At 34.5% G+C, this 144179-nt stretch overlaps 1 protein-coding gene and 1 pseudogene across 2 annotated transcripts; both read left to right on the top strand.

Annotated features, from left to right (window-relative positions):
• Window positions 1-18267: 18267 nt before the first annotated feature.
• LOC149559640 (disease resistance protein RPV1-like) lies at window positions 18268-21868 on the top strand. Of its 2 annotated transcripts, none has more exons than XM_089824221.1 (7): window positions 18268-18628; window positions 18744-18880; window positions 19061-19374; window positions 19697-19857; window positions 19957-20930; window positions 21025-21306; window positions 21403-21868. In XM_089824221.1, the coding sequence occupies exons 3-7, from the start codon at window positions 19070-19072 to the stop codon at window positions 21808-21810; spliced, it is 2130 nt and encodes a 709-aa protein (XP_089680347.1). In that variant the 5' UTR covers window positions 18268-18628; window positions 18744-18880; window positions 19061-19069; the 3' UTR covers window positions 21811-21868. The 2 variants fall into 2 exon arrangements, with proteins under 2 accessions (XP_089680347.1, XP_089680346.1); XM_089824220.1 differs by having other exon boundaries at window positions 18770-18880.
• Window positions 21869-42833: 20965 nt separating this feature from the next.
• Window positions 42834-100447, top strand: LOC149559641 (plastidial pyruvate kinase 2-like; annotated as a pseudogene).
• Window positions 100448-144179: the final 43732 nt, after the last annotated feature.

A 144179-nucleotide genomic window follows, 5' to 3' on the forward strand; every position in this document is an offset into this window, starting at 1 on the left:
AGGTAGCATCCTCTGGTTGCATGCCATGCCACTGAATCAAGACCTCAGAGATGGAGCGAGAGCGAAGCTGGCGAGTGCGCTGGTCAATGATTGCCACCGGCTCCAGGATAATGGATCCTTCCGTATCCATTTCAGGGAGAGTAGTTTGTGCTCTGACAGTGGTACCCAGAACTTTCTTTAGACAAGAAACATGAAAGACTGGATGAATGCGGGAAGAAGGAGGAAGTTCCAGTTTATAAGCAACTGAACCAATCTTCTGCAGAACCTTATAAGGCCTATAAAATTTTGGGGCCAGCTTATGACGCCCTTTCAGCTTTAGGGAGGATTGTTTGTATGGCTGTAGACGAAGAAAAACCATATCCCCAACTTGAAATGAGCGCTCAGAACGGTGTTGATCTGCTTGCTGTTTCATCTGATTATGGGCCATGTGAAGATTATCCTATAAGGTACGAAGAATCTGATCCCTACTGCGGAGAACTATGTCAACTGCCTGGACTGGTGAGCTGTTGGGAGTGTAGGGAAGGAGCACTGGAGGTGCCTGACCATAGACTGCTTCATATGGAGTCATTTTAGAGGCAGTGTGGTAAGAGGTATTGTACCACCATTCAGCTAAAGGGAGCCACTTGGCCCACTGATGTTGCTGTTCGGAAGTGAAGCAACGAAGATAAGTTTCCAAGCATTTATTGACAATTTCAGTTTGACCATCAGTTTGTGGGTGATAGCCCGAACTCATCTTCAGTTTGGTGCCAGTTTTCTGAAACAGTTCAGTCCAAAAATGACTGGTAAAAGTTGCATCATGATCAGAGACAATGGAAGAAGGGAGTCCATGAAGATGAAATATCTGGTCCATGAAGATTTGTGCAACAGAGGAGGCAGTATAGGGGTGGCTGAGGGCACAAAAATGACTATATTTCGAGAGACGATCAACCACAACCAAGATCACTGTCTTGCCACCGGATTTAGGAAGCCCTTCAATGAAATCCATAGAAATATCAGTCCAAATCCGTGTAGGGATGGGCAATGGTTCGAGCAAGCCAGGAAGGAGGGTCGTTTCACCCTTGTGGCGTTGGCAAGTATCACATTCAGCCACCATCTGTTGAATCGTCTGTTTCATCCCTTTCCAAAAGAAGTTTCTCCTTGCTCGCTCATAAGTTTTGAGGAAGCCTGAGTGCCCTGCTGAAGGAGAAGCATGGAGTTCATAAAAAATAGCCTGATGTAGAGCTGGGTTCTGAGGAAGCACTAGCCGACCCTTGTATCGAAGAGAAGCACCATCCCAAGAGTAATGTGGTATAGCAGAAGGATTATTGGCTAGCTGGTGAATGATTTGAGATAAAGAAGAGTCACTGTCATAGCCCTGCTGAACAGACGCTAACCAATTGGGAATGGGCATAGAAATAGCGGAAAGGGAAGCTTGATTATCAAATGTGCGAGAAAGAGCATCTGCCACAATATTCTCCTTACCCTTCTTGTAGGTGATCTCATAATCATACCCCATGAGTTTGCTGACCCATTTCTATTGTGTAGGAGAGGAGACCCGTTGTTCCAGGAAGTATTTCAGACTTTGGTGATCGGTTCTGATGCAAAAATGACTCCCTAAGAGGTATGGCCGCTACTTCTGTACAGCATGCAAAATAGCCATCATTTCTTTTTCATAAGTAGAGAGGGCTAGATTCTTACCAGAGAGGGCTTTGCTAGTGAACGCAATAGGATGGTCATCTTGCAGGAGAACAGCACCCAATCCATTGCCGCAAGCATCACTCTCAATAGTGAAGGGTTTGGAAAAATCTGGCATTGCGAGAACAAGTGTACTGCACATAGCCTGTTTCAGTTGTTCAAATGCAGTCTCAGCAACCGGGGTCCAGGAGAAGGCATCCTTTTTTAACAGAGCTGTCAATGGTGCTGCAATTTTCCCGTAATCTTTGACAAACTTGCGGTAGTAGCCAGTCAACCCCAAAAAACCCTGAAGGCTCTTGAGAGTTTTAGGATGCGGCCAAGTTTTCATGGCATCTATTTTTGTAGGATCCACCCGCACTCCATGGTGTGCAACAATATGCCCAAGATACTCCACTTCCTCCTGGCCAAACACACATTTAGATAGTTTTGCACAGAGTTGATGATCAGAGAGAAGTTGCAAGACAAGCTCCAGATGATGGAGATGCTCAGCCCAAGTTTTGCTATATATGAGGATATCATCAAAGAAGACCAGAATGAATTTCCGGAGGTATGGTCGAAATATGTTATTCATCACTACCTGAAATGTTGAAGGAGCATTCGTGAGGCCAAAGGGCATGACTAAAAATTCATAGTGACCATCATGTGTGCGGAAGGCAATTTTAGGTATATCCTCCTCATTAACCCGAATTTGATGATACCCAGAACGAAGATCTAACTTGGAGAAAAAATGAGCCCCATGAAGTTCATCAAGAAGTTCATCAACAACTAGAATGGGAAACTTGTCCTTTATAGTGAGATGATTAAGTGCTCGGAAATCAATGCAGAGTCGCCATGACCCATCTTTTTTGCGAACAAGCAGAACTGGAGAAGAAAAGGAACTGGTACTAGGGCGAATAATACCTTGCTTCAGTAAGTCACGGACAAGTATCTCAATTTCGGTCTTCTGATGATATGGGTAGCGGTAGGGCCTGATGTTGGGCGGAACACTGCCAGGAAGGAGCTAAATACGGTGGTCCTCTGGACGAGAAGGAGGCAATCCCACAGGTTCAGCAAATACACCAGAATACTTGTCCAAAATGTGTTGGAGATCGGCAGGAGTGCTAGAGACTGCTGATGGCTGCATCTGAATGGAATGGAGCTGAGCGATGACACCATGTGAATTCTTCTTAAGAAGTTTTTCCATACGGTGTGAACTGATGATGCTGAGAGACCCTGGTTGTAAGCCTTTCAAAGTGTGTTGGTGCCCCTCGGCTGAAAACTGCATCCAAAGTTCAGCAAAATCCCAGAGAATGGGGCCAAGAGTGCGTAACCATTGGGCACCCAAAACCACATCACAGCCACCTAAGGGTAAGGCAAACATGTCAGAGCGCATGTTATAATCGCCAATAGAGAGACGCACATTGTGAAATTTCCCTTTACAAGGTAAAGTGCCCCCATTGGCAATCATGACTTCAAAGCTAGAGCAGGGATGGATAAAGCAATCAGCCTGTTTGGCTATTCGTGGATCAATGAAGTTATGAGTGCTACCAGAATCAATGAGTATAGTAAGAGGGATCTTCTTGAAGAAACCCTGGACCCGCATGGTTTGTGGAGTAGTGACTCCTGCCAAAGCATGGACAGATATCTCTGGTGGAGCTTCTGGTGAAGGAGGTTCAGGCTGGTGAGGCTCAACCTCATCATCCACTGTGTCCTGAGCATCTACATATTCTTCCAGTTCCGGTGGAGAATCCACATCCAAGAGATAGAGCTTTTGCTGAACACATCTATGGCCCCGAGAACATTTCTCATCACAATTATAAAAAAGCCCTTTGTCTCGCCTGACTCACATCTCTGTTTCAGACAAGTGCTTGATCGGAGTAGTTCTGGGAGCTGGTATGACTGGAGGGTTGTGAGAACCTGTATTTCTGAATGGAACAAAATTAGATCTGGAGCGTTGTAGAGCACTAATCTTGTCTTTCGCTAACTTAGCCAACCCAAGGGCTTCCATCATTGTAGTAGGTCGAAACATTTTGACTTCTGAGCGAAGTGCATCCTTCAGACCACTGACAAAACAACTACGGAAGAATTCATCAGACAAGCCCTCTGTGTGATTAGCTAATTTTTCAAACTCTGTCTGGTATTCTCTTACAGTGCCTGTTTGACGCAGTTTAGTGAGTGCTCCTGTGAAATCATCAAATGAACTAGGGCCAAAGCGCTCCAAAATGAGGGTGCACAAGTCTCTCCATGTTGGGCCTACATTAGCCTTGATGTACCAACGGAACCATTGAAGAGCTTCATGTTCCAAATGAAAAGATGCAAGGGGGACTTTGTGGTTATCCAAAGTATTATGCAAGTTGAAATACTGCTCTGCCCTATAGATCCATCCAGTCGGATCAGAACCATCGAAGCGGGGAAAATCAAGCTTTGGTCCACGGAAATTGCCAGAAGAGGACCCAGTATCTCCTGAATGGTTTCGGCTCATGGCTGACTGCTGAAAGTTAAGACCCAGAATTTTGTCATCCAGATCTTGAAGTTTGGTTTTGAGGGATGCCATTTCTTCTTCCATGATTTTTGCTCCTGTACGCGTAACAACCATAAAGCAAGGTTTTTTTTTTTTTTTTTTGGAATGGGTAGAAGATGAGAAACAAAAACTTTTTTAGTTACGGCAAACTTGGATTTGGGTAAAACTCAGATAGGAAATGGGTGTTCGACGGGTGGTGGGAGACTATCTGGGGACAAGGGAAACAGAAAAATGAGGGTTTCAAGGGTAGGGAGGCGAAATGAGGCGAACAGTCCAAGAGGGATAAGGGAGAAAAATGAGGAATTGAATCTTGTGGCTCAGTTTGGTGGCGATTGGATGAGAGGTGAAAAAGATAGGGCAAACCCTAAAATTAGATAAATGAGGAATTTAGGGCTTTGATATGTAAAATTTGGGGTTGGGTCGCCAAGGAAGGAAGTATGCGAAATGATATTGCAGACGTTCTGCGGAAGTATGAGCAGAAACATAACAACTGAAAAGAGTTATTGCAATAACAAGAGATATTAGAAGTGAGGAACCTGAAGGCCACGACAGAAAAAAAAAATTTGATGTAATTTCCACCCAGCGAGCCCAAGAGAGTGCTCTGATACCAGATGTGATGAACCTCCTTATAGCAATATCGTGAGAATGCTCAAAATAACAGAATACAAAGTGATAGCAGAACTTAGAATGAATCTACTGATCGCAGGCCACTTCGAGGGGGTAACCTCCTTTGAGCAAGCTCAATACAATAAATTCGTCCGTGCCCATCAAGGGCCTCAACCTATTCTTATATATTGAGTACGATCTAGAAAAGTAATACTACCTATGCATGTGGGATAATAAAATATACTCACGGGACGACTTACAAAGCATATGCCTCCAACAACACTACTCTAACAAAATAAACAGAAGGAACACACAGGTTCCTAACAAAATCCTTTCACAAGGTGGACCTAGCATTCCTTATTGCTCCTAATAGGGTACATCATTAGAAGTGATCAATGTAAGCCTTAATAGGCCAACTTTATACTGCAATACCAAAGTTTGTGGCTATCATTCTCACCCCAATTTTGCTTTCTATTTGGAAAGTTTCTGGGTCAGCAAATCTTGTGTCAAAGTGTTGTGAATGCTTTCATGTTTTTAGTTTCTTATGCATGCAATTAGATTAGATTATGATGAATTAAATGCTAATTGGATTGTTGGATTAAGAACTAAAATTGTTGAAGTTTTAGAAGTTACCAATTCACCCCTCCCTTCTTAGTAACTTAGCATAGTCTTGAATATTTCCAACAACTGGTATGAGACCTTTGTGGTTCTTAGGAGAATGTTTAATAGCTTGAGAAAATATTGAGGCCATGGAGATATTCAGACTTGACAAAGCTATTGACAATGGAAAGTTGGGTTTGGAAATTGCCATTACCCAACTCAAGAAAGCAAAGGAGCAACTCTCCCAATCCTTGAAAAGAAGAAAAGAACTTGCAATTCAAATGAATGATCATCTTTATATTGAAGAAAGAGTTGAAGACTTTCATCCTTCAAGAAACTCAAATGAAGCAAATGATGCAATCAAAGAACTCTTGGAAAAGAATGGATCACTACAAGAAGAAGTGAGAAAACTAAGACAAGAAGAAGAAATCCAATCAGTAAGGCTATGTGAAACCATGGAAGAGAAAAACAAAATGAAAGTAGAAATGGAAGGAAAAGATAATGAGATTCAACAACTATCCCTCTAGCAGATTGATTTCATCAATCAACTCACCAATGGAAATGAAGAAATCATGAACCCAAGATCTAAGAATGAAGGATTCTAGAATGATCTAAACTCTGAAAAGAAAATCAATGAAAGAATGATGAAAACCCAAGCTGATATGAATCAATTGAATGAGAAAAATCTCTATAGACAAAAGGGAAAAGTAGGAATTATATACAAGGAAGAAGAAGAATCTTCCAAATAAGGTGTTCCAAAGAATCAAAGACCTACTTGCAATCACTATGGTAAGTTAGGTCATACATCAAACATATGTTGGAGCAATAGGAAAGCAAAATTCAATAGAAAGTACTACAATTGCAATCAGCATGGCCATAGGGCTAATTAATACAAAGAGAAACCAATATTTGAAGGCAAATGTCACAAATATAAGAAACATTGACATAAGGCATTAGAATGCAAAACCAAGATATTGAATCTAGCAGAACAAATTGTGAAAGCAATCTTTGGTTTGGACTACAACACCTAGTGTAGTATCATTACTGTGGAGAATTTGGACACATCGGTATGAATTGTGTTAAAAATCATATGAGGAAAAGAGATACCGACAAAAGATGTTCCATTTGTACTGAACATGGTCATCTTGCCAAGAACTATATGAAAACTGGTAGAATTGAAGATGAAAAGAAGGCAAAGGTTGATAACATTCAAAAGCAGATGAGACAACAATGGATTCTTAAGTCTATTGAGGATACCAATTCAAGAAATGATGGTCAAGTCACTCAAGAATTGGGTGACTCTACCATTTCTAATTAAGTTCTCAAGGGAGAATTGGAACTAGGCTATCAAAGAAGACATCCAAATCTATTCCAATTAAAAGGACACAAAGATCTACATCCATATTCAAGATACAAAGGGATCACTGAGTAAGAATGATATCAGTTAATACCAAGTTACTTTCCTTGTCGAGTGAGGTCAAGTCATAGACTCTACTAAGTGATGTTGGGAATAATGAAGATACATATGGTTACTGAGTTGTGAAGACTTTGTCGACTGATCAATGCAAAGTAGTGGATGATAGTCTGTCAACATGATTACATTCAATCTACTTTCGTACTAAGAATTTATGAAAACATTTTGACAAAAAACATGGAATCAAAGTCATTTCTTACCATGAAAATTTCAAGTGCTATTGCAAAGTATGATATTCAATGCAAACAAAGCAATTTGAACAAATTTCTAGTGAAAGTTTTTGAATTCTCTCAATCTACTTAGTGAAGATGGCATCCAATAGCAACAAGGTTAAGCAAGGATCTAACATCTTGGTTCATGGAGTGGAATGGAAGGCACTAGATTTCAAGCTCAGTCTTCCAATTGCCGAAACCCTAGATCCAAGTGGAGTGCAATCTCAAATTCCTCCAAAGATACTTTTGATCAATGACATCTATACTCATTTCAAATGTGTTATTCAAGAGATTGGTACATTGGATATTGAGGATGCCCTAGGTCACCTCTATGTGAATGGAGTTTTGAAACACAAACACCAACATCTAAAAACCAAAGGGTTGACACACATCCCTTACATGCACCATGAATTTCAAGTTAAATGGATTAGGTTTATCCTCAGTAGGGTGCATAATGGACATTTGCGGTTGGAGAAACCAATTTTAATAACTAAGAAGATGATTCATCACATCACTGGTCTCCCAATGCTAGCCAAAGCCAAAATGACAAAAACACTAGGTCGGGCAGAACTAGAAAAGAAAACCCTAGTAAAATGGGAGGATAGAGGAATGAAAATTAATAGTGTTTCTAATGTAGAATTGAAGTTTGGAATTCACATCATTGTGCACACAATATACATCTCTAGCAGGTTGAACAATGTATCATGCGAAGCTATGGACTTGGCATACAACATGGTAAAGAACAATGTATCTTTTCACCTTGCTGAGTTATTCTTGAAGCAACTCAACAAGAATATGGAAAGCATAAGGACATCAAATAATAACCCATGTTAGTTTGGTTCTTTGTTAACTTGTCTATTCTTTTATATTCAAAAATTCTTCCCTTCTAAAGGAACTGTAGTTTGGAGAAAAGATGTGCTTGTGCTATATCAAATCAATGACTATAATGTTGAGATGGGTGAGAATTATAATAGTATAATGGACAACTACTTCAATGCATTTAAAAAGAAAATGAACAATAGGTTCAATATTTCTAAAAAGTTAGTTGAAGACTATAACAATGATGTATGCTTCATGTTGGACAATGACAAGGTGTACATTTAGGTAGTTACACCTAGAATTGCATGGGTAAAACCTCTTGATTATGAGGTTAATATTGATGAAACAAAGGATATAATTGAAGCTCTTGTCAATGAACTAGTTGATCTTAAGGGTGCATACTTTGGAATGTATGATGAAGCAAAAGCCAAGATTGAACTTGAAATAAAGCTCCCTCAGGTATTCAACAAAGGAAAGAAAAGGATTGCAAAACTGAAATCAAGCTCAACCCTCTTTTTGACCAAGGGAAAAGGCAAGGATGAGGAGGAAGTAGAAGATGAAGAAGAATCTGAGAAAGAATAAACATTGAAGAAGAAGGGCAAGGTTATCATCACTAAGCTAGCCAAGCCATCCAGTGCAGTATTCACCAGGAGGTCGAGAAAGAAGGATGATAAAGAAGGTGGAGAGATTATATTCAATAGAAATCTACCCACCTTCCTGGACAAATTAAAGGAATTGGAAGCTGGAGCAGGCATTACAAACTTCAAAGCATTAAAGTATGAAACTAGGACTAAGGCTGAGTAGAAGAAAATAGAAGATTTGGTCATGGATAAAATGGGTAAGTGGAAGTACTAACTTGACCAACTTATATCTTAGATTCCTAATGCTTTAATGGAGAAAATAAAGCCAAGATGGGAGTTTTCCATGCAAACTATCAAGGACATATATGGGAAAACCTTGAGGTAGCTATTACCAAGCATATTAGATGCAAAGGTAAAAGAGTCACTAAAGAAAAATGAAGATAAGATCTCTTAAGTTTAATACTTGCCTGATTTTGATGAAGGATATTGAGCATATTGTGAAGAATGTCATAAACACTTGGAAGAATGTTTACCATCTTCACAAACCAAGTTATTTTCCCATAGATGTAAAGGATGATGAAGATGAAGAAGACAAGGATGAAGAGGATGATGAATGATCAACTCATTTTTTTATAGTTGATTATCAAGAGTACAACGAGGAAGAGGCTATTGAGGAAGAAAAGTAAGATGATGAGGAGATTGACCTAGTCAAGATAGCTGCTACAATCATTGCCTCATTTCCTCACTACCCAAGCAAACTAGTGACTACATCAAGCATTGAGATAGCTTTAGCAAGTTTGATTGTGACCACCAGTGACAACTCAAATGTCCAATCAGTCTTTTCCCATACTCAACTCAACGCATCAATGGTAGAAGTAACCTCCACTTCATCTACTGAACTGTAGACTCCTTCTTCATCAACCAAATTGGCTTTATCTACTAAGTTGGCATCATCAACTATTGATACACTAGTTTTAAGTACTTTAGTTTTGAGCACTACAATTTTGAGTACATCAAATTTGAGTTCTTCAACTATTTCTGTTAGTATTCCTTCAATCAATAAAGTATGAGTTTTCACAACAAGTCCTAGCATATCTACTATTGTTTCTATTATGGATACAAAGGCAATAAGTGTAATGATAGTTGAGACCAAGCCTCAACCGAGCACAAAATTTTTGGGAAAAAGAAAGGAGATAGAGGAAGACATTGACTTAGATGAGGAAATGGTAATCCCAAATTGGGATAGTTATAACCTCACTCTATAGACCAAATCCAAACATTTGGAAAACTCCTCTAGAAGAATGAAAAACAACAAAGACTAGGAGAGGAGAGAGATAAGGAATTCAAGATAATTGAAGAAGCAAAGAACATTTTGCCAGAGGCCATAGGTATTGAGGTTGATTCTTCTCAACCAATTTTGTATCAGCTAGTAGAGGTAGTCTAGAAATTTAATGAAGATACTAATGGACAAGATAAGCTAGTGTAGAAGGCTGAAAATAAGTTTGATAATAAAGTATTGGAGCAAATTTCTCAATAGATAGCTATACATCAAGTAGAACTTTCTATAATTTTGGGCAATATAGAAGCATCTTGTTCAAATGTGTCATCACTTCTTGGAAAGTTGTGTGATGTTTTTGAGTTTACTAAGGAAATAAAGGACAAATTGTCCAAAATAGATGAAGATTTGAAGGCTAGTGCTCAGTAGCTGCAACTTGACCCTAATTCAAGCTCTGAACATTTCAAGAAAATAAGATTTTTTTCAGATATGTAAGCTAAATTTCTTAGAGAAGAAGTAAGGATTAGATCCATATTGATAAATATACAACATATGATTCTTGCCAACATGGATGCACTGTAGAAACATATTGCACATTCAAAAATTCTCATCCATGACAATAACTTCTCCTTTGCAGACCATATGATAGAATTGCCAGCAAAAGTCCAAGTTGTACTTCACACATGTAAGGTCTTGCAAGATAATTGGGATAAAGCCTTGGCAATCATTCTCAAGGTACACTCAAAATTCTTATCTCATTTTGGTGTTTCTATGTAATAAATAAAGTAAATCTTTGGCATTACTATCAAAAAGGGGGAGAAAGATGTATGGTATGGGGGAGAACATGCAATGGGAATAAGATATGTTGTATATAGCAAGAAGATGTATAGTATACTTACAAAATCAATTTTGAAAAATTTCAAAAATAGTATACTCTACCGGGCCACTATCACAAGGTGGTGGATAAAAGGTACTCATCAAACCTTTTAAATTTAGCTTTGGTTGACAAGTGTTTTTGTCACTAATGCCAAAGGGGGAGATTGCTAACATATCAATCAAGTTTTTTATCAGTGACACACACTTATTCAAATTGTATATAGCTACTGAGCTCATTATACAACTATCAGTGTTTGCCAAGCATTTCAGTTGCTATCAAGTTCTACAATTGCTACCAAGTCCCTTGGAAAAATTCTAGTGGTTATTAAGCAAACTCAATTACTGTGAAGATCAATAGACTAAGCCAAGTTGTGTAGTGTTCATCGAGTTCGCAATGTATATGATGTGAATCCAGTGTTAATTGAGCTACTCTATGTTAACCAAATGGTTCAATTTATACTGAGCTCAAGGTGATAGTATTTATCAAGTTTTTTCATGGTAAACAAATGATTCAATTCATGTCGAGTTGCATAATATCTACCAAGTCACCAATGCAGACCGAGTTCAAGACTACTTGGAAGTGATCAGTATGGACCGAGCTTCTACATCTACTAAGTACATGACGATGTCAAGCATTGATAGTGGATGCCAAGTATTAGAACCTCACTGAGTCAATCTTCAGAACCTGACTATCTTCATGTAGGCCAACCTTATAATATTTGTGTTAACTTGTATTATGGCCAACTTTTTAAGTATGTAAATTGGATTGGTATATATATATATATATATATATATATATATATATATATATATATATAATGTATTGTATCATATCCAAGTGTGTATGTAAGAAGTGCAATGTAATCGAATGTAGGCAGAGAAGAGTAGTAAAGAGAAAATTAAAAAGGCCATAACATTATAAGGAAATATAGAGACATATCTATCATAGAAAGGTGATCAATAGACAAAGGAATCTCATTTAGTAAACCAAGTTGTAGATGAGAGATCAATTACTACTTCATTCTAATAGGTGGATCAGTCAAATCCTTTAATAAGGTAGACCTAACAGTCTCTTATAAATCTATTTACCGAGTGCATACTTCATTATATGTTGGAAATCCTTTCACAAGGTGGACCTAGCATTTCTTATTGCTCTTAATAGGGTAGATCGTCAAAAGTGATCAATGTTAGCCTTAACAGACCAACTTTATACTATGGTACTAAATTTTGTGGGTATCATCCCCACCCTAGTATTACTTTCTCTTTGGAAGGTTTTTGGGTCACCAAATCTTATGTCAAAGTGTTATGCATGCTTTCATGTTTTCAGTTTCTTATGCATGTAATTAGATCATATTATGATGAATTAAATGCTAATTGGATTGTTGGATTAAGAACCAAAATTGTTGAAGTTTTAGAACTTACTGATTCACCCCTCTTCTCTCAGTAACTTAGCATAGTCTTGAATATTTCCAACATGCTTTATGCAATTGAAATATCTTTATTGGATTCACTTGCTTTATCTTTTTAAATTAATTTATTATATTTAGATTCTTATGCATACTTTATGCAATTAAAAATAATTTTAATAAATTAATACCTTTTCCATTCTTTAATTTTTTTTTGAAGCATTTAATTGATAAAATGTTTATCAACTCAATTAATAATAATATTTAGCACTTATTTTTAAAATCATCTCCTAAATATATTATTATTAAATTAAATAAATATTATTATGCTCAAAAATTAAACTTATAATTTTATCTTTAAATTTAACTCTTTTATTTAATTAATTTCCCAATCAATTAAATATAATTAAATATTTAAAATCTCATAATAAATTTTCATTAAATTAAATCATTAATTTAATCTCTTAATTAGACTTAATTAATAGAAAAATCACCAAAGACCTATAGGATGGAATACGAAAACCCATCATAGAAAACACATACAAGATCAAACCAAAGGGTTATAATCACAAATTTATGCCATAGGACACATTCAAAAGGTAATCATCTCAGATACTTGTCCTAGTTTTCTAGGAAAAATGGGTTTAAAGGTTAGGATTTGGACTTAAGAATTTATCTCCCCTCTCTTACCATTGAGATAACGTGATAGGGTATGCTTATCCTAGCATAACAGAGAAGTCGATACATGGCACATATAATCTGCATAAAAACCACACATGTACAAACACATATATTCTAAACTAAATAGTCAATGGTAGGAAGTGGTGCATCGTGTAGATCCCAACTAGTAGGTGACTACGACTCCCTTCCTTAACCATATCAGAAATGCTATACATTAAGAAAACATACAAACACACCATAGAAATGCAGTATTGGGTAAGTATCCATAAGAAAACACATATGATAATCCATCTAACTAATCATCATGCATACATGAAGTAAATGATACTAAGTAGTCTCATCATAAAATCAACTGAATATGAAACAATATATGATAATCTAAAATAAAGTGCCATTAATCATCGAGTATAAAACTAGCTTAAAAGAGTTTGAAAATAATCATAAAATGCAAACTAGGGAAAGCACTAGAGTAACTCCAACTTCTATGAATGCTACATTCATAATAAGTGTGTGTAAAGTGTCATGATCCTCTTAATGAGGATAAACTAATTTCTTTTATAAAAGGAATTACAAAATGAGTTGTCCTCGCATGTGGACTAGAGGACAAGTAAATGAAATGTCCTTCACATGTGTAAAAGATGACAAACTACATATAGGGATCCTTGAAATATGTCAAACTAAATACATCTAAGGAAAGATTAATATTTAGTTTATAAGTCAATCTTAGACATGACATCAAGTTAGAAATCACAATGAAACTGATCATAAGATTTAGAAATATCCATCATGAGGTTCATCCCTATCCTTTTTCTTTTGTCCATATAATAAATTATCTTATTATTTGAGATTATAGTATCAAAGATCTGTTGACTTGGGACAAATTCTTTCTAGGAGGGGCTTACAAAATTATTCGGAAATGGCTTGATGTGGTTAGTGAGAACCTTAGAAAGGACTTTGTAAACCATGTTACACAATCTTATGGCTCTAAAATCCATAAGAGACTTAGGCTCTTGAAGTTTAGGCCCCATGACAATTTATGTCTAGTATAGGCTTTCTAAGAATTTACCTATTCTAACAAATTCTTTCAAAGCTTTGGTGAGGTCATCTTTAATAAGGTCCCAAAATGATTGGAAGATTGTAGGGGGGAATCAATTAAGTATAGGAGTACTATAACCATTCAAATAGAACATTTTCACCTTGACCTCCTCGTTAGTGACAAGTTGAAGGAGTTGCACATTGTCATTATTATTTAGCATGTAATGCCCCGCCAAGGGATCCAAAGAATTAACCTAGAGAATTTCACTAAGTTTAGAAGAAAAAAAAAAAAAATTCTGAAAGTAAACATCACATATAACTTATGCACAATAACGGAAGCAATAGCAATGTCCATCTAAAAGTAAACATAACATACATAATAGATTACATTCTTTAAGATCCCTTAATGTTGAATTACATACATGAATCCATCTAGTACAACATCCTCATGAAATGATAATTCTAATGTTTATACATTACATTTCAAATGCGCATTCATCCACTGTACATGTCACAAGGTATGATAAGCTCAAAATATACATACATAGAATAAGGTACATCATCCTATTCTAATCCATGATACATCAAAGTACAGATAATCACATGATACACATGATACATCATCATAGAAGACATATACATCCATCATAAAGATCAAACATAATAAACTAAGTGCACGGTTCCTCCCAACCGTCAATACCATCATTAGACCATCGTGGATCCTAGCCATCCATCCGTGCGTAACATTCCAAATCACCGAAGAGATCATCGGCACTAACATAGTAGGAATGTCACTCCTAATATATATAACATCATATGTAGAAAGTAATCTAACATGCAAATAAAAGCATAAGATAACATCATCTAACATATGCTAATCATCAATGAAAAAGGATACACATCCACCATCATGAAGGACGCATCAGCCACGATGTCTCAATGAATCTCAAAATGATAAGAGTGGAAAATACACTACCACCCAATCGCATGGTACCTAAGTGGTCCACTCCCACCATGCTAAGGAGATAATGTCAAGTCCCAAACAGGCTATCAAAATCACATAGCACATATATCCATAAGTCTAGGAATCCTAAAAGTATACTAACTGAAAGGTTCCAATCACAAAATCTGACATCTAATCCCAGAGGCACACAATGACATGTAGGAACCTACTATGCAAGTGGGAAAGTGTCATCGCAATTATCACGTTCAAGTTACCCTGGCAGTTAGCTAAACTCCATGGGTCCATACTGATTTCATGCGGCCACTAGTATCCTCTCATACTGACGAGGCATACTACGGAATGCAAGGTCACAACCATGCGTCTCACTACTCCCATCCTAGCCTGTACAAGTGCTCAAGGCATGGGCGAGAAAAAAACTCTTATCTTTTTAGGTTCATTCAGTTAGTATTAGGTGTGAATGTTATCACTTATTAATCCAACTTACAATGAGTTACCCTGGCATCCTCTTAGGGCCCCGACCCCCATTGCAAGCCACTTCCCGTCACTACATGCAGATATCCTACCCTAATGCTCATGGAATCATAAATCTCAAAATCACAAAAGATAATCCATAATAAAATCATCAAATATGCATAAAAGCATCAAATCTCCATGAGCAAACATCCATAGAAAATCATGAACACAACATCTCTCTATTGGTAACTGAAGTATCACTGATAATCAAAGTATCCAATGGTTCTCAATAACCAAAATATATTTCAATCATACCGATCGAAGACTCCAAAAATGGTTGAGTCAAACATGCCACATCATGACATCATCAAGAATAAATCCACATCTCAGTCCCATCATGGTGACTAGAAAATAATCAAGGATAACTGATCGATGACCAAAATAATGGTTAGTTCAAGAGTCTCATACACAAGAATCTCAACTATAACAATTAGTAATCACAACCAATACATAGAGCATTCCATCACATAACCATGGTTGGGTTTATAAAGATCGAGATTAAAACATCATCATGACATCATAATCACATAACCCCCAAGCCTCTACTAGACGTCCTATACTGGTCAACACTAGTCAACCCAAAACCCAAAACAATAGCATAAAGAATACACAATGCAAACACATGTTTTGGTTTTGCTAAGTCTCCAAATTTGAATTTAAATGTCTCATTTTACATTTTTCCAAATTATATCAAGTGGAGAAATTTCACGTTTTACCTAACCCATGTTTTGTATTAATAGATAAAAGTTTTTCCTTCTAACTCTTATAATTTCAATTTTCTAAATATTCAAGGACTAAATGTTACTTGAATAACCACCCACATCGTGCTTCAATAAGATGCAAATAACATGGATGAATGCAAATATTATCTATCTTCCACCCTTAGCAAATTAGCTTTGTATCTTTAAATTTGATTTATGTTAATGTTTAAATAATTAATTTACTTTTTTCTACTATAAAAAAATTCACATAATTTGTTTATCAGTTATTAGTTAAATTTATAACCATTGTTCATCGATCAATATCTTATAAAATAATAATTATCTAATATATTAAATGTCATTTAATATACTAAATAATATTAACTAATGCTAATTATAATAATATTTAATAGTTATCGCTTTACTCTGAATACCCCATTAACTAATCAAAAACTTATATTGATTGAATTTATTATAACTTTAAAAAAAACCTAATCACGAATTCTATCCTACGATCTCTAATATAATGTCGCTACCTTATCAATATACCTGCCCACGTATGATGGTCGTGTGGCCTATCTTAGCTGTGCGGCAGTATATATGGAGATTGTTTCTCCATGCGTACAATACCACAAGTTGCGGATAGTAAGAAAGAAGATGGAGTAAGGGGTCACCCCAATAAATTTAATTGCCTTCTAAGTCGCTGCGGACTCTAATACGTGCAATTTGTGGGTCATAGGCCCTCTGCGAAACTCGCAGTATGACGCCGTCAGATATGGAATAAGAGGGGGGCACTGTAGTATTAAGAGAGACCCACCCCATTCGCAGGTACCGTGCACATTAAAAGTTGTCGGAGTACTATGTCAACTGGAAATCATGATTTCATTATAATCTATCAAATGTTGTCCCTTGTCCAGCACTATGTTCTAACACTTAGTCATCACTGGATTGCTCTATCGCTACTAAGTGTTCTTTCTCGGCATAGTTACTGACACTTAGTCAATACTGAGGCTTGGTTGACACTAAATTTTCTCAGCTTTTACTGACACTCGGTCAACTCTAGCATAACTCGACATAAACTTCAAGTTCCTTAATGTTCTTCTCTTTTGCTTGGTCAAGCCTATACATTTTGTCTTTCTTTGATCACTTCTTCTAGGGTTCAGTACAACTATCTTCTTCACTTGTATTATGTCTAAACAATCATATTATCTTGTCAAAGTCTAACTGATCAAGTGCCTCACTGCAATTCCTCATAACTCAACTTTTCATCTAGGTCTTTTGTTATGTCCTACGCTCAAATCTTCTTCATCAATCATCTTGATATGATGCCACGCTCAGATAAAAAGTATCTTACCAATAAGGTTTGACATCAACAACAATATAACAATTGTTCAAATTGTAGTTTCCAACATGTCCATATTGTCTATGCACCATGTTGTACTTTCAATATAGAGGACTCTCTATCAACATTTACCACAATCATTTTTTAATTACTAATATGAAATTATTAATGATATAATTACAGCTATTTAATCTAATATCATAATTCTTATATAACAACAATATTCTAAAATTCTATGTAAATTGACTTTTTAAATTAGAAAAATGTAACGACTAATAATATTTAAAATAAAACAATGTAACAGCCAATGATATTTGAATTTCTGTCATGAGATTACTAAATTTTTAGATTCCATCAACACTAACAAATTCTTTTCTCTAATTCTTATACCTAAAAATATATTTATAAATCTGCACGTTCCACTTTAAAAATTAAATAACGTAATGACCTACAAGATAACCTGAGGTTACGAACCTCTCATGTGAAAGTGTATATTATACTTTGTTGACCAGACCAATTCATTATACGTGCTTTGAAGATATGTTAGATTCGCTCAGTTAGCTTTCTAAGTCGGTGTATTCGGTCATGTTTCCACAATCACAAAAGGAATGGGCAGCAAAGATGTACAGCATGTACAGCACTCGTCAGTCTCTCTTTTTTTTGTCGTTGCCGTACAATTATTCAATGTTTGGCCCTCACCAAAAGTTTTCGAGGTCCCTTCTTTGCACCTGCGAAACCTCTGTTTCGGGATGAAAACAGCTGTGTTGCATTTCCATCTTTTCAACCACGTCACACATTGAAATTTGCTGGAAAATATTGCCCAGGAAAATATTGCCTAGAAAATATTGCTGGAAAATTTCCACAATTATTCCATTTGTGGGTCTCACAACAAGTTCTTCAATACAGCTGTCTTGAACATCCATCTTTTTAACCATGCCCCACTTTGACGATTGTTTGGAAAACACCCGAATCAATGATAAAAGGCCAGACGAGCCCAGTGAGTTATCAATCATCTTGTTTCAGAAGAAAGAATAAGGAGGAGCTTTTGTAATTTTTCTTCTGTGTTTTATTTCTCGACTGTTAGTCATGGGAAAGTTTCCTTCTCTGTTGTCCTGTTTCTCCTGCAGTTGCTTTTCATCCTCTTCTCAACAGCCAGCATATGTTGGGGTTTCTTCCCCTCCATCTTCTTCACAACAACCAGCAAATGTTGGGGTTTCTACTTCTCCATCATCTTCTCAACAACATTCATCCTCTTCTCAACCTTCAACTGCCACTGTTACTGATTTGAAGACTTCTCTAGAAAATTTCAATGATATGAGCCAGCTTCGAGGTCTGATTAACTTGCTAGAAGATTTTTTGAAGACAGCGGTGAGTTTATTTAGTTTTGTATAATAGGTGTTTCTTCAGTTCTAATTTAAGAATATCTTTTGGTTCTCGAAAATTATGGCTATGTACACATGGCTTCTTAATATATTCTTGGTAGGATATAATATTTTGGTCAAAACACAGTCGGGAGAGAAGGACGAAGGAGGATCCAGTTCAGAAGTGAGTTCATATATTCAGGATGGCCAAACATTCCTCGAGTTTGTAGATAAACACGTTGGCAAACTTCCTCAAAAGGTAAAGATTCCGTTTCAGAGCGCACTCAAATCAATTTCTTTTAAAATTCCAATTCCACTTGTATAGTCAATTATTAATCAATGTGTGGCTACAAATCTAAACATTTAGGAAAGGAATTAAACATAGAGTAGATTTTGATTAGCATAGCTTCCTCACATTTGATTGGACTTCTCCGTACAGGAAGATTCGATGGATGGCTTGAGTGCAGAGACCCACAAAATCCTCATAAAATTGCTGGAAGGCGCTGGGAAAATTCATTGGGTGGGGGCAGCGCTTTCTGTAGTGGGATTCGTACTTAGTAGATTTAACGAGATGTCTAACAACAAGATCGAGTGCCTTGACCTTTTGAAAGCTATGGTTAATCTTGGGAAGCAAATCGTAGAGTTGAATGAGCAAATGCCAGATCAGAAGCAGAAATTAGAGGAGGCAGTGGAATGCATTGTTGAAGGATGTTGTATGTGCACCTCTCAACTCGTAACCTCTAAATATTTCAGGTGAGTTCAATTACTTGATCAGTTTTATTTGGGAGGAAAATCCGAAAAATTATCCCCCGTTTTTCAGCTTCACTGTTTAACTTCTTTTGAGATGTTTTTTTGTTGAGAATTTATATTGTTAAAATCGAGTTAGATATAATTTGGTGTTAAACAATTGTATGATAAAATGGAAAATTTTCAATATAAGGTTTAATGGTCAAAATTTTAAAGAATTCTGTCTTGGCATTTTATTTGAAAGGTTCAAAGCAGATTATCTTTTCATACAAATGTAAGCAAGATTGAATTATATTTAACCTCAATCGAAAATTTGAAATATGTGTAGGTTTCTCACTTCTTCAGTCACTGCCGATAGTTTAAAGGCCTTCCAAGTCAGAATAGACCGTCTGCACAGCGATCTCCAAATGTGGGGTATTATTGACTTACAGAAAAGACTGCCAAGGCTTGCTTCGCAGTCACAGAAACTCTACGCAAATGAAGGGGCAGGTAAGATATTCTTATCTTTTACTCATTCTTTTTAACTATTATGTTAGGTTTTGAGTTCTGCTAAAAACATTGATTTGAGAATTTATACAAATTTTACAGTTGGAATCGACAGTGCACGGGATGAAGTAATTCGACTTTTAGATTTGAGTGCACAACATGCATCCGCAAGAGTTGTGGTTGTCCATGGTTTTGGCGGAATTGGAAAAACCACTATAGCCGATGCCGTATATGCACACATTGACCTCCACAGTTATAAACATTGTAGAATTCACATGGATCAAAATTGTACAAAGAATGATCTCAAAGTCCTCCAAGGACAGATTTTGAATGAGTTGTTCCAAAAGAACTTGAAATTGAGTAACTGTGACCATGGTCGAGGACTGATCATGTTACTCTCTGTACACAATCCTGATCAGCCTCTGTTTCTCTACATTGACAATGGCCTCAAAAGTACAGATCTGGAAGATCTCTTACCTGCAGACTTGGGCAGTTGGCTTCCACAGAAGAGTAGAATTCTTGTCACTACTCGAAATCTGCAAGAGACAGACATGTTTGTCAGCAGGAATATTCAACGCAAGCAATATGCTGTGATTCCTCTCCCAAAAAGAGAGGCCAGAGAGATTTTGTTGAAGAAAGTGTGGGAGTTAGAGCACCTCCTTGATTTGTGTGGCGGGGTTCCACTTCTGCTGGAGTTAGCTGGTTCGCAACTGGCTATAAATAGTAAAAGTAGAGATTACATAATATTAGAGATGCTCAGACAAGGAGAGAAGGTGGAGGAGAAAGATACAAGTGACCGAATGGTTGATTTTGTTGACCACAGATTATTACCACCTGTTCAAGAGGCTTTCCTAGATATAGCATGCTTCTTTCCAACAGGATACAGTAATAAATCTGTGGCATGCAGTGTTGGAGAGGAGGAGTTCAGAGCTCTAGAGGAGGCCTCATTGGTCAAGACAGATGAAAGTGACTGTATGATTGTCCACGACATAGTCCGAGCAAGAGGGAAAAAGATGTCAGAGGGAAGCAGAATTACAGAGCCCGAGAGATTGAGCGAATGTTTGAAAGATGAAGAGGTACGTCAGTACAAAATGTCTCTTGTTAATTAATATAAACAAAACATATTTGCTCTTCATAATCATAGTAACAGAACTCTTTATTTTGGTGCAGAAACTCAAAAATCTAAAAGGTATCCGTTTTGATATATCGTTGGAGCAGCCTCCAATAGAAATTAACGAATATCATCTGAATTGTATGAGTAACTCGTTAAGAATATTATCATATTATAGAGAATCTCAAATTACATTCAGTGGGAAATGCCATAGCCAGTTTAAGCAGCTCAGGGACCTCACTCTTCCAAGTGGCACTTCCGATTTACCGATGGAGCTCGAGAAACTAGAGCATCTTCGCTCCTATAGGGGCCCATTGACGCAAGGCATGAGTTTGTACAAGGTAAGATTTGCAATATTTATCTTTTCAAATAGCTCTGACTAGATTTTACAATGGCATTTGACATCTTCTTAATAATTGTTGTGTGCAAATACGTAGCTTCCTCCAAATCTGCGTGCTATGTACATCACAAATATAATTTGTTCTGAAAATGGAATTGCAAATTCTAAAAGTTCTCCCGAGGTCGCTCAAGATTCTTCTCTTGTAAGGTTGTGTTTTTGGGGAATTTCAAGTATGGAAAGGTTACCAGATGGAGTAGAAACGCTAACAAAGCTAGAGGAATTAATAGTTTTCGGTTGCCATGAGTTGAGGGAACTTCCTTCCAAAATAGGGGAACTTACGAATTTGGAAGAATTAGGTATCTGCGGCTGTCCTCTCTTACAGGAATGGCCCTTGAGTTTTGGAGATCTTTCAAAATTGAAGACATTAAAATTGATTCGTTGTTCTTCAAAATTAAAAGAATCCGTACCCCACAATATCAAACAAAATTGTAAAATAATATCTTAAACAATTTTTCTACATTATATTCTTTAATTTTTATTGGAAGATTTTTTCTATTGTTCAATATGTGATGAGATAAGTAAGAAACTTCTAATAATCTTTTATATTCTAAATAAAAATGTTTATTTTACTTTGTATATATAATTGTTATTTAAAATTAAAATAAAATATATTTTAAACTTTTAAAACTAAAATAATATACATATAAAGAAAAACTATAAATTGTAAAATTAAGTTCTCTATATATAACAATTAATCTTCATTAATTGAAAGTGATTTGAAAGTATTAATGTCTATTTATTATTATTTTTTAAATTCAAATGTAAAGAAAATGTGTAGATGATTCATAATTTGAAGATTAAATCTCTCTCTATTTTTGTAATGTAAATGATTTACAAGTGGTGTATATATTTTGATCATATAAGTTAATATAATATAATAGTACTAATGTTTATAAAATTCTGAAATTTTTTGAAAATGGGTAGAATATAATTTTGTGAAAAAATATTCAAGTTAATAATTTCAATTTGATGAAAAATGGTGGAAAATAGGAAATATGATTTTTTTAATAGCCTAAGATATGATACATAAGAAAAATTGATTAAATATTTGTTTATTTATATTTTTCTAAAATCAATTATTCTAAAATTTCATATGATTTATGGAATGTTATACATTATCAACACAATAAAAAAATCTTATGCATGTGTAGAATTATATATCGAAAATCCATTGATGGAAATTTGCAAAACTTGCACAAGCACTAGCTCATCTACAGGTTGTAGTGGAAGCCAATATATTTAGTTATTAGTCCTACCTAACTATAGGCAGGGACTATAGTTTTTGCTTGCTTATCTTCAATTAATCCATGTTATGTGGCACCCTTCGCTTATATTATTTGGGGTAATTCTATAATATTGATTAATAGTGACTAGATTTAAGCATTTCTACTTCATCATATTTTTGCTATAATTTTGGTGTGTTGTTCTTTCTTGTTCCTCTTTTCTTGACGATGTGTTCTCTGCTTTGTTGCATGATTGATTGTGTGAGTATTTTTTATTATAGGTTTGTTAAAGCTTGAGGTTTGAGATTGGGCAAGGATATTTTATTATGGGTTTGTTAACGCTTGAGATTTTGAGATTGTGCAAGTCTCTTTCATTACAATTTTTTTAAAGCTTAAGTTTTGAAATTATGGAGGTGCATTTCATTACAAGTTTGTTAAAGTTTCAATTTGAGGTTGTCAGAAAATGTTTCAGTACTTTGAAGCTTAAATCTTGAAACTATGTGAGAATGTTTTAAGAACTCTTGTTAAAACTTGAAATTACTAAAAATTAGAGATGAATCTATGTAGATATATGTGGTTTCAATTCTTGGCGCAAGTTTTTGCAAAACCATACAAAACTTAAAGGAAGCAACAGTGCATCGTACACAATGTTAAAGGAGTGTAGTATGGATTTTGACAAGACTACGCACAAACTACTTTGTCAAGGTACAACCTTAGGTTTTATCATTCTTTTTTGTCCATTGCTTAATTTTGCTACTATTTATTATTTAAGGCCTTTAGAACATATCACCTCAGACTATTTTAGCACATGTTGAGTTTGAATAAAATGTAATGAAAAGGTATACTTAATTTTACCACAGTCCTATTGTAATGAAAAAAATGTTTTTTTTTTCTTTTTTGGGTTGATAAAATCTAGAGTACTAGTCTTTTATCAAAAGAGATGTTACTGCCTTGGCATGATTATTATTCAATAAGTCAAAATCACTTTTCTATGGATTTCTGTAGCCATGTTTGTAATAGTTCTAAGGAAAGAGAAAATTTGAAAATTGAAGTAGATAAACTAAAGAGTGTAGATTGTGCATAATTTTAACCTTAATGAAAATCTTAAATTTTATTTTCTTATGAAAAATCATATAAGATTTTTTTCTATATGGTAGGAGTAATATAAAAAATGTACCCAATGATTTTAGTATAATGCTTCATATTTTTTATTTATATAATTCTAACTAATAGCTTACTTATAAAGATTACCTTATTTTTTACATACATACAATTTCCTCTAATTGTATCCCTAGATGTTTGCAATGACTACAACTAGACAATAGTGGCTCACTAAATAACACCTCTTAAACCCTAAAACCTCAATACTTAGTATATCTAATAAAATTAGTTTTGAGAGCATAGATAAAGAAACACTGATAAAGTTATTTGAAAACATTGTTGTTTGTAGTGTGTATAAAGTTATTGGGAAGCATTGTTGTTTGATGTGTGTATAAAGTTATTGGATAGCATTGTTGTTTGTAGCATGTATAAAGTTATTGGAAAATATTGTTGTTAGAAGTCTTTTTTTTCTAAATTATATCTTGGTCATATAATTTTTTATTATAATATATTTGTATTGAAATAATTTGAGTTATCTTAAATGTTGTCTTCAAAATCATTTTTTTAATGTTAGTTTGGTAAGATGTACATTTTTAATTAAATGTAGACAAATGTAACTTTCAACATTTTTAAAAAGTAAAAAATAGGTTAAAATTTACATCACATTCTCAACTTCTTTCATTGCAAACTCACTTTCTCATTGTATTGGAACATAGATTTGAAACTTAATACAATAATATTTTTTTTGTGGTGTTGTAACGAGCCCAAAGATTATAAATGAAATATGCATGCACACACACATGCATCCACGCACACACACATGCGCATGCGCACGCGCCCACACACACACACACACACACACACACACACACACACACACACACACACACACACACACATGCACACGCATGGGCGCGTGCGCACACACACACTTACACTTTTATCATAAAGAAAAGTGCATATATACAAACCAGATACTGTTCAGGTAGTTGAGTAAAACTATATTATTAGTTACATAGTTAAGCAACCAAAAAACTACTTCGTAAATAATGAATAAACTAAAGATAATCTCAAAGGATTAGTTAGCATTCTCCCCTTAATTTGAAGGGATATTTGTCATGCCAAGTAGCATTTTGAATTGTTCAAATTTAACACATCCCAGTGCTATAGTAAAAATATTAGAAAATTATTCTTCAGTGGAGCAATGTTTCAGCCATAAAGTCTTGGCTTCAACATGATGTTGAATCAAGTGATATTTGGTATTGATATGCTTCATTCGATCATGAGATTTAGGATTCTTGGCCAATTGTATTGTAGAATTATTATCAACAAATAAAGTTGTTTAAGTTATCTAGTTCTCCTACAAGTCATTATGATTTTTTTTGAGCCACATAACTTCTTGTGTAGCTTGGTTGGAACCTTGTGTAGAGGAAAACCAACACGACAATGATTGGGAAGAGGAATCTCATCATGGACATTCCTACAGGTCTGAGCATAGAGAAGAGAAACATGACCGCGAGTGTGAACATTCTCATACATCACCTAATGGAAGAAGGAATTGATGGAGGGGCCATGGTCGGGATGATGATGACTTCACCTAGATGGAGATGATGTGAGAAATTCAAAGGTCCAAACCACCACTGTTTGATGGCCATGGAACAGGGCTCAAAGTTGAGACCTAGTTACTAGATATGGGGCGTTGTTTCTCCTTACTACCTTATGGGAGCAATGTGAAGGCTTTTTGTGCTATCACACAGTTGAGAGAACATGGTTGTATTTGGTGGGATATGGAGAGCAAGAAGCTCCATATTACTATGGAAAATCTCACTTGGGAGATCTTTAAGGAGAGGTTTAGGGAGAAATTTCTTTCTCCATAGTATCGTAAGGCCCGTACTGATGAGTTTCATGAGATCAAGCAAAGGAATATGATGGTGGACTAGTATGAGAAGTGTTTCCTTGGGTTGAGGTAGTATTCAAGTTATCGGCATGATGAGGCACTCATTACACAATATTTTGTTAGGGCCCTTTAGGACTTTATCATTGGGGATGTTCATGTTCACCAAGGATGCTTGTAGTTGTCATGGAGAAGGAAAGAATTCTCAAGAGCAATGTGGCTAGGGGGTTCAGTAGAAAATTAGGCTCTTAGAGCATTAGTGCATGAACCTTGGGGCAGGTTGTTTAGGTACCTCAGTCCTTAAGAAAGGGCCAGACCCAATCAACACCCGCTCAGGGTGGTAAATGCTGAGGGTATTGGACCAAGGGTGAATAGTCTTTAGGTACCTCAGGGAAGAAAGGAAATGACCAGAGTCATGGAGAGATGTCTAAGTAGGATCACCCCCCTCAAAGTAGTCAGTAGAACTCTAGCAAGGGTAGTGCACCATACTCCAGTATTGCTCAAGGTGGGTGTGGAACTGGTTCTAGCTTTCCAAAAAACTATTATTCTTGTGGCCAACCTAGCCATAGAGCTTCAAGATTTCCTAGTAAACCATCTACAAGATCTGGCAGAGGTACAACTACATCGAAGCCTACTATGGCAGATGCAAGAAGGAGTCATCGAGTCTTTGTAGCGATTGATAACCATCGAGTTGAGCATCAAGGTACTGTAGTTGAGGCTATAGGTAAGTTGCATGGTATTTCATCTTTAGTACTATTTAAATTAGGTGCTTTAGATTCTTTTATTTCACCATCTCTTATTCAACGATGTGGGCTAGTGGCAACACATTAGGTCGATAGGTGGCAGGTTGAGTTAGCCACAAGTTTCAAAGTTGCTATAGACTCCTTGGTCAGTGGTTGTACTTTGAACTTGGGTAACTTCACCACCATAGTGGATCTTTGTATCCTACCTCTAGGATCGTATGACATTGTGTTTAGCATGGATTGGTTAGCTGCCCCTCAGGAAAATATAGACTGCTTCTATAAGTCGGTACAATTTTTTGATGATACAAGTGGGTAGGTGGAACTTTTAGGGGTCAAGAGACCAGTCTCACTTCAGATGATATCAACTAATTAGTTGAAGCGAAGTGTGTGGAAGGGATGTCAGTTGTTCATTATTTTTATCAGTGATCTTGAGGGAGCCGAGAGCTATACAGTGACACTTGATGATCACCCACTCCTTCATGAGTATGAAAATGTGTTTCCTGATGAGATACCAAGTATGCCACTGCAGTGTGACATTGACTTTTGGATTGATCTCACACTAGAAGTGAAGAAAATTTCATAAGCACCTCACTACATAACTACTCATGAGTTGAGTGAGGTTAGATTATAGTTGGAGGTATTGTTGGCCAAGGGCAACATTTGTCCTCATGTATCCTCGTGGAGTGCCCCAGTCATCTTTGTGATAAAGAAGGATGGATCATTGCATTTGTGCATTGATTACCAACAATTGAATAAGGTGACAGTGAAGAACTAGTATCCCTTTCCAAGGATAGATGACTTGTTTGATTAGATTAGGGAGCTCGAGCATTCTCAAAGATTTGATTTTAAGTTGAGATACCATCAACTTCATATCTAGGAGGCTAACATTCATTAGATAGTTTTTCATACATGATATGGGCATTATGAGTTCATGGTTATACCCTTTAGGTTAACCAATGCACCATTAGTTTTCATGAATTTGATGAATGGAGTATTTCACACATACCTTGATCGATGTGTCATTGTGTTCTTGGGTGACATATTGATCTATTCAAAAACTATTGAGGAGCATGAAGTCCATTTATTTCAGGTGTTTTAGTGCTTGAGAGACCATCAATTGTATGGGAACTTGGGTAAATGAAAATTCTTCTAGTTGGAGGTGAAATATTTGGGGCATATCATCATTGGTGATGGTATTGTGGTGGATTCAGAGAAAATCTAAGCTAGTATGGATTGACCAGTACCCACTAATGTCTTTAAGGTTCTTAGTTTCATGGGATGGGCAGGTTATTACCATTGCTTCGTGAATGATTTCTCATGTGTGGCTCATCCCATCACTTCTCTTCAGTGGAAAGGGAAGAAGTATGTTTGGTCAGACTAGTGTGAGGCAACATTTAATGCTATTAAGGAGTGTTTGACCAGTGCACCAGTCCTTGTAGTGCCCAATCCTGTAGGTGATTTTATGGTTTGCACAGATGCTTCATTGGAAGGTGTGGGTGCAATGTTGATGCAGGATGGTCTAGCACGATTACATATGAGTGTAGGAAACTCAAGGACTATGAGCTTAACTACCCCACTCATAATTTGGAACCCACAACCGTGGCACATTGCTCTTGTACATTGGAGACATTTCCTTTTGGGACACACATTTGAGTTTCATAGTGACCATAAGAGATTGTAGTATATCTTTACTTAGCCAAATTTGAATGCACGACAACATCGATGGATAAAATTTCTATGTGAATATGACTTTGATGTTCACTACATTAAAGGGAAAGATAATGTTATTGTAGATGCTTTGAGTGGGAGGCGACATGGAATATCAATTTTCTCATTGAAAGTGGATTTGCGAGGCTGTATCTTGGAGGCCTTGCTTAGTGTCACATGGTATCAAGAGGTGAGGGCAAAGATTGAGTTTGGAAATACCATTGAGGGGAGATTTTCTAGTTAATTGCTTGAGTTTGATGGACTACTGCAACACTTGGGGTGTATCTATGTACCAATTCTTGGTGATCTTTGTACTGCAGTTTTATTGGAAGTGCATCATGTATTGTATTCCATACATTATGGCATCAAGAAGATGCATGCTGATTTTAAATAATTGTACTTTTGGGCAGGGATGAGGCACAATGTTGCTGATTTTTTGCAAGATCTCTCGAGTGCTAGAGGGTGAAGGCAAAGCATCAGCATCTGGTGGGACTTTTGTAGCTACATACCATCCTGTTAGTGAACAGATTTGTCCTTTTAATTGGTTTACCAAATTGACTCTATACCCCAAATATCAAAAAGAACAAAATCATTCACTGTAGTTGAGGAAGCATTCTGATCCTACTTTACACTTGCTCTCTGAATTTCTAAAGGTACAGCTCCCTTATTAGATTTGAAATGAATTTGAAATCATTTTCATAGTTTTCCCAAAGTGTATAAAGATCTCTCAACTACACCTAGGTAGTGAGGTAATTATATAAAAAAAGGAAATGCTTGAAGATGAACAGACTGAACTAATGTAGAGAAGACAATTCACTTCAAAGAATGAACCTCCGCTTAAATTTTAACATGTATAATTAATAATGAATGAAAAAGAACTTTTAAAGAACTTACAATCAAACAACAGCAGTTTGGGATTTTCAAAACGTCGAATCACATTCACAAAGTAATAATAATTCAACACTCTGAACACAAAGCCTCAAAGCATAATTCGAAATTCTCCATATATGTATATTTGAACTTTGATGCACCAAGTCCTTGAAAGCCAAAACATTCATATACTAGTTCCCAAAATACTGTTATTAAAATCAAATCTATGTTAAAATATTGCTATCTAATCTCTATTTTCTATCTCCTATTTGCTTCCCCCGAAAAAAAAAACACAATTCAATGCCCCAGCATTTATAGTTTTTCAAACCCGAAGGGCCTCCATTAAAACCCAGCCCTATCGGATTGGTACAAGAAATAGTTATAAAACTAAAAAAAATAGTTATAAAAAAGAAAGCCCCAACTAGAAACCATTCAACTCCCAGTATCCACGTCAATTTTCTCCTCTCCTCCAACGGTTTGATGCACCAGCTTCCAACTGCGAAACATGGATACAAATTCTTGCGTAGCATGAGAGTATGGGTTCTTCAAGCTCATCACACAGGCTCTGCATGCGTCTTTCTACCACTTGTACTCTTTTATCTTTCGGTTCTGATGTGGCATCAAGCTCTCATTAAGGCACAACATAGATTCAATGCTTGCCAAGGAGGTGAAATCATCGGCCTTCGGCAATTCTTCATCCCTGATCTATTCTACTACCCTGGTGAAACTCTTGATTAACATTTCAGTGTCCATATTCCCTTCCTCAAATTGTAAGATGCCTGTAGGATTTACAATATTTAAGTCCTTTACTAGCTCCTTGAGCATTTTGGTGATTTTACTTTCGATGCTTTGTATTTCTTTCATGGTCTCTTTGTAAATGGACTCTTTCCAGCAAATATTGTTCTTCAGAATGAAAAGTATGCAGGTGTCCACGGACTTCATAGGATTTTCACTTAGGAATTTGGGGACCCCGAAATCTTCAACCTCTGAGACCTGTAGAACCATAGCTTGACAACGTGCTAATTTTGTTTCACATATTGGGATCAAGGTTTGAATCTCCCCTAGAAGCATCTCACCTTCGGAGTAGATGCTGACAACTTTAGAAATGAATTTATTTCCTTGATTTATTATGTTATTCGCCCAGTTAGTCATAGCATTAGTTAGCAATCTTCCTTTGTACATTTGTTTCATCAATTGTTGGCTCTCAACAGAGTTGGGGTCAAAAGGTTGTGGAACCATAATTATAGGAGAATCGCCTAGGTTGATTAGAGAATCGATATATGTGTCCATTGTCACCACCATTGCCTTTAGCTCTTTCTTTTCCTTGGAATCTCTCTCTGATTGTGTGAGCATGTGTTCAGCAGAGAACTTAAAGAAATTGTTGTCAGTACTCCTATTTATAGAACCTAATTCAAAAGAAGTAACTTGGAACCCTTCATCCTCGATCTCCCCAGATTATTTCTTTTGTTTATAAGTGGCCACCTTTGCTGTGATTTTTCCTGTCTCCAAGTTTTTGGTGAGACAAGCATCCATTTTTTCTTTCTTTGTCTTAGAACCTCTGGCCGCATATCTAGTGACTATGTCCTTTACTGGTGTGGATACCAGCTGTAGACTCCATTTCTTGTTGATTAAATTTGACAACCACGAAGGGACGAAAGAAGTGGTTGACGTTACCTGAGTGTCCCGAGTTGGAGTTAAGAATTTAGGCTAATATACTCTTGGGGCTTCAATGAATTGGACTTCACCATCTACTTCGTTAGGGGAAACAAATTTATCATCTGAACTTTGCCCCTGATATGTCATCTTCTGTTTTTGAACACTAGGCTGCTTTGAGACTTTGAATTTGGATTGGGATCTCATCCTAGGGGCCGTAGCTTGCGAATGGGGAGAGGATCTCAGTTTCTTTTTTGGAATCGGTGCGTCCCCTGCAATATGAGAAAATGGAATGTTAGATTGAAGTGGTCCTGGGGAAGAAATCACCCTAGGAGAAGACTCATTGATATTTCCTCCTTTTTTCCTCTGTAGCCAGTCATCTGTATAGGTCAATATGGATCTAGCTCTAAAATTAATATCATCTTCCTCCTCTTTGCTCTAGTCTACTGCTAGAAACTTTGCCTCATTTGATTCTTCCCAATCAGGTTCAATTAAGTATGAATTGTCTTCAATAATTCCTTGTGTTTTGAACTTCAATCTAAACAAATTGATTTGTTGTACGGTTAATCTAGAATGGTCTTTCTTCAAGACCTCTTCTTCATTTCCACAGTCTCTCCATAGATCTTCTAAATGAGGTGTGTCCGAAATATTTACTTCAAGGCCAAGGGTTAGAGTTGCATATCCCCTACTATCAAAGTTTCTCTAGCTGTGGTAGAAACCAAGATTGAATCCCAGCAAATTGTTTCCAATGATGGAAGCATTATTCATATTAGCACAGACGAAGCAGTCCAGTGCAATAGGGAAAGCTATTTCCCAATTCTCGTGAGGAAGATCATCTTTAATGACTGAGAAAAGCTGTCTGCATAATTCGGCCAAAATGAAACAATCAAGAGCATATCGGGGTAATTTCAGAGGTTCATCCTCAAAGCCTCCAACTCTTAAATATGTGAACCTGGGAAATTGAATGAAATGACTCCCATATTGTTGAACTAGCTTCTGTGCCTCAGAAGAAAGTCGTGGCACCTGAACACACTTTAGAGTCAAATAAACGCTTCCATACACTACATCATGCACCTTACAAAAATGTTCTAAAACTCTGTCTTTCCGCAACAAAGGACAATACTGAAAAATGGTTATTTCTTGGTTCCATACCCCATGTGGAAGGATAGTGAGATCACATGTACAGTCAATACAATAAGTCAAATATGAAGCCATATAGAAATCCTCGCCCAATCCATCCACTGCTCACCTTTCAAGATAATTTCAATATATCTATACATCCATTCTTCAAACAAATACACATCAGCTGAACCCTTCACCCTGTGCAATAATACAACCAGGTCATGTATATGGGGTCTCATGTGATTTTTCATAATGACTTTGGGCAGCCTAGACCCACCTCCATAGTTAACTTCGGTCCATTTTCTGGCAAGGGTGTTTCGAAAAACGTTAGGGGTTTCCTAGTATTCAGCCAAAGCTTGAGTGGGTGAAAATGCGCCAAAGGTATTTGATGTTAATCATAAAACAGATGAAATGGTTTCCCTTGAGATAGAAAGTATTGTGTTGCCATTCGCATCTATTATGCTTCTACTCCTAATATCATAATGGTCAATGCAAAGTTGCAGAAGTTTAGGGCTTACGAAAGCAGGAGGAAAGGTAGCGGCTTTAATCAACCCACTTGTTAACACTTCCATGCACCCCTTAACCTCTTTGGTATTCTCAAGAAAATTCATTTGCAGCTTTTCCACATTTACCCCTTCTAAATTCGTATCACAGATCACTGGTCTCTTACATTCTAGGTTAGAAGCATTGCCAAAAAAGTGCAAGACTGACTTCATTTTCAAAAAAACAAGCAAAACCTCTACTAGACAATCCTTTGGAGAACAACAGATTTGTAGAACAAAACAAAGATGTCTAAATTCTCACCTGCTTTACGCTGAAAACCAAACGACTTCCTCTACCTTCCTTAGTAGCTCCTTCTCTATTACAAAGTAGTCTACTGAGTTACTGAACGGTTTTATTAAAGGAAAGATTTGCATGTGGAAGTACTGGATCATTAATGGACATGATGACATATCACCTCATATCAACCTTGGCACATTCAAAACATTGTAGCATGAGCTTTTCATTTAATGATTTCCCTTTTCACATAAATCAACAATGATTGGTTTCATACAATATCTGATCATCCTTCAAGTTGAAGATCTTTTCTCCCACTCCTAATGATGATGACTTCCTCCTTGGAAAAAGAACAAAATATTTTGATTTTTGATATCTAACACAAGCCTTAATTGATTGTGGAAAGGTGGCGCACCTTATTTTAGAAACAGATTATCACCATCCGTTCTGATCAAGAACTACTTTGAACTGCTTTGGACTGAGACTCAAAGTGGTTCAAAGTGCTTCAATGAAGGCCACCACATAAAGAGAATTTCCTGCCAAAGGAAGAAGAATTAGTATGAAAATCTTAGGTTGAACTACTTCAAACTACTTTGAATTAAGGTTCAAAGTGGTTCAAAGAAAGGAGATCACAATCGCGGAAGTTTGTGACAACAACTCCAAGGAGCAGAGAAGGAAAAGTGATGGGGAGAAGACTTCAAACAAATATAGGTAGAGGGAGGTTGAAAGAGGTCCTTAGGAAAAGAATTAGGTGATTCTACACACAACTAATAGGGGCTCTGACTAGGGACTGTGTATGCAGAATACATAGAGAACTCAGAAAAAGGGGAACAAAAACAAACGAGAAAGAAAGCAAGAAGAACAAGAAGGACTAAACACGGCAAAATTGCTATGTACATGGCAGGGAACATCAAAACTCAAAATTTGACCAACTTCACATCCTTCCCATTATATGTAAAAGGAAGATTTGTTTCGTCTAGATATCTCAATCAGAAAGTATTAGGGCCAACAATCTCTGAAATGAAGAATGGACCTTTCCAAAGGGATTCAAATTTTCCATGTGTTCCTTTTGGTTTTTTCCTCTTATCCCACAAGAGTACTTCATCATGCTTAAGGAAATTTCTTGGTCAAGCTCTTCTATCAAAGATACGTTTTACATTTATCTGATGTTCTATGATATGGTCAACCAGTTTGCATCTCTCATTTTCCAACTTTTGCAGATACATGACTCTTTTTTCCAATGAATTCTTAAAGAATTGATCCTCTATGACTGATTGCAATTTTGCAGCTGATAACTCCAAAGGTAAGGATATCTGGGCCCCTATCCCATATACTAGTTCAAAGGGAGCCATTCCAATGGCTCTTTTTGGTGTAATCTGATCTGCCCATAATGCTTCATAAAGTCTCTTGTGCCAATCTCGGGAATTATCATAAACCAATTTTTTAATGATGGCCACTAGATTTTTATTGCTAGATTCTGCTTGCCCATTCCCTTGTGGGAAGTAATCTGACGAATGAGCCAAGGATACACCATGTTCATAATAGAAAAGAGATATCTCTTTTGATTAAAAATAAGTGGCATTATCTGAAACTATTTTCTAAGGTACGCCAAATCTGACAAAAATCTGCTCCATCAGGAATTCGCACACTACTTGGGAGTTAGATTTCTTTGTTGGTATCGCTTCCACCCATTTAGTAAAATAGTTTGTTGCTGTTAAAATGTAGGTATGTCCGGCACTTGATGGAGGATTTATGGGTCCGATAAAATCAATACCCCATTATCGGAAAGGCTCATCAATTACCACAGGCCTGAGCGGTAATGCTGCTAATTGAGGGCGTCTAGTAAAAAGCTAACATTTTTTGCACTTTTTCACAAATTTATAAGCATCTTTGAACATGCCTGGCCAGTAGAAACAATTCCTGAGGATTTTAAAAGCAGTAACAGTGGATGAGAAGTGTCCTCCACAAGCCTCTGAATGATATGCTTTTAACAATTTTTTCTGTTGTTCTGTGTCCACACCTTAAAAAGGTCCCATCGATTCCCCTCTTATAAAGAACACCATTTGAAATCACATATTTCGCTGCTTTCAATCTTAAATTTCGTCTCTCTTTATGATTCATATTTGGTGGGCATTCACCGTATGATAGAAAATATGCAATCTCTGAGAACCAAGAATTTGTTAGGCTAACCAATAAGACTGCAGGGGTTTCCTCGGATTTATCAAGGGATGTGTCTCTACATTAGGCTATCGATTTGTGCAGACTGCGCCCTCTTACCAGAGAAGTAGGCTTGATAGTCAGATCATATTCTTGGATTTTAGTCACCCAAACTGCCCGTTTATTCATCCCTACTTCTTGTTGAGTTAAAACGCTTTTGACTGCGGTTTCAGGTACATACACAACGGAATGAGAATGTAGGATATAATACCTAAATTGTTTCAATGCCTTTACTATAGTGAATGCATGTTTTTCAATAGGAGTGTAATTCAATTCATGCCTCTTCAGGGGAACTCTCATAAAGGCGATGGGAGCCTCTTCTCTTTCATCATTCTGCTGAGTTAGAATACTAGATAGAGAGTGTTCAAAAGCATAACAATAGATAATGAAATCCTTTTCAAAGTTAGGAATCGCTAGCATTGGGGCATTTGCAATAGCTGTTTTGATGTCTTCGAAGGCCTTTTTACCCTCCTCTTGCCATCTGAAAGGATGTTTTTTGCTCATCATATCCAGCATATATTTCACCTTCTCAGAGAATTCGGGTACAAAATTTCTCAAGAAATTGATCTGACCGAAGAAAGATTTCAGGTCGCTTCTATTGGTAGGAAGAACTTGTTTTTGTATGGCTTTCACCCTCTCAGGATCAATTTTTATGCCCTCTTTGGAAACAATATGCCCGAGCAATCTACCTTCTTCCACGAAGAACACAAACTTTTTAGGGTTCAAAGAGATACCATGCTGTCTGCATCTACCCAGTACTTTTTCCAAATCTCTCAAATGATGTTTCCTCCTTTTTGAATAGATAGTCAAATCATCAAGATATATAAAAATTATCCTATCTCGAAGATCCTTGAAGGAGGAGTTCATAGCATGCTGAAAAGTGGCCCCAACATTAATTAGACCAAAAGGCATTCGGTTATAAGCGAAGGTGCCCCAAGGAGTGATGAAGGCTGTCTTGTGTTGATCTTCTGAGGCGACACTGATCTGATTATATCCTGAATAGTCATCAAGCATAGACATTACTTCAGATCTGGCAACTATTTGTAGGACGTGGTGCATAGTAGGAAGTGCATAGTTGTCTTTGAGGCTTGCTTGATTCAAATTCCTAAAATCCATGCAAATTCTTATTTCCCGATTCTTTTTCCTTACAGGGATGATATTTGCCACCCATGTTGAATGATGTATTGGGTAAATTATACGAGCCTTCAACATCTTTTCCACTTCTTGGAAAATAGCTTCTGAAACCTTGGGGTTGTAATTCCTGAGTTTCTATCTAAAGGTGGTAGCCCCTAGTTTCAACAGTATATGATGCACAAATTCAACGTTTCTAAAATTTTTTAAATCACTGTAACTCCATGCAAAAACATCTTGATATCTAATTAAGAGTTCAGAAAACTTCTCCTTTTCCTTTACAGAACAAGTTCATCCTATAGAAATCCACTTAGGATTTTTTGCATTCCCAATGTTGATCTTGTCAGGTTCTTCTTCTTTCTTATCAGAGTCAACATCTTTATTAAGAGTGTTATCATCTTTTCTACCAAAAATATGTTCAAGGGAAACCAAACCTTTAGGGATCCTATTTCCTAAGAGATGAATCACCTCGCCTATTTCCATTGATTCTTCCCCAATGGGTTTACCACAATGGTCGGACCCTTCAAAGAAGGTTTCAGCAAAATCGCCAGCGCATGTTATAAATTCCTTTAATTGTGCATCATCATTAAAAACCTACCAATGGTTAACATTGTCTGGGACCTTAGGTCTATAAATCACTTCAATCCTATAAGTATCACTTTTGAATTTAGGATGTGGTAGCAGTAGTGACGCTGAGATAGCTAAGGATTTAGATTTTTTGTTTTGAACACGAGAAATGAATTCAATAGAGAATGCTTCAAATGATTCGATTTCATCCCACACTAAATTTATATAATGTTTCAATCCATCATTTTTCACTGAAAACTATTTTTTCACCTGCTTCATGATGAGTTCAACGTCACCTTTCACCTTGAGACACTTTACTCCTTTAGCTTTGGCTTCCTATAAACCTAGAAGCAAGGCTTCATATTCTGTAGTGTTATTGGTATTATGAAAGTCTAGCTTAAAAGAAAAATGAAAAACTTTCCCAAAAGGTGAAATGAGAACAACACCTGCACCTAAGCCTAAATTCGAGCAGCTTCCATCAAATTCTAGGGTCCATAAAGTGTGTTTTGAACTTACCTATTCTCTATGTTCTTCTTTGCATGGCTCTTCAGGCAGAATAATATAATTTTCTAACTGACATTCTTCATACAATATCTATGCTTTAGGATTATCAGAGGGTAGTACAATATATTTATGCTTGGGTTCAGGTTCTAGCTTTATTTTCTTCTTCCCCACAGGAATATATGCTTCTAACCAATCCATTTTAATTTCTCCCCCCATGTATTTGCAAAAAGTTCTACTGAGCAGCATTCCATAGCTGGCTGGGATATCAGCTACTAGAATAGTAAGTTTTACCATCTTTTCAGGGCAAGCATAAAGAACAGCCTGCACATCTTTTACCTGACCAACTAGGGGTACTTGTTTCCCGTCCATAGCATAGTAGCAACCAAAGGTCTTTGTGAGCTCCAAACCAAGAGCTTTTGCAACCGGTTGGGGCGTAATGTTGTCTGATGCTCCAGAGTCAATGATGCAATTACTAATTTTTTGGCCATTTAATAATAGATATATATAGAATGGATTGGGCTTAGTTTCCTCTATTTCTTTTTTAACAGAATTAGCAATGGTTTCAGTGCTCTTAGCGCATCTTTCAGATACAAAGACGGGTTTTTCGATAGTCTTTGGATCCTCAGAAACCTCATCCGTAACACGGGCATTAGTAGCAGAACTCCCCTTTACATATTGAACCAACTTGTCCAATTCTTTTGGGTTAAGTTTTAGATATTCAGCTAGAGAAATTGATATGGAAGAGGTTTTGCCAAATTCAACAATATCAAAAGTTGACATACTAGCTTTCGTTTTTGTTTTGGGCAAGATTTTTGGTTCTCCAATCTTGATTTCATCAGCATGCATATGTTCCTTACCTTTAGAACTTGATACATTGGGGGAAATTCCTAAATATAATTTTTGATTCCATTGGCCTCTAGTCATTATGGTGCAAGCAGGGTCATGAAGCATTGTATAAACATCGCCTCCTCTTTTAGAGTCAGATTCATACTCCAGGAAATAAGAACCTAAATCTCCCTTCTCGATACTCTCATTTTCGGTCATTCGTTCTACTGCAATAGCATTTTTTGCTAATTGGATACAATTTAACCAATCAGGGCATTCTCGTTCATCATGATCTGCAGTCATATGAAATGAACACATCGTTTCTTTTGGAGCTTCTTCAATTTGTAATCTTGTTTGAGTAGTTAACAGGGATGTTTTACCAAAATTTTGAGGTTGTTGTCGTCTGTGAATGTCCTGGTAAGGGGCCTGGTATGGGCTATGGATATTTTTCTGCTGTCTCTTCATCATTGATATGTCATTCATCAACTTTTGCAAAACTGGGTCTGTGGGGGTAGAAGATGAAGCAGTTCCAGGAGCATGTAGATCTCTCTTCCACTTACCAGCATTAATGAATGCATCTTCCAATTGAATAGCCAATCTCTAAGCAACATCTAAATCAACACAAGCATCTTTAACGAGGTGAAAACTTATATCTACCGAAATAGCATTAATAAAGAATGACTTTTGATTTTTCGCACTGGGCCTAGATGTTGTAGGAATTCTTTGGACCAGCCTATTAAATTTAGCCACAAACTCCCTCATGGGTTCATGCATGTCTTTCTTCATTTGACTAAGCTGAGAAAATAGAGAACATTCATTTTCAGGGGTTTTAAATCTATTTTCAAAAGCATTCTTCATATCATCCCAACTAGTAATGGAATGATGAGGCAAATGATTAAACCAATCAGCAGCGACATCAATCAAAGTCCACACAAATAGTCTCACAGCAACTTCTTGTGTGGGAACACTTATGATAGCACAAGCAGAATGAAAAGCACTCAAATGATCATCTATCTTAACCTTGCCATCTCCACTAAACTTGGGTAGAATCTCAATAGTGCCTTTAGGAAGTGCTGTGGGATTCACACCTAAATTCAGTGGACCTATATTCTACCCCCAAGGCTGATTAGCGGCCATGTTAGGTGGGATAACTTGCAAGGGTTGGATTGATAGTTAGGCTGGAACAAGAGTACCCAATGGAAGTAAAGATTGTACCAATGGTGAGAAAGGAGATGGTCTGGGTGGCGAATTAGGTCTGCTTTGAGATTTGATCTATTTCTTTTTGGGGTCATTAAAATCTGGCAAAAATTTTAGGTTTTTCAATGGCTCAAAGTTTTCATCAAGAATTCCTTTTTCTCTTTCTCCTCTCGTGTATCTATGAGTAGCTAGTTCTATCTTATAGTTCAAGGCCTTGCAGGTGCCTGGGCCAATCTATCCACAACGGCCACCGCTTGAACTTCTGGCAATCCTCTCAACAATTTCTCTTTTTCCTCTTCTCTCTCAAGAACCACTAATACTTGTTGGTATTGTTGACCACTCCTATGTACTCGCCAAGTGGTTGCAGCCAAGTCTGAGATTATGTCTTCTTGAGTATCTTCAAATCAGAGGTTAGGTTGTAATACAGGGAAGACCTCGTTATGTGGAAGAACCATTGTTACACATTTCATCTAAGGGTTAAGGCTCTTTCAAAAAGGGACTCTCCCCAGAAGAGTCACCAAAAATCTATTAGTGAACAGATTTGTCCTTTTAATTGGTTTACCAAATTCACTCTATACCCCAAATATCACAAAGAACAAAATCATTCACTGCAGTTGAGGAAGCATTCTGATCCTACTTTACACTTCCCCTCTGAATTTCTCAAGGTACAGCTCCCTTATTAGATTTGAAATGAATTCGAAATCATTTTCACACTTTTCCCAAAGTGCATAAAGATCTCTCAACTACTCCTGGGTAGTGAGGTAATTATATAAAAAAAGGAAATGCTCAAAAATGAACAGACTGAACTAATGTAGAGAAGAAAATTCACTTCAAAGAATGAACCTCCGCTTAAATTTTAACATGTATCATTAACAATGAATGAAAAAGAACTTTTAAAGAACTTACAATCAAACAACAACAGTTTGGGATTTCCAAAACATCAAATCACATTCACAAAGTAATAATAATTCAACACTCTGAACATAAAGTCTCAAAGCATAATTCAAAATTCTCCATATATGTATATTCAAACTTTAATGCACCAACTCCTTGAAACCCAAAACATTCATATACTGGTTCCCAAAATATTGTTATTAAAATCAAATCTATGTTAAAATATTGCTATCTAATCTCTATTTTCTATCCCCTATTTGCTTCCCCCAAAAAAAAACATAGTTCAATGCCCCAGCATTTATAGTTTTTCAAACTCGAAGGGCCTCCATTAAAACCTAGCCCTATCGGATTGGTACAAGAAACAATTATAAAACTAAAAAAAATAGTTATAAAAAAGAAAGCCCCAACCGGAAACCATTCAACTCCCAGTATCTGCGTCAATTTTCTCCTCTCCTCCAACGGTTTGACGCACTAGCTTCCAACTACGAAACATGGATACAAATTCCTGCGTAGCATGGGAGTATGAGTTCTTCAAGCTCATCACATGAGCTTTTCATGCGTCTTTCTGCCACTTGTACTCTTTTATCTTTCAGTTCTGATGTGGCATCAAGCTCTCATTAAGGCGCAACATAGATTCAATGCTTGCCAAGGAGGTGAAATCATCAGCCTTCGGTGATTCTTTATCCCTGATCTGTTCTACTGCCCTAGTGAAACTCTTGATTAATGTTTCAGTGCCCATAGTCCCTTCCTCAAATTGTAAGATGCCTGTAGGATTGACAATATTTATGTCCTTTACTAGCTCCTCGTGCATTCCAGTGATTTTACTTTCAATGCTTTGTATTTCTTTGATGGTCTCTTTGTAAATGGACTCTTTCCAACACATATTGTTCTTCAAAATGAAAAGTATGTAGGGGTCCATGGCCTTCATAGGATTTTCACTCAGGAATTTGGGGACCCCAAAATCTTCAACCTCTGAGACCTGTAGAACCACATCTTGACAGCATGCTAATTCTGTTTCCCATATTGGGATCAAGGTTTGAACCTCCCCTAGAAGCATCTCACCTTCAGAGTAGATGCTGACAACTTCAAAAATGAATTTATTTCCTTGATTTATTATGTTATTCACCCAGTTAGTCATAGCATCAGTTAACAGTCTTCCTTTCTGCATCTGTTTCACCAATTGTTGGCTATCAACAGAGTTGGGGTCAAAAGGTTGTGGAACCTGAATTATAGGAGAATTGCCTAGGTTGATTAGAGAATCGATATATGCGGCCATCATCACCACCATTGCCTTTAGCTCTTTCTTTTCCTTCGAATCTCTTTCTGATTGTGTGAGCATGTGGTCAGCAGAGAACTTAAAGAAATTGTTGCCAATACTCCTATTTATAGAACCTAATTCAAAAGAAGTAACTTGGAACCCTTCATCCTCGATCTCCCCAGATTCTTTCTTTTGTTTATAAGTGGCCACCTCTACTGTGATTTTTCCTATCACCAGGTTTTTGGTGAGACAAGTATCCATTTTTACTTTCTTTGTCTTAGAACCTCTGGCCGCATATCTAGTGACTATGTCCTTTACTGGTGTGGATACCAACTGCAGACTCTATTTATTGTTGATTAAATTTGACAAACACGAAGGGATGGAAGAAGTGGTTGACATTACCATAGTGCCCTGAGTTGGAGTTAAGAATTTAGGCTGATCTATTCTTGAGGCTTCAATGAATTGGACTTCACCATCTACTTTGTCAAGGGAAACAAATTTATCATCTGAACTTTGCCCCGGAGATGTCATCTTCTATTTCTGAACACTAGGCTACTTTGAGACTTTGAATTTGGATTGGGATCTCATCCTAGGATCCGTAGCTTGTGAATGGGGAGAGGATCTCAGTTTCTTTCCTAGAATCGGGTTGTCCACTACAATATGAGATAATGGAATGTTAGATTGAAGTGGTCCTAGGGAAGAAATCACCCTAGGAGAAGACTCATTGATATTTCCTCCTTTTTTCCTCTATAGCTAGTCATCTGCATAGGTCAATATGGATCTAGCTCTAAAATTAATATCATCTTCCTCCTCTTTGCTCCAGTCTACTGCTAGAAACTTTGTCTCATTTGATTCTTCCCAAGCAGGTTCAATTAAGTATGAATTGTCTTCAATAATTCCTTGTGTTTTGAAATTCAATCTGAACGAATTGATTTGTTGTATGGTTAATCTAGAATGGTCTTTCTTCAAGACCTCTTCTTCATTTCCACAGTCTCTCCATAGATCTTCTAAATGAGGCGTGTCTGAAAGATTTACTTCAAGGCCAAGGGTTAGAGCTGCATATCCCCTACTATCAAAGTTTCTCCTGCTGTGGTAGAAACCAAGATTGAATCCCAGCAAATTGTTTCCAATGATGGAATCATTATTCATATTAGCAAAGACTAAGGAGTCTAGTGCAATAGGGAAAGCTATTTCCCAATTCTCCTGAGTAAGATCATCTTTAATGACTGAGAAAAGCTGTCTGCATAATTCAGCCAAAATGAAATAATTGAGAGCATATCAGGGTAATTTCAGAGGTTCATCCTCAAAGCCTCCAACTCTTAAATATGTGAACCTGGTAAATTGAATGAAATGACTCCCATATTGTTGAACTAGCTTCTGTGCCTTGGAAGAAAGTCGTGGCACCTAAACACACTTTAGAGTCAAATAAACGCTTCCATAGACTACATCATGCACCTTACAGAAATCTTCTAAAACTTGGTCTTTCTACAACAAAGGACAATACTGAAAAATGGTTATTTCTTCGTTCCATACCCCATGTGGAAGGATAGTGAGATCACATGTACAGACAATAAAATAAGTCAAATATGAAGCCATATAGAAATCCTCGCGAGATTCTTTGGCCCTTTTGAGTTGATTCCTCAAGGAATTGGCAATGATCTCCGCCCAATCCATCCACTGCTCACCTTTCAAGATAATTTCAATATATCTATACATCCATTCTTCAAACAAATACACATCAGCTGAACCCTTCACCCTGTGTAATAATACAACCAAGTCATGTATATGGGGTTTCATGTGATCTTTCGTAATGACTTTGAGCAGCCTAGACCCACCTCCATAGTTAACTTCAGTCCATTTTCTGGCAAGGGTGTTTCGAAAAATGTTAGGGGTTTCCTGGTATTCAGCCAAAGCTTGAGTGGGTAAAAATGCGGCAAAGGTATTTGTTGTTAATTGTAAAACAGATGAAATGGTTTCCCTTGAGATAGAAAGTATTATGTTTCCATTCACATCTATTATGCTTCTACTCCTAACATCGTAATTGTCAATGCAAAGTTGCAGAAGTTTAGGGCTTACGAAAGTAGGAGGAAAGGCAGTGGCTTCAATCAACCCACTTGTTAACACTTCCATGCACCCCTTAACCTCTTTGGTATTCTAAAGAAAATTTGTTTGCAGATTTTCCACATTTACCCCTTCTAAATTCGTATCACATATCACTGGTCTCTTACATTTTAGGCTAGAAGCATTGCCGAAAAAGTGCAAGACTGACTTCATTTTCAACAAAACAAGCGAAACCTCTGCTAGACAATACTTTTGAAAAAAACAGATTTGCAGAACAAAACAAAGATGTCTAAATTCTCACCTGCTTTATGTTGAAAACCAAATGACTTCCTCTACCTTCCTTAACAACTCCTTCTCTATTACAAAGTAGTCTACTGAGCTACTGAACGGTTTTATTAAAGGAAAGGTTTGCATGTGGAAGTACTGGATCGCTAATGGACATGATGACATATCACCTCATATCAACCTTGGCACATTCGAAACATTGTAGCATGAGCTTTTCATTTAATGATTTCCCTTTTCACATAAATCAACAATGATTGGTTTTGTACAATATCCGATCATCCTTCAAGTCAAAGATCTTTTCTCCCACTCCTAATGATGATGACTTCCTCCTTGGAAAAAGAACAAAATCTTTTGATTTTGGATATCTGACACAAACCTTAATTGATTGTGGAAAGGTGGCGCACCGTATTTTAGAAACAAATTATTGCAATCCATTCTGATCAAGAACTACTTTGAACTGCTTTGAACTGAGACTCAAAGTGGTTCAAAGTGCTTCAATGAAGGCCACTACATAAAGAGAACTTCCTGCCAAAGGAAGAAGCATTAGTATGAAAATCTTAGGTTGAACTACTTCGAACTACTTTGAATTAAGTTTCAAAGTGGTTCAAAGAAATGAGATCACAACTGCGAAAGCTTGTGACAACAACTTCAAGAAGCGGAGAAGGAAAAGTGAAGGGGAGAAGACTTCAAACAAATATAAGTAGAGGGCGGTTGAAAGAGGTCCGTAGGAAAAGAATTAGGCGACTCTACACACAACTAACACATCCCAAATTTGAAGTGGGATACGATATCTATTGATTTCATCATAGAGTTTCCTATGTCATCAATATAACATGATTGTATTATTGTGAGAGTGAATAATTGTTCCAAGGTAGTACATTTTTCACCCATGAGAACATCCTACACAACTTCTTTTGTAGTGCATGTTTTCTTGGAAGATATTTTTCATTTTCATGGGATCTCACGTCAAATTATTTTAGATAGAGATCCAGTATTTACATCAACATTGTGAACATCTCTCTAGCATGCTTTGGGCACACAAATCAATTTTAGTTTAGCTTATCACCCAGAGACCAATGGTCAAATTGAGAGAGTCAACTAGGTTCTTGAGGATATGCTTTGCATGTATGTGATGGAAAGACATGTGAAGTGAGAGGATTATTTATACCTTATTGAGTTTTCATACAAAAATGGGTATCATAGTTCTCTTGGCATGTCACCTTTTTAGGCCTTGTACAGTAGACCATATTGTACCCCTTTGATTTGGGATCATTTGGAGGATCGTGTACTTTTAGGTCCAGAGATGCTTTAGGATATGGAGCATTAGGTTGTTTTCATTAGAGAGTATTTGGTTACTACTCAAGACAGGTAGAAGAAGTATGTAGATACCCATAGGTTGGATCGTCACTTTTTTGTTGGTGACAAAGTGTTTTTAAGAGTGTGCCTAGAAAGGTTCTAAATTGGTGCCACATTTTGTTAGACCATTTGAGATCCTCAAGAGGATTGGTCCTCTTTCTTATCGACTAGCATTTCCACCTAGCCTATCATGCATCCATGATGTTTTCAGTGTTTCTATTTTGAGATAGTATGTTCCCAATGTGACGTATGTTCTTGATTGGGATGCTTTACAAGTGGAGGATGGGTAGCTTTCTTTGGAGTGCATATATATCCTTTAACATTAGAGTCTGACTTTGAGAGGTCCTAGTGGGACCTGAGGAATGAGACCTTTGTTACTTGGGAAGATGCTACACGGTTGAGATATTTGTACCCCTATCTTTTTGTAAGTTTCCAGGAGTAAGCTTATGGCTAGTGGGGAGGATGCAGTGCCTCCCATGTTTGTAGTTTGTGTTGATCCTTAGACTTTTTTAGAGGCGACAGGACATTGAGAATGGGACATTGCAATGGAGGAGGAATATTCTTCTTTGATGAAGAACCATACTGGGATCTTTGTCCTCTTCCCAAAGGGAGAAAGCTAGTGTGTTGTAAGTGGATTTATCACACTAAGCATGCTACTGATGGTTCTATTGATAAGCATAAGGCTCGTCTTATTGTGAAGGTTTTTTCGCAGGTTGAGGGTGTTGATTATTTTGAGACATTTTCCCCTGTCACCAAGATGAATTCTATATGCCTTGTTTTGTCCCTCGCAGCTTCATAGGGATGGCCAGTTTATCAGATGGATGTGAAAAGAGCCTTCTTGCATAGTGATATCATTGAGGAGATTTATATGGAGCAGCCTCTAGGTTTTTTGCAAGATCCTACCTTGGTTTGTAGGCTTTGATGTTCATTAAATGGTCTCAAGTAAGCCCCCAAGGCTTGGTATGCAAAGATTGACTCATTTCTATTGTCTACAGGCTTCACTCGTTGCCATTCTGATCCCATAGTGTACATTCAACATCTTGGTGATGACATTCTGATTCTTGTTTTGTATGTTGATGATCTTATTCTTACAGGTAGTTCATCATCCATGCTCCAGGATATTAAGCATGCACTGATGGACTAGTTCGAGATGATTGATCCTAGTTTGCTCTACTACTTTCTTGCTCTACAGATTCATCAGTCTCCTACTGGTATTTTTGTGTATCAGCAGAAGTATGCTCTTGACATGCTTTGGCTTTCACATGCTTGATTGTAAGGTTGCTCCTACACCATTTCAGTCAGGTCTTACTTTGTCTACCTCCTGCTCCTCACCTTCAGTGGTTGCTACTTTGTATGGATAGTTGGTTGGCAGCTTGTTGTACCTAACGCACACGTGCCCTGATCTTTCTTTTGTGGTTGGCCTATTTTGTCAATTTTCTCAGGACCCTCATGAGAGTCATTGAAAAGCTACCAGGCATATTCTACGCTATTTTCAGGGCATACTCATGTATTGCATTCACTACACTTTAGGGATTCCATACATTGTTGGCTACACTGACTCAAATTGGGCCAGTGATGTTGATGATTGGAAGTCTACTTTTGGCTTTGCGTTTTTCCTTGGCTTAGTTCCTATCACATGGTCATGCAATAAGCAACATGCTTGAGCACTTTCATCTACAAAGGCTAAGTATAGGGCTACAGTTCTTGCTAGTTAGGAGGCTTTATGGCTTCATTAGTTGATAATTGAGTTTGGCTTTCCTCCCAATCGTCCCACTATTTTGTGGTGTGATAATCAAAGTGCCATCCACATTTCTTGCAACCTAGTGGAACATCAACATACCAAGCACATTGAGTTGCATATGCATTTCATCCGTCAGTTGATCTAGGATGGTGTTATTGCATTGGAGTACATTCCTACTGCCGATCAGCTTGTAGACATCTTCACTAGACCTTTTGCATCACCACACTATCTTCAGTTGTGGTCTATGCTCGGGGTTATGAAAGTTTTCCTTGGGGGGATTGGTTGAGGCCTTGCTTCCTTCACTTCATATTTTTTTTAGCATGTTGTTTTTCACCTCTTTTTAGGAGAGACTTTTTCCCATGTGGTTTTCTCTTTTTCCCCATTTTATAGAGGTTGCATTTAGTTGCATTGTACTTGGATACCTAAAATGGCCTCATTGTCGGGACCCATTTCGCATTTTTTTTCTTTGTTTTGTGAGCTTTAGGCATTCCCCTAAGTTTTACTTAAGGGGGGGTGTTAAAGTAAATAATTAATTAATTGTTAATTATTTATTCTATTTACTTAAGCTTACTTAGGTTAATGCATGTAGTTGAGTTAGTTGTTGACAACATGGGAGTTTTTTCCCTTTAGCATACTTATCTTTTCCACCTCTTGTGGATGTGTGCTTATTTGTCAACCTTATCTCCTAGCTCATTCTAGCTTAATCTACAAGCTTCCATGAGGCCTTTTTATTTGGTCTCTCATTCATTGTAAATTCATTCCATTCACATAGGAATTCTAATTTCCTATTGTGAAATATTCTTTTGTGCGGTATTTGCTTCAAGCTCTTTTATCCCTAGGTTTCTCTTCAACAAGCTATTTGCATTGTAGGTGATCTTGGCACATTTTCGAAGTCCAATTCTCAACTCCTACAATCCGATTATCTAGTATTATGACATATCTTTGGTTTGGGTTGTGTAGATTTAATGCTATGGTGATTTACTTCATTCTTTCTTTGATTATGCTTTATCTAGATGCGAGTGATGTAAATGGATTATTTTAGTATAATTGAATAAATAGTTAAATAAGGTATTTAATACATTTATTGCTTCGGCTATGTTATTATATGCAATTGCACTTGATCATGTGTTTTAGTGTGCATGATTTATATCCTTGGTAGTGGCACATAGAGTTAGTGATTTAGTTATTTATTTTACCAATGTCATCCTTGTACGGTCAATGTATATTATTTTAGTGCTTAATTTAAACCTTTTGGTGATTTAATAAATCTAGACTCATTTGCATTATGTGATTAGACCTATGAATATGTCTGTGTAGTTAGAGATTTGCATTTTCGCAAAGTTTGTTATGAAATTTGTGATTTTGGTTTTCGAGAATTAATTTTTATTTATTTTTATTTCTACCAACTTTGCCATAGATGAATTCCAATTACTTGAAATAGCCTATTTTCATTTGGGTTGATTTAGGGTTTAACTAGGTGGGCTAGTTATTTACCCTAATCAATTGTTCAATTGAAAAGTGAATTCATATTGGAAGAGGAAATTAATTACTCATTTCTCACTTTTTCAATTTAGAAAATTGAGAGCTTTTTTTCCAAAATTATTTTCTTGACGATTGCGTTTCTTTTCATTGTGAGAGCCACGAGTGTGGGATCTTCATGAGATCAGTCTCATTGGATCTAGCTTGGGGAGACCTTGCTTTGTCATGATTTTTTAGCTCTTTTATGGTTATTTATTTTATTGTGTTGATTCTGTTTTTGCCCCTTTTTCTATCGAGTAGGGTTCTCCCATTTTTGTATTTCAACTACATTTTTACTTATGTTTCTAGTAGCTATTTGTTAGGAGACTGAGAACTAGTGTTCCCTTCTATTTTTGTATGCTGGTTCTACCCAGTTGCTCGGGTATGAATTTTTTCCTAGTTTTTTAGAAGAGAGTTCAAGGTTTCACACCATTATGCTTGTCATTTTTCCATACGTTGTTCGAACCCAAATTTTATTAGATTTTTGTGGCTTTTGTAACCTGAGACCAAATGGATTTTATTTTTGAAGTTTTTCAATTTTAGGGTTTTTACCTCGATTTATGTCCCACCCAATTTTCTTAGGTTTTCTTGGCATGATGTTGGTCGTGAACCTAGATCATCCATTGGGATGCTAGTTAGATCATTATTTCACTTTTATGTTGCATTGGGATGTGTACCACATCTATCCTTCCAGACTTGATTTTAGTTGAGAGATATTTTTCTTATGTTCTTGTCCAACCCTTGTGTTATGATCTTCGTAATGGTTGTATGCCACACACGAGCATGCCCATGCCTACACTTTTTGGGTGACTTGTGAGATTCAAACTCTTGGTTATATTCTGGTGGAATTATGTTCATTGGGGTTGGGTTGTGAATATGTATGCTTATGGGCACTCATCATGTGATGAGCATGGGTATGTAGGGTAGGTAGTGGAGGGGCTTCTCTCATAGCCTTGGTGACCATTTTCCAAAGGGTTGGCATGAAGGAGTTTTTAAACAATTGATAACTAATTAAATTACTGGGTAATTAAACTAAGATAATAAAAAGTGATATCCTTTGATTTGACTTTGAGGATACTCTATGATGACCTTCAAGGGAGTACCTTGAGTGAGTGTGTGCATTAGTGTGATGGCCTCCAAGGGAGCACCTTGAGAGTGTTTCAACACTTGATTTGGCTTGGGAGTACCAAGCATATTACTTTCCACTATAGCCCCTACATAGTAACCCATTGAGAGCCTAACTAGGACTTATTGTACTGGCATTGCCTCATGATGTTGGTCTCAGTCATCTTATTGTCTAGTGTGTGTGTTAGCCATAGATGTTTGTTTTATGTGTGTTTGGGATTGGATCATTATCTCCATCAGCATAGCAGCAGTGGTCCTATGGGTTCCACATGGTTGGAAGGCATAACTACCTTCACTACTATTGGGGATCAGTGTATAGAGATAGTCTATTGTTCTAGTGTGACTATTGCTTGATGTTTTCACTTGATGCTTTAGGTTCTAGAGTACGCTTTCTTGTGATTTATGCTTTCATTGGAATATTTGGATATTATATTTAGATGATGTTAGTTTATTTAACATATTCCCTTATTATGATGTTTAGCATATCATTAGACGATGTTATTTTCATAGTTGGAGTATTTATTGCTTACTGGTTAGCATGTTAGATTTCCTTATTCTTATGATATTATTACACAAGTTAGCAGTGACATCCTCATAAGACAACTCTGACTATCTAGTTGGTAGTTTGGGATGTTACACGCAAGGGATGGTGAGGAGCTTCGAGGTCTCATAATGCTAATATGGTTGGGAGGAATTGTGTGTGAGATTTGTTATGTTCATTTTAGTACATTTTGATTTTACCTTTAGTACATTTTTCTTATGTTGTCATGGTTTAGATGGTTAGATGTGTTCCATCTTCCTGCTGTTGTTTTTGAGTGTCCAAGCCTCAACTTGTGGATCCAGTACTCCCTAATGTGGAGGTTCTAACTCTCTTTGTACTTCTCCAAATATTCATTGGAACATTCTTGCATTTCCTAGGTGACAATATTCTAGAACTAGATGATATTTATAAAGTATCACATGCCCATAGAAGTATCATGTGATACTGGAAAGTATCACACTCTTAAAGGAATCTTATCACGTGATACTAGAAAGTATCACACCCCTTTTGAGGAACCATCGTACGATACTTATAAAGTCTTACACAACCTTTGGAGAAGTGTCACCTAAAGCTTGAAAGTATTGCACACCTACTAAAGAAATGTCATACGATACTAGAAAGTGTTGCATAGTGTAGCATGAAAGTATCACTTGGGTCTTGGGAAACCAATTTGGGTAGACAATGGGCACTTTTTGGTTTGATTGGAAGTTTTTGGGAAGTGTTTTGACTACCCTCTACAGTGTTCTTGAATCCCTTGGGATTGGATTATGAATTCAGAATGTTTTAGATTCAAAATCATTTATGTCCTTCTGTAAGATGTTAGTTTTGGTCAGGAGTGGCATTTGGAGATCCGTTGGTGTTTGGATGTATGTGTAGTATTCCATAGTGATCTTCGTGATCCTTGTATTTTGATTGTTGTGTGCGTCCATACTTGTTTTATTTATTTTTTAGATCTTGGCTTTTATTTATCCTTGTTCCAAGGATCTACAGCTGGGCATTACACATGTGGTTCTTGCTTCAAACCATACAAATATTTTACCAATTTACATACCTTTTGTTCTTGGCCATTGATAATAAAACCTTCAGATTACAACATATAGACATCTTCCTTCTAAATCTCCATTCAAAAAGGTTTTTTAACATCCATATCATGTATATTCTGTCCTTTTTATGCTGTTATAGAAAACAATGCATGAATGTTCCCCACTTTTTTGTAGGAGAAAAACTTTTTGTGTAGTCAACACCTTCTCTTTGAGCATATCCTTTTTTCTACAAGTCTTTCTTTGCATTTTTCAAGTGAACCATTAGCTTTATATTTTTTCTTATATACCCACTTGTCACCAATAGGATTGGTACCAATTACAGGGTCCTCTAAACTCCAAGTTTCATTTTTTATTAGAGCATCATACTCTCTTTGCATTCCACTTCTCCATTCATCACTTGTTTCTACTTCTTAAAATGAAGAGGGCTCATCAACAACACACGAATTTAATTCAAAATCTTCATACCTTCTTTTAATTTTCTTGGTTTTCATTGATCTATGGATTGATTGCTCTAATGTTTTCTCAATCTCAAGAGCCTTTGAATTAGATTCTTCACAAGATGGTTCATATGCATTTTCAACAAGTTCTTCAAAAATAATTTTAGATTGTTTAGAACCATTATCTTCTCTTTCAACAAGTTCTTCACAAACTATATCAAACTATTTATAATTATTCTCTTTCATATTGTCTTCATTCTCTATAATTTCCAAAGATTAACCTAGAAAGGGAATCCCCCCTTCAAGAGTTGGAAGTTCATTATTCCATTCATGATAGGATTTCTTTGATTGAAATCTATCAAGATGAGCAATTTGTTTGTCAATACTATGTGTATCCTTTTCAAATTCAAGAAATATAACATCTCTAGTAATAATTTTTTTTTAATTCTCCTCATCATATAGACAATAAGCTTTGGAAGTAGTAGAATATCCCCAAAAAATGCCTTTTCTACTCATAGCTTCCAATTTTTTTCTTAACTAAGTGGAATTAAAGAATAATAGGTGGAACCAACAGACCATGCCACGTTTCATAGGGAGTTACATTTTAGTGCAATAGAAGGATTTATGTTCTTTATGTAGATAGCATAGAGAATTGCTTCTCCCCAAAACATTAATTTAACATTTAAAAAAAAATCATAGATCTTACCATAGTATTTCTCAAAATTGTTAGAAGTGTACTCATGACCATTATCACTTCTTAGGGTTCCACTATTGAGTTGAGTCTCATTTTTAATCCATAAATGGAAATTTTTGAATGTATCAAAAGCTTGAGATTTCCCTATTAATAAATAAATCCAACACATCCTAGTACAGCCATCAATAAAATTCATTATGTATTTGTTTCTATTATCTAATGGGAAAGGCATAAACCCTCACAAATATGAATGAATGAGACCTAGCTTTCTAGAACCTCTAAACATAGAATCATGAAAATGTTGTTTACTGTGTTTGCCTAAAATGCAAGCATCACATTGAGAGATTAGTTTTGGGGTGGTGGAAAGTCCTTGAATTGCATTTTTAAAATAATTCTGATACTATCATATTTAATATGACCAAATCTTGCATGCCATAACAAGATAGAAGAAAAATTATAGTTGTGAAAAAATTGCATAATTATGAGAACTTGATGAAGTGCTTTCAAATATAAAAGTTAGTCATCCTTCACTCTAGTCATTAAAATCACATGATTAGTATCTCTTCTAATCTCAATAATACCATCGAAAATATGTATTGAATGACCTTGCTATCTAATATGCACAAGGGATATTAAATTTCTCTTCAATTGTAGAAGATAACAAACATTACAAAGTATGAAATCATAAAGACTTCTAATTTAAGTCTAACAGATCCAATGCTTGAAGTTTTTAACTTAGAATTTTCCACAAAATATACTACTCCATCCAATTGATCATTGAATGTCTCAAAAAATAATAATTCTAAATGTCATATGACATGTGGCTCCAATATCTAACAACTCGGTATCATTCAAAATAGAATTTGAACTACTGAAAACTTATTCAATCCTAACATTAAAATGTTTTATAATATAATGTGTAGATTCAGGAGGGTTACCCCTGTCTGGTGGCTTCTCCTTCTTGTCACAAATCTTCTCTCATGGAGTTTGATAAAGATTGGCACTATGACACATTTTTCCACATCTATAGCATTGTATAGGTTGCCTCCTTTTTTATTGATAATCTCTATGCTGGTGTTGTGGCTAAGAATATTTTCTATCACCTTATAATTTTTACCCCCCAACCTCTAGACTATCTTCTACCATGACCTCTGTTGCAACTGTCATGTCTAGAAGACTCATGTTTGGATGTTTTTCCATGTTGTTGTGCAAGACACAAAGTCTTGACATCTGAAAATGATTCTTTCTTCCCAAATGCTCTTTCTCGAGCTCTACAATTTTCTCCACAAGTTTTTCAAATGTTATATCTTTCATCTTTCAATAGGTTGAAGAGATTCAAGATAGTGTGAATAGGTAGGATAAAGAGCTTTAATAAAATCAATGAGTTGTAGATCTACTTTTACACCCATGGCTTCAATATCATGAAATAAAGCCCTAATTCCAGAGGTTAACTTCATTGGACAATTATCATTCATTTCTAAGTTGAATAACTTCATTAATAATTGAATGATTTCAAGTTATGAATGAGAATTATACAAATCTTTGAGTTTCATAAAAATATTTATAAATGAAATGCACACACACATAGAGAGTGATTTATTATAAAAAAGAAGTGCATATATACAAACCAAAAGTTTTTCAAGTAGTTGAGTAGAACTACATAAATAGTTACATAACTAAATTTCTAGAAAACTACTTCTTAAATAATAAATAAAATAAAGGTGATCCCAAAGGATTAGTTAGAAAATTCGAGTCCATATGTGTCAGTACAGTGTAAAGGAATGGATTTTTTTGGATTAGTAATTTTCCAATAAATACACCAAATCAAACATTAGTATTTTAATCTCTAGTTAAGTTATATGAGAATGTACTAGTTTTCTACCATCATAAAGAAACTTCATACATCTTCACTTCGATAAATTTTAGAACCAATTTGTGACGATAAAAATCGGAATCTCTTTTATGAAAACTAGTGAACATGACAAACTATGTAGAGATGGGTCTCTTTATGATAGAAGATGCTTTTCACACTATGCTAAAGTACATGTAATTAGATGTATTTTTTTCGCATGTAGAAAAGAGAGGTAGAAATGGCATTAGAAAAGGTTTAGTCATTTTTTTTTGGAGAAAACCTGACTTATAAAACTATTAAATTATAATGAGTTCCATGAAACTTATATAAACAAGAGCTTTGTCGAGCTATAGTCCTACCTTGTATAAAAAAATAAAAAAATACTACAATACTTATTTGGATGAAAGAAAATTTGATAAAAATGTTAGTCTATATAAGAAATGTTATCATATGTTGTGTGTTGTTCATAAATTGTGCATTTTATTGTGTAAATCTTGATTACAAATAAAATCAAACCTAAAACTTAAAGAAACAAGACTAAAAATATGCAACTAAATAGTAGCAGTACATGAAGTGCTTGAATGAAAATATGCAACCAACTACATGAAATGTATCCTTTATACTCCTTAGATGCTTCATACTAAGTTAGCACTTCATGGTTTTTTGGATTCTATTCTTTATGTGTCTTAGATGCTTTGCCATCATTGTAGTATCCATGAGAGTCTAATGAGATCTATGGCATCTATATATGTGTATAACCTACAAAGGTAGGGGAAAATTAATAGCTAGATGTAGTACGATAAGAAATATAGTAGAAAAACAAGAAGTTTATCCAATTTCCTATAGATAAGTATGTTGGCTCTCGATTTAACAGAATTTGAACAACCAAGTATGCGAGGCAAAATTGCATCTATGGGCAGCTATCTCCAATAATGGACACAATTTACCAAGAACCTGGGCCAACTATAAGGCCACACTCCTTCTACACTCCAAGTTCTGCAAAACCTGGGTGGGTGAACATCTTAGGATCCAATTATGTGACTAGTGCAATGAGCATAATCAAAATCCAGAATAATAGATGAAACCCCTAATTCTTCTATACTTAACCAGTATTTCATAAGCATGAAATAGTTAATGACCTGACTCATGAAATTGGTAAGCTAAGTGAGGGTTAACATTGAATAAATTTCAACATGAAAGAGGAAATGTTTGATTAATGATGTTGATTCAACACAATCTCAAATATGCAAAAGTATAACAAGTGATCCTATAATTGATCAGTGCCTAATCCATTGGGCAATTCCATGAATTCAAAACATACATCTATGACATCAAGACATACTTCGTATACCCAAACATTAGATCTATCTAATCACCTTGTGATTCAGACATCAGTGTTCATTCATATCTCATTCTCACAAAATATTCTTCTCAAATAACCAGTAACCTTGTTAAACATATCAAGCATTTACTTGACCCTTTGGTCCAATAGCAAAATACATCAAACATAAAACCTAAAGGGGATGCAAATGGATCTTAGATCTTTGTTCCAAAACCACATAAGACTTACAGATTTTTGAGATAGGAGACAAGAACCATAATGAAATGTATTCATTTCCTTTAAACAATACAACCAAATGCATGAAATCAAAACATGAAACAACCTAACATCTCAGAACTATCTATATTATCTTTACACTTGCTATTCACATGAGAGAAATATGTTGAAGAATGAAGGTGGAATCATAGATTTGGATCCAACAAAGTGGTCTCATAGAAAGACTAAAGATTTCCAACCCACAATGGTCTCCCAGTAACAAAAAACTAGAACCTATACAATAAGAAAGAAAGGGAATGATATAGGAAGAAATGAATTCTCAATTCTATTCTACAACTGACAACTATCCCTTTAGAATTCCTTCCCAAGAAGCTAGAAAAATCCTCTCTCTACCTTCTCTCTGTAACTAAACATCAAATCCCATCATTCTGGCTCTATAAGTCATCAAGAATCTTAGATATTTGGTTCATCATCATAACCGCTTTTGATGTTGGATTTTAAATCATGGTTAAGCCAAAAATAAGTTAAGAGGTCTCCAAAATGTAATACAATCTTCTTAAAGTCATTTTTTCCACATTCTAGCTTCAAATAGTCTTCATAACTGCCCTCTAACCAATTTTGATGACCAATGTTGAAATCTGCTCATTCTACTGTCGATGTCTTGGATTTTACAAATTAGCCTAAAGATCAAACTGGTGAGCACTTGTGCACAAAATAAATTCAAAAATGGAAAATTCAAATTCTCCTAGTTTTGGTAGTATATTGAAGTGCCCATTTTTATTAAAAAACACCCAGGTTATGGCCCTCTGAAAATTAGGCCTCTGCTCCATGACTCCATAGCATTTTACAAAAAAATCAAATATTTGACATATTATAAAGTCTGAACTATGATATAAGTTCAAAATTTATTTAAAAAGAGTAGGCACGTGCATAGAAGACAAAACAAAAATTAATTTTATAACCTTGAAATTTCCTTCAATCTTCCATCCAGGTCAAACTTGGTTTAACCATTGGCAACACATGGGGCATTTTGATTGGTTTGATCCTACATAGTGGGTGCCACATGGAATCCCCTAATTCATCCTTATCATTGCCACATAATTGCACCACATCATACTCTCTATGTCGCTATACTAATGGGTGACCAACTTCCTTATAGCAATTTAACAACAGCTGCACAATCTACCACATGGTGCGATTTGGTGCGCTCTTGAGACTTTCCTGCCATGTCACTTTTAGCTGCCACTTGTCATCCTTTGGTTCATGCTAATGCATTTAGGTGGACTCACATCTCATTCAACTCCTCGTTGGATTGTTAGATTTTTCAGCGGGTCGCCATGGCGCTAGCCAAAATTTCTCAACTTTTTCGGTGGAGAGTTGGCAACCACCGGATTTTGACCATCTTTTTAGAAATCTTACTCTAACCACTCAAGGGGTGTCACTTGGAAACTTTTGGTTCGTCAGAGACATCTGGGCAAGACCCACATTAGCACTTGCCAAATTCCAAGGTTTTTTGGTGGGTCACTAAGTCGCTTGCCAAATTTTCTTTGATTTTCTAGAAAGTGCCATAGCAACTTGCTAGATTCTTCAAATTTTTTGGCACATCCAATGTTAGCACATTTGTTTAAAATTATATTTTAGTTTGCATGCCAGCTGGACACTAGTGGGACCCCCATGCATAGGCCGCTACCTTTCCAAAAGGCCTTTTCCTTAATACATTCCATGTTGTGTGTAGAATAGTATTTAAAGTATTAAAAATCCTATTGCCCAACTAATGTGGGATAATGATTTTAACCTGCTCTTCCTTTGTGGCTTTGTCTTTATTGAAACTATGAGCTTCTTTTCTTATACTGGTACTTTCTCCATATTGCGTGAGTAATAGGCATGGACTCTCCTTCACATCGCATTATGATTCATGCAAGACTGTACATTGTGCTTCATCAAAACTAGAGCCCAATTGGTCATGACACCAAACCATAATTCTCCTTTTTAATCAAATGCTTACTGGCAATGGCATCGAACAGTTTCACATTTTGGGCATGTCAAAATCCTGCTCAAATGGTAGAAATGAATAGGACGGCATACTTCATCCAAGGTATTTGTTTTTCCTTCTTGATTTCCAGCTGTAGACATCTCTATTCCTTGCTGCATGAGCTCCTTTTAACATGTCTCTAGTTTGAATTGCTTCTCTGCCTTGACTGTGCCAATCTACCTTTTGCAATCTTCTTGAGGCATATTTCTTCCATGGTCAGCCCCTTTCTCAAAACGTGGTCCTCTTTAATTTGCAAGTATCCTCTATTTGCTCCTGCAACTTCCAGACTAGCATGGAAATCTCCTTTCAATTGTTGGGCATGCTTCATTCTTTTGTTGATGCATGGATGAATTTTTGGCCAGCTCCATGTTCGTTGTTGACTCTTGCTCTCAAACGTTTTTTTCCTTTAAAAACATTGATTGATCCATTTTTATGTGTGGGAGGCTTGCGAGCTAAATGGGAATCTTTATTTCTTGTCTATGCCCAACTCCTGTGTGGGTGTCTGATCTTTCCTGTGCCACAACTTATATCACTAATGGTTAGGACTGTGACTTGGTTAGCATCTCTTTTCTACTACACCCTGGAGTTCTCTTTTATATGCAGACTTTATCTTTAATATGTTTTATTTGTCATCACGGGTTTGTTTTACCTCCTATGCTCCTCACATGGATTGCAAACATCCTTCTTCAATGAGGGTGGAGGGTCTGGCTTCTTCTTTTTAGACTCCAATAGCTTCCCTTTCTTCAATGTAGCCATTCCCCAAATTGCCTCAGATGCTAATCAATTTCATCCAATGCTATGGACTTCATTTAATTGCATGGGTAATTTGAATACGTGGGGTCTTAAGAATAGTCAAACTTGACCTTAGAACTTTTAAATAAGGCCCCATGGAAATCTTTCTAAGATTCAGTAAGCTCACAATAGACTACTTGGAAACTAACTAGAGTAGGAACAATGATGGGCCTGCAATCCTTGTAAGTATCATCTTTTATCCTTTGCAGCATTAATGGTCATGAGATAGCTTGGACAAACTTCAATCCATGTTCATCACCCTCATCAAATGGCCACTAAGTCAATTTGTACCACCATCTCCAATTGCTCCAAGGTTCAACACGAAGAAAGTGAAGAAAACTGTACGCATCCTGCAAGTCATTCTGATCATTTATGAATGTAGATTGGATGATTCCATTCAAGAATTTTAAAGTAATGTCTACCTCCCTATCTTATCTCATTGTTACATTCTCCCATTAGTTTGATGAATTTAGCTAGGCCCCAAAGTGGGTTCAATTAAAAAAAGGTTTTGTTTTCAAACAACTAAACCTTCAAACTATCTCGTTGATTGTCTGGAACTAATTAGAATCAAGTTTGATCACTAAACCAACAATTAAAACTCATTTTATCACTTTCTACATACTATCAGATTTGTGTTAGGAGGTCCATTGACTAGCCTTAAAAATTGACCCAAACACCTAATAGAGCTCTGAAAACTGGCATACTGATTCTTTGCTCCATAAACTTGCACCATATCAAATCTCACCTCGTGAAAAATTTAGGGTCAAAAGATATTCGCTATCAAAGTTGACCTCTCAGAACTGCCTACAAGAAAACATGTTAGAAAACAACAAACTGAGTTTGAATTTGGCTTCAAAAACTAGGCAAATGGACACTTCGAAGAACGAAACTTGAGCTGTTGGTTCTCTGTCATGAGGATGATATGAATGTTTGATTTGGGTTCATGATGAATAATTGGGTGCATTTGGTGAATGGTCAAATTGAGCTACTCAGATTTTGTAGACTAGAAACAATGACAGAAAGGTGATTTTTGCAAATGCAATTGACCTAGAAAAGTGTACAAATAGATTCATCATGACTTAAAAAATGACACACTCAAAGTATTTTTAGAGGAAAACATAGTGGTACAATCCATTTGATTTCACCAATCATAGGTTTTGAATTATAACACCATGAACAAGGGTCCTGACAAATCTACAAATGTTGACACCAGTCAAAAGATAGAAATGATGTTTGGAATCACATTTGAAAACTGATCAAACAGATTCATCATGAGTTGAAACTTCAAACATAACAAGTCTCTGATTTCTAAAATACAATGCAAAAGGAATTTCAACATTTTGGTCAATTGGTCAAAATTTATAACTCGTCAGACAGGGCTTCCTAGAATTATATGCAATGTGCATCAACATGAAAAATTTAAAATGACTGACTTTGAGGGATTCAAAACCTAGTCAAACAAACCTGAAATGACTCAAAATTTGAGACATAGGTTCTGGGGTATGGACACTAAACACTCCCAAAGTGGCATGTCATGAAACATTACTGGGTGCTAGATATTAAGTTGCAAACACAACCTCCTATCGCTATTTGACATTTAGGGCAAAATGCAGATTTGACACTTGCTTAAAACAAGACTTCACGAGATAGCTCATAATGGAAATTTAACTTCATGGAATAGGTAGACGCACTAAATTGTAGTTGTTAGAAGCATTGAACACCTCTTAGGCCTCAAAAGTACAGTTGGGTACAAAGACATCAATAAGCATTTATGGGTCTCAATTTCTCAATGGTTCTCAAAATCAGGAAGGCAAATTTTGAGTCCCAAAAAAGTAGACAATAGTTAAGTAGTTGATTAAGCATATTATTTTGTGGTTTATCAATCTAAAATAGCCATCTTATTTCTAGGATCGATAGGTTCAGTCCCTTGCCTTCATAGAGTTCATATAAGGGAGGACCTTTTGAAATGACTCTATCCCCAAACTAGAAGATCACATTAGCAACATATGGAAGAACTAAATTATTTTAATCATTCCAAAGAGTTTGTATCCTCTTCCTATTATCAAAACTATTCTTTAGTTTGATATTGTCTCTTACATGATAGATAATGTTTGTTAATCGTAAAATATAATAAGTCTATTCATTTGAACCTTATAGGAGTTATTCTGAGTTGTGTTTTATTTCAAAGAAATGGTATTTTACATTTCCTCTATTCATTAATACAAATAGATTTTACCTTGCTTGTTGACCAAATTTTCTATCCATTCCTTTTCATGTGCATGCCACTAAAATTTTGTTATGCATCATTTTTTGGTTGAAGAACTATCAGTTGTATTATGGGATAACATAATGATACGTCCGATTAACTAGTCCCTAGATTAGATAACATGTTCAGACTTAGCACATATTTCTGTAAGACATTAAAGATATTGAATTATTCACCATACACCTTTTTCATAGTCTATTTTATATTTCCTAATTTAAAAATGCTAAAGCTTAAATAATTCTAATATAATCAAAGACATCCCAACTTTTTTCTTTGGTCTAGATTATTGCCCCTTCTCATGTTCTATAGAACTTCTAAATGGGAAGAAACAATCATATATTTTGTAAGGAATTCCTTGTCAAAAAATATATTATCAAAATTTAGATTTCTATTTTGGGGTAGTCAAGGCCAACATTCTTTCTTGATGAAGATTTCTAGCATAAGATATTTAGTTCTTAAGGCCAACATTCTTTCTTGAAGAAGATTTCTAGCATAAGAAATTTAGTTCTTGGATTCTAGAATGTTAAAAGAATTATAAATCTAGTTCAATTATTCTAAAAGTAAAAATCAATAGAAGGTAGGTTTAATGGACACCCCTTCGAAATCAATGATAAATTTAAATTTTCATGTGGTAAGGAAATCCAAGGATTTCAAGGTACTAGCATTATTGTCTATCAATGAATGACATTCTGATTGGGAAATTTGAACCAATCCAAGAAAAAACTATTAAAATTGGATTCTTATCACTATCATAGAGTCAATCACCACTGATAATGAAGAAAACAAAAGTGGTGTTATTTTATGTGACTAAATTGTAACTAAATTATTATTACTATATTAATATTTGTTAATTATATAAGATCTATTAGTTAATTATGTAACATTTTAAATTTTTTTACATTTAATATTAAATCAATTATTGATATAAATAGATAAAACATTTTTTTAATATAAAAGTAATAAAAAATAATAATTTTATTTTGATTTACTCTTAAAAAATTTAAATCATTTGAAGAAAATCAGTTTTAATGTATTTATTTTATTAAATTTAATTTGAAAATATGATAAAACAATTTTTTATATAAAATTTTTTGACGTATTTGATAGCAGCCAAAATGATGATGGGTCACCCCACCCTTACAAACTCACAACCAAAATCACTACAAGATGGAGACAAAGAGATCACAAAATGCTTCATAAAACTTCTATCAATACTTTAAATTCATTACAATATTCTCCAAATGGAAAAACTCCAAACCCTTATAATATAAGAGAGCTTCCTCACTAAGGGCTTCTACAAGAAGAGCCTATCCTTCAAGAGGTTATACTCAAAGAGCTTCTACTTCCCAAACTTCTACTTCTCAAGCTTTCTTACAAGAGATTGCATTTGAAGAGCTTTACTACAAGAGCTTACACTTGAAGAGCTTGATTACAAATGAACATAAGCCTTCCTTAAATAGGCACTTACCACCCAATGGATGATTTATCCACAACATTATAGAATATACACAACCTTCTAGAATTTCACCTACAACCTTCTACAATATCTACAACTTTCTAGAATTTCTACCTAAATACAACTAAGCACCACCATGTGGCCCAATTAGAAAATTACATTTCCTTTATGGATCACAACAAATATTAAATGCATGATTTAAGGAACTTTCCACAAACTTCTAAGATGCCACCTACACACTTTGATAAATGGAATGACACTATTTTTTTTTTTTCGATTTACGCCACCTATGCACCTTGAAAATAGAAATTCCTCTTTTCTCCTTTTTCCCTTTTTCCATTTTTTTATTAATTTCTTCCTATTTTCATCACTTTCTCTCTTCTCCACAATTTTTTTTTTTCTTCCTAAAAATTTAATTTTCTCATGCAAGATGCTCCTGCATTAGAATGCATCACAAAAAGACATGGGCTGATCCTAAAGTACAAATAAGGTTGCGAACTAGCCGAAGGTTACCTCTTAGAAGTCTATCCTATACCAACTTTAAACATCAAAAACCATAAAGCTTTAAGAGATGAATTTTCATTAACCACAACCCTTAAACTACTATGCATAAGAAATTGAATAATAAACCAAGAACATTTAAAAAAATTATTTCTATTGATCCATTTAATCGACATAGTCCAAAAAACCCTGTGGGGTGCAATGTTCAGAGACATAATCATAAAAATAGAAATAAAACACAATAGAACCAGCTAGATGCCCTCTTCCTTCTCTTGGTTACCATTCTTCTTCTCCTCAAAGTCTTACCCCTTTGAATCCCCTCCTCCACTTTCACTAGTTAGTCAAGGATGGTTTTTAGCAAATCCTCCACCAAGAACCCATAAATGGATCGGGTTGTCTCAGTAGTCTTTCCCATGTCATGTTCTTCTTTGTTAGCCTATAGGAAGTAGAGGGTTTTGGTTGTGGAGTACATAACCTTGGTGGAGAACTTCACTAGGGTTTCAAATCTATGGCATATAGTGGTATGGTTATCCGCCAAGTCTCTCATAGCCATCTCAAGCCTCTCCAACTGCATCTTGGTGTGATTATGTTTGGCTCTCCTCCTAGTAACCTTAGGGTTAACCTTCCTAGGAGAAGTGATGTCTTCCCCCCCACTACAAGCTGGGGTAACTTCCAGGAAGGGTTCATAGAGCTGGGGCTAGGTTTGATGTCTTGGTGGTGTCTTTTCTTTTTATCAAGTTTCTCCTCACTATCAGAGGAGCCATAGCTAGATTTGTACTTTGTGGGGGTCTTGAATTTCTCCATCTAGAGATGCTTATTAGTTCTCCTAGCATACTGCATGCCCTTCTTGGAATACGAGTCTGACTCAATAATGCAAACTTTAACCTGAGGGTTAATTTTGACCTCAGTGGCATGACCTTTCTTAGTAATTCGATATAGTAAGAATTTTATTTTGATTAAATGTTTAAAAATTTAAAATTATATAACCAAGAATATTTTCAACACATTTATTTTATTAAATTTAATAAGAAAATATATATTAAGAATTCAAGAATGTTCATAGGTAAAAGTCTATTATAACACAATAGTAAATTGAGAGCCTCTTATTTTTGAATGTTTATTGTAGTAAATTTAATAAAATTAAGTCTAGTTTAAAAAACTATATTATTAATGTTTTAAAATTAAATTAAATTTTAGAAGAGCTTTCAAATTGTAATTTTAATACCAAATATTTAAAAATCATAACATTATTAAACATAAATTGGTTCAAATGAATTGTCATCCTATTAGGGTTTCATGTGTTGTTTGAGTTTCCTTGCGTATGACTCTCTGTCTGAGCTCTCCTTGTATGTTTTCCACTTTTCAAACTACATTTAGTATGAGATTTTTTCAGGCTAGTTTATAATGGCTCTAACTAGTGGTGACCTAGTTGTTGATACTGTTGTTCATGTTGTTGCTTTGAAAAGCCATGGCACCTCCATTGAACAAATGTCCTCACAAATTCGTCCTGAATCCTGATATTATCCTTCCTTTGCAAGAATTTGATGCTACTTGTGATTGGTTAGAACAATATACCTTGATAGGGTATTTTGTGGGTAGGACACTTCCTAAAGCTATGCTTTGAGAATGGGTTATCAAGAGTTGGACTCCTCATGTAGTCTGCCTTGATGATCTGAAAAAACCTTACCAAAGATTTTTTTATTTCATTTTGCCAACCTGTCTCAAGAAGACACAATTTTTAACAATGGCCCTTGGTCAATGTGTTCCTTCCTACTTGTTTTTGAAAGATGGTCAAGAGACTTCACTATCTCTAATGACAAAAAGCTTAGGGTTCCTGTGTGGGTTGAGTTCCCAGGTTAATTCTTGCTATGTTGGTCTTTTATCGAGTCCATTGCCAATACTCTTGGAAAAGTTATTACAAAGGAATATGAACTTTTTTCAATGCACATCCTCAGAAACACATGTGCATTGAGGTTGATCTCTCCAAGGATCTCAAGGATTCTATGGAGATACAGATTGGTTCTCAAACCTTCTCTCAAAAGATGCTCTATTGAACCTGCCCAACATCTATTATAGGTGCCAGTCAGTGAAACACAAGATTAGGGATTTCCCATTAGCTATGCCTAGGGTTAAACCCCTACCTAAGGAGGTCCCTATCAAACCTACATAGGGGAAAGAAAAAGATGAATGAACTACTATTGGGTGCAAGGGCAAGACTCCCTTGGCTCCTAAAAATTCATATGTGGCTATCATCTCGATTCCTCCTATTTCAACAGGAGTGTAAACCGCAACCATTGTAGGGTCGACACTACTTTTTTTGGAATCAAACCCTACTATTTCTCAAGTTTCAAACCTTGGTAGTTCATAGGGGATCAAGGTAGCTGTAAGGGTTACCACTTCTATTATGATTTGCACTCCTTTTTTTGCCTCCTCCATTATGACTCAAAATGTGAAGTGTTCTCGTAGTCCTCTTAGATGTGTGAAGAAACCAGAGGAGAAATCATGGGTTATCAGTCCAGAGAAGTTTCCTTCTAGCTTTAACCAAGTTTCAACTTTCTTGTAAAATAGTTACTCCTCTCTCAAGGATGAGGAAGATATGGAAGGATTTTCATTAATTTTTTTATCATAGAATGTGCAAGGTCTTGCAAACCTCTCCAAAAAGTACTATGTCAAGGATACCCATCATAGACTTGGTAATATAGATTTTATTTGGATGCAAGAGGTTAAAATTTCTAGTTTCATGCTTTCCTCTGCATGTAGCATCATTTGTCCAGATGACATTATGTTTTCCTTTCAACATGAAAAAAGTAGAGGTGGTGTAGTTACTCTTCTATCTCCTAATCTTCATTCTAGTCTTATTTTAGAATAATTTGTCTTTTTCTTTCTATCAATAATCATTCCTTTAGAGTAGTTAATGTTTATGCTTTCAATGATGTTGTGGAAAGATCTTAATTGTGGGGTTAGATGGCGAAAAAATTTCCTCCAACTACTTGTGTTATGTGTGGTGACTTCAAAATGGTTGAGTTGGCCTTTGACAAAGACGTCATTTTTTCTTTTCGCTAGACAGCTAAGAAAAGGGAAGCCTAGTACTACATGTGTAATAAATTGGGCCTTTATGATCCCAATACTAACTGTTGCTAGCATAGTGGGGTTTGGCACACTTGGTCTAACTTTCAAGCTGGCTCTGACCACATTTTAAAATGTCTTGATCATGCTATGATTACTACACAATCTTTTTTCTCCTTTTCTGAGGATTAAAATTTACCTCTCATTCCTTTGCCAGATGTGACATTATCAAAACATTATCCCATCTATTTTTTTATTTCTTCATATACAATTGTCCAACATGTTGTCAAGACTCAATTTTTCCTTAATACATTAGTGTTGATGCATGCTTCTACTATTTCTCATATCGTACATATCTAGAATATGGAGCCACATCCATATACTTAGACAAGTTGGATTCAATGGTGGAATGATGTTGTTACTAGAATAGCTAGATTTTTATGCATCTATGAGTGATAGTTTGTGGTTCTCAGATGAAGGTCTTATGAATCAACTACCAAGAATCTCAAAAAAGCTTTAGAAGCTCTCACCCTTAACCCTTTTGATGTTGATTTGCAAATTTAGCTTTCCAAGCTTCGTCATGACAAATAGAGTGCAGATAATTATGTATCTCAAGGGGCCCAAATCAAAGCCCACCTCCATTGGTTAGAGGGTGGCAATAAGGCTTCTAAAGAATTCTTCTAGGCTCTTAGAGATCATCACACCAATTTTGGGATTAGAAAGATCAAGCAAGGAAATTTTGTTCTCTGTAGTCTCCTTGACATCCTGCAAGCTTTTGTTCACCACTACAAAAATTTGTTTGCTTCACAGGGAAATTTGGTTGCTTGGGAGGAAGCCCTCAGAAAGTGTATTATTGTTACTCCAAACCACCTAGCAGTCAAACAACATGCTTGTTGTGAGAAACTTCTCAGCATCCAAGACCTCAAGGAGGCAATCTTTTCTATGGCTGATGACAAATCCCCTAGGTGTGATGGGTTTCCCTGTGAATTTTACAAATACCTTTGGGAGTCTATTGGTCCCAACCTACACAAGTTTTATCTTGAAGCCTATCATTGTAAGAGTATAGGAGCTATTATCAACAAAGGAAACATTAAATCCATACCTAAAGCTAGAGAACCTAAGGATATCCTTAATTGGAAGCCCATTACTTTGCTTTATTAAGTCTAGGTATATTCTTGACAACATCATTGTTGTCTAGGAAGGCATGGAGTCGGCTCACAAATTCAATCAGCCACCTATGTTTTTGAAATTTGATTTTTCTAAAGCTTATGACTAGATTGAATGGCCTTTCATCTTGGTTATGCTTCAAGCTCTTGGTTTTGGTCACAATTTTCTTCTGTCTTTGGAGATGCTAATACTTGTATTACTATCAATAGCTTTCAATCTAAAGCCTTTTGGCTCTTTCACTCCATCTGGTATGGTTTCCCTCTAGCTCTGACTTTATATGTTCTCATTTTTGAAGGATTTGGTTGCTAGCCCACTCCATTTCTTCTAATTTGGTTTGTGGCATTTCGTTGCCGGATTCCTCCTCTTAGTTGGTCAATAGGCACTTTTTTGATGATTCCTTTCTCACTCTTTTGGAGGATGAGGAAAACATCACTATTGCCTTGCAATACCTAGACACCTTTTGTCAAGCCTTTGGCTCTTCTATTCAATGACACAAAATGTTCTATTATCAGCAATCTTTCCTTCCAGCTCCACCATGGCTTGACTAGTTTGAATGAAAATGGGTCACACACAAGGAGATCTTTTGCTTCCTAGGCATCCCATTTTCCTTTCAAGCTTAGCCAATTGATTTATGGAATGCTCTGCTTATCAATATTGAAAACAAGCTTGACTATTGGCTTACAAAAACCCTTTCTCTTGTAGAGAAATTTCAAATTTTCTCAAAGGTCCTAGAAGCTACACATTATTATTATTCTTCTTGTTGGGCTCCTTTTAAAGCCTCTTATTTGAAATGCTCTATGACTTTCTTTGGGCTTCTGGTTTTGACCATCATGGTTTTTACAGAGTGTCTTGGGATTTTTGTTATCTCTCAAAAGAGACTAGAGGCCTTGGCATTCTTTCCACGTAGAAGCAAGGACTTGCTCTTTGTGATAAATGGATTATACATGCCATTATTGAAGATGAAGGTTGGAAAGTTTTGGTTCAACATTGCATTTCTTTTGGATTTTTTGTTAATAAGCCTACATGAAATGGGATTGGCTTTCAAACCCTTCTTATCATGCGGGACCCTATGTGCATACATGGCTCTTTTGTTATCAAGAGCATCTAGAAAGTGTGGAAAGTTGTAAAGCCTTGGCTTCATTGGTCTGGTGATGGGTTTCGTTATGGGTTCTCTTTGAATCAACAAAAAAATTGGTGGTCTCTATTATTTGCCATCCACAATGTTCTTTTGACCAAGACTCAAGGTGCAGTGCTCTACATTTTTTCAAACATGGCATCAAGAAACCTAAGGACCTCTATTCTAAGGTCTCTATGAGTCTCAGATCTTGGGACAATATGCAAGTCCAATTCCATCTTGCCCATTAAGATTGATGAACTTTTGATTTGCTGCTTTCTACAATTCTAGATCACTTAATTCACAAGGTGGGTATCTAGTCTATTCGACCTTGGTGTACAAAATGGAAGTTGTATCCTTCCACTCCCTTCACTAGCTATAAACCAAGTCTAGGGTATCGATGGCTTTCTCCCCATTTTCTAATGGTGGATACCCTCAACCAGTGTTGGCATTTGTAGTCTTTCCTTTCTTAGTGGAGAAAGCATTTTGACACTATTTGGAGTGTCATTACAAAGCCCAATATTGCTCACTTTTCTTAGTGTCTAGTTTTTCAAGGTCTTCCCCTTGGGCCTCAACTCAAGCATATTGGACTTTTGTATCCTCAATGTCCTTTTTGTAGGTAGTCATAGACATGTTTGCATAATTTTTGGTTCTGTAGATGTGCTCTAAACTATTGGAACTAGATTCATGATTTCTTTAAGTCATTTCAGCTTGAACCTTTTTCCTAGCATATAGTTATTTTGGGTGACTCCTACAAGTTCCCTAGATAATTTACCTTGATCTGGCATACTTTCAGGATGGAGATTTTGTTTACTTTGTGGAACTAGGAATGTTGTTATTTTCACTCATAGTATTTTTGATATAAATTTTTTTATGTTCACTAAAACATGCATTTGTAACAATGTAATGATGCAGATTCAAGTACAAGCCAATAAGGTAGCTCTGGAGGTGGCCTACCTTCAGGAGCTACTCATTCTTTGTGGTAATTCTCCTTGTAAAGTTGCCAGATTACCTCCTGATGCATTGACTAACACTACTCCACCCAGGGGCTACCGCCAAGAGCACTACTCTTTTGGATGTGGCTCGCAAGCTTCCTGCCACTGCTATCCCAATGATGATGATAGTTGTTGGTGTCATCACTTAGCTTCCTCGCCTTGTAGTGGCATAGGCTAGTCCTTGGGCTAGGTGGCTCCCTTTCCTAGTGCTCAACATATTTTTTATGGTAAATGCCCTTTTTTCTTGGAGTTGGTTATTTCACCTCCACTGACTGATACCAAAGATGAAAACTAGACCCCTGACGATGTTTCTCATGGCTAGACTATTCCTAGCCTACTTGCCAATCCTAAGGATGACTGGGGATTTCATGAGCAGGATGAACCACCCCCTCAACTGGCACTGCATTGGCAGCCTGAGGGTTGTTTCTTATAAGTTTTTTTAGATGAATAGTTGTTGATTCTAGCTTTGGCCATGTGAACTTTTGTGGGGTGATCTTGTATCCCCCAACCCATTTTTTTGTGAATTGTAGCTAAGTATATTATTAATAGAAAATGAGTATTCATTAAAAAAAAAAAAACAATTTAATAAAGTTCAATTATAATTAATAAAAATTTACTTTAAAAACTACAATAGTATTAATATTAAACATAAATTAATAATTCTTTCAAGTTTCATTCAATTTCAAAATACACTTGTCATGATTTTGAAAGCTTAAACCCTAAAATTCTTTCAACAAAAACTAGTAGAGGAGATGTGTTTGGGAGTGAACAATTTAATAAGTAGAGAGTACCATAGAAAATCACTATTTCATATTCTTAATCAATATTGTTCTATTTTGTAATTGTGATATAATGAAGCCTAAATGGCTATGTGAGTTTTGGCATTGTTGAATAAAAATTAATTATTGTGATCTAAAGAGTAATCAAACTATATAATCAAAGAGATTAACTTTTATCTATTTGTTTGAAGCAAATTTATTTTGCCTCAACTTCTAGCTAGTCCTAAATTTGTGATGAATTTTATGCCTACTACTAGAGAAAAAAAACATTTCTTGTTCCTTGCAATGAGCTTTCTATGAATGAGGTTTGAACTTGTGTCCTTTGTATCTTCAATCATTCAGAGTGCACCATTTAAAATTTGAACCTCTACCTCATATTGGATAGTCAATTCTCCACTTGCAGGGGATAAACAAACATTACAATAATAGCTTCAAGAATTGATAGATTTATAAGAGCAATAGTGAACTTATTTATAAATCCTCAAGTGCAAAATTAAATAAATTATTTTCAAAATATTTCATAGATCAAGCCGCAAAATGCTAAATTGGAAATTGTATAGTGCTACGGATGATAAAGGTGATAAATTAAATTGATGTAAAGAAATTAAAACTCATTTGGAAATAATGAATTTAAATGAAATTGTAATAGTAATCCATATGAACTAATACCTTAAACTGATATGAGTTTAATCAAGTGTAACTAACAATAAAAACATAACAAATTAGAATCATTTTCTTGACAATCAATTCTAAAGAAATAGTAAACTAAATTGAAATTTGTATGAATTGAACCCAATGCAATTAATAAATATCCAAGGAAATTATGAATATTAAAGATGATCATAAAATAGATTGATGCAGATAAATTATAATTAATTTTAAAACAATGAATTCTACATAGTAATGTAAGTTGATTGAAAAATCAAAAACTCATATGAGTTGAACGAGATGAATTCTAAAGTGATGCTAATATCAAAAAAACTAAATCTATATGAATTGAACACAATGAAATTAACATTTAATATCTAAATTAATCACAGAATTTACCTAATGTAGTGTCAAACCACTAAGCTTGACAAGCTCAAGATTCTTCTCCTTGGTAGCATAAGGATTACTCATATGTCGTTGGTGCTACCCTAGCCATTTCCATTGATGGATCACAAGGAGCCACCTATATCTATACTGATGGTGTGCTAAACTTTTCAGCCATTTCCATTGATGGATCACAAGGAGCCACCTATATCTATACTGATGGTGTGCTAAACTTTTCACTTCACAATATGCATTCAAACCCTAATCTCCAATTTTCCCCTTTTATACTTCTATGACTTTCAAATGCATGACCTAGAATGACAAGTGAATAGTACAAAAATCTTAGGGCCTTTGTTTTGTTGCATTCTCTCCCACTTAATTTGTAACTCACTTGGAACCCAAATCGTATAATGTGAAAAATTACAAGACAAACATAACTGAATTATGCAAAACCCCATTACAAACCTCACTATAGTTCTTTCAATTGTAATAGAAATTTTATTGTAGTATAAGAAAACCATAACAATCAATTTGAACAAAAAGAAAAAAATATGAAATAAACTGAATTGATAATAAATTAGAGTTGATACATCTGCCTAATTCATTGCTTATGGATATGAGGGTCTTGCAAATCTGAACAAGAAATCTACTCCTATCTTGTATAATAATATTTCTCGTGATAAGATAAGAGTGGATGGGTTCTAAACAAAACATTTATAAAAAATACATTTCTTATTGAATACATGCAGCTCTTTGAATTGATGGTATGCCAACGTATTGATGGGAATGTTTGCATGCAAAAGGCCATGTTAAATACTCTATACAAGTCTCTTCACCACTTGTCACCACTTCATCCATTTATTGATGGTTGAACTCAATTTTATGTTCAATTTTTTAAAATTTTCAAAAAAGATCGCCGAGATAAAACACTTAAAAAATCAGAAATTAGTAATTGTATAAGGGAAAATTTATTATATTAGAAATTAATCTTGCGACCATAATATAGAGCAATTTTTTTTACTCTTTTCACACAAATCTATGTAAGAACTATTGAAAAGAAGAGAATCAAAAACTATAGTCTTTGCCTATAAATAGGTAGGATTAAAAATGTGAGTAATATAAGCAAAAAAACTTTGAAATGGAACATCTATGTCATATAAGACCTACTACTTTGTTGTCTATTGATTTGGTTAAAGAGTGCATGGTGTACATACAAATAGATGAGGTAGTCAAAGGATACATTCATAAGGTTCCAAGCTTATTATTTTTATTTTAATATTCAAACAAAGGTTCATCCACTTATGTGACTACGAGCCATCTTCATTACAACCTACATGACTACAACATATTTAGTTCAAATTATCACTATATTCATTTAAACATTTTTAAGGAATGCAAAATAACATTTAAGTGACTCTTCTTTCAAACATCGAAATCATAATACATGGAGTTAATCTCTTTCACAAGTGCTGATAGAAAAAAATTACATGGAGATCATCTCTTTCGTGAGTCTCAGTGCCCCATTCTTTGAAAGAAGAACAAGAATTATAAAAAGGAAGATGAGGAAAACAAGTTTATAGAGGGCAGTAGTCATAGATAATTAAATTAATATATCAAAGTATTCTTTGTTAAGGCAGAGAATACTTTCTTCAAAGTTTCTCAATTCAATTGATTTTTGTCTTAAAATTTGTGACAAAAGGTTATAATTTAAAGTTTCAACTTTATTTGTTAAAATAGTTTAATTTTTTTTTTTTAAATTAATGGTTATAGTTATTATTTTTCTCGAGCTTTTAGCTTTTTAAAAATTAACTATTAATAACCATAAAACTATAGCATAATTAGTTTTTCTATTATGCTTTATTTTCATTAAAGTTGATCTATTGACTCAGCCAAAAAAAGAATTTTTAAATACTGGGCATTTTCCTATTTTATTGCTAGACATTTTTTTTTTAAGTTTGATTTTTTGGACAATGTTTTTTTAAGAGTTTTTCTTAATGAAGGATTCTTTTGTATGTAAATTCTTAAATTTCTTAAATTTCTAGTTATACGTTCCTTTACTTTTAGGTATAATTGTTTACCCTTTTTCTCTCTATTGAAATTTGTTTGTAGAACCATTATGTAGTAACAATATCTGGGTGTGAATAAAATAATAATTTTTCTAATATTGTAAATCATTTATGAATTATATTCATATGATTTTTGAGGTCTTTTTAATCACAATGTTCTAGATTTTGGACTCACAAGGACATGATCAATTAGTGTTGATAGATACTCTCTCTAGATGCAATTTTTCTTCTTTTGTATCAATGACTAGATTTTTTCTTTTCTTGTTCTTTTCTCTAGGAGCCATTTTTGAATCAGTTATTATTAATATAAATATAATGTTTTGTCAAAAACAAATTAAATTTTTTTGTCTTCATGAATTGTGTGAGAGAAGGGAAATAGTTGAGAGAAGGGCAATAGTTGAGGAGGCAAACCATGAATGATGCAGACTAGTATTGTTGCATGATTTTGGATATTTTTAAACCTAATATGTTCATGCATACTATATGAGGGAATTGACTTCTACTTAGGGTAGTCAGAGTTAATAAATGACCTCTTATTTATATAGATTTTTTCTTCTTATAATGCATGTGTTCAATTTAAATGTTTTATATTGTTATATATTTTTAAAATTATAGTTTGATCATTTCGAAAAATAGGGATAAAAATTTATTAAGACATAAAGGATTACAACAAGGAGAGCTCAACAAGGAGCTCTATCTTGAGCTTCTCATCAAATTTATGTAACAACTCAGGGGGAAGTTGCCCCCTATCCATAATATTCTAGCCTAGAGTATGACCAGAAGCCCATTTGGCCAAGCAATCAATGGCTATGTTCCATTCATGAGGAATATAAGTAAACCTAATAAACTCAAGAGAGGTATAAAATTGAAGAGTTTGATTAACAATAGTGGCCAGCTGCCAACTAACATCCTCAAGCTTCTGAGAGGAAAGCAAGTTCACCACTACTTGGGAGTCAGACTCATAGATAATCTTGTGCCATCCCCACAAACAATATTGTTCCACAACATATAAAATGGCCTAAGCCTCCATAAGATTGTTAGTATGGTCACCCTTATGCACTAAGAAAAATAATTTAACTTCACAAGAACTAAAACAAACCACTCCCCCAATATCAGCAAGGTCTAGATTCCCCCAAGAAGAGCCACCAGTGTTAATATTTAGAACTCCATGAGGAGGAGGAGTCCAATTCCCCTCTCAGTTGACCCATCCTTTCCCATGTTACTGAGGTTGTTTGGGAACTGTTTGATACAATTGAGTTTCCACCCCATCCTGAAGATAAAAATTGAGGTGACTGCATATAGCAAGATCAGCTGGATCCATACGCCCTTCTAGCACACACTTCACTTGAATAGTTTTCTAAAGAGAATGTGAGATCTTCCACCAAAGATGCATAACACCAATCATAATAACTTGGAAGATTTGATGATTCCTCTCTAGCCAGATATGCCAAAGAATGAAAGATGGGCCAACAATCCAAGCATCATGGAGAGGAGAAGACTTGGAAGGATCACTGCTAATCAGGCCTAGAACAGGGTCAACTAAGAAGGACTTTCTTGTTTTGGCATATTAAGTTCAATTGATTTATTTGTTGTTCTAGTCGACTAGGGTGATGAATATTAATTATTATAATTTGTATTCTATCTAACTTGACAATATGAAAGATATAAATATAAGGTCAAGTTGAGATTTTAAAAGTAAGAAAAATGCATGGAAGATAATTAAAGATTTAATGATGCTAAGAGGAAGCAAATCAAAAGGATACGAAGAATATCCTTGAGGAGTTGAAAAGATATATTCAATTAAGAAGGATCAAGTATACAAGCTAGAATTGAGATCTATAATCAACAATTCAGGTGCATCAAAATTTAGGTCATGTCATTGCTATTCTCCAACCATTGTAACAGTGATCTAAATCTCTTAATAGAGTTGGCTTAATAGCTATTTGAAAATCCTTTAACATGGTGGCATTTCTATTGAATTTTCCAAAGACATCTAACAAGGCCACTCCTAACAGGGTGATTAAATCCTCTAATAGGGTCACACCTAACAGTGTGTTTTGTAACCTTCAATAGAGTCGGCTCCTAATAGGGCTCACTTCAAAAGAGTGAAAATTAGTAATTAGTTGCAATTGGTGATTTTTCCCAAATTGGGTTTCCACATTAAATCTTGGAGTCAAATATGTTCAAGCTATTTCTCTTATATGTTTACACCTATATTAAAGTAATAACAATCACAAAAAATATCTTAAGATTTGCATGTTAAGTATTTGTTAAGCATTTTTAGTATTTATCGAGTTACAAAATTTTTGTGTGTTTGTTGAGCATCAACAAAGTTCAATTTTTAGAGTTTATTTTCTACTAGCATCTGAGGGATCTTGGATTTATTTTTGTGCTAACTGATTCACCCCTTCCCTCTTAGTTACTCCTTTTATATTTCCAACAATTGGTATTAGAGCATTTGGTGCTTGCAGAGAAGGTTTTAAGGACCTAAGCTAAAGATCAAGATTTCTTACAAAAGAGAGATTGCCAACTTGAAATGAGACAACTTTGCAGCATGGTAAGGACTTATGAGATTACATTAAAAAACTATTAGCAATTTAAGTTGTGTTGGTGTTTGAAAATGTTGGAGGGTTTTCAATTATCCCAATGAGAATATGACACATCTAAGGGTAGCTAACTCCAATTTTCAACATGCCATTTCAAAAACCAGGCCAACTATAAGGCATGACGCTTCTTCTACTTTAGGCTCTGCTAAACCTAGGTGGGTAGACAACAGATTTAATTGATACCGTACAAGTGCAAAAACATATACCTAAATCTATTAAGAAGATGAAAACCCTTATATCTCCTAATGACTTATGAAATGACACAAATTTACAGTAGCTAATGTTAGTCTCAAAATGGTTTTTGACAATTGAGTGCCAACACACTTAATCACTTTTTACATTGGAGCCGAGCACACTAAATATGCTGAGCCACAACATGAGCCGACTTAGGAAACCCAACAGGTGCCAAGTGAAGATCAGGTGCTGAGCATGATACAAGTGCCGAGTGACATTTGAGTGTCGAGTCATAGATGATGCCAAGCAATATAGAAATACAACAAGTGCTAAGTAAGCCAATTTAGTATAAGTGCCAAGCATCAGAGATCAGTAAGTGCCGAGCAACACAGAATGCACATATGAGTTTGTAACATTAAAAATTCAGATGTAAACTATTTTTATGGCCGACACATGATGAATATTGAAGGATTAAAAGATAAGATTGAATCTTTTTTTTTCCCATGCAATCAACATGCAGGTAATAAGAAAAATGGATAAGGCATACAACCAATTGTTAATATGCAAGGAATGAGCAGGAAATAGAGATTCAATATGTATCGTAGATCCATACCTAACCCTAAGTCTTCGAATGTATTTATAAGGAAGAAAAAATCACATTGAATCCTATGGTGGATGGATGAGGGTGTACAAGGAAAATTAATTCTCAGAGTGAAGAGTATCAGATCACAAAGGATCAAGATCAGAATAAGCAGATCAAGTTCTTGCATTTAGCAATCGAAGGATTGTAAGCTGTCAGGTTTATTATACTTAATACTCTCCAGGAATTGTATTAGAAAGAAAATCCTATGGTAATAGGTTAGCTTAGCAACTATTTTTTAAATCCTATAAATAGGTGATGAAATCCTTTAGCAGGGTAACACTTCTTATAAAGTGTTTGAAATCCTTTAACCAGGTCACTATTGATATAGTGTAAAGCCTTTAACAGGGCAGACCTTTAACAAGGCAGACCATCAGAAGTGGTTAAAACCTTATTGCTACAATAAATTTTGTGGGTATTATCCCCACCCCAATTTTACCTTCTTATTTCTAGAGGGTTTCTGGGTTACCAAAATATCAAGTGTTATGTGGTGATGATTATATGTTTTTCATAATTTTTAAATATGTTTATATGCATGAAATCTATTTTTAGTAAAGAAAAAATTTTAATGGACAAAGCACAGTACTTCTGATTCACACCCCTCCCCCCCTCTCATAAGCATTATTCCTATTTGAATATTCCAAGAATTGGTATCAAAGTAGCGAGGTTCTTACAAGAAGACGTCTAACAACTTGGAGAAAAAGATCTAAAGATGGAAGTCTTCAAACTTGGGAAGATTATTGACAATCAATTGATCGATGTGCAACTAGCTCTACACAAAGTAGAGGAAGCAAGGGAGGAATTGAGAAAATCCTTGAAAAGAAGGAAGGATATAGCCATAGCTGAAAATAATATAAACTACAAGAAGATTGATACCACAAAACTGTGCACCAATGGAGACACCAAAGAGTTTGATACAGCAATAGCAGAACTGATGGAGAAAAACAAAGTTCAAGTAGAAGAGATAAGATCTCTCAATATGGAACATGAATCTCAGGCAATAATGTTATGTGAAATCACTAAAGAGTAGTTGAGGACAAAATATGATGGAAAATGACAAAAGAAATCTTGCAAATAGACTTGAAGAAAAATGTACTGAATTGACAAGGATCTTAAACATGTAGATGGATACACTTGCCCAAATGATGAATCTTCATCATGAAATCAACATAAAAGATATTGAGATTTCTACTTTGAAAATGCAAAATGAAAAACTGTAGAATGAATTGAATAGAGAAAAAGAGGTAGCAGAGAATCTCAACAAATCAAGTGAAGCCATCAAGTACTTTGAACAATTGATGAAATTTCCAAGATCAGCCCATGATACATCAGGACTTAGATACAATAGCACTTAAATTGGAGAATCATCAAAGAGCATTGAACAAAGAAGTGACAAAGGTAAGGATTCTAAACCTACTTTTCATTACTATAGTAAAAGGGGGCATACTACTAATGTTTGTAGAAGTAGAAGAATCAAGCAGACAAGCACACCCAAAAACAAAAGTTACTATCACAAGTGCAACATGCAAGGACATATGACACAAGATTGCAAATCCAAAGTTATAAGGACACAAAGATTTGAAGGACATTGTTATAATTGTAATAAGTATGGACACATAGCATTTGAATGTAGATCAAAGCCTATATGGACATCAAATGAACAAACAAAAACAAAAGGAAATGAAAGTTAGTAACATTGGGATTACAACACCAGGTATAGCTGTCATTATTGTCAAGAATATGGACATATACCCCAAAATTGCATAAGAACACATTTTAGAGGGAATTATAGCAAGTGGCTAAGCCAAACCACATGTTTCAGTTGCCTAAAAATTGGTCATATCAGCAAAAACTGTCCTACAAGGTCAAAAGCACCAAAAATTGAATCAAACAAGGGCAAAGAAAAGATTGATGAGGAATACAGTAGAACAAACATGAAGAAGACATGGCAGAAAAAGAAAGAATCAAGTACATCCAATGAAAGGGTCACTTCACCCACAAGGTCAAGTGATCATTTCTCATCTAATTAATCTCAAGATGAGTCTATGGGGTTGATACATACAAGGAAGTATCATACATCAGCCCTAAATCATGAAGAAGCAATGAAAAGTACAAATTTGCATGAAACAAGATGCCAAGAAAAAATGATGCCGAGACTATCTTTGGATGTTGAGTAAAATACTAGTGGAAGCTGATCCTAACAATGATCAAGTTGATGACTGATGCCGAGTTAAGGAACTCCTATGGGGTTGATACATACAAGGAAGTATCATACATCAGCCCTAAATCATGAAGAAGCAATGAAAAGTACAAATCTAGATGAAACAAGATGCCAAGAAAAAATGATGCCAAGACTATCTTTGGATGTTGAGTAAAATACTAGTGGAAGCTGATCCTAACAATGATCAAGTTGATGACTGATGCCGAGTTAAGGAACTCCTAAGAAAGAATCAAGTGCATCCAATGAAAGGGTCACTTCACCCACAAGGTCAAGTGATCATTTCTCATCTAATTAATCTCAAGATGAGTCTATGGGGTTGATACATACAAGGAAGTATCATACATCAGCCCTAAATCATGAAGAAGCAATGAAAAGTACAAATCTGCATGAAACAAGATGCCAAGAAAAAATGATGCTGAGACTATCTTTGGATGTTGAGTAAAATACTAGTGGAAGCTGATCCTAACAATGATCAAGTTGATGACTGATGCCGACTTAAGGAACTCGTGTGGAAGTCGAGTAAAATAAGAATGTAGTGCAAGCCGAGTAGTGTTAAAAATCCTTCATAAGTCAAGTTTGGAGTTGAGCATTTAATGCGATGGAAATAGGGTATATTATTACGATTTCAATCATTTTTCCTCATCATGATCAAGAAGCAGAGGAGATAAAGATTACAGAACGACTTTACAGCAGAGAATCCAATATTCCAAGCAAATTGCAACCTCCTATAATGAGTTTTCATCAATCTTAAGGTATTTTTATTTGTGTCAAGCTATGTAGTTTCGTATTTTTGTGTAAAAGAAACCCTAGTTTACATAAATGGCTTTGAGTTCCAAGAAAACCCTAGAAAAAGAATCATTTGAAGTCCAGCTAGTGTCTAATGAAGCTAGGCAGCCTAATTTTTTCCCTATTCCTAAAGTGGCATACAAAAATGACCCAGCTGGAACCCTTTCTTGCATACCCCCAAATGTCGTCATGGTTTGGGATGTAAGAAGATGTTACAATTGCAAGATAGGAGCCCTAGGAGACATGGAAATTAGAGAAGCCTTTGCAAAGCTATCTGTCAATGGAGTATTAAAAGATGAATACAAAATTGTTGAAAGGAAGGGTTTGACACAAGTTTTAAGTTCTCCCACCATATTCAAGACAGAGTGGATCAGACTTGTATTGAGCAGAATTCATGATGGTAGTCTGTGGTTAGAAGATGTCCCTGCCAAACTAACAAAAGGAATAATTCATAGGGTAACTGGATATCCTACTCTAGATCGACACAAGACCTTGAGAAGTGAAACCAAGGAGGTCATTGAAAAGAATATAGGTGCTCAATGGAAGAAGAGAGGAATTACTATTTATACCATTCAGGATCCTCTAGTCGAGTTTGCTGTTAGAGTTATTGCCCACAAATTCTACCAATCCAGTAGACTCAACAGTGTGTCGTGCATAGCAGTAGATGTAGGTTATAAACTGGTGAAAAAGGATCATACTTATGATCTTGCTAAACTAAAACTACAATAGATAAATGAAAACCTAACTGCCATAAGAAGGACAAAGGGTGCTTAATGTAAATTTGGAGCAATTTTGGTTTGTATATTCTTTTATGTTCAGAATGAATTTCCTTCTTTTGGCAAAGTGACATGGAGGAATGATAAGACTATCATATCCCAAATAAATGATTATATAGAAAAAATGGGAGAAAATTTTGATACTTTGATGACAAGCTATTTTGAGGATTTCAAGAAATCCATGAAGCAAAGGGTGAGAATACCAGTTTCTTTAGTAGTAAAAAATATTAATGATATATGTTTCTTAGTTGATATTAACTTCACCTACATTCAAGCTGCAATTCTAAGGGTGAGATGGCTAAAGCCATTTGGTTATGAAATCAATGTTGATGAAGCATCTGCAGCAATAACTGCATTGTTGGTAGAAGAAACAGATAAGAGTGCCCCGCATTTTGGCACTTATGATGTGGTAAGATCAAAGATAAATTTGGAATTAAAAACTGCCTCGACATTGAAAAAGAAAGATAAATTGATGAAGAAAATTAAGAAGCAATTTGGTGAAGGGGTAGACGCTGAAGTTGAAGACGAAAATGATGACAATGATGATGAAGAGGATAAACAAGAGCAAGGCCCAATGGAATTAACTCAAGGCCTAGGTGAAGACAAGGAGGAAGGTGTTGAGGAAGAAGAAACCAAGGAAGCACCAACCTAGGCTGAGCTGAAGAAAAGAAAGAAAAAAGATCAGCTTTTAGCTCAGCCCAAACCAAAGAAAGCTGCTATACCATCACCCCAAAAGCCAACAACCAAAGTTGCAACAAGGGCCTCAACTCAAAAAGCCAAAGAGAAAGTAATAAAGAAGAAACCAATCAAGAAGACATAAGATGAGCCTAGGAAAAGAATAAGATATGTAGCTCAACCTAATATAGATGAAGAAGATCAATCTAAAAAGGTAAGTCATTCTTTAGTTGATATATTATGTGAAAAGATTGGAAATGGAGATTTAAGCAATGTAAATAAAGTTGATTTTAATAAGTTCACTAAAGAAGAATATAATAGAATAAAGGAATCAATTTATGGAATGATGGCACAGTTCAAGTACACCCCTCTTGAACTAGATGGAAAATTGCTAGATGAACTGTCAAAAATTGTAGAAGACAGATGGCATTTTTGTTTAAGAATGGAAAAGGAGATGAGAGAAACAACTCTAGCAAGCATACTGCCTGATTTAACCAAGAAGCAAGTAGAAAAAGTAGTCAAAAGGCACAATGCCAGGTTTACACCTAAATACAGGGCATTCTTCATTCTCCAAAACAACATGGAAGATATTGTACAAAGAACAACCAAATCATGGAAGAACTTGTACAAAAAGATTGAAGATTTTCTTGAAGAAGAATACAAGGAAGAATCCTCTGTTCCACTAGAAGAAAGAAGAAAAAGGAGAGAAGAGAATACATAAGTAGAGAAAGATAGAGAAGAGTAGAAGGAAGAAGAAAAGAAACAAGAAGAAGAGAAGAAGGAAGAAGAAAAGAGAGAAACGGAGGAGGAGACACCAAAGCAAGATAAAATGACAACAACTGAGAAAACAAGATCAGAATGTGCAAGACACACAATTGCCACCACCAAGCCCTCCTCATGTACCCATGACTATAATAGTAAAAGATTTCCCTGACACTTCTGGTCAGAACATCAATCCATTAATTGCAGAGGATCTCAAGAGAATCCTTGACCAATCTACGCAACAAGCAAGATTATTTGCAAATCCAGTATTGGTCAGTATGGATGAACTACAAAAAATAGTAGAAAATACAATAAGAGATAAGGTGAAATTACAAGAACCACCTTCCAAAATCTCTACAGCTACTAGTGGTCAACTTCAAATGCCAACAATTGTTTCAACAGGCATAGTTGACACCACAGTTCAAAAGACAAGTGTAGCAGCAGACAAAGAACCAGAACAAACAAGACAAACTATTAAATCTAATCCTACAACACAAACACAAGGTGCACTTCCTACAATTACAATAACTAAACAAGGAAGATAGTAGGAGGAGAAAATAGAAGAAACCCCTAAAGAGCAGGAGGCAATACAAACATTGATAAATTTTCCTACCTCAGGGACTCCTACACAAAAGCCTTTTCAAATATCTACACCAGGATCAAGCTCTACAAATATTGCAAGGATACTTCACTATGGAGACCCTGAACTAGATGAAGAGATAGTCATACTGAGTTATGACTCAAAAAAAATTAACATTGATCAAATCAATAAAGTGCAGGAAGCACTAAATAGATGAAAGAGGCAAGATATACTCAGAAAGGAGTATCAACAAAAGAAAACAATGCATGAAATTAAAGATATATTTATGGATGCTTTCAGGATTTAGTCACTAGATGAGTCAAAGCATATCATGGAACAATTATCAGATATTGTTGAACAAGTGATAAATGCAGACCTACAAACAAATGCAAAACTCATGGAATGGTCTAAAAGAAAATTTCAAGGAAAAGTTAATGAGAAAATATCTAGTGAAATAGCACTTTCTCAGAAAAAATTGCCAAAGTTCATAGACAAAGTCAAAAAGGTACTTGAGGCCACAATAGAAGAGGCCACCATCAAGGCCAAACTATTACAGCTCCAATCCTCTATAACCCCACATTTTGAAATCCTCCATAAAGAACAAGTCTATGCTGAAATTGTTCTCAAGAAAGACCCTAATATTTCTACTTCAAAAGGACTTATTCATCTTGCTGCAGAAACTGCCTTCCAGCATAAATCATTGGAAATTGCTTTGCATAATTGGGATGCAGCTCTTAGGATGATTATGGAGGTAAACAACACATTTTTGGCAAAATATGGTCTTAACCCTTAAAACCCTCTGACAGAAGTGTCAAAAAAGGGGAGATAATAATAAAAGGGGGAGATAAGAATAAAAGGGAGAGGCAATAAAAATAGGGGGAGACAAGATAATGGGGGAGATAAGACAACAAAGGCGGAGCATGATATACAGCATCAAATTTTGGTTACCAAGATAGCACTGATAATGGTACAATCAACTCAGGGGCAGTTACAATACTTTTGTGGTATATATATTGAACATTACAAATTTTGACTGTATATACAAAGCAGATTAGTATATGTACTCATAAGGGTAGTTAAGTGTTTTTGTCACTCATGTCAAAGGAGGAGATTGTTAGTCTCAAAATGGTTTTTGACAATTGAGTGCCAACACACTTAATCACTTTTTACATTGGAGTCGAGCACACTACATATGCTAAGCCACAACATGAGCCAAGTCAAGAAACCCAACAAGTGTCAAGTGATCCTCAGGTGCTGAGTAGACTTCAGGTGCCGAGTGAAGATCAGGTGTCGAGCATGATACAAGTGTTGAGTGACATTTCAGTGTCGAGTCATAGACAATGCCGAGCAATATAGAAATATAACAAGTGCTGAGTAAGCTAGTTTAGTATAAGTGTCGAGCATCAGAGATTAGTAAGTGTCGAGCAATACAGAATGCACATATGAGTTTGTAACATTACAAATTCAAATGTAAACCATTTTTATGGCTGACACATGATGAATCTCAAAGGATTAAAAGATAAGATTGAATCTTTTGTTTTTCCCATGCAATCAAAATGTAGCCAATAAGAAAAATGGTTAAGGCATGCAACCAATTGTTAATATGCAAGGAATGAGTGGAAAATAGTGATTCAATATGGATTGTAGATTCATACCTAACCCTAAGTCTTCGAATGTCTTTATAAAGAAGACAAAATCACATTGAATCCTATGGTGGATGGACGAGGGTGTGCAAGGAAAATTAATTCTTAGAGTGAAGAGTATCAGATCACAAAGGATCAAGATCAGAATAAGTAGATAAAGTTCTTGTATTCAACAATAATACTCTCCAGCAATTGTATTAGAAAGAAAATCCTATGGTAATAGGTTAGCTTAGCAGCTATTTTGTAAATCCTATAAATAGATGATGAAATCCTTTAGCAGGGTAACACTTCTTTTACAGTGTTTGAAATCCTTTAACCAGGTCACTATTGATATAGTGTAAAGACTTTAACAAGGCAAGCCTTTAATAGGGCAGACCATCAGAAGTGGTTAAAACCTTATTGTTGTAGTAAATTTTGTGGGTATCATCCCCACCACAGTTTTACCTTCTTATTTTTGGAGGGTTTCTGGGTTACCAAAATCTCAAGTGTTATGTGGTGATGGTTATGTGTTTTTCATAATTGTTTAATATGTTTATATGAATGAAATCTATTTTAAGTAAAGAAAAATTTTTAATGGACAATGCCCAATACTTTTGAATCACCCCCACACCCCACCCTCTCAGAAGCATTATTCCTATTTGAATATTCCAATAGCTAAATGTGGATCTATGAATCTCAGAAGCTGAGTGAGTGCATTACATTTAGGTCCTTCAACATGAAAGGGTAAAACACATTTGATTAATAATGTTGAATTCAATAAACCCTCAGATATGTAGCAGTAAGACTTAATGATCCTATAGCTAATTAGTGCCTAATCCATTGGGAAATTCCATGAATCAATCACACACATATATGGATATCTAATACTTTTATATATATTTAGATATATGATCTATCTATTTACCTTGTAAATAAAAATATGTGCTCAATCCAAACCTCATTCTTACATGATATCCTTCTCAATAAAATTGCAACCCTGTTGATTCACTGAAGCATTTACATAACCCCTTCAGTTACAAGCAACAATAAGACAACATGCAGCCTTAAGGGATTGTGAATACAATCCTGGCTCTTTATTCAAACATCATAAAATATTGAAGCTCATTGAGATAGGAGACAAAGATTCAAGATGAAACTCAACCTGTTGTTCTTTGTATTAATTTCTTTGAAACAAGACAACCATATCCATGAAATAAAAACATGAAATGACCTAACAGATCTAAACTATCTGTATTATCCTTCCTAATTCTATTCATACAAGAGAATTATGCTAAAGGAAATGGTTTCATAGTAAAAAACTAGAACCTTGCTGGTATTACTCAGAGAAAACTGCCAACCCCTACAAAAGAGAAGAAGGAAGAAAGATATAGGAGAAGAGTTCATTCCCAGATCTGATCTGAACATGACATCTATCCACTTGGAAAACCTTCTCAACACATTAAAAAAAAACTCTCTAATCTCTCCCCTCAACTAGTGAATCAAATCTTCATCATTTGGCCCTAAATAGCACAAAATATCTTAGATATTTGATGAAAAGAATAACTGATTTTATGCCTAATTTTAACTCACAACAACAACAAAAATCAGTTGAAATATGAATTCTAGAAGCATGCAGACTTTTCTAGAATTTTTTTTAGCCTCAAAAGACTCCAATATATGTTCCCCAACTGATTCTAACTTTCCATAATGAATTCTGCCCCTTTTACTAAGAATGCCCCTGAAATTCTAAATCTGCTTACAAAGTGTATTGGTGAAGACCTGCACAAAAATTGACCTCAAAAATGAAAATTTGGATTCTCCTGATTCTAGTGGTATATTGGAATGTCTATTTTTGATAAAAATCACCCAAGTTATGGCCTTTTGAAGTTCAAGCCCCCATTCATAGGTTTGCATAAATAAAGGAATGAAATTGAAAATTTTAAAATATTCCCTGGTTTGAACTATAGAAAAATTATAATCTGAAACCAATTTTTTTAATCCTAGAATGGATGTGCAGGCACATTTGGATATTTTTAAGAAATTTTCTCATATCTCCTTACCCAATTAGACAGCACCACTTGGCACATCTGCACTAGCTCTAATCTACTCAATAATGCAACTTGGCACTTGGTGATAGGCCACTAGATGCAAGCAAGACCCAACTTCAAATTCCACTAGATTCTTCAAATTTTGGCAAGTCACCAAGTCACTTGCTAGAATTTGTCAACTTTTTTGGTGGAGACTTGGCGCGAGATTTTATGACTACCTCACCTATCCACATCGGTGCCACCTCACCATGTGCCACATCATCATCACTACCTTGCTATGGTTATCTGGTGAGCATCTTTGCTTAGTAAGATAGCAATGATTAGTGGATCATCCATGTGGTGCCATATGAACACATCTTGAGTTTGGATGCCATGTTATCATTCTTGCATCTTTGTCTAAATTTTTTCTTAGGTTACCTTCATTTGACATCATTGACAAGTAGGCTCCACCATGAACTCAACCTTTCCATAAAATGTGAGGCTTTAGATACATGTGCATTGTGTAGTTTCTTATTTAAATACTATATAAGTCTTTTATGGCCTGTATGTGGGACTAAAGGCTTCAAAAGAAAAGGGCTTTCTGTTGTACTCCTATGTGCATGTCTCCTTTGTCAATACGTGGGTCTGCTAGTTTGACTGTCCCTGCTATTCTTTTATAGTTGCGAGATGATTCTCTTAACCATGTGTGAATAGAGCTTCCTATTTTAAAACTTTTCCACTCTTCCTTTGTTGGCATTTCCCACTTCCATGGTGATTTTCTCTTGCAATGATTTCTCTACTACTTAGCATGGGAAAGTGCTCCATTTTTATGAGTCCTCCTCTTTTTACATGCATTAGGGATTTCGATGTGCAAGGTTCCTACACTGAAGAATACCTCCACTCTTGGTGGCTTTTACATACATTATTTGCAACACTATTCCAAATAAAAAAGTCCATAGGATCATCCTCTTCTTCAGCAAGAAGTTCATGCACGAACCTTCCCTTAACCTTGCCAATCTCCATAAATTGATCTTTTCCCTTTGCAAAGCTAGTGACCCATTATCTTCAATCTCTGCTTGAACTTGACTAGACAAAATCTTTGGGTAAGTGTTCCAAGTTGAAGATAAAGAACCCTCCAAAAGGTAATTGTCCTCATAGCGTGATCCATCCAGCTCCTCCAACTTAAAAATTTCATAATTAGTCCCCATTCAGGGCATATGATTCTCAAGTATAGATTCTCTTATTAGGCTATCAGCAAAATCATCAACTGAGAATGAATAAGGGTTACAATTCTGTGATGCCTGTGCAACTTTTACAATTTTCTATATAATTTCTTCTTCTTTAGAGGGATCATTCAGCTTCTTAGATAGAGGAGATCCAATCAGAGTTCTTGGCATGTTCAACCTTGCATCACTAAGATACCCTGGAACATTCTCTACTTTTATCATTGGGTGAGGAAAGCCTTCCTAGATTCTTGGGCCCTCAAATATAGAATTGTCCTTTCCATTTTTATTTGTATCACTAAATCCAAATTCTAGCAACCAATCATGTGGAGCTTTACAATCATTCTTATCATTTAGATTTTTAGATGAAGCTACCAAGGGTGACATCAAGTTTGCTTAGATGCCACCTTCCTCGTGCCTGATTTGTGAGTATTTTTTTCTCTGACCAGTCTTGAACATAGTCAAATGAGGGCATGGCTTCAAAAAAGGAATTATTCATTAAAGAAGACTATATATTATTTCCTATTTGTGCTTCATTATGTTCACCATTCATTTTCTCTATTCCATTTTCCTTGAAAATTTGGCACAAAACAAAAGCATCCTGCAAACCACTCAAACCTACACATTGCACTCATCTAGACAATATTCATGCATCGACCAATCTATTCTTTTCCCTTGTGGGGCTCAACCCATGTAGAAAACTAGGGTTTTCTTCATTCCCATTGCACCCAAGTGAGAGTTGATTTTACGATCTTTACCAGTTACTTTCCAATAACTAGCTTCAGTGGCCTTATTTGTGCGTGACCCATTTGGATACTTTCTATCACGAGGACTGAAGAAATACCATTCCAAATCCCTATTGGGCAAGAAAGACTTATCTTGTTTTCTTACTCTCAAGAAAGCATCTTCAACTTTGTCACTCATTTTCTTTTGTCTACCCTATGACTTTATCAGAGGAATGAATGTCCAAACATTAGGCTTTAAGCTCAATGCTCCATTTTCCTGAATAATCTCTTCCACAACCCCAAACATATTCAATGTACATGTCATTGGATTTGAAGAGGAATATTCTTATGTCTAACATTTAGTGAGTCACAATTGTTTCAATCTACCAAATTTTGCACCATCCCACATACCTATTAGCCTGATGTAATAAGTCAAGCCCCAAAGTGGGTCTGGCAAAATTTTTTTCATTTTCAAACAACTGATGTGCAAACTGATCTATCGATCACCTTAAAATAATTAAAACCAAGTTCGACCACTGATTAATCAATTGAAACCCATTTTACCACTGATTTGCAAACTGTGAATTTCATGTCAAGAGGTCTGTTGACTGGCCTTAAAAACTGACCCAAACACCTGATTGAGCTCTGAAAACTGGTACACTGACTCTTTGTTCTGCATACTTTTACCTTGTCAGATCTCATCATATGATGAATTCCCAGTCAAAAGATATTGATTGTCAAAGTTTCCTTCTTAGAATTACCTACAAGTAAACAAGTCAGAAAACAATAAATTGGGTTTGGAATTGGCCTTGAAAATTGGGTAAACTGACACTTGGGAAAACAAAAACTGGGGTGTTGTTTCATTGTCATGATGTTAGTATGAATCTATGATTTGGGCTCACGAAAATTAAAAAGACTTAAATGGCACTCAGTCAAAGTGGGCTACTTGGAAATTGTAGACTTAAACAATGGTAGAAAAGTGGTTTTGACAAATGGAATGGACCTAGAAAAGTGTGCAAATGAATTCGTTATGACTTAAGAACTGACACACTTGGAGTATTTTCAGTGGACAACATAGTGGTACAATCCATTTGATCTTACCAATCACAGATATCAAGTTATGACATCCCAAATAGGAGTACCAAACAATCTACATTTGTTGACACCAGTAAAAAGATAGAAATTGCGTTTGGAATTGCATTTAAAAATTGATCAAATGGATTTGTTATAAGTTGAAACTTGAAACATAACAAGTCTCTGACGTTTACAACTCAACACAAAAGGAATTTCAGCATTTGGGTCAATTGGGTCAAATTTATAACATGTCAAACAGGGCTTCATAGAATTTGGAATTACTTGCAAAGGCATGAAAATAGTAAATGACCAACTTTGAGGGATTCAAAATCTAGTCAAACAGACTCGAAATGATTCAAAATTTGAAACATAGTTTCTTGGATATGGAAACTAGACACTCCCAAAGTGGTGAATCACAAAACATTTCTAGGTGTGAGATATTCAAATGCAAATAAGGCCTCCTGCCACTATTTGACATAGGTGAAAATGAAGAATCGATACTAGCTCAAAACAAGACTTCGCCAAATGACTTAGAATCTCAAAATAACTTCATGAAACACATAAATGCATTGAATGGAAGGTGCTAGAAGCATTATACACCTCATAATCTTTTCAAGTACAACCAGGTACATAGGCATCAAAAGGCATTTATAGGGCTTAGTCTCTCAATGGAACTCAAAATTGGGGCTACAATTTTGAGCACCCACTAGTACATTTGCACTTGTTTTTCTACCAAAAATTTTGACCAAAGCTCTTTTTTTTTCATTCCCGCGTTGGTCAAAAATTAAAAATAATTGCCTGATTTGGTCGAAATTTTGACCAACATAAGTTTTCCCAAGTTGGTTGAAATTAAGTTGGTCAAAATTTTGACGAACATGAAAATCACATTATGAAATTTTTTTTTAAATGACCTTATGTTTCAATTTTATGTTGAAAATTGCAGTTTTCTTGTGGCTTCATTCGTGCAGGTAGTTTTGGCTTCATTCACGTGAGTAGCTTTGTTGGGGTTCTTTTGTGCATTGGGGAATCAATTTTGTTGTGGCTTATTTTCCATAATAATAATGTTGATCCTTTGTATTGATTCAATGTAGTTGCATATATATCATCTACCTAGATGTTAAATCATATCAATCTTTTATCAGGGATTGTGATATCATCGTGGAAACTTTAGGGTTCTCGATCAATCATCATTTTTAATGAGTTTTTATGAATCTGGGCTCAGATCTATTTCTATGCATTTGCTATAACTATTTTTGGGCTTTAATCTGCAATGTGAGATGCTTTTTTTTTGGTAGGTAATTTAAATAGGAAGCATTTTCTACTGCTAATGTTTGAAAGTTTTTTTTATAAATGATATCTAATTTTATTATTAGCAATATGCATGAAATCTTATAATAGGAGAATATTATCAATATGCATGAAATCTTTACGGTCATACAAGATTTGCTTTCATTTAGAGTTGCATAGGTGTTGAAACTCCTTTATTATATACAGGTTATTGCTGGAACTAACTATTTGAAAACATCATAATGTGGGTTATTTTCATATTGCAACACTGTTAGCCAATCAAAAAAGATGTAGATTTGAAATCTGTTTCACTTTTTTTTTCATCCTAAATTAAAATACATCTACATTATTAATAGTCATTTTTTGCGTTTCAGGTGCAATTTAATAGATATCCCCCTTTTTGATATGTTTGTTGAGTTAGTCCTTTGCTCAAAAAATAAATTAAAAGATCATTTTATTATAGGGCAATGAAGTCAGAAGTGGAGATCTACCACAGCCTATCATGCTCACAAACGGCCAAGAGTTTACTTTCAGAATCAAAAGAGGAGTGCGCTCTGAAGACTGTTGAGCATGAATTATGATGATTTTTTTAATGATGTGGAGAAAGGAGACATACTACTTGTTGATGGTACGTTCTCTTGTGCTGGCTTGAAAATTCATTTATTAGTTGAAAAGAACAAAATTACTAATGTTATTCATAGCATTTTCATATCTTTCTATTTCTTATCGTTATTTGAATTTCTCTAGGGGGGATGATGTCACTGCAAGTGAAGTAAAAAACATCAGATTTTATAATTTGTGAAGTAATTGATGGAGGAGAGCTTAAATCATGATGACACTTAAATGTGCATGGAAAAAGTGCTATCTTGCCTTCCATTACAGGTTAAGACCATCTTATCAACTCTCAGGCATGCATAGAAAATTAGATTTTTGTTGCTTATTGACATGTACATCTCAATCTGCTTCTTTTTGAAGGACTTTGATTTCATTTTGATTTCCCTTTTTTATACCTAATATTGATTGATTGAAGTTACCTAGAATATAATTGAATGATATGTTTATCAATCTTGAAATATGTGTAATATTTTTATTTTGTTGTTGCTTGTATATGTGATGAGTTGTTTTGACCAACACAACATCTGAGATAGCTTAATTTGGTATTTGATAAAATCTATTTCTTGTCTTTTTTTGCGCAGATAAAGATTGGGATGATATTAAATTTGGACTTGAGAATGGTATAGAACATTATGTTGTTTCCTTTGTTAAAGATGCTAAGGTGGTGCATGAGTTGAAAGATTACCTTAAAAGTAAACGTTTGAAGAAAAATTTTAACTTTCCAGTGTAATATAATCCTTTGTAGACAGTATTGGGCTTCATATAGCATGTTCCCTTAATTTATATTTTAAATTAGAATTTAAAAAGTGATAAAATATCAATGCATTTATATTTGTAATTATGTGAAGGTTGTGGTGCGGATATCCATGTGACTGTGAAGATTGAAAGTGCTAATTCAATACCAAATCTTCATTCAATTCTTTTTCCATTAGATTGGGTAAGTACAGTCTCCCTAGATCATAGGTTTTAGTTGGATAAGTTATTACTTTATGATTGGTGATATTGCTTTGAATGGGGTTAATAAATTATGTGAAGTCATGCTTGTCAAGCATTATATAGAAAGTTAAATGAACATGCTACTTTTTTTACTATTTAGTCATGCATGTATTTGTTTGTATGTTGGTGCTTTTCCATTGTTAGTTTTTGATGGTTTTTGTATGTGTAAGAATTTGCCTAAGGGAAAAATTCACTCAGGAACTAAGAACTCAAATGCAAGCACACAGTAGACCAAAAATGGATATGATCAATTAATCAGACTATGTCTGAATACATTTCTCTATTCAGAATGTGATGTTCAACATAGGAGGAGTGCCTGTATATAAAGGCCTCTCAGGAAGCACCTAGAATGTCTCTAGAAACAACCAAAAGATAAGACAACTAAGCACCTTATCCAACATTCTAGATGACTGGATAAGAATGATAAGTATCATATCTGTGTAGAATATTCTTGTGTTGTAGACAACATGTGCTTAAAAGAGGTGTGGACCACCCCTATGATGTCATCATGAAAACTCACAAGAGTGTGCATACTCCTAGGTGTCTCACAAATAAAATAATGCATAAACCTAAGTAAACTTAAGTAAGTGCAATAAGTAAATACTTATTTACACCAATAGTATTGCTTTGATGTAAAATAAAAAATATAAAAGCTTTACTTGTGAATATGTTATAATCTTCTTTAAATTTTTGGCAAGGACTATGAGATTCAATAAAGATGTTTTTAAATCAATTTTTTTTATTGTCTATCATTCAGTGAAGTTAACTAGAATGAGACCATCATTTAGCTACTTGACTAATTCCTAGCTATTGATTTTTTACATTGTAGTAGTTTCCTCATAGAGCTCAGGATGGTTCTGTCAAGAAATGAGAGAGCAAAACTTAAACGTGGACACTAATATCTAAATTGACACTTTGAAAGGAGGGATAGATATATTCTTTATCCTATAATTTTCACATGAAATCAATTAATGTAATTTTTTTTCCTGTGTGAGTAAAATCTATGAGGCCATATAGCCTTTGGAGAGTTTTCTAAATGTGACATAAGTTGGTTAAAATGGCATAACTCTCAACTATGAAAATCTTGACATCTTCCTCATTCTAAGACTGTTTTCTTCTAATGGGCATTTTTATGTCATCACAACTCCTCATAATTGATTGTACTAGGTACATTCCCATGCAAGACTTGTTGGTATCTTATGCTTAAAAAAATTTAGTGTATGTATTTAAACATGGCATTCTCTTCAGATTCTACTGTTGTAATTCATAAATTTGACATTAGTTGAATCTCATAAATTATGCCTTTGTTATCTTTGTCCTCTCCATCTTTTATCTTGACAACAAAGGGCTTAGAAGTTTTGAACTATCAAGAAACATTTTTCTATGAGAGCAAATGCACTTTTCCAATTCCTAACAAAGATGTTGTGGCGTGCAAGGGCTATGGGTATTTTTGTGCAGTTGTCATACCATGCATGGGAAAAGATCTTCTATTTGTCATAATTTTTGTCAGTGCTACCTTGAGAAGAATTTAGGGTTAGCTTTAGGTTCATTCTAGCTCTGATTCCATCTTGTCACCTTTTTTTTGGGTATGAGATGCCAGATTTTGAATACATAGGATACAAGCTAGGTTTTAAAAGCTAAAAAACATTGTCTTACAAGTTAGATTTCAACAGCTAAGAAACAATGATCTTATTGTTAGTCCCTACCACCCATAGGTGGGGACTAATTTTTTCATTGCACTTTTCAATTATTAGTTTCCTTGGGACTAGAACGAATGTTAAAACAATCCCACTAAAATCCTCCTTTGTTGTGCATTTTCATTTACCATTATTTTCTAGTTCGATTTTCCCTCTATTTCTATTGGTTTCGGATGACTTTCCTAGTAGTCTTTTAAATTTTGTTTCTATAAAATCCACTAAAATGAAAACCCACCTTCTACCTATTATATGCATAGCCTACAAGATGCCCCTTGTGCATGTTTCACTGCAATTACTTCTTTGACTTGGGTCCCTTCATTGTTGTGGCCTGTGCTCATTTTCTCAAAATGAGAGTCATTGATTTGGGCTTACAGTGACACACCCTTTACTTCTTCCATTTAATCGTATCAGATTTGTTTTTTATTTTCTTTTTTCTAGATCATAACTGCCAAAGCCTAGCGTAGTTCTTGCAATTCTCATCTATGGTTAGTTCTCTAAATTATTTTCATTTTTTTGTTTATAGTCCCACATGAATAACAGTAGAAATTTTCATATTTTCCCTAGTTTTTAGGAGCTCGCTCAGGGTTCATTCTCTAAAATATTTTTTGACACCATCGATTTATTTGGTCTTCTTCTCTTACTTTTTCTGTTAGGGTTCAATTTCTTTCTGTCTATTTCTTATGTTTCATCATCTAACCGTGTTTATGTTTTGTCTAGACCGTAGCCTCTAAATCAATGCATCCATTGTTACAGTAGCCATGGCTGATATCATGAAACATAGGGCATTTGTGCAGAGCCTTCACTCATAGCATAGTACATCTTATACTCAACACCTTCTTTCCCTTTCATCTCAAGGAAAAAGATTTTGTTCATGGGGTTAAAATAGGGCAAAAATAGAGAATGTCTCTAAATGCTCATTGCATAGTTCTCTAATCTTGTCTAAACACCATTGTTCTCATTTTATGACTCCATGTTCTTAATTGAATGGTAAATCAAGAAAGGCCAAAAAAAAACCCATCACACTTGAGACCTGAGATGGGGCATCCCATCCTTCCCATCCTTCGTTGAAGCAAGTACAGAGGACACTAAATCTTGGAAAAAAAACTTCTATGAGTTTGGGCAGAATAAATGCAAGTAAAAAATGGCTCACAAAAATGTTAAGAATGAACATGAGGTGTCACAAGAAATATCACATAGGAGAATAGATGCATAGCCAACCAAAAATGACTTTTTCTTCCTTCACAAAACCCTCTTCATGAAAAGTAGTGATTTGTAGGGAAAAAAGGGTTGAAAAACCCTCGATCCTGCTTTCCAAAACCTTTCAAAATTGTAGAGGCTTCACAACTATTTTTTCAAAAAATGAAAAAAATAATTAATTTTTTTTAAATTGCTCAGATTTTAGTGAAAAATTGCATCATTTTAATAGATGCTTGTGGTTATCCTTGGTCTACATAAGAACCTAGATTAAAGATTTGATCATATGTATAGACCGTAATCAATGGATAAATTTCAAACTTGCCTTTGTTCCTTTACGTGTCTATTTTCTTGTGAGTGTTTATGCCCATGTACAACATTATTTTCTTCATCCTCTTTATCCTTTTCAAAACATGATATGTTCAATTTCCCAAATCAAGCTTACTTTAATGATTCACCATCTGTTAGGTTCCCATTACATTTCTAATTTAAATTAAAAAAATTAAATTGCTAGCAGTAGAACTAAATATTGGTGAACTTTTATTGTTTTGTAGATTATATCTACCATTTGTGGAGGCATTACAGATCTCTCCTTTCATGTAGTGGGCTATATGTGGTAAATTTTGAATTTTTTGCTCACAGCTTCATACTCGGTAAGTTCTGTCACTGATCTTTATAGTTGGCCCAATTTGAAATCATACATTCTATTAATGGCATTTGTGCCTTTATGGAAAGACAACATTCTATACATGTAACTCATCCCCAGGCTATTATATACTTCCTAGACAATAGTACATTTATTTATTCAATAACAATCCTGGCTAATATTTTTGAAGTCTGCACATTTAATAAGAAAAAAGACAAATTGAATTTGGAAAACTAGTTCTAGAGAGATCATATCCTGAGCCACCACAAAAAATTTAATTTATAACTCTCTTTACTTTTCTTATGATTCTATGAAGTCTTATCAAATATTAAATGTACAAGGACTCTCATGTAGGTGCAAGAAACATAGCTACTGAAGTTGATAATTTGTATTAAGACATGTACTAAAAATATCAAAGGTGCATATCAATGTTGGAACCCCCATCAAGTGGTGGAGAAGGTAGACCATTCTCATCATCTTTGATATCTTTTGGACAAACAGAGTTAGGAGATGCACCTAGAAAGAGAAAATAACAACAAAAATGCACAATGCAGCTACAGTCAGAGAACCAACAGTCCTCATCCATATATAGCTCAGATAAAAAGTGTTCTTCAAAGTACTCTCTATTCTCTTTGGCCATCCAAAAGGATTCCCCTATACACCATTTGGCCATCGGCAAGGATTCCCCTGTAGATTATTCCAAATCAGCCTTGAGTCTTACTTTCCTCTTATGCACTTTTCTAGTATTATTTTGATGCTCATACAATCACTCTTATTAGAGGCATAGCTAATGCCTCTATCCAATTTTAAATTTTATACATAGTAAAACAGTTTCCACTAAATTGTTTTGTTTTAATTGGATACTTTCCCTGCATGATTTAGAGTCAACAAGTGTTTGTGTTGTTTTTTAATAGATCCACTTGGTTGTATGTTCTAGCTGATGCTTTTCCCTATTCACTAATTTTCTCAACTTCTTTTCTTTAGTAACTGCATGCATTTTTGTTTCCCCATTTATCACTTGTGGATGTCTAGAAAATTCTTTTCTTCATCCCGTGCATTGTTTTTTTTTTCCACCAATTTTTAGTTTCATGTTATATATAAATCTAACCATGAAAGCTGCCAGTTTGATACAAAAATTTGTTGTTCAAACATATTAGTGTAAAATTTGAGCTTCAACTAAGTTTTTGATCATTACATATTTCACTATTTTGTATCCATTGTTCCTTAGTATGCGTGTTTGTTGATATTAAGGCACCGAAAGCAGTGCATTGGATGAGAAATGACAACAACCATTTCAGCAGTAGCAACAACAAGGTTCATCAACTATTATATCACCAATATTTGCAGATCAGCCAAGAATAGATTACAAAAGAATGGTTTTACTTGTCCACATTATTACCTTTACATGAATCTATACACAATATTAACCAAAATAAAGAATTTAGGTGTCCACTACCACATTAATTCACACAAAATATTCAAATAGAAATCCAAAAGTCATCTAAGGTATGAAATATGTGGCAATGTTCCTCCACTAAGAAGGGAGAGAGAAAATTATAGGTGAAGGTGCTCCTTTATTATTACCCCATCTCAAATAGGCCCATATTCACAACACACAGTAGGCTCTAACCACCTCCACAATTGGAGCTCTACACATTGGTCAATTTGTTCCAATAGATACAAATTATGAGTATGTAAAATGTAAATACATTATGGAAGATTTTCATACCCTTGGATAAATACTAGAAGGATACAACATCTAGGTGCTTCCATTTTGTTCGATTACTTCTTTGAAATTTAGTTATTGTGTTGATGGTTGGCTCGCATTCTTTTTAATCATGACAGCATTATTTTCTTGATATTTTTTCTATATATATTTTATTTGATAAAACTCACTAAGGATCTTACATGTTTTTGTTTTTTGTAGACTATTCATGCTCCCAACATTTCTTCAACCTTTCCATCTACAAAATTTTAGTTAAGTCATCCATTTCCATAGCCTTGCAATTTTTTGAAAAGGATGTTTCTATATGTGTTTTCTATAAATATGTTCTGCTCTATAAATTCTTGCAACTTGGATCGAAATCATAAGTTTCAAAACTAGTCATCTGCTTCAATTTTGATAAAAAAATTCCAACCCTCTACATGCAAAACATTAGCAACATCAAGAAGTGCCAAGGAAAAGCTTCTCCTAGGGTAAACTCAACTGGAGAATCGAGTCTCATATTGTAGCTCATGGATGAACAATGAGTGACTTCCTCTATAAGAGTGGATTAGAATTAATAGTGAAGCTTTTCTCATTTCATATAGAATATAATTTTCTCTTAAGCTTCGCTGGAATACCTTCACATGCTAGGAATTGTGTGGTAACGGCTCTCAACAAATATTTCTCAATCTCTCCAAAGACTCTAGCTCTGCAGAGTTGTAAGGGAATGTTAACTGCTGTTGATTAATGGTTCTCATTAGTTCCTTCTTCAACTTTGTGTCACTCTATTTTAGTACTTCCATGCATTTGACTATGCACTAAATCTCTAAATCTCCGACTCTATTCTTCCTCTATCATGTGCCAACTAGAGCTCTGTACTAACCATGAACATCTGTTCCATCTTTCCCACTGAGCTTGCCACAAGTAGGGACTAATTCTACATGCAGCACTTGTTTTGTTAATTTTTACCTTCTTTTGAACTTGGTATCCAAGATTTCTTGTTTTGTCTCTCGTAAACACCACTTAACAGTATTTGGCTAGTCTCTAGGATATCTCACACACCCAAATATTCAATCAACTCAGTTGAGGTTGAAAGATACCACCTAGAGCATTGACCAAGATAGTCTCCCAAACAACAACACCCTTGTCTTTTGTCCCTATTTAGGTAAATATTTAGCTTTCCAGATGTCCAGACCCCATATAGCAGTTTATATGTCAATCTAAATAAACTGTGAATGATCATGCATCTCTTAGTATTCATGGCTCCACTATTTGTCCAAACAACAGTGTCAGAGTGTAGAATTGTCTTGGAGTAGGGTTTTTGCAAAATAATTTGTGTGCTCGGTCTATAGGATCTCCATTCTCTAGTACACGTGTCCAATTTTGTGATTTGCAGAGGGAAGGGCAACATTCTTTAATGCAAGTGTCCATTTTTTATGGCCATATAGGGTTGGAGCACCCAAATATTGTGTAAGTGACATGTAGTGGTGAATATAAGTTGTGTGTCTTTGTGCTAGTCTCTATCCTGCAGAAGCATCCATCTTGAATGCTAGTGCTCCAGTTGATTCTCCAGAACAAAAAATTGCTTAGATCCTTGTTCCTTTGTTTCTATTCCCTTTTCTTCTATCTACTATAGCCTACAATATACAAAGGAATGCATACTCTCTCTCTCTCTCTCTCTCTCTCTCTCTCTCTCTCTCTCTCTCTCTCTCTCTCTCTCTCTCTCTCTCTCTCTCTCTCTATCTCTCTCTCTCTCTCTCTCTCTCTCTCACACACACACACACACACACACACACTCGCACATGCGCACACACATACATAGGTGCATCTTCGCATACATCCATGCACAGATTTACTTGTTTACATTTTACATTTCCTAACTTTTTATTGATTATAATCTTTATTAAATCTAAAATGGTTTTAGAGTACATTATCATGTATAATATGATTTATTTCACATCCGAGTGAATATAGTCAAATATAGTGAAGGTTTAAATTTAGGCCTAGTTTGAATCTGTAACTTCTTGTGACCTAAGACTTAATTTTTGTTCTTTCAATAGCATAAGCTGCTTGCTTTGAGAACACTTTTGGCTTTTTTTTCTAAATTCTTAGTTTCTTCTAACCATAAGGTTATTTCTTGGCAAAGAGATTGGTGATATGATTGTGATGAAAGCTTCTAAAAATGCTATCCTTAAAAAGCAATAAAGAAGCACAGGTATCATGACTCCCACGAGTTTACTTAAGAAGACTTAATTTCTATTCTTTCAATAGCATAAGCTGCTTGCTTTGAGAACACTTTCAGCTTTGTTCTTGAATTTTTAGTTTCTTTAAACATAAGGTTATTGCTAGTCCAAGGGTAAACTTTTTGTACGAGTTTACTAAAAAGTTCATAAATGGATAAAAATTGTTGATCTAGATAGCTGTATAAGCTTACAATTTTATGAAAGTACTTCATTGGATATTTTTTGATATTTATATGCTAGTGGTCCCTTGGACATTATTGAATGTTTTCTTTCATTTAGTTTATTTATGACAAGCATTTACACACTGCTTGCATGCGAATGGTCATAGCCACCTTCATTTTTAGCCACACTCATTCAAGTTATGCATGTATTGATTTTTTAATAGTATTTGTATGTTCTTTAGGATTCTAACAATTGTCTCTTCCTTCCTCTTCTTTAGGCTATGGTAGCTCAAGTGGATCTTGGAGCAAAGCTTCCTATCGAGGAAGTTCCTTTACTTTGGGTAATTTTATAGAGTTTTTTATCATTAGTTAAAATGTTACACATATCAAAGAAATTCATTTCTTGAATTCCATGTTTGCAACCATTCTTATGAAGGAAGAAGAATATTTTATATAATATATAAATTTTTCTGGTTCTTTAGATCCTTTTGGTTTGATTCATGATGTGAAGGTTAGCTAAAGAGTTATTTGAAGCTCTAACAAACAATAATTTGGTCCAGATTAGCAAATGTCTTTCTTTGTAATTTCTCAGTATAGAAAATGATAAAGATATTTTTCAATTTCTCAGGATACTAGTAGGGAAAAAGTGAGCAACATAATGGCAGCTCAAAAATGTGGAAAAATCCCTGCTCTCCATGCCCAGCCCCCATCTTCTATCATAAGAGAAATAATTGGTTTTTTAAACTTTTAAAGTCATCCTAATTGCATAGAGTTTGAACAAATGAAAGTAAACAAAAACTGCAAACCGTGAGTTTTGAAATATTAATTTTTTCTTGTTAATTTTGAGATCACTGATTATGGATAGTTGTAACATAAATCTCTTTAACACTGTTACATAATAACTCTACCAGAATGATAATGGAAAAACATGTTGGAAAGTATGATAATTCACCTAATGCCAACTCGAGTAGAGGTTTTAGACATTGCTATTGCTATACGAGAAGGTGTAGATGCTATCATGCTCTCATGAGAAACAACACATGGAAAGTATGTATTTCTTTTGACAAAATTGAAGTTTTGGATTTCTTTTTTTGGAAGGCACAGTTCAAGAAGATTTTGAATGAGTTTCATTTCTCCATGTTGCTTCTGTCAAGCTATGAATGTCATGCAAACTGTTGCATTACACACTGAAGCAACTACATTGAAAGAAGCACCTCCTACTAACCTTGGTCGTGCTTTCAAGGTTGGCAAAAGAAATTTATAATCTACATTATTTTCTTAAAAATGTGTGTAGTGTCTAAATGATAAACTCAATCTTTTATTTGAGAGCAAAATGATGCTCACCTGCTTAAGGAATTTCAATTTTCTAGAGACATATGAGTGAGATGTTTTCTTTCCATGCAACGATGATGTTGAACACTCTTGGAACCTCGATCATGGTGTTTACTAGGACTGGGTTTATGGCTACTTTACTTAGCCATTATTAGCCATTATTTTCCTTTACAAATCAGTATGCATCTTGGTCATTATCTTGCACTATAGTTTTATGCTAATCATCTTGTAATCAAGTTATTTTTACAAATGATTTTCATGCAAAGCTTATTGTTTGTATTTTTTTAATCTATCTTGCTCTCTTTAATCTATGCAATCTCTTGATTTGCAAGTTAGGCATTGCTTTGACTAAATTTGTTGATCATATTGTTCTGTGGGTACAAAGAAAGGGTAAAATAGAGGCTTGCTCTATATTGGGGTATAAAACCAATATACATGCCATTCTCTGATGATGTTGAAGAGACCTTTTCCACTGTTTTGTCAATATTGCAGATAAATAAGATTTTAGTGGAGTGCTTGTTTCTATAGTGTTGTCTTGTGGTAATTGTGATTTGACTAGAACAAATCTGCATAATTTATCAAATGAAAATGAGTATAACTAAAATGTTAAGGTCTAAAGATCATTTATTTTATTTTAATTGATTACAGATTACAACCGTGGATGAGGTAAAGTAGTTTTACCCTCTTTTTGGCCTAGGAGCCAACATAGCTCTGATTTTTTCAAGGCAAACTGTGAAGTACTTTTTGAATCTTCAGAAGAACCTAGGATCTAGTGTGGATGGTTGGGCAGTCTCCTTGAAGGGAATGATGAGTATTGTGGTGGTTTTGGGGCTTGGCATTTGCAAAATTTACTAGGGGGTAAATAAATATGTAGTGGATGATCCTACACTTCCCAAGGCAGAAGCTTATAAAAAGAAGGTATGCTTCAATTGAAGTTAAGCATCCAATGAGTTTGTAGGGTTGACACTAATGTTCTGTGTATTCTCTAATCACTTGCCATGCCTAATGACTAAAGTGGTACCAAAAAGTAAAACACAAAAAAACATTTTCAACTTAAAAAAATTCTCTTTTAGGAAAGATGATGCATCTCAATAAGATTCCTAACCCTCATTAGAGATAAGACCACTACAACTTCCTTGTTATAGCCTAGACAAGAAAACAATCATCTTTATATTTAACTAAGACAAGATTGATTTACTCTCTAGAGAAGACATAATGGTTCACAGAAGACACTAGTAATTAATACATTTATTTTGTAGGATTTCTATTCCTCTTTTCAAGGAGCTAGAGAAAGTTGATATCACATTTATTTTGGTGACATTGAGTTGAACTATGACATGTTGGAACTAAATTGTTTTTCTAACTAGATTATCTTATAGTTCAACAACATTTTGAATGTGATTTTCTCATCACCAGAAACAGTTCCTAGATTTTTAGCAATAGTGTTGGATAGCACTTTGCATGTACATGAGAGTTCAACAAGGAAGCATGGTAACCATTGACAAAACCCATTAAAAATTTAATTTAAGATGTCCAAGAATAGAGGAACACTTGCGAAACTGGAAACCATAGAGACCCTAAAAATTGGTCAACACTAGTAGAACATCATGGTGTAAAAATAGGGTCCTTCTCTCTTATTTAATCATAGTGTGGTATCTCTAGAAGGTCATGTTAAGACAAATAATTGCACAAAACATGGTGTATATATAGACATGAATCTTCTAGGCCCATTTCTTATAATTTTCATGTTGATTTTTCTTATAAGCAAAGCAACATGTTGGGTAGTTTTTTTTTATGAGTTGAAAGGGAGAACACAAAGTAGGGGTCATAATTCTGGAACCATGGTTTGATGGATTGCCCACAATTGCTCTAAAATCATGGTACATTGCCAATCATGGTAAAACTAAAATATGTATGTCATAGTACATTCTGAGTCTGAGTTAGTATTGCTTTTGGAGCTTCTACATGATTGATGTTGTTAACATAACTCCTTAATTAACATATATAGTTACTGATAGATGGGAAATCCCTCTATTGAAGTAACTAAAGAGCAATGAGATTCTAACCAAGCAGCCAAGGCCAAAGCAATGGAGGTAATGTCAAATGGAATAAACTCTTTGCTAATAGAATTCGTAGAGTGGCTATCATATATTATTTCTGGAAGGCTATCACATAGATTTCCTCTTGCATTTGTTCTAATCTCAAAGTTTCTCAAGTGATTTGGAAGAGGCTATAAACCATCTTACAGATCACTAGCGATTGTGTCACTTCTTATAGGATCATTGATTGCCAAGGAGGTCTCCCCAAGACAAAATCCTCAACTGGCTTTGCACTTGGCCCTAACTACAACATTCTTTGCTGTGATTTTTCAAGCAAGTATGGGAATTTTTAGGTTGATGATTTACATTTCTAATAATGCAATAATGTCACTATGCAAGCCTCTCAATGTCTTTCCTTCATAGGATTCTTCTCTTATAGAGAAGTTACATGTGACTCTACATAATTGAGTGGGAGAATTGCACTAAAAACTCATGTAATTCAATGGTTTTAACAAGTCCCATATTTCTATTTTAGTTATGTAATTCTGCTTATTTGGGATGGCATGAGAAATTATACTAATTTATATAAATATTTAAAGTTCATGGACAACACTAGAATCTTTTTCAGTAGAGCCAAACAGCTGGTTTTGGTCACTAATAGTATGTGTCACATCATTTATGATTCTACTACAGGTTGGGATTCATTATAGACTTTCTATCATATACAACTATCATTGGTTTCATGGATGGAGCAACCATTGTTGTTTCTCTCCAATAGCTAAAAGGCATTCTTGGTCTTCAACATTTTACTATAGAGACAGACATAGTGTCTGCCATGAGATCAGTATGGGGACAAACTCACAAGGTATGTTTATATGCAATGAATCAGCAACCTCGTGATTTGAATACATATGGAGTAAAGAATTTGTTCTTGAATAAAGTATATTGCCAACTTATTATTATTTTCTTCTTGTAATTGTATCGATGTACAGTGGAGGTGGGAGACCATAGTGCTTGGAATATGCTTTCTCTCTTTTCCACTCATCACTTGTCAAATTGTCAGTATTATGACATAACTTCAAGATTTTCTTTCATTTTTCTCTCCATATAATACCTAGCCTTCATAACAACAAGAAGAAACAACATGGAATGACTAATGTCTGATACGGTGTTGATCTATTTTTTCATTCTTGTGGGTTGATCTGACGAAGTAAGAAAAATCCTAAGCTCTTTTGGATATCAGCAGCTGCTCCTCTAACATCTATAATTCTTAGTAGCGTGTTGGTGTTTGCTACACATGCTGATAAACACGGGGTTGAGATTGTATGAGTTTCTATCACCAACTATTCTATACTATCTTGTATTCATTTTTGCACAATGTGTTCAATTCATTTATGTCTAAGTATGGTAGAATGAATCACTTATCAAATCAAAATGTTGTTCCTTCTACGGCTTTTGGTGGAGCATTAATAATTTTTTTACTATGCCCAGTAGAGTTGATAAAGGTAACAAGAACTAGACTCTGTATCTATTGTATATATATAAATTCAACTCTAGACTCCATACCATTGACTATTTGTTATTTTGTAGTGTAGATTGCAAGTTCAGGAGACTAACAATAGGTCACTGAAAAAGCATCAGCAGATATATGTTGTGCCTCTAGAATGTGCATTGCAAACTCTTTGAAATGAAAGCATAAGGTGTTAAATTGTTGTTACTATTTGGTACGTAGTTGTAGACATGCAGTATAAATGCTTCATGTGGTATCCTTCATTATACAAGATGTTGTTTGGTTATTTCATTGGTGCATAATTTTCTAGATACAAGGTTTGTTTCATGGTGGCCTAACTACATTTTTTAGGGAGTCTATTGGAAATGCAATTTTCTTCAGTACTTATGAATTGAATCATTATCATATGCTTTCACTTATTAGTATGCATGATAAGGTGAATCCCCAAATGAATTCCCAGTCTTCTCAATTTTTCAACTATTCTTCTAAAGTTTTTATAGAAGCAGGAGTTGGAGTTGTCTCTAGTGGGCTTGCAAGAATTGAGGTATCTAACCTTAATGTTGGAATTTCAATTTAAGTATTTAAACTTAGTTTTTGCAGATCAAATGTGTGCAACAAAACTTGTAATTCACTTTGCAGTTTTGGTCAGTTGTTTTGCCTCTCGATGTTGCAAAAACCCATATTCAAACAACTCCAAATATTAATGCCAACAGAAATCCTATACACACAATCAGGATGGTAGGACATAAAATTTCATTTTTACGTGGACTCTACTCTAGAAAATATGTTTTTAAATTAATTTTTAATAAAGATTTTGACTAGGCTTTTACAAAGCTATTGGATTCTTATGACAACAATTAGGATATCTATTAGGATTGATGGTTGGATTATTGAATTGGGTTAATTCATTTATTTGCATGTTTTCTTGTGTTCTAGATTAAAAAAAATTATCATTCATGATACTAACACCAATTGTTTCCATGCTTATTTTATAGTGGGTATATAGAATGTTCCAATTAAAAGATTAAAATTTAAATATTCAAATACCACAGGACATAGCTTTTGCCTTTTTGTCTAGGATCTATTCTACTAAGTAGTCTTAGATAACCAATGGATGAATTTAAAAGCAATAAGTGCTCATATTAATGAACATGAAACCATTTCCAAATTCTATGTTTGGCAGATTTATAGAGAAATTGGTTTTAGAGGATTATATGTTGGCTTGGGGCCTACATTGGTGAGAGATTTCCCTACTAATGATATAACTATCATCGCTTGGAAACTTGCAACAAATTTACTAGGGGTGAAATGGTAGTAAGAGCATTACCTTCAGAGATGAATGGGTCTATACCTATGTGAATTTTTAAAAAGTGGTCTTTTCTTTTTCAGTAGATTGTCCTTTATCTGTAAGAAAATGATATACCTAGATATGTAGGCATATTGATGTACCTAGGAACTGGCATTATTTCATGGGACTCAACCAACAATATATTTGTACCAAGTATAGTGCACTGTAATGGTATTGATCATACAATGTTGATATTTACTCAAGAGAACTATTTTTATTTAGTTTTATTCGCCAAGTTTTCTTTTCAGTTTGATTTTGTGCTAGTGACACTTAATACTCAAATGCCTACAAATGTGTCATCCAGTGTCCAGTCTCGAGCCCTAATGACTAGGAAAGCTCCTAGCTCTTATTAGAGTTTTCTTACTGCAATGTCACATCTAGTTTGCATGTGATTCCAATGATGTAAAGGATCCGTAACCACAAATGATAGTAGTCTCCTCTGCCCAAGATAATACAACTTTGTTTGGATTTAAACAAGAAAATTGCAGTAGCATTATTATTGAAGATTTGTGTCTACTCAAAAAATTCTTATCTAAGAAAGCCTTCCTGAGGCTTATGAGCTTGTCTATTTCTCCTTTACGTCAAAGGTTCAATGCGAGCATGTTTCTAAGAGCCTACCCAAGGTTACAAATGCAAAGTGAACTGGTTTTTGATTGCCTCTTTTATTAGAGTAGATTTACTGGTGGGGTGTAGAGCACATGGAGAGCTTGCCTACTTATTTAGAGTTTTGTTTCTCATCATTTTCCTAAATATCATATCAAAGAAAATACAAAGAGCTCACACAAGTTTTTATGATTCTCTTTCTAATTTTGGTAGATAGAAAAATATTATGGCTTGAGACTATGTTCAACATAATTTACAACCTCAATAAGAGCTGGAATCCTAGTTTTATACATATGTGGTATTGGTTGCAGTAACAAGAATGTCACTACATCATCTAGATATATTCAACAAATAAATATGCATATCCTACATTATTGGCTTGCCATTAGATGACATTTCATGGAGGCAATCAATAAAATAGTTCAAACACCTTACCTATGATTACACATTTTGCATGCATGTCTACCAGGGCAGTTGCAACTTAAAAAAATATATTCTCTCAATATATCTATTTTGTGCATATCCGACAACCATGGCTTTTGATGACCACATTACATTCAAGCATCTTGTCAAATAGTTCACATGACTTATCTATGCTTCCATTTTGCAAGCATGTCTCCCAAGGCAAATGCTACTCCTTCATCTACACCATCTGACAATATCCTTTATACTTTGATGGATGCCTATAGCTTATCTCAAATCTCTCATTCAACAATTATGAGATTATCAATCAAGAGGAAAGAATTGAGAGCTTAGAGTGACACAATTTTTAGATGATCATATGAAATGAAATGGGCATGTGAGTAGAAAGAAACTAGAAAGACATTGTGTACAATTGAAGGCATGAAATGGATGGTTTTGGAGCATTCAACACAGACACTCAGCATTCAGTACATATCATCATTCGAGATCAAATGGGTGTGTGGAATTATACACATAGTGAATAATAAAGGAGGGAATTGAACCCTCCCTGAGGCGGTCCACTTTAGCAAGGGCCCTACTTGTGAAATTGTTGTCTAAAACCTTTCTAATGAGATAATGTGTTATGAGCTCTTCATCAGTGGGATGGAACATGAATCGAAGAGGCAGTTGTGCATCATCCATATCATGATTGTAACTAAAGTTAAGAGCCTCTATTATTGAATTCTCTTCCCTATTACCCATATTCAATTCCTTTGCTATGGGAAATAGGGAAGAGAATTCGATAATAGAGGCTCTTAACTTTAGTTACAGTCATGATATGGGTGATGCACAATTGCCTCCTGGATTCACGTTCCATCCCACTAATGAAGAGCTCATAATACATTATCTCATTAGAAAGGTTTTTGATAGCAATCTCACAAGAAGGGCCATTGTTGAAGTGGACCTCAACAAGTTTAGGCCTAAAAAAAATTTTGACCAATGCTTGGTAATTTTCTACCAAGCATTGGTCAAAATTTTGACCAACTAGTAGGTTGGTCAAAATTTTGACCAAAAAATTATCGACCAATGGGTTGGTTGAACTTGGTCAAGATTTGGTCAAAATTTGGGTCAAAATTTTGGCCAGTAATGGTTGAAAAATGACCTCAAATGTACTAGTGACCAACAGTGGCTTTGTCTGGGGATGCGTGTCCCTTGCGGGCATGGCAAGGATTTAGATCTCTAGAAGAAGCAGACCACACACGTGATAGAAAAAAAAAATCGAATAGCTTTATTGAAAGCAAGAAACTACCACTAAAATTATGTACAAATGATGGCCCCAGGCCACTGATCTTCAACAAAATTGTTTACCTCTGTCATAAACCTGATTCTCATCTGAGCTTGTATGAGATAAACTGAAATTATCACTCATATCAGTTTCACCAATTAGATACACATCTTGAAACTCAACACTTAGTAAAACTAAATCTTCATTCTTACTTCCATAATGCATATAAAAACTTGCTTCATTCTCAACCGTTTGCTCATTATGAAAATACTAATCAGCATGCTCAAACATATCAGACTAAAATTGAAACTCTTCTTTATTAGAAAAATCATGCATGCTATCATTCTCAAATATGAAGGCTTCATATTCAACATAGGGAAAAGGATCACACACACCTTGAAATTGTATTTCCTTATGCATATCCGGATGGCACTCTGAAGAACAATCTGATTGGTATTCACACATGTCATCAATATCATAATTTGAAACTAATCCATGATCTTCAAATGGTTCTTCACAATCAGAAAATAGATTAGTCCTCACATTAGAAATCTCATCATAAAAATCTTTACAAGGTGCACGCTGATTTTCAATAATTACTTCGTCAAACACCTTGTCATCCATCTCATCAGATGCAACATCATTATCTTCACTATCATACCTGGAAGAAGAAGAATCTAACTTATTACAATTGTACGATAAAGTATCATCATTAAGCTCATTCTCCACTATATCTGAAGCTTCCATGTCTTCTTCAAACAACGGTTTGATAACTCCATATAGTGATCCTCTTTGAACATTATGACAAAAAATGGGCTGATCATCCTCAGGATTTTCATCATATCGAGAATTAGTATATACTTTAAAACCATTACCCATCTTGTCTTCACAAAAAATTTCAGCATGTGAAGAAAAATTGGAACTAGATGTGGACTCACTTTCTACTCCATCAATGAAGCATGTAGAATATAAATCAAGTTACTTTCATTGTCTTCATGTAGGTGATTCAAATGTCTTGCAGACCTATCATTATTTATCTTAGTAATAGGTGCTGATGCATTAATCTTAGAATCATTCATATACTAATCATCACTACATTCATTCTCAAGAAATTCATATACACAATTAGGTAATCCATTCTTATAAACAACTCTTTATCCTCGTATTGTGTAGACAAATCTTCATAGCTTTCAACATCTAGCTGACTTGTATAACTCTGAACTAGAAATTCACTTTCAAATTTAGAAATAGAACTCATACCTTTATTGACATAAGAATACTCACTCCCATCATTTCTTTCTTCTTCCAAACTAGCATCAAATTCATGTGAAGATGAACATATGCTAACAATGTCCTCTTCTTGACTCGAGCAACAACTCTCATCATCATCTTCACATGAGGCTTCTTCACAATACAATGGATCAACAACTTCATTATCACTTGAAGATGACTTTTAACTTCATCATACTCACATTGATATGAATGTCTTTCAAATTTAGATTTAATAACATTCTCAGCATGGTGCAATCTCTCAATAAGATAATTTATTTCTTTCCTATCTTGCTGATCAAGAAAATCCATCTTACCCTCTACTGCTAAAACATTATCAACATATGAGCTTAGTTCTTCTGACTATGACTAAAATGAGTGTAACTTACATTGTTCATCCTGTGTTATCTCTCCATTACATGTTGGATCAGCAACATTAAGTTCATGATCAGAGAGATAACTTTCAACCTTCTCACTTGCACAAAACTGAGATCTAGGTTCAACAACTTCAAAGTTTGAGGTGTTAGTTACATCATCATACATATAATTATCATGAGAAGAACTTACTATTGTAACTAATGTTTGATCTATAAAATCAACATAATGCTAAACCTAATCAAAGTATGAAATATTACTCACTGCTATAGCATCATAAACATGTGTATTTCTATTTGCAATTGGACTAATCTTCCTTATACACACATTCTGATTTAAATTTTCAATTTGATTAAAACCTGCAGTAGGGGTGTTGACATTATGATTATTTGAAACTGAAGTGTCAACACTATGTTCTACTCTTCTTTCATGACCATTATACTGGCAATCATTCATAGCAAAATGACCTCTAATCAATCCATACTTCATATTATTCTCAATATCCCTAGTGGTCATAAAAGCCTAATATAATTTCTGTGGTTCCTTATCCCTTAGTAGATAATTCATTTTTTTTTCAAATGCATCAAAGTAAATATCTAAACACATTTGATCAGCAGGTCTATAACTCTCAAGGATTTCATTCAAAACTCTTGCAAATATAATGTTAAATTGAGGAACAAGTTCATCACTCTCAATGTGAATCCTCAAAAACTTATCATAAGAATCAAATATGTTTACCCTTTCTCCAAATTGCTCCATGAAGGCAGAATGCAACTCACCCCAAGATGAAATGGAACACGCTGGTAGGAAAGAAAACCATTCTCTAGCATCACCTTCTAAGGTTTGAACAAATAACTTCATGTGAACATCTTTATGAGAAATCTCATAGTCACCCATCAAATCATTGAACAACTCAACATGATGACTAGCTAAAACAAGATGGTTCCCAATAAACTTAGGCAAACTTTTTCTAACATCATTTGGAATGTCATTTAGGAAACCATGAATACCATCAAAACATAATGGTATATACTTCTTGGTAGAAATAAGTCTAGAAACTTTACTGACAGGCTACATACTAGATGAAATGAATCTTGACATCCTCTAAAAAATATGAACCTCATTCACCCATATCTAGAGTTGTAATTTGCACCAAATCTACACCCTTCTACCAATGAATCACTTCAAACTATACACTTCACAAACTTATCATAACAAGCTGAAAATGATCTAGTGAAATGTTAAAAACATATCAAATCATTCTCTTCCTCTTAGTGCTAAAATTCACTTGATGGAGAACCATTTCACTCATTCAATCTTTCATGAAAGACAAATACATGAAAATTAAAATACCTTTATGTGTTGTTGTTTGAAACCTCTGATCTGCTAACTTGGCACTAGTGCTGACATGAACTTCTTCACACCACATATGAAACCATTATAGATTCGCCATCTCCTTGATGAGAACTAAATTAAATCATTGATGTGATTCATTTTTAATACAAAAATTCTTATGAAAACAGGTCAAACAACACTTTAAAACTCATTAGTCAAGAGCTTATATACATCTCTCTTCTTGCTTGAAACTTCACCTAACTTTTAGATGTATCTGATTTAACTAAAAACTCTTTGAAAGCATTTATACATAACCAATCTACACTAGTACAAAGATCCTTTAGAGAGTCACCACTCACAATTGTGAGAAAGATTTAAAACATATAATTTATAACATGATAGATTTGAATTGGACTTTCAATATGTCAAACTTTGCAAATCTTCAAAAACATAAAAGAGAGAAACCATTGTTAAACAATTCTGACTTTGAAATTAAAACAACACTTTAAAAACAAGAACCGGTTGAACTAATTGAAAATGAAACTTAAGAACAACACAATCTGCATTCAACCTTAAAGTTATTATTGCAAATGGATAAAACTTCACTAGGGTGCACGATTTGGAGTAAGAAAACTAGAAAGAACATCAATGAACTTACTGCTGAAACTTTTTAATGCACATCTTCCTATTGTATTGAATCCTTTTTTTAGATCTCAAGGTTTGTCTATCATTCTGATTCAATACAGTCTCCATTAGAGTCACCATTTTGTTGATGACTTGGATAGGCAAAACCCAACTAAGAGTAGGACTGAAATATTCAACTTACACCAGAGATTCTTTTCCTTTTAACAAAATTAATTACCATCTTATCTCCCTAGCAGAGTCACCATTTTGTTGGTGTTTAAAAATTCTGGAGGGATTTCAATTATCACAATGAGAATATGACACATCTAGGGGTAGCTAACTCCCATTTTCAACATGCCATTTCAGACACCAGCTCAACTATAAGGCATGACCCTTTTTCTACTTCAGGCTCTGCTAAACCTGGGTGGGTAGACCTCAGATTCAATTGATACCATACTCGTGATATCCTTGAATCTATTAAGTAGATGAAAATATGAAATGACATAGATTTATAGTAGCTAAATGAAGATCTATGAATCTCAGAAGCTGAGTGAGGGCAGTACATTTAGGTCCTTCAACATGAAAGGGTAAAACATGTTTGATTAATAATGTTGAATTCAAAAAACCCTCACATATGCAATAGTAAGACTTAATAATCTTGTAGCTGATCAGTGCCTAATCCATTGGGAAATTCCATGAATCAATCACACACATATGGATATCTGATACTTATGTATATATGCAGATATATGATATAACTATTTACCTTGTAAATAAACATTTGTGCTCAATCCAAACCTCATTCTTAAATGATATCCTTCTCAATAAACCTACAACCCTGTTGATTCACTGAAGCATTTACATAACCCCTTGAGTTACAAGCAACAATAACAGAACATACAACCTTAAGAGGCTACAACTACAATCTAGGCTCTTTGTTCAAAGATCGTAAAACATTGAAGCTCACTGAGATAGGAGATAAGATTCAAGATGAAACTCAACCTTCTCTTCTTTGTATTAATTTCTTTGAAATAATACAACCATGTGCATGAAATGAAAACATGAAAACACCTTGAACTATCTATATTATCCTTCCTAATGTTGTTCATACAAGAGAATTATGCTGAAGGAAATGGTTTCATAGTAAAACACTGGAACCCTGCTGGTTAATCCCAGAGAAAACTACCAACCCCCTGCAAAAGAGAAGAAGGAAGAAAGATATAGGAAAAAAGTTCATTCTCGGATCTGATCTAAACATGACATCTATCCATTTGGAAAACGTTCTCAACAGGTTAAAAAAAACTCTCTAATTTCTCCCCTCAACTAGTGAATCAAATCTTCATCATTTGGCCCTCAATAGCACAAAATATCTTAGATATTCGATGAAAAGAATAACTGATTTTATGCCTGATTTTAACTCACAACAACAAAAATCAATTGAAATATGAATTCTAGAAGCATCCAAACTTCTCTTGAATTTATTTTAGCCTCAAAAGACTCAATATATATTCCCCAACTGATTATGAGTTCCCATAATGAATACAGCCCCTTTTACTGAGGATGCCCTTGAAATTGAAAATCTACATATAGAGCATACTAATGAAGACCTGCACAAAAACTAACCTCAAAAATGGAAAATTTGGATTCTCCCAGTTCCAGTGGTATATTAGAGCGTCTATTTTCGATAAAAATCTCCCAAGTTATGGTCTGCTGAAGTTCAAGCCCCCATTCATAGGTTTGCATAAATAAAGGAATGAAATTGAAAAAGTTAAAATATTCCCTAGTTTGAACTATAGAAAAATTATAATTTGAAACCAAATTTGTCAATGCCAAAATGGACGTGTAGGCAAATTTGGATATTTTTTAGAAATTTTCTCATATCTCCTTACCCAATCAGACAACATAACTTGGCACACCCGTACTGGCTCTGATCTGCTCAACAATGCCACTTGTCACTTGGTGATAGGCCACTGGATGCAAGCGAGATCCACCTTCAAATTTTGTCAAATTCTTCAAATTTCTAGCAAGTCGCCAAGTCACTTGTTGAAATTTCTCAACTTTTCTGGTGGTGATTTGGCAACCACCAAATTTTGGTAAGATTTTTTGACTACCTCACCTCTCCACATTGGTGCCACTTCACCACATACCACATCATAATCACTACCTCGCTATGGTTATCCCTTGAGAATCTTCACTTAGTGAGATAGCGATGATCAACGGATCATCCACGTGGTGCCATCTAAACACATCTTGAGTTTGGACGCCATGTCATCATTCTTGCATCTTTGTCTAAAATTTCACTTAGGTTACCTTCATTTGACATCATCAATAGGTGGGTTTCAACATGAACTCAACCTTTCCATAAAACATGAGGCTTTAGATACACATGCATTGTGTAGTTTCTTATTTAAAGACTATATAAGACTTTTATGGCCCGTATCTAGGACTAAATGCTTCAAAAGAAAAAGGCTTTCTATTGTTCTCCTGCACGCATGTCTCCTTTGTCAATACATGGGTCTACTGGTTTGACTATCCCTGGTATTCTTTTATAGTTGTGGGCTGATTCTCTTAAACATGCATGGACGGCTCCCTATTTTAAAACTTTTCCACTCTTCCTTTGTAGGAGTTGCTCACTTTAATGGAAATTCTCTTGCAATAATTTCTCTACTACTTAGCATGGGAAAGTGCTCTATTTTTATGAGTCATCCTCCTCTTTTTACATGCATTAGGGATTTTGATGTGCAAGATTCTTGCACTGAAGAATACCTCCACTCTTGGTGTATTTTACATACATTATTTACAACACTATTCCAAATGAAAAATTCCATAGGATCATCCTCTTTTTTCAGCAAGAAGTTCATGCATGGACCTTCCCTTAACATTGCCAATCTACATAAATTGATCTTTTCCCTTTGCAAAGCTAGTGACCCATTATCTTCAATCTCTACTTGAACTTGACCAAATAAATTCTCTAGGTAAGTGTTCCAAGTTGAAGATAAAGAAACCTCCAGAAGATAATTGTCCTCATAGCATAATCCATCCAGCTCCTCCACCTTAAAAATTTCATAATTAGTCCCCATACAGGGCATATGATTCTCAAGTACAGATTCTCTGATTAGGCTATCAGCAAAATCATCAACTAAGAATGAATAAGGGTTACAATTCTATGATGCCTGCGCAACTTTTACAATTTTTTGTATAATTTCTTCTTCTTCAGAGGGATCATTCAGCTTCTTAGATAGAGGAGATCCAGTCAGATTTCTTGGCATGTTCAACCTTGAATCTCTAAGATACCTTGGAACGTTCTCTACTTTTATCATTGGGTGAGGAAAGCCTTCCTGGATTCTTGGGCCCTCAAATACAAAATTTTCCTTTCCATTTTTATTTGTATCACTAAATCTAGATTCTAGAAACCAATCATGCAGAACTTTACAATCATTCTTATCATTTAGATTCTTAGATGAAGCTGCCAAGGGTAACATCAAGTTTTCCTGGATGCCACCTTCCTCGTGCCTGATTTGTGAGTAATTTTTCTCTGACCAGTCTTGAACATAGTGAAATGAGGGCATGGCTTCAAAAAATGAATTATTCATTGAAGAAGACAATATATTATTTCTTGTTTGTGCTTCATTCTATTCACCACTCATGTGCTCTATTCCATTTTTCCTAAAAGTGCGGCACAAAATAAAAGCATCCTGCAAACCAACTAGACCTACACATTGCATCTCATCTAGACGATATTAATGCATCACCTTATCTGTTCTTTTCCCCTGTGGGGCTTGGCCCATTTGGAAAACTAGGGTTTTCTTCATTCCCATCGCACCCAAGTGAGAGTTAATTTTATAGTCTTTACCAATTGCTTTCCAATAACTAGCTTTAGTGGCCCTATTTGTGTTTGAACCATTTGGATACTTTCTATCACAAGGACTGAAGAAATACCATTCCAAATCCCTGTTGGGTAGGAAAGACCTATCTTATTTTCTTACTCTTAAGAAAACATCTTCAACTTTGTCACTCATTTTCTTCTGTCTACCATATGACTTTATCAGAGGAATGAATTGCCAAACATTAGGCTTCAAGTTCAATGCTCCATTGGATTCGAAGAGGCATATACTTATATCTAACATTCACTGAGTCATAGCTATTTTGATCTCCCAAATTTTGCACCATCCCACATACCTATCATCCGAATGTAATAAGTCGGGCCCCAAAGTGGGTCCGGTTAAAAAAAATTCATTTTTGAATAACTAATGTGCAAACTGATCTATCGATCACCTTAAACTAATCAAAACCAAGTTCGACCACTAATTAATCAACTGAAACCCATTTTACCACTGATTTGCAAACTATGAATTTCATGTCAGGAGGTCCGTTGACTAACCTTAAAAACTAAGCCAAACACCTGATCAAGATCTAAAAACTGGCACACTGACTCTTTGTTTTCCATACTTTTACCCTATCAGATCACATCATATGAAAAATTTCCAGTCAAAAGATATTCGTCGTCAAAGTTGCCTTCTTAGAATTACCTGCAAGTAAACAAGTCAGAAACCAATAAACTAGGTTTGGAATTGGCCTTGAAAACTGGGTAAACTAACACTTGGGGAAACAAAAATTGGTGCATTAGTTCATTGTTATGATTTGAGTATGAATCTATGATTTGTGCTCATGACAATTAATAGGACATAAATGGCACTCAGTTAAAGTGGGCTACATGGAAATTGTAGATTGAAACAATAGCAAAAAAGATATTTTGACAAATGGAATAGACTTGGAAAAGTGTGCAAATGGATTCGTCATGACTTAAAAATTGACACACTTGGAGTATTTTCAATGGAAAACACAATGGTACAATTCATTTGATCTTACCAATCACAGATCTTGAGTTATGACATCTCGAACAGGGGTACCAAACAATCTACATTTGTTGACACCAATAAAATGATAGAAATTGTGTTTGGAATTGCATTTGAAAACTGATCAGATGGATTCATCATAAGCTGAAACTTAACACATAACAAGTCTCTGATGTCTACAATGCAACACAAAAGGAATTTCAACTTTTTGGTTAATTGGGTCAAGTTTATAACACATCAAACAGGGCTTCCCAAAATTTAGAATTACTTCCAAAAGCATGAAAAAAGTAAATGACCAACTTTGAGGGATTCAAAACCTAGTCAAACGGACTCGAAATGACTTGAGATCTAAAAAATAGGTTCTTGGATATGGTTACTAGACACTCCCAAAGTGGTGAATCACAAAACATTTCTGGGTGCAAGATATTCAGATGCAAACAAGGCCTCCTATTGCTGTTTGACACTTAGGTGAAAATGCAAAAATTACACTAGCTCAAAACAGGACTTTGCCAAATGACTCAGAATCTTAAAATAACTTCATGAAACACATAAACACACTCAATGGAAGGTTCTAGAAGCATTAAAAACCTCATAATCTTTTCAAGTCAACCAAATACATAGTCATCAAAAGGCATTTATAAGGCTTAGTCTCTCAATGGAACTCAAAATCGAGGCTACAATTTTCAGCACCAACAAGTTGTAAGTATCTTGATACTGAATAAAAGACTCCTACTAGAACATTATCAGTTGAAGACATTGCTGAAAAGAAGAATCATAACATCATGGTGATCTTAATATTGCATTGGCTCTTAATTATGTTGAATTTGATGAAGTGAAAGATTGTACTATAGCTCATGCAATGTGGATCAAACTAAAAGACATTCATGGAGGAGATGACAATGTAAGAAGAGCTAAAGCTAAAAGTCTCAAAGGTCAATTTGATCAAATGAAAATGAGAGAAGATAAAAACATTACAAAATATGTAGAAAGAATCAAAGAAAGTGTGAGCACAATCAAAGCATCTGGAGGAGACATTGATGATAAAATAATATTAAGAAAGATACTCCAAACCCTTCTTCCCATCTATGCAATTAGAGTGTCTGTTATTCAAGAGTTGAGATGTGATCCAAATAGCGATATAACTTTGGATGTTCTAGTTGGAAGATTGAAAACTTTTTGAGTTGGATAACTATGATAACTATGTTCCTAGCTCCAAAGGTATTGAGTCTATATTTGAAGCCAAACTCTCACTCAAGAAAAAAGAGTAAGAAATCAAAGACCAATCAATCAAGAAGTGAAGAAGAAGAAGAAAGTTCTAACAGTGATCTTGAAGTTGTTAAAGCCCTACTTGCAAAGAAATATTCCAAAGGCAGAGGAAAGTACAAAGGTAAGATTCCTCTAATTTTTTTTTCTTGTGAAGAAGTTGGTCACATTGCTACAAGATGCCCAAATAGAGAAAACAAGGATGAAAAGAAAAGTAATAAGTACAAAGGTAAGAAGGAATTCAAAAATTACAAAGAAGAAGGTAAGAAATCTTGTTTTACAACTAAAGACACTGATAGCATTGAAGATGAAATGGTATATATTGTTGTAAAAGATGAATCCGATGAAGAAGGAGATGAGATGGCACTTATCTCTCATGTTAGCAAAAATGATACATGGATTATTGATAGTGGCTACTCGCATCATTTGACTGGAGACAAAACAAAGTTTGAGCACATGGAATATTATGATGGTGGTAGTGTGAGATTTGGAAACAATTAACCTTATTGCATAAAAGGAAAAGGTTGTATCTCATTAACCAATGAACTTATATGTGATAATGCTTATTGGGTTGAGGTACTAAAGCATAATCTACTAAGTGTGGCACAATTGAATAACATTGGATTCAAGGTAAAATTTACGAATGAGAAGGCCAAATCGTAACTAGAAAACAAATTATATCTAGTTGGATCTAGAAAACAAATTAAAGGTAACCTATTCTATCTTGATCTCAGTGAAAGTTCATGTTTTATTCCTCAAGTAGAAGAAAGCTAGTTATGGCACAAATAATTATGGCATGTAAACTTTTATAATATGGTTAAAATAAGTTTTAAAAATAAGAGTAAGAGGTATTCCTATCTTGAGGAAACCTGATATGAGTCTATGAAAAAATTGTCAAATTAGTAAGATGGGAAAGACTAGTTTCAAAAGAAAGAACTATCATTCTAAAGATGTCTTAGAGCTTGTGCATACAAACTTATGTGGACCTATTGAAATAGAGAGTTATAGTAGAGAAATTTTTTTCATTCTTTTTGTTGATTACTATTCTAAAATGATGAATGTAATGTATCTAAAAGAAAAATTATAAGCTTTTCAAAAATTCAAATGGTATTTGGCAAGAGTAGAAAAAGAAACTTGAAAGAAGTTGAAATGTTTCAGATCAAACAAAGGTGGTGAATTCATTTCTAATGAATTTTGCATTGAAGAAGGAATTAAAAGACAAGTATCAACCCTTTGTACACCTTGGCAAAATGGTATAGCTGAAAGAAGGAACAGACCCATTATGGATTGTTCAAGAACATTGATGATAGAAAAGAATGTTGCAATCAAATACTAGAAGGAAGCTATCAACACTACAGTTTGTACTTTGAACACACTATACCTGAAGAAAGATTCAAATCAAACTCCTTATGAATTATGTTATGGGTACAAACCTAATCTAAGTTACTTAAAAGTATTTGGCAACAAATGTTATATTTTGAAAGAATCTAGGAAAGGTAAATTTGATGTCAAAGGTGATGAAGGTACATTCCTAGGTTACTCCTATAGAAGTAAAGCATACAAGGGTTTGGAAATCATAGAAAGGGCACATGTGAGAATTGATGAATTTGTAGAAAAGAGTGAAGAAGAAAGTAGCAAAGAGCCTGAGGATTATAGAAGATTTATTCACTATGAACCTAATATCTTGCCAAATCTATCTAGTAGATAGGAGGCCTCACCTTCCAAGTCTCCAAAAACTCCAACAACTATCAAGATGCAGAAAATGCAACCCGAGTCACAATCTGAAGGACCCAAGTCATAGTTATAGGCTACTTAGCTAGGTGAAACTCATTCCAAATCAAAAGAAGCTATGTTAGCAAGATATGTCAAAAGGCATCATGCACTTGATTAGATCATTGGAGACAAATCCAATGGAATAATGACAAGAAACAAATTGAAAGGCATATGTTTACTTGCTAAATTTTAACCTAAAAATATTAAAGATGCATTGGATAATGAGAGTTGGATTGAAGTAATGAATGAAGAAATAGAATAGATAGAGAAGAAAAATACTAGACCCAAGGATAAAAATGTAATTGGCACAAAGTGGGTATTCATAAATAAGCTAGATGAAGATGGAAAAGTTTCCATAAACAAAGCAAGGTTGGTATGTAAAGGCTATTTTCAAAAAGAAGGTATTGATTATGGTGAAAATTTTTCTCTTGTTGCAATATTAAAAGGTGTTAGAACTTTACTAGCCTATGCAACTCATAGAGGATTTAAAGTTTATCAAATGGATGTAAAATTTGCATTCTTGAATGTAGTTCTTGATGAGGAAGTCTACATTAAAAAATCTAAAGGAGTCATAGATCCTAGCAAAAGGGACATAGTCTACAAATTACACAAGGTATTACATGGTCTCAAGAAAGCTCCTAGAGCTTGGTATGAAAGACTTCATAACTACTTGGTATAAATTGGTTTTCAAAGAACACATGATAATAGTAGTCTATATATGAAAGAAAAACCTGAAAAAAAGATTGTGTTGGCAGAAATATTTGTTGATGACACTTTATTCATAGGAAATGATGAATTGTGCAAGGCATTTTCAGAAGAAATGAGTAAAGAATTTGAGATTTCTATGTCTCAAGAGATAAAATTCTTTGTTGGATTGCAGATTCAATAGAAGAAAGATGGTATCTACATTACTCAATCTAAATATATCAAGGAGATACTAAAGAAATTTGGAATGGAAGATTCAAGACTAGTTGGAACCCCTATGTCTACTGGACATAAGCTTTCCAAAAATGATTATTCCAAAGAGGTAGATCAAACCACATACAAATCAATGATTGGAAAATTATAGTATGTAGTGCATACAAGGCCTAATATTGCATTAGCAGTCAGTATGGTGGCAAGATTCTTAGCAAATCCCAAAGAAAATCACATGATGGAAGTCAAAAGAATCATGAGATAAATGAAAGGTACTGAAGAATATGGTTTATGGTATGTAATAGGAGGCAATTTAGATTTAAATGTGTTCACAAATGTTCGTTGGGCAGGAAGTATTGATGACAGAAAAAGCATTAATGGTGGAGCATTCTTTCTTGGTAAAAGACTAGTGCCTCGAACAAGCAATAAACAAAATTGTATCTCTCAGTCCATAGTAGAGGTAGAATATGTGGCAACAATAGTTAATTGTTCTAATATTGTTTGGTTCAAACAACTGTTGGTGGGTATGAAGATAGAGATCAAGGATCTAGTAGTTATATACTGTGATAACAATAGTGCAATCAATAAATCAAAGAATCTAGTGATGCATACCAAAATGAAACACATTGCTATAAAATATCATTTCTTAAGAGAATTGGTACAAGATAAAAAAGTAAGATTGAAATATGTAAATAAAAAAGAACAGATTGCAGATATATTCACCAAGCCATTACCTAAGGATGCAATTATGTATCTAAGAGATAAGCTAGGGGTCATTCCCCTATTTGAAGCTCATTAAATGAAGTTTAGTGATGCATCAATAGGAGCATGTTAAAGATCAATCAGTTGGTGCAATATTGACAAGGGAATATTGCAAATGAATCTGTACTTGAGGTACATTGATATTCCCTATCATTGTCTTTGGCATGAGATGTCAAAGAGGGAGAATGAACTTGGTCTAAGGCAGAGCTTGCTATCAAAAGAAGTTGTAGTAGACAGAATTTTTTTGACAAAGGGAGAAACTGAAGGTAAAAAGAGTTCACACTGATAGAGGGAGTTCTCATGGATGAGAATCCGAATGAAACTAAGGATATGTTCCTTACTCTAAATTTTTTATTATGCTATGACATGTTGTGTGGCCATCAATGCAAAAGAGAGAGATTACTGGAACAATTGATAAATTGTGTATTTGTTTCATTTATTTGTAATTTGACAAAGTATAATTGGGTCTATCATTATCAACTATCTCTATAATATTAAACATATAGCATGGGTTTTTTAAATTCAAGTTACAAACATGACAACCTATGGTGGATTTTATGAATATTTTGCAATTGAAAAAGGTTTGATACATATCTTTATTAATAAAAATAAACTAATTTTTTCATCTATTTGTAATTTGGCCTAGTAAAATTGGCTCTAATCATTATCAACTAATTATATGTTATTATTAATGATGTGTTACATTTTCTACATCTTTTTTTAACAATTAGCTTTTTGAGAATGGGTTTTTTAAATTGAAGTTACAAACTTCATAACCTATGGTGGATTTTATGAATATTTTGGAATTGGGAATAGTTGAATAAAGAGTTTTGAATAGCTAAAATTGAACAAAAAGTAAGAATTATAAATTTGTTGGAAGTTTTCTAATCTTACTGTGGACAAAAAATTAATGCAAATAGTTTTACTTTAAGGAACTAAATATTATTGTAATGATCTTATATTTTATTTTACATCTCAAGATATTTGTTAATGGGGGTTTAGTGCACATGAGCTTCTATCCGTGTCTTTTTTTTTAAATCTACGACCTTACTTGAATTTTATGACTTATTTGTAGTAACCATAACTTTGAATTTCTTAAAATTTTATTTTTTCACCCAAAGTTCAAACTATGGTCTATTTGGTAGATGCTAGTACTTGTCACTTGTTTTGAAATTTCTTGAAACTAATTTAGATTTCATGCATTATTTGTAGCAACTATGTATTGATGTTTTAAATGGGTCTATTTTGCAAAAGCTACTTGTTGTGGAGTAAAGAAGAGGGTCAAATGAGATCCTACATATCACGAAGTGTTGATAATGACATATGAAGGGAAGAACAGCCATGAAAGCTCATTATTCTCCAACACTCCGGTTCAAAACCCACCATTGTTCTTGTAAACGAGGGCTTATACTCTAAAAGATAATAAGCTTGCTACTTATCAAGCTCACCCTAACACATAAATTGCATGAGGCTATAAGGATTTCTTTGATTTGGGGTATCATCACTTTGTGTGCTTTTTCTTTTGAGAAACTTCAAAATATTCAAGTTATGGGGGTTGATAATTGTTCCATATGTATAATCTTCCTTTGTATATGTTATTTTTATCTACACTAAGTAATACATACTAGATTTGTATGCACAAGTTTGAAAAATCCTTATGTGAGATTTTTTTTTTTCCGTATTATTTAACAATGAATGATAAATAAAAAACTGTTTTTCTAAACTAATTTATAATTGAATCTTTATTTTTAATAAATAATTTATAATTATATTTATTTATAATTATTTAATTTTAAAAATTTATTGAAATCATTTTATTATGTAATAATTATGCAAGTTTTAGTCAATTATATTATATATATAATACTATTATTAAATATTAATGAGATAAAATATCTCGACTTCAGTCTTATCTTACATTTATCTAAATAAGTAAGAAAATATCTAAATTTACCTTGCTATCATTTTACTCATAAGGACATTACTTTTAATAATATTTTTAAAAATAATTTATAAAAATATATAATTTTGATTTCTAAGATGAGTGAACAAAATTTGGACTAGTCATTTGACATCATTTATTAATATTTGTATAATAAATAATATATGTTCAAACATTTACTAAGTAAAATGTTTATATTAGATCTAACTTTTAAAAAAATAAAGTTCATTTTTTTTCTATGTGTTTTGTCAAATCATGTCAATAATGAGATCAAGATATTTGAAACACTCCTTTGTGTTCTAAGTCAGTCTTGAGAATTAGAAATAATATAACTAAGCATGATTGTTGCATTCACATATATTTACTTTGGTTGTCTAATACAATGGCCTTGAAAACAAACTAATGTTGTATTTTATTATTTTCTCACTCACTTGGATTGAAAAATTGAATTTATCGATTTCAAGAAGCTAAAATGAGGGAAGAGGAATCCGTCAAAATTTATTGTAGGAAAGAAAACTTGTAATGGAACTAAAGATGAAGATGAGATCATATGGAAGACCTTAAAAGCTTTGATACCACCATTCAACTAGAAAAAATAGATGATTGAGATGGTAATACTATGTATTAAGAAATTTTCTAGAGGGACTCTTCTTGGAAGATTGGAAGCAATAGATGTAAGCTTGAAGTAGTGTGGATATTTTTCTAGAGTAGAAATTTTCTTCGATGCATTAAGTTGTTGATCTCAGATTGATTTTGACTAATGAGTATCTACACACTCATGTAATTTACTTAGTTCATGTCAAACAAGTAGCACATGTAGAGCACAACATGTATATGATAGAGCATGTCAAGTCCACAGTGACTGCCGAGCCACTCATGTTCTGAGTGACTCAAGTGTCGAGTAGATAGTGTATGAAAAGTGATTATTGAGCTGAGTAAGTAGAGCATGTTGAGTGATACAAATGTCAAGTCATAGTATAAAAGTCAGTATATGTCGAGCATCAAAGACTTCAGATGCCGAGTAGGATAGTTTTTCCACAATTTTTTGTAATGACACAAACAACTATGTAAACTATTTGTAAGCCAACTTAAAGGTTGAATTACAATATTTTGGAGATAAGGATGAATCTCAAGTTAGAATCCCTCTGAATTTCATGTAGCCAATCAGGTAAAGAGAAGATTTTTAAGTGATAAAATGGATGAATCAAAGTCATTGATTCATACCTAACCCTAAGTCACCCATGTCTTCCTCAAGAGGAAAAATCCTAAATTTTCTAAGGTGTAGTAAGGAGCAAAGAGAGAAGTTTTACATGTGCAAACTGAGCATTTGTGGTGACTAAGGAGTTATCATTTGAGATTACAATGCATAATCAGTTAAAGGACAATAGAGGAAGGGAATAGCATATAGCAACAAGACATATAATCAAGAAGGATAAAGAATACATTAGTTTAGAGGTGATCTATCATTGAACAACCAAGTGCTAACCACAAGATCAATGTTGAGTCATTCTAGCAGGTGATTTAGTTAAATCTCTTAACAGAGTAGTCCTAATAGGTCGTATTGAAATCCTCTAGCAAGGTGCTTACTTAATTGTGAGTTGAGGTTCTTTAACAAGGCACACATCTAACAAGGTGTTGAAATATTTTAATAGGGTAAGACCTAACAATCTTTGTCAGCCTTTAATAGGGTAGATCATATCTCATGATCAAAACATTGTAACCTTCATGGGGTACACTTTATTACTGCAATAGTGAAGATTTGTTGGTGACATCCCCACCCCATTTTCACCTTCTCATTGGAGGGTTTCTGGGTAATCATATTTGGTGTCATATATGTGTGAATGCTTACTTGTTTACATATTTTAGATGTACATGCTTTACATGATATTGCAATCAACTTATTGAATGTATGAGATAAATGTGTGGTGAATGTTTTTATGTGTCAAAGTTTAAACTTTTGATTCACCCCCCCCCCCCCTTTAGAAGTTTACCTTTCCTAATATAATTCCAACAATTGGTATCAGAGCCCAGCTCTCTAAAAAAGAAGGTTTGCAGCTTTGAGGAAAGATCTTGAAAATGGAAGTCTTAAAGTAGGGAAAGATTATTGAGAATTAGGGAATTGAAATAAAACTCATTTTACATCAACTAAATGAAGCAAGATAAAAATTAAAGAAATATTTGAAGAGAAGGTAGGAAATTGCTATTGAGGAGAATGACATATAATATAGAGATATGGGCACTACTAAGCTATTTTCTAATGGAGATTCCAATTAATTTGATGTAGTAGTTGCAAATCTAATGAAAAAGAACTGAGTTAAAGTTGAGGAAATCAGAAATAGATAAAGCTAGAGCAAGAATCAAAAGCCATACTACTATGTGAAGTGACTGAATAGAAGAAGAAAGTCATGGAAGACAAAGCCATAGTTGAAGATTACAAAAGAGTTTTGACCAATAGACTAGAAGAGAAATCATCAGAGCTAACCAAGATTTCCAACATGCACTTGGACACTCTAAGTCAAATGATGAATGACAACTATGAACTAAATGTCAAGGATATTGAGATAACAACATTTAAATTGTAGAATGAGAAATTGCATAATGACCTAAAAAGGGAAAAGGAATTTGCTAAAAGTTTTAATAAACCTAATGAAGCCATCAAATACTTTGAGCAATTATTCAGATCCCCTATATCCAACAATGATACATTTGGACTAGGATACACAAGTACTAAAGAAGGAGAGTCATCCAAAAGTGCTGAGATAGGAGCAACAAAGGTAAGAACTCAAAACCTACTCGGCATAATTGTGGTAAAGAATGACATACTACTAATGTGTGTAGGTGCAAGATTGTAAATAAAAATGTCAAGCATAAGGGCATGGTTCACTATCATAAATGCAACAAACAAGGCCATCAGGCACATGAATATAGAACTATGACCATGCATACTCAAATATTTGAAGGATATTTTTACAACTATCAGAAGTATGGACATAGAGCTTTTGAGTGCAGATCTAAACCCATGTGGTCATTAAATAAGAAAGTAAAGGTAAGAAACAATGGAAACTCTTATAATTGGGATTATTATAAAAGCTATGGCTATCATTATTGTCAAGAATATGGACATGTTCCTAATAATTCTATTATGACATACTTCTAAAATGACTACAAGAGGTGGTTGAGTCAAACCACATGTTTTAGTTGTTTGAAGACTGGTCACATCAGTTGATATTGTACAACAAGGTCAAAGGCACCAAGTTGTGAATTTGATAAAGTAAAAGGCAAGGTAGATGTTGAAAATGTCATAACTAAAATGAACAAGACATGGAAGAAAAAGTAAGGTTGCAACACATCAAATGGAGAAAGGATCACTTCACCCAATGGGTTAGGTGATCACACCTCATCAAACTAAGCAATCAAGAGGTATGTGGGACTGATTTCATAAGTTATATCATAAATCAATTCCAAAAGGATTTAGTATTGAAATGATTACATAAGCATGAACAAAGATGCAAGAAGTTGTTAGGAAACAAATAAAAATCTTCACGTTTTTCATGTTATTATCGAGCATGAAAAATTTCCTATGATTGCTGAGTGAAATGCTAGAGGATGCGAAGATAATAGACTAGTTAGTTGGTGCCAAGCTCGTAATGGTTGCCAAGTGAATGAAATGTTAATGGATGTTCAGTGAGCCTGAAATTGGTTGATGTCGAGCTTACAACTGTGTAAGCACCCAACATTAATTACAATACTTCAATTGGTTTTCGATCAATTTTCAGTGCAATTTTCATCATTTCCAAATTGAGAAAGAACAAGGAGAGCAAGAGACAATCTGGAAATCCATCAAAAGTGATTGTAGAAGATTTGAGCAGTGATTCAACACCATTTTGTTAGATCTTGCAAGGTATTTATCAAGTGTTGATTTACGCTATTTATATTTTCATAAACCCCAGTTTTGCATAATAACATATAGTTCAAAGAATGTAGAGGGTAAGGAGGTTTTGAATGTTCAACTAGTTAGTGATGAGGTCAAGAAACTGATATTCAAGGCCATACTAGACATTGCTTACAAAGAAGACCCTTCTAGTGTGTTATCCATGATACCACCGAAATTTTTAATGGTTCAAGATGTTAGGAAATGTTCCAATTGTAAAATTGGAAGTATAGGTGATATGGAGATTAGGAAAGCATATGATAGATTATGTGAGAAAGGTATGTTGGGAGAAGAATTTAAAATTGTGGAAAAGAAAGGGTTAACAAAAGCCCTAGTTTTCTTGAATGTGTTCAAAATAGAATGGATAAGAACCATATTAAGCAGGATTCATGATAATTCACTATGGTTAGACAATGGGCCTATCAAAATAAGCAAGAGAATAATCCATAAGGTAATAGGGTATCCAACCCTAGATTAGCCTAAGACATTGAGTGATTCAAAAGAGGTTATTGAAAAGAATATAGGAGCCATGTGGAACAAGAGAGGAATGACAATTGATACCATTGCAGATCCATTGTTAAACATTGTAGTAAGGGTTATTTTACATAAGTTTAACCAATCCAACAGATTAAACAATGTGCGTTGTATTGTAGTGGATGTGGGTTATAAGATTGTCAAGAAAGATCACACATATGATCTTGCAGAGCTACAACTATAATATTTGATTGAGAATATAGGAGCAATAAAAAAGACTAAGAGTGCTCAGTGAAAATTTGGTTCTATTTTGATATGCATTTTCTTTTATGTTCAAAACACATTTGCCACATTTGCCACAGTTGCATGGAAAACAAATAGGTTAGCAGCAGTACAGATTGGTGAGTTCATTGAATAATTGAGTGAGAATTTTGAATTAGTTATGACCATCTATTTTGAAGACTTTAAGAAATCTATGAAGAAAAGAATGAGAATTCTAGTGTTACTAGGGGAAAAGCATTATGATGATGTTTGTTTCCTAGTGGATGTTGACTACACATTTGTTCAAGCAGCAACTCCAAGGGTAAGATGGTTGATACCATTAGAATATGAAATAAATGTCGATGAGGCCTCTGTAGCTATTATAGAATTACTTGTAGAAGACATAGATAAAGATGCAAAGGCATTTGGAAACTATGAGATGGAAAAATCCGAAATCACTATGGAACTAAAGACTACCTATGCTATAAAGAAGAAAGAAAAGTTGGTAAAGAAACTGAAACCTAAATTTGGTGAAGGTGCTAATCAGGAAGAGGATGAAGAGGAAGAAGACTCCCAAACCTAAGCACCACTAGATTTAACATAAGGAATAGGAGAAGATCAGCTAGAGGAGGAGAAATAAGTTGTTGAAAGTGTTGAGGAAGAAGTTGAGGAAGCACCTATACCTACTAATCAAAAGAAGAGGAAGGATAAGGCCCAACTAGTGACAAGGGCTAAGAAAACTACTAAACCAAGCTAGCCCAAACCTAGAACACCTACTACAAGGGCTAATGCATGTGTCACTACACAAAAGAGAAAGGAAAAAGCCAAACCAGTAGAGCAGGAAGGAGGAGTGTATAAAAGACCGAGGAGGAAATACATTACACAAGATGAATCTAACAAGGAGAGAACATAATCAAATGACAATAGCCAATTAAAAGTGGTGAGTCATAATCCACTATTAGATCTTGAAAATCTATGTGAAAATGTTAAGAATAGTGCAAATTTAACAGGATTTTCTCATATTAATTTTAATAACCTTGGTAAAGTAGAAAAGAATCAAGTGGAGGAAGCTATTTATACCATGATGGAAAAATTTAAGAAAGCCCCACTAGAAATTGCTAACTCTATGCCTAAAAGTTTATATGAGAGAGTTGAGTAGAAATGGCATTATTTTCTGAACTTAGAAAGACAAATAAGGGAGACTTCACTTGCACAAGTTATGCCTAAACTCAATAAGGAATAAATTACTAAGGCTATGAAGAAATATTTAGTTAGGTTTATACGTAAATATAGAGCCTTTAGCATATTGTAAAATAATATTGAAGATGTTGTGAAGAAGTCCACACAAATGTGGAAAGTCACATATGGACTAGCAATAGTAAAGGTAGGAGAACAAGAGCCTATAGAGGTAAAATATGATGAAGAAGATTATAACAATGAAGATACTATTGAGAGAGATGCAAAAATGAAACTAGATGACTAGACAATAGCTAAGGTAGAGAAACAAGAAGAATAGAGTGTACAAGATACAAAACTGCTAGATGTCAGCCCCCAATAAACACCAAGTGTAAATACTAAAACAATTACAATAGAGGATGTTTCTAATCTCAAAACTCAAAACATAAATCCCCTAATAGAGGAAGATCTCAAAAAGATAATTGATCAGTCTATACCAAGCAAAACTATGTGATAATCTTGTATTGGTGAGTGTAGATGAATTACAAAAAATAGTGACTAAAACTATAAGGGAGGAGGTGAATACACAAGAACCACCTACCATGACCCCTCAAGTCACTAATGTAAAACCTTTGGATGAAGTACCTGAAGCTACATCTGAAAAGGTTGATACAGTTGGAAAGGACATAGTGGAAACCCAAGCCACTAAGAAACATAAAGTGAAATAGGTCAGATAGACTTATCTGCACCTCCAACACAAGTACAAGGTGCATCACAAGGCATTGTGGAAGTTACGGACAAGCTTGAAGAGACTGAGTTGACACTAAATATGAAGGAGCAAGTAGCCATTCAAGCACTGGTAACTTTACTAGAATCTTTCACTCCTTCCAGTCACACTCTTTAGAAGCCAAACATAGACACAATACCATTACAAATCTCAGTGTCGAGTCCAAGCTCATCAAAAGATGAAGAATTAATACAATATAGAGATATAAGCCTTGATGAGGATATTGTGTTACCAAAGTATGATTATGACACAATGATAATTGAGTAGATGGGGATACTCTAGGAAGCCCTAGCTAGAAAGAAGCATTAGGAACTGCTTAGAAGGGAGCACATGTAGAAGAAAACATTGCTGGATAGAAAAGACATCTTCTTAGATACATTCATTCTGCCTACTCCAGATGAAACCAAGCCACTCATTTAACAACTAAAAAATATAGTGGAAAAGGTTAGCATTGTAGACCTTGAAAAAATACTAAATTGTTAGAATGGTCTGAAAGAAATTTCAAAATAAAGTTAATGAGAAAATATTAGTTGATATAGGATTCACACAAGTTGCATTGGCAACTAAGGTAGAAAGTGCGAAGAAGGTACTTGAGAACATTTTATCACTATACACTAAATTGTGCAGTCCAAAAATCTTTACACAAGAGACAAGAAGTCATATTTTGAGTTTAGAAAGTCACATTAATTCATCAGGTACAACACTACCTATAAATCTAGCTCAAAGTGAAAAACATTTCAGAGCTTTGTTACAAACCTAGAGTCAGCTAGTAGCATTATTAGTAGAAGAAGCCAACATAAGAGATAAATTTATTAGCATTCAAACAACATTGACCCCACACATGGATATTTTGCACAAGGAATTAGGCTATTCTAAAACTCTTATGAAGAAAGATCCAAATCTTTCAACATTAGATGACCTAGTCCACCTTGCTACCAAGCTAGCCATCCAACTTAATTCTTTTGATGTATCATGTGAAAATTGGGATGCAACTCTCAAGATTATACTAGAGGTCCACAAATCTTTCTTGAAAAAACACACCATTAGTGTATAGCCCATTTTAATAAGTGTGAAAAGGGGGGAGATATAGATTTTGGGGGAGATATAGAATTTACGGAGATAGAGAGGAGAAATAAAGTAGTAAAGAACAAAGGAGAAAGAAAGTTAAGCCAAAATAGAACTAAGAACATGGGTGAGCTTCAAATGAGAAAAGTCAGATGAAAGATTATCAGTTGAGACATATTTACTCAGCAAGAGTACAACATTTTGAATATAGAATAGACCTATCAACTCAAGGTGAGTTATCAAATTTTGAGGTATATAAGTTGTTTACAAAATTTTAAAATTTTATAAATAAGATGAATAAGAGATATGTTATGCTTGTAAGGATAAGGATATCAATGCATGACCAAGTTTTTTTGACACTCATGTCAAAGGGGGAGATTGTTGATCGTAGATTGGTTTTGACTAATGAGATTCTACACACTCATATCATTTACTTAGTTCATGCAAAAAAAGTAGTACATGTCGAGCACAACATGTATTTGATAGAGCATGTTGAGTCCAGAGTGAGTGCTAAGCCACTCATGTTCTAAGTCACTCAAGTGCCGAGAATACAGTGTATGCCAAGTGATTCAGGAGCTAAGTAAAGAGAGAATGCCAAGTGATATAGATGTCAAGTCATAGTATAGAAATTAGTATATACCAAGCATCAAAGACTTTAGATGTCAAGAAAGACAGTCTTTTCATAGTTGTTTGTAATGGCACAAACAACTATGTAAACCAATTTTTAGCCGATTTAAATATTGAATTACAATATTTTGGAGATAAGGATGAATCTTAAGCTGGAACCCCTATGAATTGGATGTAGCCAATCAGGTAAAGGGAAGGTTTAAGTAGAAAAATGGATGAATCACATCCATTGATTCATATCTAACCCTAAGTCACCCATCTCTTCTTTGGAAGGACAAACCCTAAATTTTCTAAGGTATAGTAAGGAGCAAAGAGAGAAGTTTTGCATGCACAAGTTGGGCATTTATGATGACTAAGGAGTTATGATCTAAGATTACAATGCAAAATTAGTTAAAGGAGAATAGAGGAAGGGAATAACATACAACAATGAGACATATGATTGAGAAAGATCATGAATACATCAATTTAGAGGTGATATGTCATCAAGAAACCAAGTGCTAACTGCAAGATCAATGTTGAGTCATTCTAGCAGGTGAATCAATTAAATTTCTTAATAGAGTATTCCTAATAGGTTTTATTAAAATCCTCTAACAAGGTGCTACTTAATTGTGAGTTGAAGTCTTTTAACAAGGCACACTTCTAACAGGGTGTTGAAATCCTTTAGCAGGGTAAGACCTAACACTCTTTGTAAGCCTTTAACAAGGTAGACCTTTCATAGGGTAGATCATGTCTCATGATCAAAACATTGTAACCTTCATTTGGTACACTTTATCACTGTAGTAGTGAAGATTTGTGGGTGTCATCCCCACCCCGGTTTTACCTTCTCATTGGAGGGTTTTTGGGTAATCATATCTGGTGTCATATATGTGTGAATGCTTACTTGTTTACATGTTTTACATGGTATTTTAGTTAACTTATTGAATGTATGAAGTGGATGTATGGTGAATGTTTTTATGGGTCAAAGTTTAAATTGTTGATTCACCACCCACCCCCCCCCCCCCCCCAACAAAAGTTTACCTTTCCTATTGTAATTCTGACAATAAGTGTCTACACTTACTTGTCAAGAAGTGCAAGCACTAGTGGAGATTATGCTAGTAGCAACAAATCCAAATCTAAGGAGGACAGAAAGATTGAAAAATGATGTAATGCCCTACTAGGGAACCCGAAATAAATTAACCTAAAGTTTCACTAAGTTTTCCAAAAAAAAATATTTATTTTAAAGATAACAATTAAACAATAACAAATATAATATAGCGGAAGCATTAACTCACATACATAACAACCATCATAAACAAATTACATCTCCTATGGGTCCCATGATGTTGAATCACATTTAAGTTTAATTAATACTAAAATCAATAGATAACACATCCACATTAAAAAATAACTACAACTACGAATCTATTTAAATAATATACAATTAAGGTCTTGTACTATTTTATTATTTAAAGTGTGTTATAAGGTTATCCATAAAATTTGGAAACCATAATGATATTATTAATTAAAGAATTTTAGATGGATATTAGTGTTGTTATCTTCTTTTTATACAAAGTGAGGGTTTTATATTTAAATGACTTCTATATGAATTATTAATTCCTTTTGAGATTTTGTAAACTCAAAAACCCTTAACAAATATAATTCTTTGAAAAGATGAAAACTATTATGTGGATGTTTACTGAATCTTATGTTTTGACAATAAATTGAACTTTGAAACAATTTTTAAACAACTTTATATGAATTGTTGAATCATCTGGGATTAGTTGATACTTGTGTCTTAGTACTCTTTGAGATAGTTTTCTTTTAGATGTTTCCTTGACTTAGATGTTGGTTTTTGACTTATGTTTTATTATCCTATTCGGGACTTGAGACTATCTCCTCAGCATGGTTGGAGTGGGCCATTTAGGTTCCACGAGGTTAGGGGATAGTACATTTTCTTATACAATTGAGATCCGACTATTGGATGCCATTGCAAATGTTCCTTTCTATCTAATCTTGTATTTCTATGATGGATGGCTATACTCTAAGTGTATTGCATTTGATTTCATAGTTCTTATGAGAAGATGTGATCCATTTTATGATGTATATTCTTTTAGCCTCTCATACCCTCTAACTTGTACAGTGGATGATTGTGCATTTTGTTTATTGCCAAGTGGCATCCTGTAATTGTATATTATTTAAATGGATTCATGCTTTTAGTTATTCCATAATGTGAAATTGTTATATTTTAGATTTAATATTAGTTAAACTTAAATGTGATTCAACATCATGGAACCCTAAGAGATGTAATCTATTTATGGTGGATGTTATGTATATTAGTTAATGCTTCTAATATTATTTTATCTCTTGTTATTATTGCTTCCACTATATTATCAATTAAAATTATTATCTTCAAAAAAAAAAGTTTGACAAACTTAGTGAAACTTTAGGTTAATTTCTTTTGGGTTGTCTGGCGGGGTGTTACATCTAGTATCAGAGCCTGAGAGCCTGTGTTTCTACATTGGGAGCTCTGGGTATATATTGGAATGCCGCTAGTTGTTAACTTGTTGAACTAAAACAAAACTTGAACTTTTATATTTATCTATTACAAACTTTAACATAAACCGTTTGGACAAAAAAATTAGAAGTAGTGGAACTTTTGAATATGAAACTTGAAAATTCATAACATTTATGCTCTTGACTTTCTATTTATGTCTATACATTATAACTTTTATGTTTTCCAATGGATTTAGAGATGTTGATCTTTTGTTTGGAGTGTTTTAGGGGATCTATTTTAGTGTTTGTTAAAAATATGAATGTTGGATCAATATAGTTTTTGGTTTATTATTAAACCAAAATCATATTGCTCTAAGTGACTAAAAGTGTATACATAGTTAACTTAGTTGTATTAGTTTCTTAAATAAGTTCTTTGTTTGAAATTATAGATAGTACTCATTGACTTTTAGTTACCCTAGTCACTGTAATAGGCTTCCAATAGTAAGCATAAGTCTAGGGGGTGGATTTAATGCCTACCCCTAGTTTAGTTGTATCTTTCTTGTAGGGTTTTCGGAGTAAGCCTAATTCTAGGGGGAGTGAATGTAATGCCTTCCCCTAGTTGACTTTTTTCTTTTATTACTAGATTCTTTTTGGCCAATTTTTATTTTTATTTTTTTTAATGATTATTGGTACTTGGGTACCATATTATATTAAACGTATTTCATATTCAGTCGATATATGTGATGAGTTATTTAGCTATTTTAGTTATTTCTGGATTACTTCAATGATGATATATATATATATATATATATATATATATTCATTTAGTGAATTTAAATTATTTCATGATGTTAGTTAGGGGAATGATTAACATACAATTTTTATGGTTATTTACCCCATACTTGCATGTGTATGGTGCATGTGTATGTTTTACTTTATGATTGATGTTCTTGATGTGGTTGAGGGAGGGAGTCATAGTCACCTGCTAGTCGGGATCTACATGATGCACCACTTCCTGTCATTGCTTATTTAATTTAGATTATATGTGTATGTACATGGATGGATTTTATGTAGATTACAGGTACTGAGTATCAACTTTCCTAAATTTCTAGGATGAGCATACCGTATCACAGTATCTCAATGGTATAAGTGGGGAGAAAATTCTTGAGTTTGAATCCTAACCTAAGCCAATTGTCCTAGAAAGTAGGACAAGTATCATAGTTTTCTACCCATCTGAATTTGTCAAGTGACATGAATTAAAGTGACTTTGACCATGGAGCTTGATTATGTACGTTGTCATCAGTTGAGTTATTGTATTTGGTTTTGTGGGTCTATTGTGATTTTTTGTTATAATTAAATCAAATTAAATGATTATTCAATGATTTAATTTAATTTAAATTTTATAAATAAAATCAATATTTAATTATATTTAATTAATTGAGAAATTAATTAGATAATTTAATTAATTTTAAAGATTTTATCAAAGTTCTAATTTTGGTGTTTTATATTTACTTAATTTAATAATAATTTATTTAGGAGTTTTATTTTAATAATAAACTCTAAATAACATTATTATTTAAATTAATTAATATTATATTAAAAGTGTCTTGCGAATTAATAAGAGAGAGTAAGAAATAATTTGATTATATATATATATATATATATAGTGATGTGTTCTGAATCCCAATTTATAATAAATTGGAATCCACGTTTTTGTGCGGGGGCAATTTGAGAGTTTACGTTTTGTTTTTTACAAAAATATATAAAATAAAAAATGGGAGATTGGGCCCATGATTGCCCCTATCCCCCTTCACATATATGTTTGTTGCTAGCTGCGAAGGCAACCTGGCCTACCATCAAGAACATAGCTACTGCAACAGCCAAGGCTATCTTTGTAGCTAGCGCTGCTATTGGTAGCATTCCATTAGAGTTAGTGGGCTATAAACATTGTTGGTAGTTTTTTTTTGTTTTGTTCAAAATTTATTTTTTAAATAATTTTAATTTATGTTTTATTTAAAACTATTAAATGTTTTTAAATATGTTAAATGTTATTAATTATTAAATATTAAATGTAATTTAATAATAATATTATTATCTTTATTAATTATTATTTTAGTATTAGATAAATAAGTATTTTATTAATGATTTAATATAAGTTAGTTTATTAATAAATAAATGATTATTATCTTTAATAATTTAATGATTATGGATTTAATTTTAGTAATATTTAATTGAGGTCTTGTATTATTTTATTGTTTAAAGCGTGATTATAAGGCCATCCATAAAATTTAGAAATTATAATGATATTTTTAATTAAAGAATTTTAAATGGATATTGGTGTTGTTAAATCAATAGTTCTTTTTATACAAAATGAAGGTTTTATATTTAAATGACTTCTATATGAATTGTTAAGTCCTTTTGAGATTTTGTAAACTCAAAAACCCTTAACAAATACAATACTTTGAAACAATGAAAATATTTATGTGTGTGCTTACAAAATCTTATGTTTTGATAATGAATTGAACTGTGAAAAAATGTTTAAACAACTTTATATGAATTATTGAATCGTTTGGGACTAGTTGATACTTGTGTCTTGGTACCCTTTGAGATAGTATGCTTTTATGTGTTTCCTTGACTTAGATGTTGGTTTTTGACTTATGTTTTGTTATCCTATTTGGGACTTAAGACTATCTCCTCAACATGGTCGGAGTGTGTCATTTAGGTTCCACAAGGTCGAGTGGTAGTACATTTTATTATACCATTGAGATCCGACCATTGGATGCCATTGCTAGATGTGTTTGTTCAAATGTTCCTTTCTATCCAATCTTGTATTTCTATGATGGATGGTTATACTCTAACTATATTGTATTTGACTTCATAAATCTTATGAGATGATGTGATCTATTTTATGATGTATATTCTTTTAGCCTCTCATATCCTGTGACTTGTATAGTGGATGATTGTGCATTCTATTTATTGCCAAGTGGCATCATGTAATTGTATATTATTTAAATGGATTCATGCTTGTAGTTATTCCACGATGTGGAATTGTTATGTTTTAGATTTAATATTAGTTAAAATTTGTTGGTAAAAAAATTTGTTCTTTCAGATTATTACACTTAAATGCCCACTTTAGAACAATATCTCATCACAAATAGTTGGAAAGCTACTTATGGATGATTTGACTTTCCTCTGAATGGGTAGGTACAACTCCATAAAATAGATTTGCAATAGTACTTTGGGGTATGTTCTTAATCTGAAAATAGTAGAGGTATAACCAAGCTAGACCTAAATAGAATCTAACTCAGGCAAATATAAATTTCTCAATTCCAAAATGGTTTTATGCACTCACAAATCTTATGAATTCATAAAACTTATCTTCACAATAGTGGATACTAAACAAAGAAAATTTGAATCTGAACTTGATTAATGAATTTAAAAGAAAAATGCTAAAGGGATTTCTCCTTGAATGAACGATAACAAAACCTATTACATTCACTCATTGCCTCAAAATAGGGGAAGTAAAACTCTATTCTTGTCTTGTTTTGATTCAAACGAAAGAGAAAATGTAAACTAAGTATAAAATCAATTGAATAGAAAATGATTGAAATAAAATACCATTTAATTGTCTCTGCAACAAAGAGTACTACACACCAAAAAATTGCTCACCTTTCATTCATCTTTTAATTTCATACATATAGAGTTTTTGAGATGACCATTACAATGGAATCTTAATCGGTTCATCTTCTAAGGATGACAAATGGAAAGGTGCCAGTTTGTCATATTACAAAATTACAAAAGAAAACAAAAAGGGGGCACAATATGAATCACTTAGACTTCTTCCCCTTTTTGATTTTCGCCCTATATGCCTTAGTAGCAACCATTATTGGGATTAGCTCTTCATGGTTGGGCACATGTATATTAGTGAATCTCAAAAGCCATTTTGAATGTTCCTTTGCCAGCTCCTTTATAGCATTCAACTGATTTAGCAACTCCTCCGCAGCCACATGTATCCAACCACTGAGTGTCTGGAGTTTTGCAATTCTATTATAACTATTAGAAGCCACTCCAAATAGATTATGTAGAAATTTAGAGACGTTACTTTTCATTACATCTACTCCGATGAGAGGTTTACATTGACCATTGGTTTGAGAATTAGTGTGTAGCCCTCTCATAAGCTCAAATCCCCTACTTGAGTCTTCTTTACTTTACTCTCCATTTCCTTGAGTCCCTTCTCAGCTACTTGGATCATTTCTAGCTTGAACTACATACTTTGGAGCCACTCAAATAGAGGCTCATTTCCATTCTTCAGAATCTTTGCTTCAACTGCTTCCTTTGCTTTCATTTGGATGATTATCTTTAAAAGGGAGATGCAGTCATCACATCTGACCCTTTCTCTAGGTAGAGTATTACTATTAGACAATATGTTATCCTTTTCTATCTCCAGTCTAAGGATAGCATTTCCAATTTGATCTATAAGAGAAACTCCTTCTGATTTAAGTCTCCCAATCCATTCTCTACCAATCTGGCCATAATGCCTATCTTCCTAGAGTTGGGAAATGAGGGCTTGCACTTCAACTGTACTAGGAGTCTGGGTCACGAACATACCAAAAATAGCTGCTAGTGGAGTGACTAGTTGTGTGCTAAATGTTTTCAATTCTTCTATCTCAACTTTCATCTTGATCTTTGACAATTTGAGACTTTAAAATTGTTCTTCTATAACGTCATTACTTGATCTCCACAAGCCAACTTTTGTATCATGTCTAGCTCTACAAGATCAATTGAATGCAGAGTAAAATCATCAGGCGTCATATCCTCAATTCTCCCTCCTTTGTTTTGCTTGGTTATTTCCATTGTCAAGTGCCCTATTTCTGGATCTTGCCTAAGTATTGACAAAGTCTTTTGCTTCCTGACCTTTGTCAATGTAGTCCTAGAATAAATAGAAAGGGATACAGTGTCTTTTGTAAAAATACTTTCATCTTTTCTCTTTCTTTTCCTTTCCAAAGTAGCCTCTAACCAGGAATCGCTTCCTATCACTTTGGAAGCTATTCCGAGTGATTCAATACTAAACATTTTCTTCTTCATTGTAGTCATTGTTACGGTAGTTAAAGAGAAAGGATTCTTTGAATCCTTAGAGATGAGTCTGGAAGAAGTCAGGCCCTTCTCCATTTCTAAAGTCTTCTTCATCTCCTCATTAGACTCAGTAGACTTGTTGCTGCTACTCTTTCCATCTGCTAGGTCCACTATCTATATAGGGGGACCACTTGGCTTTAAAAGTGAAGCACTTTCTAATGGCATGGGGCTATGATGAGGAGATGGAATTGGGGTGATATGTGGAGAAAGAATAGGAGTAGTGTGAGGGGATGGAACTAGAGTATTATGTGGGGAAGGTACCAGAGTAGGGGCAATGTCCTTTGATTCTTCCACTTTCTTCTTTTCAATACTAGTCTGGGTCCCTATGACTAGTAAGGAACCATCATGATAGGTTTGGGCTATAAGAACATTCTTGTCTAGAGGTTGATCACCTCCACCTGCAAGTTGAGCTGGTCCTTGGGTGGAAGCTATGGTCACACCCACTATAGCACTCTAAGATGAAGTAGGCATTGTAGCTGCTACAGAAGCTTGAGTGGCTACACCCTTACTTTGGCTCTTTTTGGTTGTCCACTTGACCCATTTCCTAGTTCTCTTGATGATCCTAGCCATCATGATATCGAGATTCTCTTCCACATCCACATATGGTTTGAAACTAATAGGAATCCCCCTTAATTTGGTCAAATATGTATTTCTATACATATTTTGACCATCATCCTCCAATCCTTCAACATTGAGATCAATGCCATATGTCTTTATTTGTTCCACTGTGACCCTAGTGAAAGAAAAATCTTGGCTCTCCAACTCATCCTTACAATCTGTCTAATAATCCTCTATAGTGGTGACATGCTTGATCACACTCCCAATTTGAAGCACCTCTCTTGCATATCCATTTGGGTCAAACATGGGTCTCACAGCCTCATATTCTTCCAATTTGTACTTATTCTCAAATGCCTTGAGCATGTTTTTGGCTTCACACCGAGAATCACAACTATAAGCCTTGACCTTCATGGGGAACTCATACCCCTTCTTCCTTAAACTGGCACTCAACACATTCACCTGGATAGCTTGTCTCATGATCTCTATCAACACAATCATGTCACTTGGGAATTTGGGCAGCTTCAAAGGAAATCCGTTGAAAGTTGCAAGATGCAAATACAAGAAGGATGAGAATTGAATAAAGTAGCTACCAATCTGACTAATGGCCACTATCTCTTATGGGCTAAACCTCCTCTCTGGGCATCCTTGGACTTCCCTGAAAATCCTCATTATAAACGAGTCATTAACTCTAACATATTCTGCATAGCTATTTTGTAACTGCAAGCACAGATAAAATTCATAACTTTTCACATCATCAGGGAAATTCTCTAGTATGGGAAGGCCTAGCCACAATTGTAGAGAGCCTAACTTATAAATCAAGAAAGAATACATGTAGAAGGTATTGTAAACCTTTGCAGTACTGAGGGCTTTGGATAGATGCTCGCTTACCTCATATGCCCAATCAACATAATGTGTATCTGAGTAGATGATTTGTACCAAAAAGAAATATTGTTCTACGAAATTGAGTGCTTCTACCTCACCTTTCAATCGATCCAAAAGAACCAAAATGTCCATGATCTCGGTCTTGAGATCGATGCCAAAAAGAGTCTTAGGAACCTTACTCTTAGCTCCCCATGGCTTTTGGAACTAGGACCTCATAATTTCCTTCTGCCACACCATCTTCTTCAAGGAGAACGCAAACATGGCTCCTCCTATTATCAATTTAGAAAAAATTTCTCACTCTGGAATCCAAAGGAAATTTACTATAGTTTGCTGGTCAATTGAGATCAAGACTATATGATCAGGCAGAAAAATTTGTTTAGTGTCTAGATTATAGTGGTTAATACATTTGACAATCAACTCGGGAGCTTGAACTACCACTGGAAAATTGACTGCTTCCACTAGCTTGTTTCCTTAGAGTTTCTCTATTATTGGGTGAATTGGCTCCATCCTCATCCTCCTTTGAAAATCTTGCATTTCAAAGAAATGGAGCAAGGTGTCTATAACATTTTGTAGAGTCGACTTAATTCCATTCAGTCCATCAAAACCAGTAAATCTAGTTGCCATCTAATCTAATATAGAGATGAATTTAAATCTTGAATTTGAAAGCAATGTAGAGAGTAGAACTTGGCAACTGTGAGAGCTTTGAAATCACTATTCAATTCAATAGCATAAAAATTCAATAAAGAGAGCAATAATTTGAAAATCCATTATGTTCATCTCTATATAGAAATCCTAATTCACCTGTTGATCTTCAAGATCCACACCACACGAGTGAATTAAAGGATAAATCCATTAAGTTAGTAAATGTGGGGGTTTCTAACGGATTTTTGCATGTCTTTTCACTATTTTTGTTGGCCCAATGATAACTTTCCTTTATTACAGACTTACTTTCCCATTTTTCACCAAGTTTTAGAAAATTGAGAATGGAGTACTCTATAAAGAAAAATCTCCTCAGGTAGATTTTTCTTAAGATGCCTTCCCAAATGTGATTAACTTGCTTCCATTACCATTTTTAAGTATCTTGCAATCAATCTATGAGCCCAACATGCTTGCAGAAGTGATTTTTCAATAGATGTTGAAAATCACTTTCGAGGTTTGAAAACCCACTAAGGAGAAGACAACTTCTATTTTTCTACCTTTGCTTTTATTTTTGCTTTACCCTTTAAGTCAAAGTGCCTCTAAGCTTCAAAAAATCTAAAAAGGGTCTATGAAAGTGAAAAAGGAAGCCACTTGCTTGCTTTTCTCCCTCACAAATGTCTTTGTTGGAAAACTGACTTCTTGGGTCGAAACCCACCATGGAGAAGTTACTTCAAAGTTTTTCGCTAGATGTTATTCTGATCATTATGATGAATTATAAATGACTCCCAAGGTAGAATACTGCAATGTAGGGATGATCTATCCATAAAACAACTCATGTCTTCCTTGCTCGTGCTTGTAAACCTCATTCATTGACCTCTGCAGAAAATCACCTTCACGGGTCAAAAACCCGTCGAGGAGAAGGCAATGCTAGATTTTCCACAAACTTCATTTTCTTTATGTGCAAACTATAATGAGCCACGAGCAAGTTCATCCTTGGAAATAACTCTATGAAAATCATTATATGACCCAAGAATCTCCATCAAATAAGGTTCTAAACTACCTACATAACTCACAACAAGAAGGAAAACTCACCTGGTTATGTAATGCGGGGGAAGAGGAAAGATGAAAACCCAATGGAGAAACTTTTTGCTTGAGGTGAAAGAACTAGACTTTGACCTAAACAAACTAAATTAAGACACAAGATCATTTTCCATTTTGCAAAATGGGTACAGGATAAAAAGTGGGGCAACAAACTTAAATGTGATTCAATGTCACGAAACCCTAAGAGATGTAATTTGTTTATGATGGATGTTATGTATGTGAGTTAATTCTTTTGGTATTATTTTATCTCTTATTGTTATTGCTTCTGCTATATTATCTATTGATGTTATTATCTTTCAAAAAAGAAAAATTTTGACAAACTTAGTGAAATTTTAGGTTAATTTCATTTGGATTCCCTAACGGGTCATTACAAAGAAATTTCCCTACTTGTAAGAAGAGTGAAAAAGGAATTTCCTTTGTTTTTCAATACTTTTTAATACGGAAAAAAACATCATCATACTAAACATCGCTTTTTAATTTCTCATCAAATACCATGAAATACTTTCAAACTATAAAATGTAACAAGTGCCACATAGTGGCTTGTACTTACATTAAACTATAGTTTGATTAATATGGTTAAAAAAAGATAATATATTAAATAAATTTATTATATGTTAATATTTGATTATTTTAAACATTTTTTATGAAACTTTTACAAAACAATAAATTTAATTTTTAATTTTGAAAGATTAAGAATTGTCATTCTATTTTAAACATTGAATTATTTAATATAAAATATTTATAATTAACTTATGTGGATGATAAAATATTTGTAAAGGAAATATAGCTATTCATTTTAATTTATAATTTAGAAAAATTAAGAAATTATCATTAAAAATATTAATTAACTTGTGTTGATGACAAAACATTTGTAATAAATTACAATAATTTTTAACATAAAATATTACTTTCTTATAGATATAATCATTTTGGACACAAAGTTAAAATGTATAAATTTTGGCCTTTGCTAACCATAAAATAATTATATTATATTTTAACCAAACTATAGTGACTTGATAAATTCTTATAATTAATTATTTTTACCTTTTTATTTGTTCAAGTATCTAATATAAAATAGTTGTACTATATTTTAACTATACTATAGTGAGTGATAATTACATTTTTTTTATTAATAACTTATTTTTTACCTTCTCACTTCTTTATGTTAATTTATAGCATTAAGTATTATCGAAGTTAATATTATAAATACTATCATCATGCTTAAATATATACAACTCAAAAAATAAAATCAAAAATCATACAATGTTTATTTTACTTATCAAGGAAGCATGCTACAATATCAAGTAGTGCTTGCTTAAAAGCCGCATGAGCCTAACGATATGAGCCAATCAAGTTCAAGTAAATTAATTTAATCTTTTTAGAAATTAAAAATTTCACACATAAACATTACAAAAATCAAAACTGCAAATTAAAAATAATAATACTTACATCTCCTTAGCTTGAAAGATTTAATCACTAATTAAATACAAGTGCCACGTAGTGCCGTTATAATTTTTATAGTAATTTTAATTGAAAATTTAAATAATAAATTTAGAAATTTTATTATAATAGTCTATCTTTTGAAAATAAAATAGATTAGTGAATTGAAATAAATTTTTAAAAATGTTTTAATATTAGCTACAATTATTATTTTTCATTTATCTATATTAATATTGTAGAAGTAATAGAATTTAAAGATGGTAAGAGTTTTAATCTTTTATATATGTGTGTCTTTTATGTATGTGTGTTTATAATAAGACCAAATAAATAGTTATTTCTAATTAGTGAAAACTAATTACTAATAGAAGAAAGTGAATATTGTCTTTCTATTAGAGCCAATAGAATTTGAGATAAATAATTTTATAATTAAAAAAATAATAAATTAAAATCAAAACTTTATAGATATTCAATTTGTAGAAAATAATTATTGTTGATTGGTGAAAAGGATAGAATTATTACACTAATTGTAGAGAATTGAATGTAATAGTATATTGCCTATGGCAAATACAATAAGTTATATTAAGATAATTGACATTGTGTCTTAGGTAGAAGCATTTGTGCCATGTTAATTAAATTAGGCATCTCATGGTCCTTCACGTAAGTTAAGCTATCTAACTACAAACGTTGTCATCCACTTAATAAGAAACAACACAGCCTCGTACTGGTTGAGTACAAAGGTCAATGAGACCCAAACATGTCCCATGATATCTTGATGTAGTGAATCTAAATTACAGATCTTCTATTTGGTATCTAACTAAAAGGCTCTAATTGTATACATACAATTAATAACAAAAGCTAAATTACCTTGGAAAGTCCACGGAGTTGAGCTTAATTAGTTAAAAGCTTTGGGTTTTCATTGCATAGATCTAAGCTCAAATCTCAATACGTGACTCTTGATCTTCCTAGTTGGCGTATGGTTTCTACTAGAAAGATTTCAATTACTGATAAATTAGACAATTGAAAAAGAAATACATTAGATT

Source organism: Cupressus sempervirens, chromosome 4 (genome assembly GCF_028749045.1).
Source record: "Cupressus sempervirens isolate cs-2001-9-10 chromosome 4, ASM2874904v1, whole genome shotgun sequence".
Classification (NCBI taxonomy): Eukaryota; Viridiplantae; Streptophyta; class Pinopsida; order Cupressales; family Cupressaceae; genus Cupressus; species Cupressus sempervirens.

Coding starts and splice junctions, on each gene's coding strand:
- LOC149559640 (XM_089824220.1), top strand. CDS start 18,347: ATGGGAAAGTTTCCTTCTCTGTTGTCCTGTTTCTCCTGCAGTTGCTTT. Junction 18,881..19,060: donor TTGGCAAACTTCCTCAAAAG/GTAAAGATTCCG, acceptor TTCTCCGTACAG/GAAGATTCGATGGATGGCTT. Junction 21,307..21,402: donor AAGGCATGAGTTTGTACAAG/GTAAGATTTGCA, acceptor GCAAATACGTAG/CTTCCTCCAAATCTGCGTGC.